Source organism: Clytia hemisphaerica, unplaced genomic scaffold (assembly GCF_902728285.1).
Source record: "Clytia hemisphaerica strain Z4C2 unplaced genomic scaffold, Clytia hemisphaerica genome assembly, whole genome shotgun sequence".
Classification (NCBI taxonomy): Eukaryota; Metazoa; Cnidaria; class Hydrozoa; order Leptothecata; family Clytiidae; genus Clytia; species Clytia hemisphaerica.
In genome coordinates, this window is record NW_027103510.1 from 836,670 (window position 1) to 980,848 (window position 144,179).

The 144,179-nt window shown below is 35.1% G+C and overlaps 7 protein-coding genes and 1 long non-coding RNA gene across 8 annotated transcripts in view; 3 read left to right on the plus strand and 5 right to left on the minus strand.

Annotated features, from left to right (window-relative positions):
• Nucleotides 1-4,640: 4,640 nt before the first annotated feature.
• LOC136799007 (uncharacterized) lies at nt 4,641-6,851 on the minus strand. Its single transcript, XR_010845467.1, has 4 exons — nt 6,669-6,851; nt 6,217-6,300; nt 5,491-5,601; nt 4,641-5,177 (listed from the first exon to the last, which is right to left on the minus strand). It is a non-coding gene; the product is annotated as an uncharacterized lncRNA (long non-coding RNA).
• Nucleotides 6,852-13,749: 6,898 nt separating this feature from the next.
• Nucleotides 13,750-22,114, minus strand: LOC136799088 (acid-sensing ion channel 5-like). Its single transcript, XM_067055772.1, has 3 exons — nt 21,777-22,114; nt 18,765-19,004; nt 13,750-14,958 (listed from the first exon to the last, which is right to left on the minus strand). Exons 1-3 carry the CDS (start codon nt 21,964-21,966, stop codon nt 13,844-13,846), a joined length of 1,545 nt encoding a protein of 514 aa, XP_066911873.1. The 5' UTR covers nt 21,967-22,114; the 3' UTR covers nt 13,750-13,843.
• Nucleotides 22,115-22,516: 402 nt separating this feature from the next.
• LOC136799151 (C2 domain-containing protein 5-like) lies at nt 22,517-85,038 on the minus strand. The gene is made up of 18 exons (XM_067055859.1): nt 85,013-85,038; nt 82,770-82,827; nt 82,340-82,393; nt 81,629-81,703; nt 80,647-80,712; nt 78,233-78,331; nt 77,482-77,580; nt 69,876-69,933; nt 68,354-68,415; nt 36,590-36,685; nt 35,950-36,039; nt 35,027-35,135; nt 34,259-34,306; nt 33,288-33,334; nt 31,832-31,897; nt 30,456-30,578; nt 29,732-29,878; nt 22,517-24,307 (listed from the first exon to the last, which is right to left on the minus strand). The coding sequence occupies exons 1-18, from the start codon at nt 85,036-85,038 to the stop codon at nt 24,119-24,121; spliced, it is 1,512 nt and encodes a 503-aa protein (XP_066911960.1). The 3' UTR covers nt 22,517-24,118.
• Nucleotides 38,254-39,828, plus strand: LOC136799017 (uncharacterized). Its single transcript, XM_067055696.1, has 3 exons — nt 38,254-38,330; nt 38,483-38,671; nt 39,368-39,828. Exons 1-3 carry the CDS (start codon nt 38,276-38,278, stop codon nt 39,826-39,828), a joined length of 705 nt encoding a protein of 234 aa, XP_066911797.1. The 5' UTR covers nt 38,254-38,275.
• Nucleotides 62,310-63,447, minus strand: LOC136799008 (uncharacterized). The gene is made up of 3 exons (XM_067055692.1): nt 63,372-63,447; nt 63,053-63,229; nt 62,310-62,908 (listed from the first exon to the last, which is right to left on the minus strand). The coding sequence occupies exons 1-3, from the start codon at nt 63,424-63,426 to the stop codon at nt 62,457-62,459; spliced, it is 684 nt and encodes a 227-aa protein (XP_066911793.1). The 5' UTR covers nt 63,427-63,447; the 3' UTR covers nt 62,310-62,456.
• LOC136799018 (C2 domain-containing protein 5-like) lies at nt 66,343-113,898 on the minus strand. The gene is made up of 28 exons (XM_067055697.1): nt 113,819-113,898; nt 100,869-100,951; nt 100,437-100,523; nt 99,616-99,656; nt 99,356-99,401; nt 99,026-99,110; nt 98,346-98,441; nt 97,862-97,947; nt 97,437-97,506; nt 97,219-97,279; nt 96,420-96,560; nt 95,675-95,784; nt 95,092-95,156; nt 94,520-94,628; nt 92,030-92,144; nt 91,287-91,387; nt 90,862-90,943; nt 89,837-89,998; nt 89,014-89,103; nt 82,770-82,827; nt 82,340-82,393; nt 81,629-81,703; nt 80,647-80,712; nt 78,233-78,331; nt 77,482-77,580; nt 69,876-69,933; nt 68,354-68,415; nt 66,343-66,399 (listed from the first exon to the last, which is right to left on the minus strand). The coding sequence occupies exons 1-28, from the start codon at nt 113,823-113,825 to the stop codon at nt 66,343-66,345; spliced, it is 2,265 nt and encodes a 754-aa protein (XP_066911798.1). The 5' UTR covers nt 113,826-113,898.
• Nucleotides 113,899-114,279: 381 nt separating this feature from the next.
• LOC136799090 (out at first protein homolog) lies at nt 114,280-120,373 on the plus strand. Its single transcript, XM_067055774.1, has 4 exons — nt 114,280-114,510; nt 117,954-118,091; nt 118,365-118,527; nt 119,538-120,373. Exons 1-4 carry the CDS (start codon nt 114,280-114,282, stop codon nt 119,810-119,812), a joined length of 807 nt encoding a protein of 268 aa, XP_066911875.1. The 3' UTR covers nt 119,813-120,373.
• Nucleotides 120,374-142,113: 21,740 nt separating this feature from the next.
• The window catches only part of LOC136799087 (uncharacterized), a 3,496-nt gene continuing 1,430 nt past the window's right edge, over nt 142,114-144,179 (plus strand). The window contains exons 1-3 of the mRNA XM_067055771.1: nt 142,114-142,617; nt 143,571-143,648; nt 144,052-144,179. The exon at nt 144,052-144,179 is cut by the window's right edge and continues 1,430 nt beyond it. Coding sequence (XP_066911872.1) covers nt 142,206-142,617; nt 143,571-143,648; nt 144,052-144,179 — 618 coding nt within the window. The 5' untranslated portion in view covers nt 142,114-142,205. The remainder of the gene's footprint in view (nt 142,618-143,570; nt 143,649-144,051) is intronic.

Sequence of the window (144,179 nt, forward strand, 5' to 3'; positions counted from 1 at the left end):
CGAACATTTCTTATTAGTTGGAACTAATTATTAGTTCCCGCTAATGTACAACATTCATAAAGTACTCTCTATAACCCGAATCCATTTGTAATTTAAACAAATTAGGCTACGTCATATTTTCTTTCGTTTCGAGCGTTAAACTTCTACTAGGAGGCCTAAAAACCTGGAGCTGTCTATTGTGTAGACTAGAACAAATTAGATACACGTCCCGTTAGAGTTAGAGGGATTGAGTTTAAAGCTCCGAAGGGGCTAGAAATGAATCTTCAACCTTTCTCAAGCAAGAAAATCTTTGGCAGCCGTAATTCAAACTAGCATTGACAAAGCTTGCATGGGTAAAAAATGACTTTGTTGACTTTAAGCATGGACCTTAAGGGAAGAAATTTTCACGGGAATTTAATTTCGCGGTTGGTCAAATTATTTTTTTTCGCAGGAATTTAATTTTGCAGTTCATCGATTTTCGAAAAATTCGCGGGAATTTAATTTCGCGGTTGCAGGATATTTTTGGCCAAAAGCGTTATTAAATAAGCAAAAAACCTGTTTTCAGGCTTGAAATAGTACGAATTTGGGGGAATGCGTGAAATAAATTAAATTTCGCGGGAATTTAATTTTGCGGATTGATGATTTTGTAAAATTTCGCGGGAACTTAATTTTGCGGTTTTAGGCAAAATCCGCGAAAACCGCGAAATTTTGTTCCGGCGAATATTTCTTCCCTTAAGGTATATAATACCTTTAAGCTTTGAATCTCTCCTTATATAAAAGTCAGTATGAAAAGTTGTCTCTATGTAAGATGCCTTATTAGTCATATACCTTGTACAATATGTCAAGAAGTCAAAAATCAACTTTGTAGTCTCTTGGCTTTATCACAGAATTATCACAGTTATTGTTCCACTTCAAAATTTGACACAAATCGTTTTGTTTATTTGGCTATCATATTGACACACCCTTGTCTAAAATATTTGACAACACCACAAGAAAACACGATTTTAAAAGTTGTTTCAATGACTCGTACTACTTTGAAAAATAAGACTCAAATGATACCACGAATACTGGGCGACAAGAGTTACCAGAAATCACTACAAAATGTAAGAGTTCGAGTTCCTATCAGTGGATTAAGGGCGCTAGAGCTATAGAGGCCCCCCCCCCAGCGGACCCTCAATTCACGCAAACACGCAATTTTTTTTCAAAATTCACGCATTCACGCAAATTTTCCTCGAATTTCACACAATAATCCGATTTTTAAGAAAATCGGGACAAATCGGAGAAATATTGAAAAATCGGGAAAACTACCCATAATTGGTGGAAAAAAGGGGAAATTCACTTATTCACGCACAAAATAGCCCAGATTCACGCATTCACGTAATCAAAAAGTGGGTTTTCACGTTCACGCAAGTTTTTTCAATTCACGCAATCACGCATTCACGCAAACCGCTGGGGGCCGCTATAGAATGGGCATAAAATTTGGATTTTTAAGCATTTTCTCTACATTCAAGTAAGAACATTTAATGCAAATTCATAACAGTTGCGGGTTACAGACATGTGTCTAGCGGGGTCACTATATAAAAAAGAGGCGATAAAAACAAGAGAACAAGCCTAAGATTCCCTCTTCGGACATAAAACATTGTTCGAGGCATTTTAAGTTTACTGTTCTTTGTAGTTTCTGTAAAATAATTTATTTCAGGGATGTACCACCCAAAATTATAAAAAAATGTTATGAACGAAAAGTGAGCGACCGCAGTCACAAGAAACCCCTCTTTAGATAGTTGGGGTACTAGGGTTGCGAGCTAACGGGGGGGGGGGGACTAAAAAGGAGAAAACAAAGGAAAGTTTTGTGAATTTTACGACCCTTATTGAGACAAATCTTTCCGGGGTAAAAAGTTGAAATTTTCCTATTTCTCCGACCCTTAGTGGGACTGAAATTTGATTTTCCGTTTTTTCCGACCCTTAGCGAGACTTTGGAAATCCAAAAAAGTACCCTTAAGGGCGGCACATACTGTACCCTCCATTTGCCTAAGTACCCCCCCCCCTGGGTTTCTCAAGTTAAAACCGGGTTAAATTGGGACAAGATGGAGTTTTTACAAGCTCTTATTTGATTTGGTTAATAATAAAAAAAACACTTTTGTTACTTTTTAACCGATTGAGTGTCAAGCAATCAAATTTTGGTCTTAAATAGCGGATTTTGAGGGAGGAAAACTTATGAATTTTTGATTTGGGGACGCTTTCAGACAGATAGTTGGTTTTTGTAAATCTTTGAGCGATTTCGTTCCTTACCGATGGGACCGTACCAATTTTGCCTAGATTAACCCTTCTGGGAAAGGGCAGTGGTTTATAAATGCACTTTACTCCAAAAGAAGGAGGGAATATTTTGGAAATGATAAACTTTTTAAGGTTATGCCATGAAAGGACATGAAACTCAGTATTGCTATTTCTCAGAAAACTATATTAGTATTTACTTCAGAGACGAGCGCTGCAAAAAGCAATTACAAAATTATGTAATTTTTAGTGAAAAAAACAGAGAAGGGTATTTTGAAATACAAGGTCTAGAAAAAAAAATCATTTTTCTGACTTCTTCTTAATTTCCTGTTTTTCAAAGTTTTCTGTTTGAGAAAAAGGGATAAGTTTCGAAAATATTTAACGAAATTTGGAAACTCATCGCAGACCATCACATCAGTGAAATAGCCTTGAGTTTCATGCCCTGCGTTTTTCTTTTATAAAAAGATGAAGAGCTGAATAGGTTGGCATGGGTGGAGGGTTTGAATGCCCAGCTGGGAGAGGCTCTATCTTACAATTCCTGCATTACTAAAAATAGACAAAAAGAACGACAAATTTCATTAAAAACGACAAAAAAGAACGACAAAGAACGACAAATTTCATATTTTGCCATCCGCAACCCCGACCGAAACTGACTGTACCACCCCGCCGATTCATTTCTCTTTCCTTATCACGGGAAATAACTAGTTGTGGTCTAGACTAGTAAACTAGTCGTTGAAAACAGACCCATATACAAAAAATCAAGCTCCAAATAAAAAGAATCGAAGGGGTGAAGTTGCGTCTCTTTTCTGAATTTCAACGACTAGAAGCTACTTCCCTCAAAAAACGTTGTTTAATTTTACAACTTTTTTTAGGTTTTTGAGAATCCATCCAACTTTTTTGACTAAATGATATTTCATAGTAACATTGAACATGGGAACATATAAATAAATGAGCATTTCTAAAAACACAATAAACGGAAAGAAAACTAAATGCGCACGCACGGGTCAGACATACAGAAATCTGTATGTCTCTCCTTACGATTTTAGGTGAAGAAAAAGAGGCGTTGGAAGTAGCTTCTAGTCGGTTATTTTCCTTTCTCTCACGCGCGCTGAATATTTAATTAGTGTTTACATTATTTGATTGACAGTTTTATTATAAGGTTATAAGTAATAACCGACTAGTTTACTAGTCTAGTTGTGGTCTAAAAGAACGACAAACTACGCATGCGTGTTATTAATGCAGGAATTGTCAGTCGAACCCACTGCTGGCACACAACGTTGTTTCAACGTTTATCTAACGTTCATAACGTTATATGAACGTTAAAACAACGTTGTGTGCCAGCTGGTTATCTGATATTCCGATGGTGTATTGGCGGCCGCCCACGCTAAAGCTCTGAAGGAGCGGGCCAATATCACCATCGGAGACCTATAGTAGTCATCGTTTGATGTACCGCATCACAGTCGTGTCTAGCTGTCCTTACACTTTTTGCTTGACTATCGGTTGCACCCGACTGAATTTAGCATGAAAATCTCTGCTGCCTGAGAAACCTTACAGAAAAATGAAAAATATGGTAACCAAAGGTTCCAGATGTTAAAATTTTCCCGACCTTCAGAGCTTTAGCGTGTCGGAAGAAAATTTCTACATCGAGTACCAGATAAGCCAGCTGGGTGCCCTCCTTAAATAAAGCATGATGGAAATCAAATTTCCTAATACACCCCTTCTCACAGACCCACTGGGAACCCTTCCCACTGGAAAAGTTGGTCAAAATATCGTCCCCGTTGGAAAATTATCCTCCGATTTTTATCCCCACTGAAAATAATCAAGTACGCCAATCCTCACTGCAAAATCACAGCGTGAAAAGGTCGAATATCCGTGTACTTTAAAGCTTCGGATACGCAAGGATATTGGGAAATATCCTTGCGTATCCTTGAGTCATGCATATTAATATCCTATGCCGAGGATACTGGATTTTGGGAAAAATACAGGCTAGGATACTACAGAATACAAATGCATACGTATACAGACAGATGCATACCCGTATGCACGTTTTGTATTCGTATGCATACGATATCAATATCCGTGTAGTAAATCCCGAGGATTCATATATGAAGGGTCGGATTCTTACGAATATTGAGAAAAATATCCGTCAATATTCACAACTACACACCTATATAACGAGTATTTGACAGTACATATTGGAGGATATTTAGGGGAAATTCTGAAAGGAAAAATAGAAAATATCCGAATTTGTATACTCGAGAATCCAAAATATCTTTTAATTTGACACTAGTTGTTTTTTTCTCATAATTGTGGAAAGACTGGTCAAAAGAAATGCTTCTAAAATTTCTTAGGCTTTTTGTCGTTTGAAAGTAAAAAGAGAACAAAATGCATATTCATAGTTATGTTATTTTTAAGAATAAATGTGTACTACAAAATTTCAACTTATGCTTAGGAAAAAATAAAAACAAAAATTTAGAAAAATAACATTGGAGAAAAATTGAAACAATAAATATGATAAAAAATCAGATGTTTACTCTTTATAATTCTTTATATTACAGACTTTCAAGATAAAAATTAGAAAAGTCATTTAAGAGAGTCTAGAGATTTAAAATTCTGCTCAAACATTTAAAACAATATAAATCGCTTGATTCTCGGTTGGAATCTGGTAATACTTGTACGGCAAATAAAATCCAAACTCATCTCTATCTTGATCAAAATCGGTAGTCCTTGTGACTTCTTTACAGACTTTAAGATATTCCATGAAAAAAGTTCCTTTCCTCTAACTGGTATACTTTTTGTCTGATGCCGTTGACATAACTAGTTTTGTTGATCATATAAATCTGATTGTATGTTCGGCCAAACGTTTCATTTCATTGACCAGATTCTCTTGGCACTTATGTTCCATCCTTCTGTTGGTCATTACAATGCTAAAAAAATACAGAAAATCAATTTGACTTGCAATCTTGGAACTAGTTCCTTTTAAATCTTTAAGAGTGACATAATGGAAAAACTTGGAACTGCTGGAGAAGTAGGCCAAGCATAAATTATTCATATGAAAAGGCCATTGGAGAAGTAGGGAAGTATCTTCTGGAAGGAAAAGAAGGACACAACAGATTCTTGACAACCTCTCTGCCCGAAAACAGAATGTTTGAAAGATAACATAGTCTGACAGGTTCACCAGGATCAATGCAACAATGTTTAAATGAAAACATAAGAATAAAACAAATATAACATACATACCTATGTCATGTTGCATGTATGGAATTTCATTTGATGCGTGAAGTTTTTCTAGACGATTCGGTTAACTTTGTTTGTGATGAGATGTCTACTCGGTCCTCGGTCCTGCTGCACCTGAAAATGTGCGAAGTTTGTTATAATTTTCTGATTATGTACCATCAGAACTGGTAACTTACAGTGGAGGGAAACTCTCAAATGCCTGACTAAAGCAGCAAAATTTCAAAACCAAATGTAAGAATATGTTTGACGTGCCAGGACGTGCGATCATTTTTGGCAAGTTACTTGTCAACCGGTGAATTGCTGGTAAGTGTCATTTAAAAACTCTTGCAAAATCATAATTTCAAGAAAACCAAATGTAAGAATATGTTTCACATGCGATCATTTTTTGCAAGTTACTTGTCAAACGGTGAATCGCCGGTAAATAAATAGTGTCATTGGGTAGTAAAAACTCTTGCAAAATCATAATTTCAAGAAAACCAAATGTAAGAATACTTTTCACATGCGATCATTTTTGGCAAGTTACTTGTCAAACGGTGAATTGCCAGTAAATAAATAGTGTCATTGGGTAGTAAATATCATGCAAAATCATGATATTTCAAGAAAACCAAATGTAAGAATACTTTTCACATGCGATCATTTTTGGCAAGTTACTTGTCAAACGGTGAATCACCGGTAAATACATGGTGTCATTGGATAGTAAAAATTCATTTATTGGAAAATTCAACGTACCATGTGTGTCCAGCAGGTGGGTGTCTTGGTGTCTTTGACTTTATTGCTTCTTCTCCAATCTTGAAATCAATTACTTGAGATCTTCTAAAAAGAAGGTAGATTTAAGATTGAAAAGGCACCCAATCTCTTAAATAAAAAATACATCCAATGGCAATATTATAATTTTACAGTCACACTGAAACCAAGTCGGAAGATAAAAATGAGAATTGTATCTATCGCCGATCACAGCCTGCTTCACAAAATAAAAATGTACAATCCACCTCATATTATTATGTCAGGAGACACTATGTCAATTTTGCAGACAGAGTATTATAAATCTGAAAGTACAAAGATTTTTACAAAATAAGCCTAAAAAATATCTCAACTTTAAGATTGCCATCAACTGTTCAAGTGGATTTCGTCTAAAAATATATAAAAGCTAACGAGTATACGTCTGTAGCCCTTCAACTCACCTATTTAGTTTGAGTGAAAGTGTAACACAAATTCCACACCAACATCCGAAGATATCTTTGTGATCAACACAGTAAATTTCTTGAAATTACTTCTAATGATAATTGAAGTCATTAGGACTCATCTCAAATAATTATTCATCACTAATTGTGCGAAAATTATATGAATTTCTTCGAAAGTCGAGCACTGATGTTGTAAAGTTTCAGCCGACAGTGTTTTTAAGTCTGACATATTGATTTCAACTTTTTATCTCGATAACCCCAATCATACAAAGAAATTGCCTCCAAACGCCAAGCAACTTCGTTTGAATTATCAAGACGCCAACCGGTTGTGGTCCTTGACGCTCAGCGGCCTTTGACGCCAGAAAGACTAGGGCCCCCACCGCCGCGAAGAATTATAAAAAAGCAAAGTAAGGGGCTGTGTGCGAGTTTGAACTTTCTTCCTCTGAAGCAATCTTTTTCGTACAATTACAAAATGGAAAATGCTATATTTTTTGAAAACTAGGCCTCTGATACTCAGGATATACTCTTTTGAAAAATGAAAGATACCATATTGCATCGAGAGGCGATAAAGTAATGTCACTTCAGTTGGATAGTATTCTGAGTCGATTTAGATGGGGAGTTTATGTCGCCGAAAGTCACTGGGATCTTGGATGATATACGGGGCTAGTCAGGGTATGTCTCAAAAGCCGAAGGGGTTTAATACATTACAAACCTAAACGGCTGTACTGGAAGCTTATTTAATGGGTTTACTTGCAATTGCATTAGTCATATACCTCGTAGATCACTCCAAGGTCCTCCAATGCAAAAGGCTCGACTGGTTTAAGTCGGTTGAAGAGGGGCAGGAAGCGAGAAATTTTCAAGGTTTTTAGCTGACAATGTTTTTTCATATGATATACATCACTCAAATCTCTTCTGATATTATATTACAGACGCATCAACCGATCGGGTTGCCAAGTGACGTATTAAATAATTTTACGCTACGCAACCACTATACAGTTGTTGTGTGTTGGGTCTTTGGAAAATTATATGCAGTGATCATGCATACAATGAAAATTTAAGCCGAATTAGGCGTTTTTAGAATAGCTAAAGCATGAATCTACGTTGCTGGCCAAGACTAGCGTTTAAATTTTCGCCGTGAATTTTGAATTTCCCCCGTACCATTTACTAATTTGATCTTGAAAAGTACGGGTGTATTTTGAAAATCACTGGCAACATTATATTGCAGCGTTTCACGGTGTAGAATAGCAAGGAAGTTGAGAATAGGTGATCTCACCCAGTAACGTCACTGCAACATTTTTCAAATTTAATTTCACCTGGTAAGAACTATCCGCATTATTTCAAATATTGAACCGTAAAAGCTACCAGTGCATTATTTCGATTTCTCCGTGAAGTACTTCATAAAATTTTCCATGAAAACTATCAGTGCAGTTTCCCCTTTTATGAAATAATCCGTGAAAACATTCCGTGAATTTTCACGTTCTACAAAAAAGGGTGTAAAAATGCCATTTCCACCGCGAATTCACCCAAAAAGTCTTTTCCTTTCCATCGGAGGATGTGCGCGAACATGGTTTTGCACCGACGAGAGAAAATTTCGATTTTGACTTTTTAACAAATGGCTAAAAACGCTCGTTTTGTGTTCTACATAGATTCTGTATGTGCGCTATTTTTAGCAAGGAAATTTCGATCCACGAAATTCTTTTTAAAAAGTAAGGACTTGCCTTATAATATTAGACACTGTTGATACTGTCGATCATGCTGTCAATCAGTGATTATAAACAACTTCGATATAAAGACTAACAAAAGAGATTAACAAAAATCAGGCAGAAGTTATGATTTGGGGCTAAAATATCGGGTTTTGGGTGAGTATTAAAAATCGGGCAAAATATTTTAAGACACGGGATTAAAAAGTCGGATGAAATTTCTACAGGGGCGTTGAGAGTCGGCTGACAATTTTTCGGAAAGTTTTAGTCACTAGACCAAAAAATTTGCTACTTACACCCTTTTTCCTATGATGCATTTTCAACAAAATAAGATGTGCTACAATACGGGAAAGTTTGTCGAATCTTCAAACATTACAACAGCGGTTTTAAAAGTTCCGTTTGATATTAATTATCGGAATTAATATATGCGATAAATTATAGAAGTTTTACTCTAGTAACATCCTTTAGAAGCAACTTTATCCAGAAACAACATTCTCGATTTTAGAAACAAAATACTCCCGAGTCAACGTCCTCGCGATGCAAAATTCTCCCAAGGCAAAATTCTTTATCCAGAAGCAGTATTCTCAATAAACAACAACATTCTTTCAAGCCAACCTTCATTCGAGGCAACATTCTATCCAAAAGCAAGGGCTCTTCCAAAAAAACTTTATACAGGGGTATTGACGAACCTTTTTCACTAACCCCCTGGAAATTATGAATAACAAATTATCCCTGGAAATCAGGGGTAGACCCCTCTGGAAAGTGAAAGTTCTTGAAAAGGGGGCTAGTAAATAATTATTGATGTCAGCTAATGAAGCTAATCTGAAAAAGAAATAAAATTCCCTTGGAAAATCAAGGTTTAAAAATGGAATAGCGCAATTTTCTCAAGACGAAATATCCTCCAGAAACAAAGACCTCCCAATGCAACTTTGTCCATTAACAATAACATTCTCCACCGATGCACTTTTCTAAAAGCAACATTCTCCAGAAAAAAAGTTCTGCCGAGGCAACTTTTTCCAGAAGCAACATTCTCCCGAAGCAAGGTTCTCCCGAGGCAAATTTCTCCAGAAGCAACATTCTCCCGAAGCAAGGTTCTCCCGAGGCAACTTTCTCCAGAAGCAACATTCTCCCGAAGCAAGGTTTTATCGCGAATATGCATGTAAATGTGAATCGGATATTCTTCTTAAACTGTATCCAAGGTATTCTGACGGATATTCATAAAGTATACATAAGTATCCTCGATGTAAAACAATATACATTCTAAAGATTCTAATACATACTAGTATCCGTGCGTATACTCAGGTAAATATATTAATTGGTTAAGTATCCGTACATATCTACTGTAGCGGATACTTGTTAATGGATATTTTTACGGATATTCATGCATACGCAAAAATATCCATATTTAAATACTACAGGATATTCGACCTTTTCACGCTGTGAATATCATGCTATTTTTCCAATCCGCACGGTCTTTTCTGACTTGAAAACAGAGTTTTGGTCCGTTATTTTTATCCCACTGGCTGAAAAAGGGGAGAGAAGGGGAGCCACGAGTTTCCAATTATTTCCTTTTTTTGAATACTTTGAATTTATTTTTTTCCAATTCTATTAAAATTTGATAACTTAACTTTCTTTGTAATTGTTTTATTGTAATTTGGTGAGGTTTTAATTAAATTTGGTTGAGTGGGTCAAAGAATATGATTGGTTTGGCCATGATTGGAGGTTGGATAGATGTACGATTGCCGTGGTTATTTTTGTATTCGCTGAATTCTGTCATCACAGTGTAGTATAAGAGTGCTTACTCCTCAAATTTAATTCACAAGCTTTTTACATTGGATTGCATAATTGCCACCGGAGGAAGCCTAAAGCTTCTGAGGATGGTATTCATAGCTTCACGCATAAGGAAGTTGGGCAAACATCTCACAATTTTGTGCGCGTTTTCAGTATTTTAGCTCCGCTTAACGGTAGCATTCTTATCTTACGGTCTCTCTATTGTTTTATCATCATCAAAAAGACTTTTCCGGAGTTATTTTGATCTGATTACTCATTTTGAAATGTCAGTTTGTCTTTTTCTTATTCCTGGAGAGTTAAATGAATCTAAGGAAATTCCCTTTTCTGGGAAATTCCCTTTTTAAACCACAAGTAGTTATTAAGCGCTCTTCATAGGTTAAAAATATTACTCTACTCAAAGTAACCGAACAGTTCTGTTGCTAAACGTGTACATTACTAAAATAACATATGCAGAGCAGTATCTTCACTTCTCTGTAATTTCTGAAATATGAGGTTCAGATTCTTGTTAATTTGTTCTTGGGTTTTGGCCAAATTTCAGCCTCGTATTCTTATGAAATTGTTCTTATAAAAAACGTGTAAGACAAGGCACGGATGTCAATCTAAGTAGACCACAGCGATCTACTTTTGGATAGAACTTTTGTAGAAAAATTTATCAATCAACAAAAAATTTTTGTTTTATCCATATTGTATTTATGATCTGGTCCTTCAGTCAAAATTTTAGGTCTGTAGCACCACTAGAGTCGGAATTATGTGAACTCCGATTTGCAGGATCTGAGAGGGAATTTCTAGGGATTTTGAGGGATCTGACAAAACGAAAGTGCTCTGTTTCAAGAAACCTTATTATAGTTTTCGAAAATGTTGGATTGTAGTCTATTTCGTACATCAATTTATACTAAATACACAAATTTCCAACTTCATTCCACTATTAAAACTCGAGTTATTAAAATAAACGAGTCAAAGTTTCCCCGATTTTTCATACTTCCAGCACCAGATCACCGTGGACTGTAAATCACTCCCTTGACACATTTGTTAGCATTTGAAAGAATTTTGTTTCAGATGAGAGGTCACTCTTAACAACAAAAATTACTGTAGGGCTAAGATCATTCCTTTTGAACGCAAATTCAACTCTATGTGTTCGTTTTGCTGCAGTGGCACCTTAATGAAAGTTATGGCTAGTATAACAAAAGCAAGACACTGTCCCGATATGAAATATGTGTCTGATATGGTTAGTTGGAAAAAATCTCAAAACTTAATAAGCAGGGGTGGGGTTGGAATAAAAATGGCGGGGGTGGGGTTGGAATAAAAATGTCCTGGGTTGAAAATTTATTTTAAAGAAGATAATACAGCAGAATTAGGACAAAAGAGGGAATAGGTACCTGATATTTTCGAAAAATTAATAAGCGGGGGGCGGCTATTAGGTACCCGAGAGTAAGAACATTTAAAAGCTTTCCGGACTCTAAAACACCCAATTTTTTAGGAAAATGGCAGAAAACACCCATAAAATAGTGAAAATAAGAACATTATAAAAACTTTTTTTGGCTTAAAATTTAAAAAGGCTCCCGGAGGCTTCAAACATTTTGTGTTCTCATAAAAAAAACCGTGTAATGCACTGGAAATTATATTGGAGATGTTTAGCTTTTTAAGGTTATGTCACGAAACTCAGCAATCCTTTTTTTAGAAGACCTTGTTTCAGAGGAGAGAGGCTGAAAATAGCATTAAAAAATTATGAAATTCTTCACGGAATAAACAAAGAAAGGAGCATTTTGAAATGCAAGGTCTAGAAAAAAAATCAGTTTCATTCTAGATTTCCTGTTTTTCAAAGTTTGGAATAATATATATCTATATATTAATAGCCGTAGTCTGTATGTCTGTTTTCTGTTTTCTGTTTTCTGTCTGTGTGTCACTTTCGATTTCGCAAGCAATGTTTTTATTCTCGATAAGTTTGTTTTGATTGACAGATCGGATAGAGCCTGTTTTAGACTTTATTCAGTCTTTGTTTTGAAAAGGCCCATCTACATTTAGTAATTGTAATTTCTGCCAAGACTTGCCCGCACTGTTTTTCTCTTTTCTTTTGTTCTAAATGTTTTCGAATGTATTTGACGATCGTATTTATTAATAACATTCGAATTCTTTTCAAAACAAAACAACCTTTTATAGAAAATCAAATGCAAATCAAAACCCCCAGGGGTTACGCAAACGGAGGGTACGGTATGTGCCGCCTTTAAGGGTACCTTTTTTGGATTTCCAAAGTCCCGCTAAAGATTGGAAAAATCAAATTTCAGTCCCACTAAGGGTCGGATAAATAGGAAAATTTTAACTTTTTCCTGAAAGATCGAACTTTGGTCAAAATTTGGTCAAATTTGTCCCGCTAGGGGTCGTAAAATTCCCAAAATTTTCCTTTGTTTTCTCCTTTTCAGTCCCGGTAAGGGTCCAAAGGTCGAAAGTCGGGCGGCACCCCATTATTTCTTGTGGTTGTCCCGCTTTTCCCTGAAGAATTGTAATTTCTACATTTCACTCCTCCATGACATACAGTTTAAAAAATGGACCCTGTCGTTTCGGACGATTCTGGTACGGTATAAATCTAAAAGTAGACGGAAAATTGAAAAACTTGATAATTTCCACCCTGAAAATTGTCAAAAATTACCAAAAGTCGACCCTGTCAGATAAGATTAGTAAATTTAAGACCCTGTCACCCTTCACAGCCTGAAAAAGGGACCCTTACCAGCGGCACGTCCCCGTACCCAATTTTGCTTAAGTAAGTGCCCCCCCCCCTCCGGGCGGGACACTACACAATCAAAATATGGTTAAGAGATGAGACACCCGGGGGAGGGCTAGAGTCATACTTTGAAGAGATTCCTTTTTTTAATATTTGATCGTGCTTTTAAGCCAGCTTCAACATCAAAAGGACTTTAAGTGCGTTCAGCTACAGCTTAACCAGCGTGCGACGCCGGGTACCGGCTAGTTCTATATAAAAACTTGTCAGCATTTTTGGGATACACTGTATTTCTACCCTCGTGAAATTTATAAAGTAGCAATATTTGGTGCACCGTTCCCACTGGAAAAATTGGCCAAAATATCATCCCCGGTGGATCTTCCAATTTCTGTCCCCACTGAAAATAATCAAATAAACCATCCTCTCTGCAAAATATTATGCTATTTTTCCCATCCCAACTGAATTCTCGGACTTGAAAACAAAAGAATTGAAATCCCCAGCCTAAAAACTATGGAAATATCAATCCCCATCGAGTTTGAGTCCGTTATTTTTATCCTATCACTGGTTGAAAAAATCCTAGCGGGTTTGTGATGAGAAGGGGCTATTCTGAATGTATTATAATTATGTTCCAAGTAAATCAATGCAAAGAACCCCCTATTAAATTGATACTCGAATCGGATCAATTTAGCGTTACACCACTGAAATATTTCCTCCATTTCGTTTATATCTTTTTGGATAATCTCAAATGATGGAAAACCACACAATTCCTTGGAAAAAATAATAATGACATTGTTTCTTAAAAAGGCATTTTCCACAACAGTGTGGGCTTTTTCGAACATCTATCATTCGAATTATTTCCCAGTGTTCGTCAAGAGTACAATACTCTCTATAATTCGACTTTCCGTTCGAGCTCGAATAAGTGAGAGTTAAATTTACTTTCATAACCCGAACTAAAAGTGCCATGTCTCTGCTCAAATAATCTTGTAAACAAGCTTCAAAATCAAATATGCCACGATCTCAATCAATGAGATAAATGAAGATCCGATGACCAGCCCAATAAAACCACCAATCTCACATGCCATTTGATCCCAAGCATAGACAGCTTTCTCTTCCATGATTTTATACGAATCAACAAATTGATATTGAAGTCCAATAGAATAGACTAGTGTTCTGTTATTTTGACGTCTCTTATAAAGACGTCCAGCTTTACTTTCTGAGAACGTGGTTATGGTTGTAAGATCCATACTAACGCAACCAAGAGTACACGAATAGACCTCTTTCACTTCCCGGTTTTGGTTACTCATGATACATTGAGCTATCTGGATGCTGGTCTTATTCTCTGACTTGTACTTGTATTTTTGTTTGATATCTTTGGGAATAAATTTATCAACATAATCATAAACAGCACCACAGATTTTATAAATCTCTATAAATTGGTTCGATTCAATGCAAGAGCGTCTTGAATAGGCACCAGGAAATATATCCGCACCTTTTTCATCTGAACAATTCGAAGGATACGGACTTTTAAGTCGTTTAACAATCGTTTTGTCAAGTTTTATTTGATAACCTTTGAAAGAATCGATCTCTAAGCTCTTGGTGAAATCAACTTCAGTAATTGTTGGATTATGAGGCATTGCCTTCATCTCAACATCGTATAAATCACGGTCACGAGGCACCTGGAACTGGAACTCAATATCGACGTGGCCGTACATATCCGATAAGGTCCCTTCCGGATTTAAGACCAAGCAGGTCCCATTTACCGACGTTAGCGATTTCAAATATTTCGGTGATAAACAGTTTTTACCTCCCCATGTTTTACATCTAGTGACATTGAATATCCCGTTATTCCAAAATCGGTTTCTAACATGATGAATCGGGTTTATGGGGAGAGATCGGTTTCGACAATTTAGCGGTATTTCATTTCTTCTGGTGATAATTTCTTTGATCGGTATGGAACAGTATGCGAAATAGTTTCGATCGAAAGAATGCTTCTCACAAATGGTCAAGCTTGGGAAATGGTTAACGTCACTGATCATCGAACTGATTTCGGTATAGACATCATAATTCAAATATTTGCGAATGAGACCTGAATGAATCGAAGAAATTGATATAGTTAGAGTGGAACCTCCCAATTTACTTGATCTACACTTTATATCATTAAAAGAACAATAGTAATAAATTCATCGTGAATTTCCTTGTTCAAAATTGATAAAAATCTATCCAATACCAGTCGCTATTACACTGGAATCAATTAATATTACACTCAAAGAAAGATCTAAAATCTCTGTCTCCCTGTATTTATTTTATTCCCATTTCTATGTTTTGGTATCCTTTCCTTAATGCAGGCGAATAAACTGCTTCAATTCAATTCAATTGATTAAATGTTTTGTTTTTAAATTTAAGAATGATATCGTTTGCTTACTCATCAATTTTAATTTACACGGATGTGGAGCAAGATTGATCAGAAAAAGAAAAACATTTTTTTTGCTTATTCAGCACGAAATCGAACACAATATGAAACGGGAACACTTATGTAAAACAAAAAACTATTAAATTTTTCCTTCTGTCGTCAAAAGTTTCTCAAAACTCAATTTGCTTGTAAGCTTCTAATGGCATAATAATTAATGCAAATTTAAAAACGAATTTCCAACCTTTCCGATTTCATTTGGAAAATATAAGGAGCATTCCACCCCAAGAAACCCTCCCAAAGTTCCATCCTCCTCCACCTGTTTATTCGTGTAATACCCGAAGGTGTACTAGGTTCGCGGGATCACGTGTATGTACCACGTGACACATCACGTGTATGTACCACGTGCCATCCCTTTCCTTTATATACTTAAAGTAGACCGTTTCATTCGATGTTTATCCAGAGTCTCTATAATAAATCCATGGTTTAAAAGTCTAGAACGTCAGAATGTCAGTGCTTTAAGAACTTGAAGAAAATTGAGTGCCTCGAAATGACTTCCTGATTATTCTGAAAAATCATTACTGGTATTAGTAAATAAATATTCAAACTGCATTCTGTGAACATTCCATTCGAAAAACAACAGTATTGAGGTAACAGTAAACATTCAAAGTTTAACATCTGAAAATTAGTTCTTTTAAAAAAATGTGTGTTATTTGGTCCTAAATTTATAAAATTTTATTTGGAATTTATAAAACTATACTTCAAATAAGGTAATGAGAGAGGATAGTTAGAAAAAGTTGAGACTTGAAAATTAACTGTTCTTCAATTGAATATTATAAACACTTTTAAGGTTAAGGATTTTCTTACCTTCGACTTAGTTCTTATGAACCACGGAGACACAGATAGATATACATTTTTGGAAAGTTTTAAAAAGGTAGGGGAAATCAAAATTACATGGGTGCCAATTCTTTTTCGGGCACTTTTGTGTGTTTTTGGGACAAATATGATGGTCTCAGGCAAAAACTATAGGTTCAAAATTTAATGAAAATTTTAGCTTGAGAAAAGAGAAATCTGTTGTATATTTTTGGAATGGCTGAAAAACACTATTTTTAAGGGTCAATATCTTGAGTTGAGTTTTTTTAGAGCTTTCCAAAAATATACAACAGGTCTCTCTTTTCTCAAGCTAAACTTTTCATAAAATTGGTGGGGCTATTCGCGAAATTTTGTGCATTTTGCGAGAATTTAATTTCGCGAATCAGTATTATCAACTTATTTCACTGAAATTAATTTTCGCGAAATCGGAATTTGTTTGAGCAGAAAAGCCATAAATACGAGTGAGAAACTCTTTTTGTTTCTATGGTAAAATGGGTGAAAAACTTTAAAGAAAATGAAAAACAAAATTGTTTCTATGGAATTAGCCCAAAAGATCATTTAATTTCGCAAATTTTTGGAAATTCGCGAAAATCGCGAAAATTTCGCTTTTGCTGGGCCTTCACGCCCAACGGGCTTCTTGTTTTTTGTTAAAAGTGTCAAGAAACCCAAAACAAAAGTTTTATTTTCAAAATCCCTTAACAAATTTTCTGACTATGGTCAGAGCCCTTAATAAATCCAAGGGATAAATATTTGATTTCTCTTGTAAGGACAAGAAGACGGGAGATTCAGCCAAAATACAGCGAAACTAAATTATCCACGTCTTGTAAAATAGACGTCACTATAATCCAAAATAGTATCAGAGAAAAATATGATTAGATTTATTTTCGGAAATGTCAATTGAAAACGTCTTTTAGATGCTAATCCTGTAAACGGAATATTTTCCCTTTCCTTGTTTTCAGAGAAAAAGATCACACTCCCTTTTGAGGGTCCTATGGGAAGGGTTCATCATAAATATTCTAAATTTTCGCGAGAAGAAATTTTCGCGGAATTTAATTTCGCGAATTTAGGCTTAATTCGTTTTTGGTCTTTTTAGGGCAAAATAGGGCTTTTCGTAGGCAAATAATTCCCTAAACCGCGAAATTAAATTCCGTGAAACTTTTGAAATCGGCTCATTCGCGAAATTAAATTCCGCGAAAAGTTCTTCTCGCGAAAATTAAGAATATTCATGATGATTGGAAAAACACCATTCTTATAAGAAAAGCGTGTAACTTTTGCATTACAATTTTTGAAATCTACTTGATACTCTGTTTCGATTGATGTACAATTCAAAGGGATTTAAAGCAAAACCGAGGCCACAGGAGCGAATTTCAAAAAGTTCAAATTTTCTATATCTGAAAAAAGGGTTCGTTAGTTAACAGGGTTCCGTGAAAATTTTAATTATTACAGTAATCGCACGATGGGTTATTTTTTCGCATTTGGCGCCCCTTCAAAGAAAGGAATTAATCGACCGCCGGAGGCGGTTTCTTTCATAGTAGTACGCTAATCTCGTTTTGCCTTGGCTCATTACTTTGTCTACCATTTACTTTCGGTTTTTTACTAGATTACCCAGGCGTTTCTCTTTTTTTCCCTGAATGTTCTTTTATTCGGAATTGAATAATCGAGACATGAAAAATGACTATATTGTAATCTGTTTTCAATGAATAATCTAAAATGTAATGGAGATGACATGTAAGCGTTAATAATGCGCGCGCTCTTTCACAAGCGTGATGCGTGATGGAAGGCGGTCGTTTCAGTGTGGTTTACATCCACACTGTGACCTAATCGTTAATTGCATTCTGTAGAGAGCAATTAATCGTTGATCACACTCTTCAATGAAGCGCCAATGTTTACAAAATAGAGTTTAATATTATTTAATAATTAAAGGTCTGTTTTTAAATAGGAGTGATATCGTTTGCTTACTCATCCATGTTAATTCGTAAGCTTTTTCACATTGGATTGACACGGATGTGGAGCAAGATTGGTCAGAAAGAGGAAAAGAAAAACATTTTTTGCTTTATATCAGCATAATATAACAATACTCTTGTCTCCCGAATAGACGGGGGGGGGGGAGGGTCCGAATAAGCAGGGGGTAGGAAGATTTTCTAAATTGTAATAAGCGGGGGGGGGGGGGATGGAATAAGAGGGGGGGGGGTAATTTAAAGACATAATTTTTTTTAACTGATATCAATTTCAACAACAAAAAAGAAACTTTAGCAAATAAACACGTAAAATAAGAACCAATACTAACAAAAAGGAAAATTTTAACAAGTTTAAGGTCTATCTACACTGTAATGAAATATTGAATTATTCGAATTTAATTAGCGGGGGGGGGGCGGCGGTCCTAATAAGAGCGGGGTGGATGGATTTTTTTTCTCTTAACAATTAGCGGGGGGCGTCTATTCGGGAGACAAGAGTAGGCAGACACTGTCCTGACATGAAATATGTGTCTGATATGAAACGGGAACACTCATGTAAAGATAAAACCTTTAATTAATAACAAAAAAATTCACTCGTGCAATTATTCTCGTTATCGTGTGATTACATATACTAATTATAGAAATAAATCAGATTACCTTGTATTATGACGATCGAAAGACAAACGCCACCTGTTAACATTAACATCCAAAAGAATGATTCAATCCGTGATCCGTTGAAGACGCGCGTCAAACCGTGAACGCTGAAGTTGTTGACATATTCTTCGATTTTCTTACGTATAAGATGTTTGAATGTGATGTTTCCTTCATGAAATTCCTCAGGTTTACCATTATTTTGTGACGTTGTAGTGGAAGGACTGCCAGTTTTGCTTTGGTTCTCTGTAGAAAAGAGCATTTCAGAATGGTGTACTTTATAAGAAACTTTAAGGCTCGGCGGTTGTTGATTAAAAAAGCAAGCCTTTAATAGTTCCTCCATTCATTCATTTAGTTCTTTTTCTAGGGTTTTTCTTCTTTGTAGGAAGAAAAACCAGAGGGCATTTTAATTTATAAGCGAAAGTAAATATTTCTGATGCTCACATTTTGTTACTTTTCCAAACTTTTAGACTGGAATGGTTGTTCTGACTTTTTCAGAATTGTAATCTTCGAATAATATCAATGAGCACAAAATTGCAACTTTGCCGTGATTGCAGACATCAACCTACCTATTTTTTTACTTGGTTAAGCACAGCTTCCCTTAAAATCTCATGATTGACTAGGACTTTGAAATTTTGGCCATAGATAGATAATTTGCAAGATTTTGGTTCGACCACCTTTCACTTTTGTATTTTACAGACCAGAATGTAGGGACTTGACTAAAACCATTTACTGACTGATTGGCTTGTTCAATTTGACTTAAATTTGTTCCTGAAGGTTGATTTATCAAACGAAAGAGACTTGCAACAGAAAAATTCGGTCACGAGTATTTTTGTGGTGTATTATCTAAGATATGCTACGTTTTCTTTACTGCACTTCTAGTACAAAGAAACCTAAAAAGGGGAATGAATGGAATAGAATAGGTATTAAGTTTCGTAATTTCGAAATCTGATGTTGCATTACTTGAAAACAAAAAAAGTCTGAAAAAAGAAGATGATATTTTTATCCACTTTCCTCAATTTTTGTAGAATAGAAAAGATGAAAAACAGCTTTATCGCTGTTTGTTAGTGCCCGCATTTTGACTTTTTATCTTTTAGGCTATTTCATTACCTTGTTTTTTCCTGTTAAGGTATGGTGATATTTCGAAATATGAGGGAAGGTGAAGAAAAAAATATATCTTGAATATAGATTTTGCATTTGGAGGCTTTCTCAGGAGTTTTGACCCAAAAATTCTACTATAGAGTCTAGTTCTAGCTGAAATTTGGTTTTTGATGATTTTTATGTCTAGTGAAGTACTAAGTCTGCGATCGCAGTCGGTAGCGACCCAAAGGCTCCTCTTTCAATAGCTATTTACTCGACTCCTTTCACCCTGGATTGCGTCATTTACCCTTGATCCTTCTCTTAAATTGGCGTCAAGCAGAGAGATTTTTGTACTATGTGGGTCTTTAAGTGTGACCCAACCAGGGATCGAACCCACAGCCTTGCGCACCGTACCCGAACGCTCTACCTTTGAACTAGCAATAGACTGGGAATACTTGACGAGGTCGCCATCTTGGAAGAAAAACACAAAAATTCAAGACAATTAAAAACTGCTTCAATTCCCAAAAACAATAAGAATTTGGCCGAACCTTCAACAGTCACTAAGCAATGGCCCCGTAGAAAATCACCGCCGCTTTGGCGCCCTGTAAATAGTTAAAGCCAAACAATCGCCACAAAATGAACGCCAATCATAAACATTCTCATTGGAACCCAATGCACCATGTCTTCCACGGACCCAACAATTGATTGACGTATTTACTGATTTTACGTCACCAAAAACCAATCAGCTATTGGGTCCCTGATGTAATGTCAGAAGACATTGCAATGGTGCATATTATGAATAATAATGCGGTCTTAATTTTTTTGGCTGAACAACCAGGTAAGTGCATTAGCGTGGTTTGAGCGGAATGGATGATATGTATCAGATTAGAAACAGCTGGGTAAAGGTTTGGAGACACGAGAATTTTTTTTCGCGTTGGTGCAATCATGAACATATAAACGACTGGACATATATCTTTAATTGTCTCTTTGAAGCGAGCTTCGTTGCCGCCTGTATTTCAAAATTGCTATAAAAAATCCGACAATATTCCGTCGTAATTTTATTTCTTTGAATTGTTTAGGTAAAATGATTGATAGAGCTTGAATATTACTCCTATCCTAATGCACAAAAAAATTATTTTCAAATTTTTTCACGAGTTTGCAATATATTCTATCAACATTTTCAACTCTGAAATGCAGAATTTCAACTGCGTGTATACTTTTGAATCCCTTTTGTCACTCCAATAATTTTTTTTATGACTTGAAAAAAATAGCTTGCCAAAGTTGAGAACCTGTGTAATAAGAATATCGAAATTAGAATGTGACACTCTCTAAATTAATTAGACACTTTTAAGTCAAAATTTGGAAATATTAGTCGGAGTTTTGACAAGCTGACGATGATTTTGCCTCTGTTATCTTTGTTATGATATAGATAAAAGACTTGAGAAAAGTAGAACAACAAAGACTTTTGTCGAAATTTTGACGTTGTTAGCAAGGTATTCCCAAGAGGTATACCATCAGAATTTATTGTTTCATTTGATGATTTTAACGAGGCGGCAACGAAGCTAGCAGTATTATCTTCAAAAATACAAAGGAGATGGATGTCCAGTCGTTGATATGTTCATGGTGCAATACAACATGCTATATCCCAACAACACAAGAAAAAAAAGTGGTTTTTTTTGTTCCATGGGACAGAACGTGAGGGGAATACCCAAAAGACACGCTGATTTTGTCCCTGGGACAATGGGACAAAAGTGAGATTTCACATTTATTGGTAGAAAGAAAAATAGGGTGGAGACACGAGAAAGCGTTTCAGGTTGGTGGGATAGAGCATGTTCCATTGTTGCAAAAAGCATTTCGTGTCCCCAAGCCTTAAGTATTTTTCTGTTTTAGAGGGCATTTAAGAAAGGAAGGATCAGAAAATCTACAGGCTTTTCATACCTTTCACAATATGCGAGTGACCTTTATTATTGACGATGCACTCCTTCGGTGATTTGTTGCCATTAGTTACTTGTCTTTTATTTGCCATCATTTCAGTGAAGTAGCAATGTATCCAACTCTCGCTCGCTCTCCGATGGTTGATATAAAATAACAAGTTGATCATTTTCACACCAAAAATGTTATAAATCATTTCGTCCAATATCTCTTCAATCCAAATATATAAAAAAACTGTATTCAAAGAAATTATATTGGAAAGAGGATTTGTCTACTATATGTTCTTAAAATTCTGTATGTATAATAAAATCTTTTAATAAGTTGTTTTCTTCGCTTTCAAAACTATTATAGTAAGTTGGTCAGTTTTTCTTCAATCGAAAGAAGTTAATTTTCTTCATTTTCGAGATTGTTATTTTTAAACAGGTTTTGTCCGTCAAGATAAATAGGAGATTCTTAATCAAGATAAACTCCATTTTTGTGAAGACTAAATGACCCAACTAACAAGAAGCTCGTCTAAGAAAGTATATCTGACAAAGCAGAAAGCATTTCAAAAAAAAGAAAGAAAACCCCCTCTCAGACGAAAATATCATTCACAATTAAAATCAGATTGATTTAAGGTCAAATTATTTCGATATTTATTTCCCGTCAAAATATCAGAATATAATTGAGAGAAATATGAATTTTTGAGTTTTTTTTTGCGAATAGTTATCGCGTTTAGGATATCTCAAATGAACATTTTCAATAGATTCGTTAGTCTATAAGTATTTTGACTCTCTCCAGAGTTCTCTTAAGGAAATATTCACACAAAAAGTCCTATATATGAAATGGAAATTAAAAAAACATTAACTACAGAATGTCAAAAAAACTATAGAATAACACATTAGAGTCGTAAAAAATGATAAATAAAAAATATTAGTCCCAAATAAAATAACATATAACTGAACATTAAAATTCGTCTCAGTCTTATTATTAAATAGTAGACCTAACTTAGAGTAGGAAAAGTACTTAGACAGACATGAATCGATGGTAAAATTAAAGATCCATGTGCAAATCAAGCGTTGCATCGAAATTAGAATATGCTATAGGCTTAAGAATTTGTCATCTAAAATCCAAGTCGAAGAGGAATTTGCTAACAGGTTATAACACCCCCTTCTCACAAACCCGGTGGGACTTTATCAGCTAGTGGGGATAAAAATAACCCCCACAAACGGACCATGTTTTTCATGGCTGGGGATTTGAATTCCATTGTTTTCTAGCCAGAAAATTCGGCGGAGATGGAAAAAATAGCACAATATCTAACAGTGAGGATTTGATTATCTGATTATTTTCAGCGGGGACAAAAATTAGAGTATAATTTTCCACTGGGGCCGATATTTTGGCCAATTTTTCCAGTGGGAAGGGTTCCCAGTGGGTCTGTGAGAAGGGGGTGTGTTATACTGTTCATTCTTTCTAAGAAAGAGCCTACCGATTTTTTTACCAAACTACTGTCATTACCGGCTGTAAACTCTGCGCAGTTCTACTTTCCCGCGTCCACTATCCATGCAATTGACATCAACATCGTTCGCAGGGAAGTAAGGAAGTTAATACTGTAAGAGCAACTAATATTCAAAACAGACGAGACAATACGCCAGGTTATTTCCCAGCAAGTCTTAAAGACAAACAGTGAAGACGAGAGCAGATAACGTTAACCTTGATTGCACTACCGACCCTTAGCCGACCTCCCACCTTTTCAAGATCTTAAAATGAGTTTCAGGTAAAAAATCAGAGCCATTAAGGAAGCTAAACTAAACTAAACTAAAAGGAAATCTTGCCTGGAAATGAAGTGATCCTGTCTATGGCAAAGGAGTTCCCAGTGCTTACTTGAGTTAACCTTACCCCTTATTCATTTGGTTCAAGAAAAGAATACAGTTGAGTCTCCATAACTCGAACAAGAAAGGGGAACGCAAATTTGTTCGAGTTAAGGAAATTTCGAGATAGGGAGTTAGCCTTTATAAGGTATTAGCGAGTTTATGTATTCGAGATAAATCGATATGGACGGTATAAAGCAAAGCTGACATAGGACCGAAATCACCGTCCACTTTGCTCGACGACGGTAAAAACACCAAGATACCGTCGTCTGTTTAGGCGATATTGAGCCGTACATCAACTATCGACTTTGTTTTGTATCGATTTCACTTACCGTCGCCCTCGATATCCTCCGATACATAAACTCGGTATTGTTAACCGAAGGGACGAGCAAACTTGTTCCAGTTAAGGAGACATTCGAGTTATGGTGACTCCGATGAAATAACAAAAAAAAAATAAAAATAATTGATAAAAATCTTACTACACATGGACGGTTTGATCTCTCAAACGTTTGTGCCATAGACTGCTCGATCCAGTTTGAATATCAATTCAGCTTTATCGGGCGTGATGGGCGGCGAATCTACAGAACTTGATGCTTTAGAAGATCTTGTATCGCAATATAATGCACAACCTGTGTCGTTTTCTGAACGGATTTCCGCTACGTCACCGCTCACGTTGATGAGGCATTGGGCCTAAAAAAAACGTGGAATTACAATACACCTTTTCTACCGTAGTCGCGCGGTCAGGCACGTGCCACTTTATCATTTAATTATCCCCCTTAAAGTCGATCCAATCCTTTTTTACACCTTTTCCTTCTGTCTATAGGTGCGAAAAAAAGAATGGGACGGTTTTAGGGTAGTAAAACGGACAAAAAAATACCCGAACGGCAATTGGCGGCGGCTATGGTCGAAAAGGTGTATAGTTTCAGATTTGAGATATTTTCTAAAATAATTATCCTTTAAATATTCATCAATTGAATCAAAGTTCACGAAAATTGCATTCAAAACTGACATTTCTTTGGAGTCTCAAAGATTTATTCACACGAGTAAAACGGTAAATCTTATACATCCTATGTTACAAAAGTGGCCAGTACATTTTTCTTTTCTATTTCTATAAATAATAATTGGTTAGTTTTAAAGGACTAAAAATTCAACTAATCGACAAGCTATAGCCCACTTCTATAGGAAGTACTTACATAGTTCTTATGAAATAGGACAAAGGTCATGTGGAAAGTACAAAAGGCAAGGGAAGATAAGCGGTTTAGGGAAAGAAAAATCTTTTTTGAAAAACAAGCTAGTTAAGTTTCACCAAAAAAGCAACTTTTAACTCAAAAAGTATTTTTTAAGCGAAAATTGCAAAACACAAATTTAAGGCATACTACAGGAAAAGCGGGAGCCGTGAGGCGGGAAGCTGAACCGGGAGCCGGGAGTCTGGAGGTTGAAATCGAAAGTGGGAGGCGGGAGGCTAAACCGGGAGGCGGGAGGCTGAATTGGGAACCGGGAGTCAGGAGTCGGGAGGTTGAAATCGAAAGTGAGAGGCGGGAGGCTGAACCGGGAGGTGGGAGGCAAAATCTTGTGAAGATAAACAAAGACAAATGTTTAAAAAGCACTCTCACGAGTTCCGTATCGTTTGTTAGTATACGCTTTTTCAATATAATAAGGAACCTTAACTTGGCTCCGAGCTTGCTCCGAGCCTGGAGTTCCTTATTTTCCCAGAGAATTTCACTCTCAAAGTTCCTTATCGAGTAGTTTTTTCAGTTAGCTGCTGAAGGGGGGGGGGTCACACTGAAAATTAAAGCATGTTGCCTTAGTCATTCTAGACTAGTAAACCACGTCGTTGTATTTTGCTACAGATTAAACTTGCAATAGGATCTATTTTTCTACATGTTCACTGAATACAATGTATGAAAATCTTTTGGTGGCACAGTGGATTTTTTGAGGTTGAAGTTTATAAATTTCTGGTGTCAATATTCAATTTCTTATACATAGCATGTTTTTGCATCTTTCTCGCAATTTAAAACGTCATAACGACCTATAATTAGCAATTAACTAGAAGAGTTTGAATCTCAGAGGATAACTTAAAGTCTCATTATTTGGGAATTGGATAAGTGTAATTTGATGATAAATGCAATTAAAATGCTACGAAGAATCACTTTAATGGTGAAAGGAGGTTGAACAATACTGTCATTACTGCGGACAAGGCTTGTACATGAGAAATTGGCAAAAATCAGCCAGTTGTTTTTCCAGTGTCTATAATAATTCCTTGGAGAAACCTATGACAAAAATAGGGTTAAAGGAAAGAGAAAACACTTAGTTTCAAAACATACTATTTGTAATATTTTTTTAATGATGTATTGTGTTTATAAAAAATAAATGATCTGATTTTTCTTAGCTCTTATTGTTCCCTATCCCTTGACCAAAAACGTTTGTGCCTTGCCTTATAAATGAGCCTCTCACTTTTGTTTTCCGCCTTCCGCCTCCCACTTTCGTTTTCAGCCTCCCGACTCCCGGATCAGCCTCCCGCATCCCACTTTCGATTTCAGCCTCCAGCCTCCCACTTTCATTTTCAGCCTCCCGTCTCCCAGTTTAGCCTCCCGCCTCCCACTTTCGATTTCAGCCTCCCGGCTCCCGGTTCAGCCTCCCGACTCCCACTTTTGGACTGTGAATCCTCAAAATCGTTCTCATTTCAATCTTAATTTGAATTTATGTACAATTTTGTGATCTAATGTTATATGAAGCTTTATACTTATCAGAAAAGTTTAAAAATAAACAACAACCTTAATATACAAAATGACAAATTGGAAGGTTGAAAAAATTTCCAAGGATCTACCTGATAATCTTTTAATGAATTTAATGAAAAGAAATCTAATTCTCTCTGATACACCCCCTTCTCACAGACCCCTTCCCACTGGAAAGCTTGGAAAAAATATCGCCCCCGGTGGAAAATTATCCCCCAATTTTCGTCCCCACTGAAAATAATTAAAATAATTTTATGCTATTTTTTCCATCCCCCACTGGCTGAAAAATTCTTACCACAATCCTTCAAGAAATATTTGAGACAAAGGGGAGTTCCCGGTGTAATTTTGAACACCACAATTGATTTTTAGGCGCCTTAAACTACAGTTGGAAAGTAGAGTTTTAACTCTGAGTTTTAACATGAGACTTAGGAGCTTAGGATCTCAGGATTTAAAAGCTCAAATTTGCTCGAATGAGGCTTGGAATATAGCCTAGAAGCCACCAAACCCCTCTAAAATAGAAACATTCAATGGAAGAAAGTGGAAGTGCTAAAAAAGCAGTTCTCGCCCGAACTTTAAATTCTGAAAAACGTTAAAATACACTAAAATCTCAATATATTTCGAGGGAGATTGTCTGAGAAACTAAAAAATGCCAAATTCTGCTCAGCGGGGTTCTTATTCCAAGTTTAAAGCAATTTTTCTGGCTCAAAAATCCCCTTTCTTCAATTTTAGGGGCTAAAACTCGAAAAAAAGTCAAAATTTCCTGAAATTTTCACGTTTTTGACTTTTCGTAAATTGGACCTTTGCAAAATATTAAATATTTCATAAAAAAGTGATTTTGGCCAGGAGCAAACCCTTCAAAATGGTCCGAAACATGCTTTAAGACGAATTTTAGAGGTTTTCAGGTAATTTTGGATCCCCCGCAGAGCAGAAATCAGCATTTTTCAGTTTTTCAGACAATCCTTCAAGAAATATTTGAGACAAAGGGGAGTTCCCGGTGTAATTTTGAACACCACAATTGATTTTTAGGCGCCTTAAACTACAGTTGGAAAGTAGAGTTTTAACTCTGAGTTTTAACATGAGACTTAGGAGCTTAGGATCTCAGGATTTAAAAGCTCAAATTTGCTCGAATGAGGCTTGGAATATAGCCTAGAAGCCACCAAACCCCTCTAAAATCGAAACATTCAATGGAAGAAAGTGGAAGTGCTAAAAAAGCAGTTCTCGCCCGAACTTTAAATTCTGAAAAACGTTAAAATACACTAAAATCTCAATATATTTCGAGGGAGATTGCAGGTCTGTGAGAAGGGGGTGTTCTGATGATCAATCCTTAGTATTTCTTTTCTTAAATCTGAACTGAAAAATGGCCAACTTGTTAGCAGCAGCGACTACCGTAAGTTGGTCTAATGTCGACACCCCACTTCTAATTTCGACATCCCTCTAAAGAAACCTTTAAATATATGAATGATCAGAAGGTCATGATCAATGATAGACAAATGACATTTTTCCTATCTGCTATCAGATAGCAAGGGAGCAATAGTTTCCATCAGCAATTTCGACCTTCCTATTATTCCTATCAGTAAATAAATTCATTTGTGTAATCTCTAGGTCTAATGGAAAAATTTGGAAATTTTACGACCCTTAGCGGGACTAATTTGACCAACTTTGACCAAATTTCGATCTTTCAGGGGGTAGAAAGTTGAAATTTTCCTATTTATCCGACCCTTACTGGGACTGAAATTTGATTTTCTGATTTTTCCAACCCTTAGCGGGACTTTGAAAGTCCAAAAAAGGTACCCTTAAGGGCGGCACATACCGTACCCTCCATTTGCCTAAGTACCCCACCCCCGGGGGCCTGGGTGCATTCTATAATGCCAGAGAGCATTTATTTCCAGATAAATTTTATTGATTATACAGTGTGATTAAAGGATGTGGGTATCCTTTACCAATTCTCGAATTTTTCAGTTCTTACGGTTTCTTTCAATTTTCAGAGACAGCCTAGGCACCCAATTTTGACCACCGGGGTTTGAAAGTTTTTGCTTCGAGTTTTTATGTAAAGACCGGGCCAAACCGGTCCAACATTTCATCCAACATCAGAAAAAAGGCATGTTGAAATGTTGGATCGGTTTACTCCGGCCTTTAGATAGAATAAATGATGCAAAATATATTCCGTCATGATAAAATAATTTTTATTTTCCATGGTGTTTTTAGCAGTAATAAGACCAAGACGGACGTAGTTTTTGATTACCGTAAATCCTCGAATAAGTGCCCCCCTTAGAGCCTGAAGGCCGGTCTCCACTTGCGAGCGCTGCGATCGCATCTTTGGCTTCAATCATTTTTGTTTGGAGAAAAGATTACGTCATAAAAACGCAGCGCGCGCTTGGAAAAAAAGTTGAATGTAGATCGTTACGTCAGATCGCGCCAATGGAATTGCTTCAATTTTCTTTTGACCAATAGCGTGGAATCTTTGCTTGAAGAAGAGCGATCGCATCGCTCGCAAGTGGAGACCAGCCTTGAGGAATTACGATTTTTATTTAGTTTAGGGAAAAATGTTTAATTTGTGTACCTAGAGTAAATAATTGTATTACTTTGGAGAGCCAGCGTTTCCGTTCAACCCTTGGCTAACAGAATAAAATGTGGAACCTGTCTCGCGCTCTTTATTCCCTTTCTGATTTTCTATGGCCTTATTTTCTTTTTTAAAGTTATTTTCGTGTCCAAGATAAGAAAATAATTACCTTTTTTTTATCCGAGAACTGATTCAAATTCAAATTCCCCTTGAAATAAAGTTAGACAGCATCAACAATACCATCTTTATCATCCTAAGGGCTTTTGATGCGCATACTAAACCGGCGTTTGCGACGACGGAAACCGTCTAGTTTTTATCTATGAGCAATTTCATACACGAAACTGAAAATCAGCCAAGACTTAAGAACAAATTAACGAAAACACGAGCCTCCGATTTCATTAATTACTATGACAGTACTGATTTTAACAGATTTAAACCCATTTTCAGTTTTTAAGTAATGAAACTAAGCGTATTAAAGGTTTATTTTCCATGAGTGTTCCCGTTTCATATCAGACACATGTTTCATATCAGGACAGTATCTGCCTATTGTTATATTGTGCTGATATAAGCAAAAAGTGTTTTCTCTTTCTGACCAATCTTGCTCCACACCCGTGTCAATTCAATATCAAAAAGCTTGTAAATCAAAATTGATGAGTAAGCAAACGATATCACTCTTATTCAAAAACAAAACCTTTAATGGCATAATAAGAAAATTTCATAAAATCAAGAACAGCCCAGTCTGGGCTAAAATTCACCGGATCTTATAAAAAAGCGTGTACTATCTGAAAATTTCTTTGAACATTGCAAAAATATATTTACCTCGTTTTTCTGTGTGTTGCTTGTCAACAGGATTTCGTTGATATGAAAAGACAAAATAGCATTCCCGCCTAACGCCAACACATGGGCGGTAATGATAGCTCTCACTTCAGCAATGAACTGTTGAATGAACAGTGGGACGCCACCAACCTAAAAAATATACAATCAATAAGGAAATCTTTTTACCAGAGTTGCCCTTCTTTTACACAAAATTCATATGTTGAGATTACAGCCCTACTCGCAAACACTCTGTTCTTTGGGCTTTTGAAAGAAAATAACCCTGTCATTTTTCCGTTCATAGGGTTGAATTAAAAATCGCAGTAGAACTTTCCGGGGATGTGTTAAGTTCAAAGTAAAGTTATTATGCCAATGAAGTGGAAATTCAAATCGAGTAAGTTCATAAATAACTTGATATCCTGGTCACTGAGTTACGTACGCAGGAACCTTATTTAGACCCGGGGAACGGCGAAGCCGGTCAAGCGACGAAATGAATACAATTCATCGGTCTAAAAGTTTAGTACATATTCACGCTAATCTAAACACTGGGCTTGCTAAGAATTTGCTAGCTTGCTAGACGAAAAACGCTTATTTACCGCGTTTTATAAGAAAAATAGAGTCAAAAATTGCGGGAAAAAACCGCGCGATTTTGCCTAGCTAGTACTCATTTAAGGTCCCCTTGACGGGCGCAATACTTGAACGAATGTATCAAATAATTTTCAAAATTCACCTCTTTTAAATCTGTGTTTTCTCTAACCAAGAAGAGATTGACATTACCCAAATACTTTTTGATTTCCATGTTTGGGGTGCAACGTAATGGTGTTATCAGCACTGGTACTGTGAATGGTAAAGGCTACCAATAAAAAAAGGTTAAAAGACATCACTTAACGTAGTTCACTCATTCAGACATAACAGAAATTAAGCAAAACTAATGGGACTAAATTAATACAGACTGATATTATCCTTTAAAGATTATTGTATTATTATATAACTCCAGCAGGCACATGGCGTTGTTTCAACGTTTACTGTATCTAACGTTCACAAGGTCCATTTAACGTTAGATGAACGTTGAAACAACGTTGTGTGCCAGCAGCGACACCAATATTACCATTGAGTTTCAAGTCTGAAGGGCTAGAGGAACTCTAACCCAGGCAAGAGAAATTGAAGCCACTTATTTCTAATCCAAAACGCGCATAGCAAAACGCGCATAGCATTTAATTTAGGAGCTTAGGATCTAAGGATCCAAAAGTTCAAAAATAATCCAAGAGAGCTCAGAATACAACCTGGAAGTCTATAAACCCCTCCCTAATTGAAATACTCGAATAAATTTATCAATTAGCCCAAAAGTGACTTTCTCACCCGAACTCCCAATTTCGAAAAACGAGGAAATATTCTCAATGTATTTTCACCATGATTGTAAGACTACATTGATTTTTTTATGTGGCCTCAAAGTAAATTGTCGCCTGGTTATTTTTGACTTCCAGAACGTTTGCAGAAAAAGATTTGACGTGCTACGGCATTGGACAATTTTTTACGTGCTCTTATTATGGTTAGAGCTGCCTTTTAAGGTCTTGTTAGTGTTGCTTTAGCTTTAATTGCAAATTGTATCAGTATTTATTTTTTAATATTTTTAAAATAAAACGAGCTTTAGATGAAGGTTAATTTCAAGTAGAATAAGCTTATGTTATATATACCACAATCAAATTCCTAAATCCAAATATTTTAGACATTATTTTCAATTGTTTTAAAGGGACCAGTCCAAGTTTTTTAAAGCAATCAAATTCGTTTTTTATTTTCACGTAAGAACAGGCGTAAGCAACGAAAAATTCGGAAAATGCATTCTAGAATAATCAGATTAGATTTGAATAATATCTCACAGAGATAGAAGGCAAACATTTAAAATTTAATTTCATTAAAAATAAAATAAGGACACGTTAAGTCTCTGCATTTTTAATGAATTTAATTTAGTTTTAAGTGTGGTTAGTTCGAAACGCAGGTCACATGTCACAGGTCAAAAGCTGTGATCTGTAACCTGTGTCTAAGACCTGTAACCTGTCGACCTTTGACCTGCGTTTCAAACTAACCGGTTTAATTGTTAATTCTTACATCATCGTTGCAGACACGTTCGATTAACAGACGTAGCCTATGGGTTGGCCAACTTGATGCTAGCTTCTAAGAGATAGAGAAAAAGTTTAATGATAGTTAACGGCTGGATAACTTAGTGAGACAGTTAGGTGCTCGTTATCACTTAAAGTACCTCACGTCAGTTTGATTTAATAATTTTAATCCTTGGGAGCGTCGATAAAAGCGTCAAAATAAAACGAAACGTTAGAAGACTGTTGAACAAGTACTTGAATCTGAGCTATTTCTTTATAAAAGCGTCCAAAAATTTTGAAGCCTTAGGTTGTTCTTAACTTTTTGATTTTTAAGCTAAAAAATGTTCTTAAAATAATCTCATTTGGTGAGTATTCTCGTGCAATTTCCTAAGAAATTGGTTATTCTGGTATTGGGTAGTCCACAAAGTATTAAAATGTTCTTAACTTGTTCTTAATAGTTTGTCACCGAAGTCTTATTTTCTTTTATAGTTTTTTCTTAAAAAATGGGCTTTTCCAGAAAGAAATTTTACCCCCACTGTTAAGGATATTGATTTTTTGAAATATCCAGCCCCCTGGATATCCTACTTTATTAGTAAAGACCCCTGGATATCCACTCTTAAAAATATGCTCAACCCCCTGGATATCCTCTTTTATAAAGATGCTTACCCCTGGATATCGTATTTTTTACTTGAAAAGACACTTTACCTCCTGGATATCGTATTTTTTACTTGAAAAGACACTTTACCTCCTGGATATCCGTTCCCTTGTAGATACTTAACCCCCTGGATATCCACTTTTGAACAAAAATTGTTAACCCCCTGGATATCTGATATCCTCACGGACTATTTCTGGAAGAGCCCAATGTGTACCGAAATGAGAAGATATTCTAAGGACAACTCCAATGGACCTATAGGGAAAGTGACCGTAGCGAGTTATGTTGCAAAACAATACTACATCTTCAAGTTGAAAATAAGCAATCATTTGGAGTATTATTACACCTACGACCATGGCGAAATACATGGTGAAAATAACATCGGAAACATGAAAACAGGATAATTGTGGCGAAATGAATGAAAAAAAATAACAGCTCAAAACATATGAAAAACAAGATAAATACAGAACATCAAAAACATTCAAAAGTCTTCAGATGTTCTTAACTTTTTGAGTTTTAACCCTGAAAAATGTTCCTAACATGCATGTTCTTATTTTGACCATTTTGTGAATATTTTTGACCATTTTTCTTACAAATCTGGAGTTTTAAGAGTCTGCAATGCCTTAAAATATTCTTAACTTGTTCTTTATTTTTTTGGCCATCGAAGCCTTAACTTCTTGTATAGGTTTGTTCTTACATAAAAAACGTTATTGAGCTTAGAAAAATGCAGCTAATGAAGAGGACACTGTAAGAATGCAAAAAAGAGGCCTAATGAAACCACAAAAACCAACATTCAAAAATAACATCATCTTACCGAGTTGTTGGCATTGCCTCCTCGTTTCCCTGATCGGATACTGAATCCTAGAAAACAAAAGTAAATAGATAGAGATGTAAAAACACACAAATCACACCAATATTATTGCTGCAACGTTAAATAGACACTATACCGTTGCCCGGGGAGGGGGGGGGCACTCGGTTCAAAAACGACCAAAACGTGCGGCCCAAAATTAGGTCTTGTAAATCGGATCCTTATAGTGCGGAGAAAATTTAGCAAAATTTGAGTAAATGTTGGTGAAGAATCGACCCTTACTGTGCACTTTCTTGAATATTTTTACCAATTTTAGGCAAAATATAGTCAGATTTTCAAAAATCTACACCCTTAGAGTGCATTTTTCTCATCTTTGCTCATTTCGACCCTTACAGTGCAATTTGGGAAGCTTGAAAAAGGGACCCTTAAGAACTGCACGTACGGTAGGTCGTTTACCTTGAGTGCCCCCCCCCCCAGGTACTGTTGTTATTTAATCTTTTTTCAGCTAAGTACTAGTACGTGCTGGTGGGTTGTTCGCGCAAAAATTATATAGCAAGGCATGATGGATTAAGCTTAATTTTGATATGTATTATTGAAGTACAATCGAATTTTTTCTTTCCAGTTTTGCAGTACATACCCAATAAAACCATCAAGTGCCTACACGTATGTATTTGCGCATTGACCTCACTTTGATAGAGAACTACTAAACTGAGGACTGGATAGCTCAGTCGGTAGAGCAGTTGCACTAGTAATGCAAAAGTCGTGAGTTCGAATCTCACTTCAGTCCTCAATTTAGTAGTTCTCTATCAAACTGAGGTCAATGCGCACATACATACGTGTTGGCATTTAATGGTAAGTCCTTGATAATGATATCGTAGAATATCAAAACCATCAAGGTATATATTTGTCAATTAAATTGCTAAGCCAAAGAAAATACAACATTACGGATATCAACCAATCATATTGATGCTACTAACCTTGTTCGGCATCTTCATCTTTTCCCAATTCGTCGCATGAACGCGAAGCTGAAGAAAAAAGAAATTAAGGGCTAAGTTAGTCAAGGAAGCTACCAAATAAATTTGTTCTCTGAAAGCCATGATAAGGTCTTAAAAAGCCTGTGACACTTTGCTTTTTGATAATTCAAATTTTTTTTTAAATAACTTAGCACACACATGCTAGATTAAAAAGTTGGAAAGATATCATTGAGTTCGAAAATCATCAAACATAGAAATAACTTTTGGAAACTAAAGAAAAAAGAAATAAAAAAGAAGATGAATAAATGATAATTTTACTTGTAGCAAAATTTATAACTGTTTTTCTACAAAAAATTGGGATGAAACATTGGTCAAAAACCGCTTTTTTCAAGTTTTTTTTTGAGAAAAAGAAACTTCTACAAAACTTTTCCGAAAATGTTTTTTAAGTTTGGTTAAAGATACACCTTCATAATTTTTTCAAAATATTTTTTCTTTGCCGAAAATAAGTTCTTCAAAGTTGAAATACTGTTCTTCGCAAAAGTCTTCATTTTTTTCTATATCAAATTTTTCCATTGCGATTTGTAAATTTTCAGATTCAGAAATAGTTGGCCTAACAGAAAATGTATAAAATTCACTATGATCAGAGCCCTTAATTCAAACTCTATAACTCGAGAGGTCCGTTAGTTATCAATGCGTTGTCGAAATTTTCCTTCATTCGAAGAGATTTGTTTCCCCCATGCGTGTTATGGTGACAATACTAATATACTCAACTGCTTGAACGCGAGTTTGACGATAGTGATCGATTAAGTAAGGTGTGTTTGCGTGTTGGATGTTTGTTGAAGGAGTCGTTGTAGGTGATGGCATAACATGTCAATGTCAGCTGTGGCCAATGGTCAATGAAAAATAATAACAAAGAGGATGAGAATCGAAAGTTCCAGTTGACTCGAAACACTCAAATAATGCAAACGAGATGTTAGCGGAAATTTCAACAAGACAGTTTTGGAGAGCCAGAAATTCTTCAACGGGTTGACTCTCTCTCTCTAATTCGATCTTCAAAGGAGCATAAATTTTTTTCCAATTGGAGAAAGATTCGAATCACAGAGAGTAATTTAAACCACTTTCCATTGTGAGGGAACCAATGTCTTATTTCGAAGTAGTGAAAGATTCAAATAATAGAAATTCGAATTAGAGAGATTTGACTAAAAAATAAGTTTTAAATACTAATTTTTAAATGACACAAGCTTTATTCAACTCCGGGATTAAGATTAAGTGTAGAGTTGTGTGTCTTCTGGTGAAGACATGTAAGTTGCAAAAGAAGTTGCCAGTTTCAAAATTTTTGGCTAAAGTTTTTACAGACTAGGCCAATTGCTCTTGGCCATATAAGGAAGAGTAAAAATCAGTCAAGCAGAACCTCTGATGGACAAATAATGAGCTTTTATGAAATACATTTCAGTCTCTATGACTCCGATGTCTCCTTAACTCGGGCAAGTATTCTAGTCCCTCCAGTCAGCAAAGTTACTCAAAAACTCGAATTTTTTTTCAAATTTGTGTTTCCCACGCCTGTTCGAGTTATAGAGACTCTAATGAGTAAAAATAAGCATATAACGTTGTTTCAACGTGCATCTAACGTTATATGGACGTTATGAACATTAGATAAACGTCGAAAAAACGTTGTGTGCCAACTGGGTTGTTACCTGCAGGTATTCTTCATCTGTGATTTCAATATCAAACGAAACATGCGACAACGCACAAGGGTGTAACGTTCTTGTCTTCAAGCGTAAACTCTAAATCATAGAAGAAAATTACAAAATAGTCTAATTCCTATCCTCGCTATTTCTTGTTGTATAAAAAGTAGTAAGTAAGTATATTCATACTCGCCACGGGGGATGGAGCCGGGAGTTAGGGAATCAATCCACTTTTCTATTAGCGCTAAACCTGGAAGGTCGAATGCTGACAGAGCGTCACACCTACTCTCAGCTCCCTAGCTTACCTCCTAGGTCAGATTACCCAATCTAAGCTGATCATTCGGTGATTTAGCGATGACCAGGGTTCGAACTCACAACACATGGATTGCAAAGCGAATGCTCTTCCGAATAAGTTTTTTTATAAGAACAAACTATATAAGAACATAAGGTTTCGATGGCCGAAATGTTAAGAACAAGTTCAGAACATTTAAAGGCTTTGGGGACTCTAAAAACACCTGATTTCTTATAAAAATGAACAAAAATGCTCACAAAATGGGGAAAATAAGAAAGTCATTTTTAGGCTTTTCTCAAAAAGTTAAGAACATCTGAAGGTTTCAAAGATTGTGGATGTTCTTATAAAAAGACTTACCAGAAGACTATTATCACAGACTGATGAAATCCACCTTGACAGTCTTGCATCATCGTCCGTTGCTGGAATCTTCAAGTGACGAAAAATACAGAGGAGCTAAAAAAAGCGAAAATTAATCTTTCTCTTAAAATCTCAAACACCATTAGGAAATTGAACGAAAATAATCAAAAAAGGCATCATCTTGCGAAAATAAGTTCCGCGAAAATTAAATTATTTCGCGAAAAAATTGTCTCAAGAAAATAACTTCCCGCGAAAATTAATCCCCAAAATCTAGTCTTGATAATGAATCCGTTTTGTAAACAAATGACAGGGGTTTTATTTTGCAAATTCTTTGTTTTTAGGCCGGCGAATTCAAAAACAAACCCTGTGCATTGATAAGCATTAATTATAATTTCTCGTGCTTTAGACCGGCTAAATTCGCCGTTTGACGGGCCAAAATAATATGCCTGCATGTTATACTTGTAACGCTTTTTGAATTTTGAAGAGACTCAAAACGCATTTATTTAGAGTAATTTTCTTGAATTTTATGTTAAATAAAGGGTATTAAATTTTGTCTTCTATCAAAATTTTCAGCTCTTGGCTTGGTTGAAGTTTTGAAATAGTTAGTCCCGTTTGTAAAGGCCGGTCTCCACTTTCGCACGAAATGAGCGAAAACTTTGAGCATGATGACATTTCTGACAGTAGAGTGTCACAAAAATTAATACAAATTTATTTTTATGTCAAATATATTTAAACTGTTTAACTGTTTAAACTGTAACTTATTGAATACTTAGGACAAAATAAGCTTTAGACTCAGAGAACTTTTTTCTTAAGCCTTCGTTCAGTTCTTGCTCACTTTGGGCATGTTGAGTGACGTTATCAAATTGTCAAAAGTCACCTTAAATACGACAAGGATCTTATGTGTAAATTTTCATCCCAAAGACCCACTAGATCAAAAGTTAAGGGGTGCCACAGGAAAAGGCCCCCTAATTTTGAACCACCTCTAAGAACCTAGTATGAATAGGGTTAAGGCTTCACTTTTTCTTGCTTGCAAATGGTTGAAAGTTCCTTTAGGGCTTTAAACCAACGAGGTAACATAATTCAATGCATTAGTCATTACACGATTTTTTATGAGAGCAAACTATATAAGAACACAAGGCCTCGCTGACCAAAATGTTAAGAACAAATTAAGAACATTTTAAGGCTTTGCCGACTCTAGAACATCGAACTTCATAGGAAAATGGACAAAAATACTCAAAAAAAGGCGAAAACTAGAACATGTTAAGAACATTATTAGGCTTAAAGCTCAAAGAGTTAAAAATATCCCAAGACTTCAAAAATTCTGGATGTTCCTATAAAAAAACCATGTACACGAGGAAGACAACCATGGGTAATTGAAGCAAACCAAAAAATTAATTGATCTTTAATTATCAATGACATCTTGAAAAAATTTCATTTGAATAATATGCCTTGTGACCTTGTTGGAACCGAACTTTAACAATAAGAAAAAATGGAGTCAAAGAACAAGGAAGGAATATTGGGTTTTCTAAGGTTGCAAAATATGAAACCAAATAAAAATTGCTCATAAACCCTAACTTAATTTGAATCACACGGACTTCCCCCTGCTAAACTGTTATAAAAAGGCCAGCCGAAGCAAGACTAATCATCTTCACAGTTCTACTTGTCAAGATAACAACTCAATTCAAAATGAAGATTTGGAAAGCTTTGTTACTTCTCTCCTTCTTGGTCGCAACAGTTTATTGTAAGTAAATACTCCTAACATTTTTATTTCATTCAACCTTTACTTCGCAAAAATAAAATCTTTATAGTTATGAGTTACAAGGTGAACTTTACCTTCGTTTGTTACCTAAAAATAGTCTTAATTTATATCAATACTTTTTGTTCGATAAACAGGCGCTGAAGAATCGTCAAAAGATGAAACACCAGCAGCAGAAGCAGTTGAAGATGAATTAGACGATGAATTACCATTGGATCAAGAAGATGAAGAAAACGAAAGTGAAAGTGACGAGATTGAACAAGATGAAGATGAAGATGAAGATGAAGATGAAGACGAAGAATCAGAAGATCTCCAAGACCAAGCTGGTAAATCTTCTCATTCTTAAATGACTTCTGTATTTTTACTACAATTAAACAGCTAGGAAAGGGATTGACAGGATAAAATTAGACAGTGGGGAACACTAAATGGAAAAGGCAACTATTGCCTTAACGGGAAATATTTCCCGAACGGGAAGGTTGAAAACTTCCCAAAATGACTAAATTTAACAAATCGGTAAGTTTACCAGCTTCCCGATCGGGAAAGTGGCCTCTGAGCACTCCGGAAATGCCTGTCGAAAGTTAAAGACTTGTCCCTCTTGTAAAGGAGGGAAAATAAATAATATTCACCAGGTAGTTAAGAAATCCACCGGGTAATCGCTTTTTAATTCTACTTTCCCCATTCCCAATTAAAAACTTCCCTATTTGGAAACTTTTTTTTCGATCGGGAAACAAAAATCTGCTTTGTTTACAAAATTCTATTTCCCGTTCGGGAACGATGAACAGTTCTTGACCAAAACGGGAAACAGAAAAGTGATGAAATTTTCAATCTTGAAACTATTTCCTTTTCGGGTTATTTTCACCTTCTGCCCGTTCGGAAAATACTTCCCGTTAAGGCAATAGTTGCATTTTTCATGTAGTGGTACCGACTATTAGATACTATATTCATAATTTATACACAAACAACCTAGCATACAAAGTTGTAATTCCAATAAATTATCAATAAGAATCATCCTCTTCTTTTAGATGCCGGACATGTCAGATATTTTCCCAAGAAAAGAATTTCCCGAAAGAGAGTCGATGTTTTCGTCAACAAGAACGTTGGTGAATGCAAAAACACACGCGCTGACAAACCAAACAAATGCTGGTACCGTCGCAAATGCGTCAAACGTGGAGGTCTCTACAATCGACGATGTGTCCGAGTTGTTGTCCGAAAATATTGCCAATACAAATACACAACCACCTGCAAATTCTGCACCAAATATTACATCAGAGCCTGTTATCGAATCAGATACAGCAAGTACAAATCCTACGTCAGATGTTACAGAAGCAAAGATAAGGAATCATGCAAACGAGATGTTAGCGGAACTTTCAACAAGACTGTTTTGGAAAGCCAGAGATTCTTCAACGTCAAAGGATACCCACACTACGCTCCACACCCACGCGGCCGATTCCACCACAAACGGGTTCACCCAAAACCATGGTAAACATCTCCCAATCAAATCGACCACAACAAAATGCTGAACTGACCGGACTTGAACATTATTAATATTTTTTTACTACTATATTTTACTTCTAACGTTACTGTAAAATTGATTTTTACACCATCTTGATGAATATGAAAACTTTCAACAAAAATTCAATTGTTGCATTTTTTACCATATAACTTTTGGTCTTCAAGAAATTCGAGCGAAAGAAAGAACTAAAGAACGTATATTTCGGTAAAAGAGCAAAACAGCCTTTATGTTCCAATCCTTTACTATGACGAAAATTTGACTAACTTTTGTTATATGTCAAATTGACTTGGAATTTTGACATTGTGCACGAAATATGCAATGGGGCAATATTTGCCACTGGGCTGTTGGTATTTTACAAACTCTAAGGTCCCAAACAGTAACATCAATATAACGTTATTATATACTAAAACTCATACATGAAAATATTTTCAAAAATAATTAAACGGGGGGGGGGGGGGCGGCGTCCTCATAAGCACGGGGTGGTCCGTAAAATATTCAAAAATTAACAACAACCGTGTGGGTATGTTTATTTGGGGCCTTGGAGTACTGACCCATGATCTATTTTTCTAATCTATTTCAACTCCAACTATTTGTATTAGGATAAGAAAAAGTGGTTCATCTAGAACTTGGATCAGAGTAAGGTAATATTAGTAGGCTGTCAGAAATGTTAAATTTGGACAGAAGGTTATAGTATGGTGAGCATTTTGGGTAGAATACTGAGCATTTTTTATTATAAAACCACGCACTCGGCTTAGATGAAATTTTGCAGACCACCTCAGACCACAGGCTTGTCTGCAAAGTAAACACTCGTACCTGAAATTTAAGTTATTAAGAAGTAGTTGCTAACCCCTTTCAGAGCCAATTTTGTTATTGTACGTTAATTTGGAGATTAATGAATTTCTCTCACTTGCATCCTTCAAGTAGAAGAAGTTCCTTGAAAATTAATTTTCTCAATCAATCATAAGCTTTAGTTTAGACGGCTGACTTGTTGCCCAGCCAATTCTAATTGTTAGAGTAGGCAGACAGTGGACAGAAAGCTGGTAGTTAAAATCTTTGTTTTGAAAAGGTTGAAAAAAGACCTTGTATTGACCTTAAAAGTGGATAATGCATTGACTTTAGACAGCTAACTTCATGCCAATATCAATTCAAATTAAAAAGCCAGTAGTTACTAATCCTTGTAGAGCTAAATTTTGTTTTTGTACGTTATTTTGGAGAGCGTTGATATAAAACAAACATTGTTACAAATGATTCCTTCATCAACTCGATGTCTTAATCGATCATTATTTGAACTGCTTGGTTTTAAGGTATTTCAATAAAAAACTTCTTTCATTATCTCCGCTGTTTCCGTTTCTTCAAAAAGGTCCCGTGCAAAAATTTGCACAGGAAAAGGATTGATCCATTCAAAGTCTCGGATATTGGAACTAAACTATCACTCCCCCCTGATATTCAAATATCCGAAAGTCTTCTATTATCATGAATCTACATTGAGTTAAACGAAAACCTGTTCTTTCTTTAGGTTATTTACAAATTTCTTTTTAACTCGAACCTTTATAACTCAAATAATCTCCCTAACGCGAACAAGTTAGCTTCGCTTTCAGTTATCAATGCCATGTGAACCTTACTGGGACCCGAAGAGTCGCTTTTTTATCTGTCTACCAGAAGGTACGGGAAGACGGCACTCCTTTTCCTGGCTTGCTCCACTCATCCTTGAAGCTCTGTATGATTGCCGAGTATCAAATAAGGAGGCGACAAAATACATTTTTCAAATCCGTGGTATGACCTGGCTAATGGATAAAGTCACGACCTTCAACACAGTAGCCAAATGCCATGGATGGATGAATTAGAAATTGCTTTACAGACTCAAAAGTGTTCAAATTTTTCCAAGGTTTGGAGAATTTTATGTTCAACTTTTTGTTTTATCCATGAATTCGACCTTTTTGTGTCTTTTTAATTTATATTTTGCATTTTTGTCAAGTTTTTGCTGCCTTTTTAGGAGATTTTCTACTTTTATTTTCATTTTTTCTAATAATAGAAGTGTTTTACAAGGAATTAATATCGCGCTGGTTGATTTGACCTATATTTGACCTATTTGTTTTTTGGTTAATATGACAAACAAGGAAAACAATTAAGTTAAATAGAAGAAAACCACCAGGTCTTTTTTAAATTAAAATTACTCATTCTGCCCATTGAAGAAAAATGTTATTATTCATGGCGTTAAGGAAGTTCGTCAAGTCTTGGGTTTTTATGATCTAAGATGAGATAAAACCAAATAATAATGGGTAGAAACCCAGTCTCAATTAAACGCCTGCGGACTTCCTCGTGAAGAAATGATATAAAAAGGCCAGCTGAAGCAAGACCAATCATCTTCACAGTTCCACTTGTCAAGATAACAACTCAATTCAAAATGAAGATTTGGAAAGCTTTGTTACTTCTCTCCTTCTTGGTCGCAACAATTTATTGTAAGTAAAACAATAGAAGAATACATTTTTTTCTCTACTGAGAATCTAGTCTGAATCGCAGACCTCTTCAAAATAGTAGGTAGTATAGGAACTCTATAAAGAGCACAAATCCGTTAGTGGATACCAGCAAACTACTGGCGATCCTGTATTCTCCTTTCCAAATGGTTAGTAGTGCTAACATTTTAAACTTTTTCAATTATTTCTAACAATAGCTTTTGCAAAATTAATCTTAAAAATATCTTCATTTATCAAACAGGCGCCGAAGAATCATCAAAAAATGAAACTCCTGCAGCAGAAGCAGTTGAAGATGAATTAGACGATGAATTACCATTGGATCAAGAAGATGAAGAAAACGAAAGTGAAAGTGATGAGATTGAACAAGACGAAGACGAAGACGAAGACGAAGAAGAAGACGAAGAATCGGAAGATCTCCAAGACCAAGCTGGTAAATTCTCTCGTTCTTAATCAACTTCTGTATTTGTACAAACTAAAGGAAAACGGATTCTTTAAATACACAAACAACCTAGCAAACAAAGATGTAATTAAAACAAATTATCAATAAGAATCATCGTCTTCTTTTAGATGCCGGTCATGTCAGATATCATCCCAAGAAAAGAATTTCCCGAAAGAGAGTCGATGTTTTCGTCAACAAGAACGTTGGTGAATGCAAAAACACACGCGCTGACAAACCAAACAAATGCTGGTACCGTCGCAAATGCGTCAAACGTGGTGGTCTCTACAATCGACGATGTGTCCGAGTTGTTGTTCGAAAATATTGTCAATACAAATACACCACCACCTGCAAATTCTGCACCAAATATTACATCAGAGCTTGTTATCGAATCAGATACAGCAAATACAAATCCTACGTCAGATGTTACAGAAGCAAAGACAAGGAATCATGCAAACGAGATGTTAGCGGAACTTTCAACAAGACAGTTTTGGAGAGCCAAAAATTCTTCAACGTCAAAGGATACTACTCACACGGCAAATTCCACCCCAAACGTAGATACCACAAGCCTACCCCATGGTAAACATACTTACTTCGAATATGGCATCAATAATGCAGAATGGACCGGACTTAGGACTATGAATATATTATTAAACTTTTTATTTTCCCTGTAAAATTGATTTTTACACCATCTTGATGAATTAAAAACTCATATCAAAATTTCATCGTTTCTCTATATTATTGCCTCATATACATATTGGTCTAGTAAACGACATACAAAAACATACTTAGGCAACTGACCATTGATAGCAAATAGCCTTATTGCTGATTATACTGCGAAAAGTCCTTTGTTTCTCTTCTTTGAAATATTTCATAATTAATAATCCTAAGTAACACTAACTTTTGGGTTTTAGCCCCTAACTCTTGGTTAAAGAGCTCTCCATAAACTAAAATTTTCGATTTTGAAGTCCGTGGTATCAACTTCAAATTTAGCTGCGTGCACCAAATATGTAACGATTTCGTTGATTAATATCCAGGGTCTCTTAATGTGTGTGGTGATTGTACAGACAGGAAATATGCCTAAATCAGATACAACGGTTTTTTATCTGCTTTATTGTTTTTCATTAAAATGTCATTTTAATAAATATAAGCTTTCCTATCATAGTTTCTTGGAGCTGTAGGGACCGTCTGTATTTTTTGACCGGTCTGCAAAGTACCAAATGCTCGATCGGAGCAACACTTTTTGTTACCAGTCTCATTGATTAAACAAATATGAATCAATTTTAGCTAAATTAACCAAGCCAATCGGCTATTACAACAAATTTTCTTAAAATATATGCTTAAGGTACGAACCTTTTTACAGAAAGTTTTGAGGTTTGCAATTGCACCCCAAATTTTTAAGAGTATTAGAAGGATTCGACGATATTGTAAAATTACGTGTGATATTTGTCTATGTGAAATTATGGAGCGCCGTCAGATTTCGATTATTTTTCTTTGCCTTATTTTTCAAATGTTGAAATCGCTTATCAAAGAAGCTAGAGGAACGAAAAACAACATCCCTGTCCCGAGATACAGTTCCCCTACTAAAAGAATGAAAATGCGTTAAAATTCATTTTTGTTTTACTAGCTCTTTGTTGGAATACATATTGTCAAGTTATTGAAAAATCTGTTTATTTTTTCATTCAACAAGTCTCTTTCTTATATTAAACAATTGATAGGGTAGGGCGTCAACAGTCATTTTTGGGGCAAACTCAGATAATTCAAGATGTAGTGTTTTTTTATGAAAATTTAACCTATTGTGAGGCATTCTGCGCAATTTTTAAGGTCAGAAGTTCAAAATTGGCCGAACCCCCCTGGGGGTACTGATTCGCACTACAGGCAAAAATTGGAAAAAATGGCATTTTCTGGCCTTTTCAGGCCTGTAAATATGTCAAAACTATTGCAAATCTTATTTTTTTCACTTGCTGTACTAAATTTTATGAAGAAACAACAAAATAATCATATTGGATTGAAAATTGTGCCCATTAGAGCCCTAAAAGAGCCGTTTTAAGCCAATTTTGGGTAGCAAAATGCTTTTTAAGGCCAATTTTGCAAGCTCATAAACTTTAAACTGATCGATTCGCATGCCTGAAATTTTCAGAGATGGAAGTCTTCAATAAAGTCTTTAAGCAAAATGAATTTCAAGTTTTTCACTTTTTTCAAAAAATCATAATGGCGTCTTCAAAAATTGCTTTTTAGCAAAAAAAATCATATTTCTCAAAAAATAGCATTTTTTAAGGCAAGCTTCTACAAACTGAGTTTAAATGCTGACTGAAATTTTTTTTGCAGTGATAGTATACTGGAGATACTCCAGGGAAATCAAAATCATTTGCATCTGGGATGGGTCTATGTCCGCCATTATGGAAATAAAATCCCTGCTAAGAGCCATTTTTCAGGCCAAAAACCCAAATTTGGACTGAAAAAATCTCTAAAAATGTCAATAGACATGAGTCCAAATTTTCTTGCAGTGATAGTATTTTGGAAATACTACAGGAAAATCAAAGTCATCTGGGCTTGGGATTTGGGTATATCCACCATTTTGGAATTGAAATTCCTGCTAAAACGCAATATTTCAATCAAAAATCCAATTTTTCACTCAAAAAATCTTAACAATGGCAATAGACATGAACCTAAAATCTTTTTGCAGTGATAGTCTTCTGGAAATACTCTAGGGAAATCAAAATTGTTTGGGTTTAGGATTTGGGTATATCCGCCATTATGGAATTGAAATATGTGTTAAAACTGGCTAAAATACAACGTTTCAAGCAAAAACCCCGTTTTTGAATAAAAATTACTCTAAAATGACAATAGACATGGACCCAAATTTTTTTGCAGTGATAGTCTTCTGGAAATACTCCAGGGAAATCAAAATTGTTTGGTTTAGGATTTGAGTATATCTGCCATTATGGAATTGAAATATGTGTTAAAACTGGTTAAATTGCAACATTTCAAGCAAAAATATTATATTGACTTAAAAACTGCTCTAATATGGCAATAGACATGAACCTAAAATCTTTTTGCAGTGATAATATTCTGTAAATACTCTAGGGGTAAAAACTATTCAGGTATAACATGCTTCTGGGACCGCATTTTTTAAACTGAAGCCAGTTTTAAAATGTATATAATATTTCAAGCTAAAATTTAATCTTTTTTTGACGAAACAAGTCTTGAAAATGGAAATGTAAGTGGGCTATAAAGAATTGTTGAGTGAAATGGGATTTTTTAAATAATATATTTCAACTAGTATTTCTAAATTAAAGGATTGTAAATTCACATTCTTTGCTTAATATGATATACAAAATATTTAGTCAATTATGATGTATCGGATGGAAATGTGTAGCATTTTAACAGAGATTTCATTTCCATAAGGGTGGATGTAAACAAATCTCAGACTGAAATGATTTTGTTTTTCCAGGAATATTCACAGAATACTATCACTTCAAAAAAATTTGGGTCCATGTCTATTGTCATTTTAGAGTAATTTTTATTCAAAAACGGGGTTTTTGCTTGAAACGTTGTATTTTAGCCAGTTTTAGCACATATTTCAATTCCATAATGGCGGATATACCCAAATCCTAAACCCAAACAATTTTGATTTACCTGGAGTATTTCCAGATGACTATCACTGCAAAAAGATTTTAGGTTCATGTCTATTGCCATTTTTAAGATTTTTTGAGTCAAAAATTGGATTTTTGATTGAAATATTGCGTTTAAGCAGGAATTTCAATTCCAAAATGGTGGATATACCCAAATCCCACGCCCAGATGACTTTGATTTTCCTGTAGTATTTCCAGAATACTATCACTGCAAGAAAATTTGGACTCATGTCTATTGACATTTTAGAGATTTTTTCAGTCCAAATTTGGGTTTTTGGCCTGAAAAATGGCTATTAGCAGGGATTTTTTTTCCATAATGGCGGACATAGACCCATCCCAGATGCAAATGATTTTGATTTCCCTGGAGTATCTCCAGTATACTATCACTGCAAAAAAAATTTCAGTCAGCATTTAAACTCAGTTTGTAGAAGCTTGCCTTAAAAAATGCTATTTTTTGAGAAATATGATTTTTTTTTGCTTTTTTTTGAAGACGCCATTATGATTTTTTGAAAAAAGTGAAAAACTTGAAATTCATTTTGCTTACAGACTTTATTGAAGACTTCCATCTCTGAAAATTTCAGGCATGTGAATCGATCAGTTTAAAGTTTATGAGCTTGCAAAATTGGCCTTAAAAAGCATTTTGCTACCCGAAATTGGCTTAAAACGGCTCTTTTAGGGCTCTAATGGGCACAATTTTCAATCCAATATGATTATTTTGTTGTTTCTTCATAAAATTTAGTACATCAAGTGAAAAAAATAAGATTTGCAATAGTTTTGACATATTTACGGGCCTGAAAAGGCCAGAAAATGCCATTTTTTCCAATTTTTGACTGTAGTGCGAATCAGTACCCCCAGGGGGGTTCGGCCAATTTTGAACTTCTGACCTTAAAAATTGCGCAGAATGCCTCACAATAGGTTAAATTGTCATAAAAAAACACTACATCTTGAATTTTCTGACTTTGACATTTGACGCCCCACCCTACAATTGACTCTCGCTAATACGACCTTTCACTATTCGAATATTTTCATAAATGACACGTCAAAATTTTAATTTACCTTACTTCTTTCCAATGCAAAAATGGTTCTTTCAAAATTTTTAAAACTCAATAAAATCCACTTGAAAAGAGAGAAACATTTTTATGGCCCACCCGCTAGGATATCTTTCTTCCCTGAATTAAAATTTACTCGAAAATCCTCAAACAACAAGTGGGGCGACTAAATTTACAATACACTTCCGACCACCTTGATGCTGGTTATGCATTTAACACATATATAATTGCTATCTACGTGAGCATGAACGTTAAACAATCATTCAGAACAAAAATAGTGACGATTTATTAAAATTAGTCGTTTGTTTCTTATAAAAAAAAACGTTTAGAAACCAAAATTTCATGCTTTTGAAATATTCTTTCATATTCAAGACTTCGTGAGCATAAAAAGACATCTATCTCATCAAAAAATTGAGTAATTTGGCTAAGAACATTGATGTATGCTTATTAATAGTGATTCTTATAGATAAAGATGCGTTTTTTGAGCTGAAAAGTTTTTTTACAAAAATCTGCTTGACCCATCTTTTACCTACTTTCATGCAAGAAAAATCAGAAAAAAACAACGATCCAATATTTCACAAAGTCCAAAAAACCCATTTTTTAGCCGTTTTTTGGCCCAAATTTTCCCAAAAACATTTTTTTTCGAAAATCGGGCTCAGTCACATTCGAGGGTTTATAGTTATGCATCTTTGTGCAAAAAATCATAAAGAATGGAACAGGCAATCTCGAGAAAAGCTAATACCTAAGTAATTGATAATGTGCTTATAAAAAAATATCGAATTTAGCCAGTTTTTCTATAAAAACACGCCAAGCAACCAAAATTTCATGTCTAAACACACATATGCTTCAAAAGTAAGCCTTCGTGAGCAAAAAAAAACATCTATCTCATAAAAAAATTGAGTAATTTGACTAAGAACATTGATGTATGCTTATTAATAGTGATTCTTATAGATAAACATGCGTTTTTTAAGCCAAATAAATTTTTTTGCAAAAATCTGCTTGAGCCATCTTTTACCTATGATGGTACCCTACTTTCATGCAAAAAATCAAAAAAATTTAATGATCCAATTTTTCACAAAGTCCAAAAAACCCGTTTTTCAGCCGTTTTTTGGCCCAAATTTGCCCAAAAAACTTTTTTTTCGAAAATCGGGCTCGGTCACATTTTGGCCTACACTGTTTTGCACCTTTGTACCAAAAATCAAATGATTCCTATGATTCAATCTGGAGAAAAGCTGGTAACGAACGGACAGACGGACGGACGAACGGACAAAGGTGAATTTATAGGACCTTCACCCCACCGGGGTAGGTCCAAAAAGCGAAGAAACAAAAATATATGCCCTACTGAGCATTTTTGAAATAGGGGTGTTGTTCTTTGTATTTTTTTTGGTAACAGATATTAAATTGAACCGTTAAATTGAACCCTAAATACACGCTTTTTTATAAGAATGGTGTTTTTTCATTTCAGGATGGATTCTTAACTTTTTAGGAAAAATCTAAAATATTCTTACCGTATATTCTAAAGTTAGGATACAACCCCACCTAAATCTAGCATGTAATACATACCTCGAGCAAAGATTGGGCATTTTTGTGAAAGTTTTAAGGATTGCTTGAAGATAATTAGTAACAATGTACAGGTAAAACGTCTGTGATCAAAAAGATAATGTGAACCGAGTCAACAAAGTGCTCACTATCAGAAAGAACGGATCCAATCTCAAGATTCTGAAATTGATGGACATAAATTAAGAATATGGTCTGCAATAATTGGATTCAATCGTGTTATTTTTGTCGTAAATAAGTGATACTTTTATGGACCTACCTGGTTATGCATTTAACACATATATAATTGATATCTACATAAGCGTGACCATGAAACAATCATTCAGAACACAAATAGTGACGATCTATTAAAATTAGTCGTTTGTTTCTTATAAAAAAAAGTTTAGAAACCAAAATTTCATGCTCTTAAAATATTATTTCATATTCAAGACTTCGAGAACGTATCTCATAAAAAAATTCAGTAATTTCAAGAACATTGATGTATGCTTATTAGTAGTGATTCTTATAGATAAAGATGCGTTTTTTGAGCTGAAAAATTCTTTTTTTACAAAAATCTGCTTGAGCCATCTTTTACCTACTTTCATGCAAAAAGTCAGAAAAAACAATGATCCAATTTCACAAAGTCCAAAAAACCCTTTTTTTAGCCGTTTTTTAGCTGAAATTTGCCCCCAAATTTGTTTTTTCGAAAATCGGGCTCCGTCACATTCGAGGGTTCATAGTTATGCATCTTTGCTCAAAAAATCATAAAGAATGAAAGAGCCAATCTCGAGAAAAGCTAATACCTAAGTAATTGATAATGTGCTTATAAAAGAATATCGAATTTGGCCTATTTTCCTATAAAAACACGCCAAGCAACTAAAATTTCATGTCTAAACACACATATTTATTAAAAGTAAGCCCTCCTGAGCAAAAAAAACATCTATCTCATTAAAAAATTGAGTAATTTGACTAAGAACATTGATGTATGCTTATTAATAGTGATTCTTATAGATAAACATGCGTTTTTTGAGCCAACAAAATTGTTTTGCAAAAATCTGCTTAAGCCATCTTTTACCTACGATGGTACCCTACTTTCATGCAAAAAATCAGAAAAAATTAACGACCTAATTTTTCACAAAGTCCAAAAAAACCCGTTTTTTAGCCGTTTTTTGGCCCAAATTTGCAGTTGAAAATCGGGCTCCGTCACATTTGAGGGTTTATAGTTGTGCATCTTTGTGTAACCACGAATATCTCATTAAGTGCATGCACCAGGTCTTTCAGTCACTGCGAGACTTATCATCTTCACAGTTCCACTTGTCAAGATAACAACTCAACTCAAAATGAAGATTTGGAAAGCTTTGTTACTTCTCTCCTTCTTGGTCGCAACAGTTTATTGTTAGTAAATACTCCTAACAATTTTATTTTATTTTTCTCGACAATTACTTTTCAAAAAGAACATCTTTATAGTTATACGTTTTAAAGCGAACTTTACCTTCGTTTATTACCTCAAAATTGTCTTAATTTCTATCAACACTTTTTGTTCGATAAACAGGTGCTGAGGAATCATCAAAAGATGAAACTCCAGCAGCAGAAGCAGTTGAAGATGAATTAGACGATGAATTACTATTGGATCAAGAAGGTGAAGAAAACGAAAGTGAAAGTGATGAGATTGAACAAGATGAAGATGAAGATGAAGACGAAGAATCAGAAGATCTCCAAGATCAAGCTGGTAAATCTTCTCGTTCTAAATTGTTTAATTATATATTTGTACTACAATTAAACAGCTAGAAAAGGGATTGATAGAATAGAAGTAGATACTCTATTTATACTTTATACACAGACAACTTAAAGCTATAATTTTAACAAATTGTCAATACGAATCATCCTCTTCTTTTAGATGCCGGACATGCTAGATATTATCCCAAGAAAAGAATTTCCCGAAAAAGAATCGATGTTTTCGTCAACAAAAACGTTGGTGAATACAAAAACACACGCACTGACAAACCAAACAAATGTTGGTACAGTCGCAAATGCGTCAAACGTGGTGGTCTCTACAACCGACGATGTGTCCGAGTTGTTGTCCGAAAATATTGCCAATACAAATACACCACAACTTGCAAATTCTGCACCAAATATTACATCAGAGCCTGTTATCGAATCAGATACAGCAAATACAAATCCCACGTCAAATGTTACAGAAGCGAAGATAAGGAATCGTGCAAACGAGATGTTAGTGGAAGTTTCAACAAGACAGTTTTGGAGAGCCAGAAATTCTTCAACGTCAAAGGATACCCACACTACGCTCCACACCCACACGGCCGATTCCACCACAAACGTGTTCACCCAAAACCATGGTAAACATCTCCCAATCAAATCGATTTAACGTAAACGCATAGCGGACTGGACTAACGGACTACAATTTCGATTATTAAATTTTACTTTCACTTTTACTTATAAATTGTAAAATTGACTTTTACGTTATTGTAAAATTGACTCTTACATTTTTATGATGAAATGCATCAATGACTGAAAACTTGTTACTGAAAACCATGAATGTTTTTTTTTTCAAAATAGTTTATCCTTTGTTAGTTTTTCTGTATTTTTAGTAGATAAACTCATGTGAAAGCTTTGAAATTAAGTAGCAGAGTATTCAGATCTAAATAACAAGGGCTGCTTACCAAGGCTATAAGCAATATAAGTTTATGCCATTTAATCTGACTAATAGAAAAGGCAACATAAGAGTCCTCATGGGAAACCTTCGACACTTCGTGAGAAAAAGCAAGAGATTCGATCAACGGATTACCAACTCATAGAAAACACTCCTCGTTGGGTCAACATTTTCTACAAGTTTGCTACCAACTATTTCCAAGCGGACGTTTTGTTGAACGACAATTTCCGACATAAGTCTCTCCATCGGTTTTTTCTCCATGTTGACGTCAACCTGAACAGACATTTCCCTGGTATACCTAGTTTCCCAGAACGGATGATTTGCCCACAAACATCGGCCGGCGGAGGTTTCCCCGAAAAGTTTTGATTGACCAACCAAATAGCCTAAATATACATAAATTTCTTGGAATTTCTAGAAGCGAAATCTTATTCAGACTAACATACGCAGATTCTCAAGAAAAGGGGAATTTTTTTTACAAAATCAAAGCTGAAGACAGCTTTGTCCCCTTACACTTCAATGACGAGCCCTTAAATGATTTTTTACCAACAGACTCATACTAAATGATTCTGCAATTCACTCTACAAGTCAAATCAACATGTCTGCTTTCGATTTTGGAATCTAAATTACTTGAGCTTCCCTAAACGACCATTCCAAAGGTTGGGATAACGTTATGTCATGTTACTTATTGACTGGATACCACCAGTAGAAACTTAGGAGGGCCATGACCTAAACATAATTTGATAGCACCAATAAAGGCAGTTCAATTGGGCATAGATTATATCTAATCGTGGGTGACATAATGTTCAACTATCACATCAGGTGAAATTATAAGCATTTAAATATGGAAAGCACGTCTAAGCTATGATTTCACTCACACACTTGCATTTTTCTTAGTCTACCCTCAAATACATCATAACACGTTAAACGTATTGGGGATAGCCCTCACTAACATTTGATATCAAGGGGTAAACAGGTCTCATTTTTGTCAAGTGAACGGCGAAAACATAAAACGAGTCGTTGGTCTGAATATCGCATTTATCATTACATAAGCATACTTAAAGTAGTGAATACAGTGAATTTTAAACAATTTAGCCAGCCTAGCGAGAACAAAGTCAACCCCTGGGGATATTTTATTAAGTTTTGAAAGAAAATACGAAAAACAGGGAAACTAAATTAAAGGAAGAAATTTTATGGCATTATCGATAAAAGCCCGATCAGGAAAATGTTCTATTGGCATTCCGTCTGGTCGAAGAAAAGAACAGGGAATTGGTCATTGAATAAATGTCCATCGGGAAAATTGCCATCGAGGGGTCCTATGGGAATTGTCGATCGCAAATGAAAAAAGCTGTAAAGAAAACAATCATTCTTAATGATTCATGTTAAGAATTTTTCTTTCGTCAAGAAAATGTAAAAATCAATTTCACATAAGTTTAAAAGTAAAGATAATAGTAAAAAATAATGATAATGTCCAGTCAGTTCAGCATTTTGTTGTGGTCGATTTGATTGGGAGATGTTTACCATGGTTTTGGGTGAACACGTTTGTGGTGGAATCGGCCGTGTGGGTGTGGAGCGTAGTGTGGGTATCCTTTGACGTTGAAGAATTTCTGGCTTTCCAAAACAGTCTTGTTGAAAGTTCCGCTAACATCTCGTTTGCATGATTCCTTGCCTTTGCTTCTGTAACATCTGACGTAGGATTTGTATTTGCTGTATCTGATTCGATAACAGGCTCTTATGTAATATTTGGTGCAGAATTTGCAGGTGGTTGTGTATTTGTATTGGCAATATTTTCGAACAACAACTCGGACACATCGTCGGTTGTAGAGACCACCACGTTTGACGCATTTGCGACGGTACCAGCATTTGTTTGGTTTGTCAGCGCGTGTGTTTTTGCATTCACCAACGTTCTTGTTGACAAAAACATCGACTCTATTTCGGGAAACTCTTTTCTTGGGATAATATCTGACATGTCCGGCATCTAAAAGAAGAGGATGATTCTTATTCATTATATGCACCACTGCAATATGACTTCAGGAAATTATGCAACTTTTCTCTTTTTGTTCCACCCAATACGTCACTTTTTCTTTTGTTTAAGTGACGTATTGGGTGGAAAATTTTCAAAGTTCTCAGAAGACTCTCCAGTGGTGCATATAATGAATTGATAATTTGTCAAAAATACACCTTTGTTAGCTAGGTAATGTGTATAATGATGTATAAATTGCGTATCTGCTTCAAATACTTTGTATTAATGACAGAACGAGGGAATTTACCAGCTTGATTTTGGAGATCTTCAGATTCTTCGTCTTCTTCTTCGTCTTCGTCTTGTTCCATCTCATCACTTTCACTTTCGTTTTCTTCATCTTCTTGAGCCAATGGTAATTCATCGTCTAAGTCATCTTCAACTGCTTCTGCTGCTGGTGTTTCATCTTTTGATGATTCCTCAGCGCCTGTTTATCGAATAAAATGTGTTGATATAAATTAATACAATTTTGAGGTAACAAACGAAGGTAAAGCTCGCTTTAAAACATAACTATGAAAATTTTCTTTTTGCGACATAAAGGTTGAATGAAATAAAATTGTTAGGAGTATTTACTTACAATAAACTGTTGCGACCAAGAAGGAGAGAAGTAACAAAGCTTTCCAAATCTTCATTTTGAATTGAGTTGTTATCTTGACAAGTGGAACTGTGAAGATGATAAGTCTCGCAGTGACTGGCCTTTTTATATCATTTCCTCACGAGGAAGTCTGCAGGCGTTTAATTGAGACTGGGTTTCGGTCCATCAATGTTTGGTTTTATTATTTCTTAATTTTGAAAACCCAAGACTTAACGAGCTTCCTTAACGCTACAAACAATAACATTGCTCCCCAATCGGCAAAATGAGTAATTTTGATTTAAGAAAGACCTGGTGCATGCATTTGCTAAGATATTCGTGGTTTTCTTCTATTTGACTTAATCGATTTCCTTGTTTGTCAAATTAACCAATAAACATAGGCTAATATAGGTCAAATCAACCAGCGCTGCGATATTATTTCCTTGTAAACAGTTGCATTGTTAGAGTGAAACGACTGAATGTACTTTTGAAAAGTGCAGTATTTGTTTATATTGCAGTAAGGCAATAGTGAATTTTTAATATTTGCCACTTACAAAATATAAAGTTCTACTTGATGTAGCCCACAAAACTGTGGCATGTTATACATATTCTGTTAGGCCAATTATCCGCGAGTCTGAAAATTTAAGAATCGCAATGAAAAAATTTGATGAAGAAGAAAATGAAGAGGACTTTTGCGAAGAAGAGTATTTCAACTTTGAAGAACTTAGTTTCGGCGAAGAAAAAACATTTTGAAATTTTTTTGTGGTATAGCTTTTATCGAACTAAAATTACTTTTTTGGAAAATTTTTCTAAAAGCTTATTTGCTTCATAATCTTGAAAATAGTGCTTTTTGACCAATTTTCCATCCTAATTTTTCATAGAAAAACAGCCATAACTTTTGATGCATTAATTAAGAAAATTTTTCCGAAAAATGTAAAACAGTTCAATTCTTTGCGGATAGTTTGAAAAAACTTCGAAACAAAAACAAGGTTAATCACCCATTAAAACTTAGCACTTTTTATAAAAGAAGGTGATGCAACGTCTTTTTAAAGTTCATAACGTCATTTTTGTAAAGATGATTAGTCTTGCTTCGGATGGCCTTTTTATATCATTTATTAATGAGGAAGTCCGCAGGCGTTTAATTGACACTGGGTTTCTATCCATTAGTATTCGGTTTTATATTTTGATATTAATGAAACCCAATTCTAATGATCTTCCTTAACGCTAAAACTTTAAACTGAGGTCTATAATATTAGAAAGAATTTTGCAGTGGCTTTTATGGATTGTGGGTAGCATATATTAATCATCTTCTTTGTTGTGAATATAAACTAGTTGATAGGTGCGCGCCTTCGAATAAATAACATTATTAAGAAAGATGCTAACTTTGTTTATCATTCCAATACTTCAGGCGTAAAAACGCGAGCAGAATCTTCTGCGAGTATGAAAAATCGCAAAATTTACGACAAGTTCAGTTCTTGAGAACAGCGAATATGGTCTAGGATAAGCGAAAACAAGGATGAGTCATCAGCAAATAGTTTGAACATGGAAATAATGTAAATAAAAAAAAAGAGGAGTCCGAGAATAGATCTCTGAGGTACGACGGCCAAGATTTTCGTCCAATCAAAAGCTTGACCATCAAGAAACACCGGTCCGTCTCCCGTGAAGAAAATTCTGGAATAATAAAAGAAGAGAGCCAGAAACACCATATGACTTAAGTTTGAAAATTAAACCATTATGCCAAACTCTGTCAAAAATTTTGGAAATATCAAGGAATACTCCACGAGTATCTAGGGGTCGATCAATATCAAAACCATTCAGGATGTCGTGTGTTATGGATAACAGCTGAGACAAACAAGAGTCACCCTCGCGGAAACCAGACTGGGAATTTGTGAAAAGATTGTTGTTTTCAAATAGGTGTAGACGGAGTCAAAGGTTTTTCAACGATTTTTCCAAAAATAGGCAGAAGAGACACTGTCCGTCAGAATCTTGAGATAGTATAGAAAAAATGCTCACTACGGCATCATTTCTTTTTGTTTCTTTGATTTTCTCCATAAAAACAACATCAAAGTGGTCGGAAGTGTATCAAGTTTGGTCGTTCCACTGGTTGATTGCGGGATTTTCGAGTAAACTTGAACAAATTTGAAGTCGATACCATAGATTTCAAATTCGAAAATTTTAGTTTATGGAGAGTTCTTTAACGAAGAGTTAGAGGCTAAAACTCCAAAGGTTAGTATTAATTATGAAATATTTCAAACTTGATAAATGAAGGACTTTTCTCAGTATAATCAGCAATAAGGCTATTTACTATCAATGGTCAGCTGCCAAAGTATGTTTTTGTATGTCGTTTTTTACTCAAGGACCAAAATGTATATAAGAAATAATATAGAGAAACGATGAAATTATGATATGAAGTTTTTAATTCATCAAGATGGTGTAAAAATCAATCTTACAGGGAAAATAAAAAGTTTAATAAAATATTCATAGTCCTAAGTCCGGTCCATTCTGCATTGTTGATGCCATATTCGATATAAGCATGTTTACCATGGGGTAGGCTTGTGGTATCTACGTTTGGGGTGGAATCTGCCATGTGGGTAGTATCCTTTGACATTGTAGAAATTTTGGCTCTCCAAAACTGTCTTGTTGAAAGTTCCGCTAACATCTCGTTTGCATGATTCCTTGTCTTTGCTTCTGTAACATCTGACGTAGGATTTGTATTTGCTGTATCTGATTCGATAACAGGCTCTGATGTAATATTTGGTGCAGAATTTGCAGGTGGTTGTGTATTTGTATTGGCAATATTTTCGAACAACAACTCGGACACATCGTCGGTTGTAGAGACCACCACGTTTGACGCATTTGCGACGGTACCAGCATTTGTTTGGTTTGTCTGCGCGTGTGTTTTTGCATTCACCAACGTTCTTGTCGACGAAAACATCAACTCTCTTTCGGGAAACTCTTTTCTTGGGATAATATCTGACATGTCTGGCATCTAAAAGAAGAGGATGATTCTTACTGATAATTTATTGGAATTACAGCTTTGTTTGCTAGGTTGTCTGTGTATAGAAAGAATCCGTTCTCCTTTAGTTAAATATTTGTACAAATACAGAAGTTATTTAAGAACGAGAGAATTTACCAGCTTGATCTTGGAGATCTTCTGATTCTTCGTCTTCGTCTTCATCTTCGTCTTGTTCAATGTCGTCACTTTCACTTTCGTTTTCTTGATCTTCTTGATCCAATGGTAGTTCATCGTCTAATTCATCTTCAACTGCTTCTGCTGCTGGAGTTTCATTTTTTGATGATTCTTCGGCGCCTGTTTATGGAACAAAATGTGTTGATAAAAATTAAGACAATTTGGAGGTAACAAACGAAGGTAAAGTTCGCTTTAAAACTTATAATTAGAAAGATGTTCTTTTTGCGAAGTAAAGGTTGAATGAAATAAAGTTATTAGGAGTATTAACTTACAATAAACTGTTGCAACCAAGAAGGAGAAAAGTAACAAAGCTTTCCAAATCTTCATTTTGAATTGAGTTGTTATCTTGACAAGTGGAACTGTAAAGATGATTGGTTTTGCTTCGGCTGGCCTTTTTATATAATTTCTTCACGAGGAAGTCCGCATGCGTTTAATTGATACTGGGTTTCTGTCCATTAATATTTGGTTTTATTTTTTCATAGATTTTGAAAACCCAAGACTTGACGAACTTCCTTAACACCGCAAACAATAACATTGCTCCACAATCAGCAAAATGAGTAATTTTGATTTAAGAAAGACCTGGTGCATGCACTTGCTAAGATATTCGTGGTTTTCTTCTATTTGACTTAATCGATTTCTTTGTTTGTCAAATTAACCAAAAAACAAAGGCCAATATAGGTAAAATCGACCAGCGCTGCGATATTATTTCCTTGTATAAAAACTTGTCTTATTAGAAAAAAGATAAAAGTAGAATTTCACCTATAAAATCTCCTAAAAAGGCAGCAAAAACTATAACATCTTGACAAAAATAGAAAATAGAAAATAAGAAGACACAAAAAGGTCGAATTCATGGATAAAATTCCCAAAACCTTGGAAAAACTACAAAAGATTTGAAGGGAGTCTGTAAAGCAATGAAAATAAACATGTTCTACCATAATAAATTTTATTTTTGTTTCGATTTTGGGAATTTTAGAGTCTTGCGGGTCCATAAAACAAATAATCAAATTGGTCTCGCCTAATAAAAAATATATAAAATTGATACTAGACCATTTTTTTTTTTTTTTGTTCTTCAAGAAAGAGATATTATCAGGCTAGTATTTTAATCAAGTTATTCTAGTTTCAGCAATAGCAGTTATTGAGCAATTTCTTAATTTAATTATCCATGGCATTTGGCTACGGTGTTCAAGGTCGCGGCTTTAACAATTAGCCAGGTCATACCAGGGATTTGCGAAATGGATTTTGTTTGATGCTCAGCAATCATACAGAGCTCTAAGGATGAGTGAAGAAAGCCACGAAAAGGAGTGCCATGTTCCCGTACCTTCTGGTAGACAGATAAAGAAAAACGAGTCCTCTGGTCCCATTCAGCTTTGATTGAAAACTTCATTCAACTTTATGTTACTATCACATGCAAAAATAGACAGCTGTCGATTTTGCAGTTTTCGAGTACATTTCTGATTCGGGTGAGATAGAATTTCTTAAGTCAGCTTTAATTAAAAGCACACCAGACCATCTAAAAGAAATGTTGGAAGAAAGAGGCAATGAGTCATTTCATAAATAGGAAAAAGTATTACAGTATAGTCTCCATAACTCAAATACGCACGGGGAACACAAATTCTTTCAAGTTATGGAAATTTTGAGATATGTTGGAGTAAGGTTTATAAGGAAGGCATTGCTAACTGAAGAAGAAACTAAATTGTTTGCGTTAGGGATATATTCGAATGAAACGTTAAGAAGTTTTCGGTTAATTCAATGTAGAAACATGACAACAGTCACTACGTTCAGGCTATTTTGAAATGTTTTCAATGAACCTCGGGATTATTAATCCCAAATCACCCTCTAAACCATGTTATTACTAGTATTAATAACTTAAATTTCAGGTACGAATTTTTACTTTGCAGACAAGCCTGTAAAATACAGTCGGCCACCCTTCAGAACCCAGGGGGTATAACAAGCTTCTGAAAAGCCTTTCGACGATAAAATAATCATCTGAGGTGGTCTGCAAAATTTCATCTATGCCGAGTGCGTGATTTTTTAATACAAAAATGCTCAGTATTCTGCCCAAAATGCTCATCATAGCAAACTGCTTGTCCAATTTTGACATTTCTGACAGCCTACTAATGTTACCAATACCTAACTTTGATCCAAGTTTCAAATAAAAAACTATTTCTTATCCTAAGACAAATAGTTAGAGTTGAAATAGATAAAAAAGAGAAATCATGGGCCAGTACTCCGAGGTCCAAAAATAAACCTACCCGGTTAATAGTAAAGGATTGGAACATAAAGTTATACGATTTTGAGGGAAAAAGGCTGTTTTACACTTTTGCCGAAACATACGTTCTTTAGTTCTTTCTTTCGCTCGAATTTCTTGAAGACCAAAATGTATATGGTAAAAATAAAACAGTCCAGTTTATTTTGAAAATTTTAATATTCTTCAAGATGATGCAAAAACCAATTTTACAGGGAAAATAGAAAGTTTAATAAAATTCATAGTCCTCAGTCCGGTCCATTCTGCATTGTCGATGCCATATTCGAAGTAAGCATGTTTACCATGGGGTAGGCTTGTGGTATCTACGTTTGGGGTAGAATTTGCCGTGTGGGTAGTATCCTTTGACGTTGAAGAATTTTTGGCTCTCCAAAACTGTCTTGTTGAAAGTTCCGCTAACATCTCGTTTGCATGATTCCTTGTCTTTGCTTTTGTAACATCTGACGTAGGATTTGTATTTGCTGTATCTGATTCGATAACAGGCTCTGATGTAATATTTGGTGCATAATTTGCAGGTGGTTGTGTATTTGTATTGACAATATTTTCGGACGACAACTCGGACACATCGTCGGTTGTAGAGACCACCACGTTTAACGCATTTGCGACGGTACCAGCATTTGTTTGGTTTGTCAGCGCGTGTGTTTTTGCATTCACCAACGTTCTTGTTGACAAAAACATCGACTCTCTTTCGGGAAACTCTTTTCTTGGGATAATATCTGACATGTCCGGCATCTAAAAGAAGAGGATGATTCTTATTGATAGTTTCTTCGAATTACAGCTTCGTTTGCTATGTAATGTATAAAGTATTAATAGAGTAACTGTTTCAGATACTTTGTATTAATAACAGAAGTCAATTAAGAACGAGAGCATTTGCCAGCTTGGTCTTGGAGATCTTCAGATTCTTCGTCTTCGTCTTCATCTTCGTCCTGTTCAATCTCATCACTTTCACTTTCGTTTTCTTCACCTTCTTGATCCAATGGTAATTCATCGTCTAATTCATCTTCAACTGCTTCTGCTGCTGGAGTTTCATCTTTTGATGATTCTTCGGCGCCTGTTTATCGAACAAAAAGTGTTGATAGAAATTAAGACAATTTGGAAGTGACAAACGAAGGTAAAGTTCGCTTTAAAACTTATAATTAGAAAGATGTTCTTTTTGCGAAGTAAAGGTTGAATGAGATAAAATTGTTCTGAGTATTTACTTACAATAAACTGTTGCAACCAAGAAGGAAAGAAGTAACAAAGCTTTCCAAATCTTCATTTTGAATTGAGTTGTTATCTTGACAAGTGGAATTGTGAAGATGATTAGTCTTGCTTCGGATGGCCTTTTTATATCATTTATTAATGAGGAAGTCCGCAGGCGTTTAATTGACACTGGGTTTCTACCCATTAGTATTCGGTTTTATATTTTGATATTAATGAAACCCAATTCTAATGATCTTCCATAACGCTAGATTTTAAACTGGTGTCTATAATATTAGAAAGAATTTTGCAGTGGCTTTTATGGATTGTGGGTAGCATATATTAATCATCTTCTTTGTTGTGAATATAAACTAGTTGATAGGTGCGCGCCTTCGAATAAATAACATTATTAAGAAAGATGCTAACTTTGTTTATCATTCCAATACTTCAGGCGTACAAACGCGAGCAGAATCTTCTGCGAGTATGAAAAATCGCAAAATTTACGACAAGTTCAGTTCTTGAGAACAGCGAATATGGTCTAGGATAAGCGAAAACAAGGAAGAGTCATCAGCAAATAGTTTGAACATGGAAATAATGTAAATAAAAAAAAAGAGGAGTCCGAGAATAGATCTCTGAGGTACACCAGCCAAGATTTTCGTCAAATCAAAAGCTTGACCATCAAGAAACACCGGTTCCGTCTCCCGTGAAGAAAATTCTGGAATAATAAAAGAAGAGAGCCAGAAACACCATATGACTTAAGTTTGAAAATTAAACCATTATGCCAAACTCTGTCAAAAATTTTGGAAATATCAAGGAATACTCCACGAGTATCTAGGGGTCGATCAATATCAAAACCATTCAGGATGTCGTGTGTTATGGATAACAGCTGAGACAAACAAGAGTCACCATTGCAGAAACCAGAATGGGAATTTGTGAAAATATTGTTGTTTTCGAAATAGGTGTAGACGGAGTCAAAGATTTTTCAAAGATTTTTCCAAAAATAGGCAGAAGAGACACTGTCCGTCAGAATCTTGAGATAGTATAGAAAAAATGCTCACTACGGCATCATTTCTTTTTGTTTCTTTGATTTTCTCCATAAAAACAACATCAAAGTGGTCGGAAGTGTATCAAGTTTGGTCGTTCCACTGGTTGATTGCGGGATTTTCGAGTAAACTTGAACAAATTTGAAGTCGATACCATAGATTTCAAATTCGAAAATTTTAGTTTATGGAGAGTTCTTTAACGAAGAGTTAGAGGCTAAAACTCCAAAGGTTAGTATTAATTATGAAATATTTCAAACTTGATAAATGAAGGACTTTTCTCAGTATAATCAGCAATAAGGCTATTTACTATCAATGGTCAGCTGCCAAAGTATGTTTTTGTATGTCGTTTACTCAAGGACCAAAATGTATATAAAGAAATAATATAGAGAAACGATGAAATTTTGATATGAAGTTTTTAATTCATCAAGATGGTGTAAAAATCAATCTTACAGGGAAAATAAAAAGTTTAATAAAATATTCATAGTCCTAAGTCCGGTCCATTCTGCATTGTTGATGCCATATTCGATATAAGCATGTTTACCATGGGGTAGGCTTGTGGTATCTACGTTTGGGGTGGAATCTGCCATGTGGGTAGTATCCTTTGACATTGTAGAAATTTTGGCTCTCCAAAACTGTCTTGTTGAAAGTTCCGCTAACATCTCGTTTGCATGATTCCTTGTCTTTGCTTCTGTAACATCTGACGTAGGATTTGTATTTGCTGTATCTGATTCGATAACAGGCTCTGATGTAATATTTGGTGCAGAATTTGCAGGTGGTGGTGTATTTGTATTGGCAATATTTTCGCACAACAACTCGGACACATCGTCGGTTGTAGAGACCACCACGTTTGACGCATTTGCGACGGTACCAGCATTTGTTTGGTTTGTCTGCGCGTGTGTTTTTGCATTCACCAACGTTCTTGTTGACGAAAACATCAACTCTCTTTCGGGAAATTCTTTTCTTGGGAAAATATCTGACATGTCCGGCATCTAAAAGTATAGGATGGTTCTTATTGATAATTTGTTGGAATTACATCTTTGTTTGCTAGGTTGTCTGTGTATAGAAAGAATCTGTTTTCCCTTAGTTTAATTTTTGTACATATACAGAAGTTGATTAAGAACGAGAGAATTTACCAGCTTGGTCTTGAAGATCTTCAGATTCTTCGTCTTCATCTTCATCTTCGTCCTGTTCAATCTCATCACTTTCACTTTCGTTTTCTTCATCTTCTTGGTCCAATGGTAATTCATCGTCAAATTCATCTTCAACTGCTTCTGCTGCTGGAGTTTCATCTTTTGATGATTCTTCGGCGCCTGTTTATCGAACAAAAAGTGTTGATAGAAATTAAGACAATTTTGAGGTAACAAACGAAGGTAAAGTTCGCTTTAAAACTTATAATTATAAAGAGAGAAGTAAAGGTTGAATGAAATGAAAATGTTAGGAGTATTTACTTACAATAAACTGTTGCGACCAAGAAGGAGAGGAGTAACAAAGCTTTCCAAATCTTCATTTTGAATTGAGTTGTTATCTTGACAAGTGGAACTGTTAAGATGATAAGTCTTGCTTTGGCTGGCCTTTTTATATCTTTTCTTCACGAGGAAGTCCACAGGCGTTTAATTGACACTGGTTTTCTACCCATTATTATTTGGTTTTATATTAATGATGCTTAAAGTTAATGATCTTCCTTAACGCTGAAATTTTAAACTGATGTCTATAATAATAGAAACAATTTTGCAGTCATCTTCCTCGTTGCTAATATAAATGCTAACTAAAGTCTCTCCCGATATAATTGGCAGTGGAAACAAGAATGCCTGTAACTTTTGATAGTCCGATATAATTGCAAAAAATGTTTTTGCTTCTTTTAGAAAATCAAAAGCGCTATATATAAATGTATTTTTTGTTGAAAAATTCGCGAGTTTTAGCGGTTTAATTTGCGATTGCAAAAATTGAGCTTTTTTTCTTTTTATGCTACAACGTCATTTTTAAACTAGTGGTAGTTCAACCTTAGGTCAAGAAGATTGTTAAATTTCAAGGCAGACGGATAAGTCGTTCGGAAGATATGGGACCCGAAATACACCTTGGTAGCATTTTTCTGTGAAACATCAAAGCTCCAAATTTTTAATAAAAACGGGGGTAGTGACGATAAAACAGTTTTTCAATCATATATTATAACACATTTTACGATCTTTTTACGATAATGACCTCATTGTCAAACTGTGCAAAGTGTTTTGGGAAGTAGCAAAGTTCTATAATTACTTAAAAATAACAAAGGCAATGTAAGTTCAAAGTGCTTATCGTTTCAATAAAAACAATCAAATTGTGTATTCACTTTGTTTCAAAATGATCAATGATACCAATAACGCCAATGCAGCAACACTTTCCAACTTTTAATTGAATGTTCAAAAAAAGATAACATAACCCCCGTTTTTAGTAAAAATTGGGAGATTTGATATTTCACAGAAAAGTGCTACCAAGGGGTATTTCGGGTCCCATATCTTCCGAAGGACTTTTCCGTTTGCCTTGAAATTCAACAACCTTCTTTACCTAAGGTTAAACTACCACTAGTTTAAAAATGAACGTTATAGCAGAGAAAAAGAAAAAAAGCTCAATTTTTGCAATCGCAAATTTAACTGCTAAGCCTAAAACTCGCGAATTTTTCAACAAAAAATACATTCAAATATAGCACTTTTGACTCTCTAAAACAAGCAAAAAAAAAGTTTTTGAATTATATTTCACTATTAAAAGTTACAGGCATTCTTGTTTCCACCGCCAATTATATCTGGACAGACTTTAATTGATAGGTGCGCACCTTCGAAGAAATAATGTTATTAAGAACGATGCTAACATGTTTATCATCAGAATACTTTAGGCGCAAAAACGCAAGAAGAATCTTCTGCGAATATGAAAAATCGCGAGATTTACGACATAGGCTATTGCAAAAAAGTTGCTCATCGACTTAAAGGTGATTTTCAATGCTAAAAATTCAATGCCTTGTGTATGGTTTTCAAAGCTCCATAGATTTTGAATTTTTTGTTGAACAATTATTACAGCCGAATAGGGAATCACCTTAGTTCGAATTACGGAGAGATTCGAATAACAGTAAGTATTTCTCAGAAAGAATCTCCTGGGGAGGAGGACCAAAAATGAGTTCAGATTGTGAAGATATTCGAATAGTAAAATCTCGTATTGGGGAGAGTCAATTGTCTATCTATTTAACTAACTGAATAAAATTCAAACCTGGTTACTGAGAGACGGGTGTCAAAAACTTATAAAAATAATTTCTTAGAATTCCAAATTTCAAATAGATTTAGTTCCACTTTAACAGGCATCTTTTTTGATATACTATTGAAAACTTCTGAGAACCCAGCTGGCACAAAACGTTTTTTGAACGTTCATCTATCGTTATATGGACGTTGTGAACATTAAATGGACGTCGAAACAACGTTGTGTGCCAGCCAGCTGGAAAGTATTAGTTTTTGATAAAGCTGAGACCTGTCACGAATCAAACATCTTCCGTGTGATGATCTCTGAACCACTAATTTCAAGATAATAAAAAGACAATGGGTATCTATTTAAATGCGTTTTGTATGGAATTACGAAATAGACAATTTTAAGTGGCAAGAACAATTTGACCTTGCTCGTGTTTATGATATGGCCGCTGATTAATATATTGATACTGGGGACAAACTTTCCTGCACTGATCACGAGTCACAATACTGTAGCCTATCCCAACTCCACACCACGCGTATTTTGTCGAGAAAAAAGCCGTGAATGTCAAGTAAAGGTCAGAGTCACAAAACTTAAACAAAAATTAAACGAAATCAAAATTTTCATGTGGCAAAATGATTTAAGTTTAGAAATACAAAAATCCCTTGCAATAAATAATAAACTAATAATGGTTGCAGGTATGTTACCCAAACATTTTATCTGGCATCCAGATGCAAAAATTTTCATCCGACACGCTAAAGCTCTGGAAGGTCGAAAAAATTTTTTTCAACATCTGGAAGGTTTAGTTTACGGAAGTTTGCGTATGAAGTATCCGTGTCAAGGATTTTGCAACGGGAGGTCTGGTAGCCCAGCCCTCGTTTTTGGGGCTTGGCAGGTCCTACTGAAATATTTTAAGCTCTACGCGCAAGGGTAGTTGAGCCCAACTAGGGATGCGGCACATCAGAGGACTATCATTCCTCTCCGATGGAATATTGGCTCGCTCCCTTAAAGCTTTAGCGAGGGCAGCCTCCAATCCGCCATCGGAATATCAGATAACTGAACATTATTCGAGAAAAAAAACAAGCTTAAACAGTTCTAACAAACCATTTTTTAGCTTCGAGTGCAATCATTGATATAAAAGAATAAAAAATATTCCCGTGCACTTCATTATCGCCAGGAACATCCTGGTTCTAGAATTATCAGGGGGGACAAGAGTGATTCATACCATGGAGGTATAAAGAAACAGGAGATGTATGCTTTCGTAACCAAGCTCGCCCTACGATTTAAAAAAGTTACGATGTATGCATGCTCATAATCTCATATATCATGCATTTTTAATGAGCTCTTTTATCCATAGGTGAAATCTTATTGGCTCATTTAAGGGCTCTGGTCATAGTGAAAAATCTATTTCAGAATTTGAAAATAAAACCTTATGTTTCCGCTTCTTTGACATGTTTAAAAACAAACTGTTTTTGAAAAAATGAATTTAAGTAATTAAATCATGAGTAATTAAGGATTAATTGTGGCATGGGACCTTAATAAAGCGTCATAACGACGCTATTCATATACTTTTTACAAAAAAGCCTAATCTCCTTGGGGAAATCATTTTATTCTTTCAAACTTTTTTTAAGTTAATGGCAAATAATTTCTTTATTTAGATTTTTTCGGAACAATTTTCTATTTGGCTTCATCCCAAGTTATAGCTGTTTTTGTATGGTAATTTAGTGGCGAAAATTGCCAAAAATGAGGTTTTTTGGAGATTTTAAATGAAAGATACTTCCACAAAAATGTTCCGAAATTGTATTTTTAGATACTAAATACTAAATACTAAATATACCTGAACCAAAAAAAAATCCAAAATGTTTGATTTTTACCGAGATTAGGGCTTTGAAAGGTGAAATACTCTTCTTCGAAAAACTCTTCGTTTTATTCTTCATTTAATGTTTTCATTTCAATTTTTCGATTTTTAAATTCTAAAAAGGTAGGTTTAACAGGACATATAAAAAAAAGTTATACATTAATCTTTTTAACATGCAGAAATTGCCATTTAGTTGTCCAGAGCCCTTAACCTTTAGAAATTAGATGAGACGAGATCCATTGTTTCTGACATCAGTGTAAGAGCATATTTGGACTATAAAAAGGCCTGTAAACTTGGCAATCCTTCATCAAATGATAAGATTTTTCGATCAATGTTTTCTTTAAGGTGAACTCTATTAGCTTGATACTTTCCTCCAGAATTCTCCAGCAACTTTATGTCTACAAATTGAATCTGAAATCGTGTGTGCTTATAAAGAGCTTTTCATTTTCTGGCTTGAGAACATACCTTTTCAAAAAAAGATAAACTTGTTTTGTGGACGAAGTTTTATTTAATTTTCGTATAATAAAAGGCTAGAGATTTTAAATATTGATAGTAAGAATGTTCAGAGAAATATTGAGTTGTACTAAAAAGTCGTATTTTGTTGGGCGAGCTTAGTATTTTCTTTTGATATATTTCATAAAAGAAATCAAAAGACTTTAACAACCAATTACCGACACATTCAACTCCTGTTTTTCTTTCTACCTTCATGTTCCTACCAAACACCAAGCTAGAATTCTTTTGGAATAAAAAATATTAAGTTACATAATAAAAAAATGACACAGATAAAGCACTTCAGTTGCATAACTAGAAACGCCTGAGAAGTTCCCATATGGATAAAAACAACGTTCAAAAATTATCGAAAACAAAAAGAGACTAAAAATGAAAGTGAGTGGATACACGATGAAAATAAGTTTACCACAAACAAGCAGTGCAAAGATTCAAAAGTGCGAGCATTATCTAGAAACTCATTTTCACCACATTTACCAACACTTTTTGTACCACAATATCCTTTCTTTTGTTTTTCAAAAGTTAGGGATATTTTTCAAACTGGAAGCTTTCGAGTATACAAAATACCAAAAATCCGGGTATTTTTTCATGAAATTACCGACGAGTACCAAAATACCTGAAATTCGGCCATTCAAAGATACCTGTAATTTTCTCAATAAAATACCAGAATACCGAATACTCAAAAGCATCTCCAACCCTCTGATCATATTGAATTTCATTCTTATTAATTTTCTATATTTTGTTTAAAGGGACATAATATACTGACGAAATTTTGTAAACAAACCGTATACAGCGGGTGAAAATGCCAAAAAATAACATTATACGTCTCCAAATTGATAGTAATATAGGGAAAAATGGGACATACCTTTTGGTTGCTTTTGAATAACGGAACACCCGGTGTCGCTTCCGTATTAAAGACATGAAAACCTGATGAAAAAGAAGTCACAAATATTTTTCAATCTTTAAACAGTTGTAAATGGGACAAGCTGGAGTTTTTACAAGCTCTTATTTGATTTAGTTGGTCGTTAACCAGTAATAAAACAATTTTGTTACTTATTCTAAAGAACGCATTATCTTTATCACTTCAAATGACCAATTAGTGAAGTATCTTGTAAAAACTCCATAGCTCATCCCTTGTAAATGAGGATTTCTGTAGTAATATTATCATAAAAGATTATTAGTGATCAAAGGAGAGAGCATCATTTGAAAGTTGCTTTGAAATTCCTATTTTAGATTTGACTAATCGAACATCTAAATCAGTGGCGTGGTGGGAAAATTTCTCTGGGGTGGCCAAGGCAAATATGGCGCCATTTTAAAGATTTTTTGTTTTTGGCGCCCCTCTCTATACGCTCATTATGAAAACAAAAAAGGGAGTGTGCGAGCGAAGCGAGCAAGAAGATTTTGAGTTTTTGAGGTGATGAGGGGCGCCATTTTTGTTTTTTTATTTGTCAATTTCGATATGGGCGCCTGAAAAATCCTTCTTGGCGTCCCTTATTTTTGGGCGCCCCTTCAAAAGGGCTCCGCTGGGGGGGGGCCTGGCCCCCTGCCCCCCCCTGCCACCACGCCACTGATCTAAATAACATCTGTAAATTACGATTACGATCGATATACTCCCATACAACTACAGTTGCCTCCTCTAATTCGATCTTCAAGTGATCAAAAGACTTTGAAGATAGCTTCAAATTATAAGCATATTTTTTAAACTACATTCAAAACTAATGGACAAATATTTTAATCGGAATTAAAAAAAGGTTGGAATTATTAAAGCTCAGGTCTTGTAAGGTCAGGTATTGTAACTTTGGTGTAACTTTTCACTAATGTGAAAATAGCTATCAGCTAGAATCTAAGACATCGACATGATTATCAGAAAAAAAGTTTCAGCCACTACAATTTAGGGGGTTTCCCTTGAGGCACTCTTATGGAAAGAAGAAAACAGCAGAATTCAACAGGTAAAAATAAAGGACTTAAGTGTGGGACTGAGAACATTTGGTAGAAAGTACACAAGTTGAAAAACTAACAAAGACTTATGTAAGAGTATGGACAATAATTATGTAACAATAACGTCGCAAACAGCACTACATAGCAATCCTACATTCACGCAAAGGCCTGTCTCTACTTGCACGCGCTTCGATCGCACTTTTTCGACCAAAGTTTTCACGCTATTGGTCAAAAGAAAAATGAAGCAACTCCATTGGCGCGATCTGACGTAACGGTTGAAAAAAGTTGAAATGTGGTCAACTTTTTTTTCGAGCGCGCACTATATTTTTATGACGCAATCTTTTTTCCAAGCAAAAAAATTAAGGCCAAAAAGTGCGATTGCAGCGCGCGCAAGTGGAGACCGGCCTTAAGAGAAAGGAAAACATAGAATTATAAAAGTTTATCATTACCTTCGAAATTCGTTTCGTTCATAAGAGGGAATATACTTCCATCACTCTTATCGTCCAGCTAAGAAAAAAACAACAAGTGAGTTTTAACAAAAAATTAAAGGCTAATGCAAGCAAAATATCAAAGCTGAATAAAACTGTTAACTGTTTTGTTTTTAAATAACAGTTGATATCGTTTGCTTACTCATCAATTTTATTTCACAAGCTTTTTCACATTGGATTGGCACGGCTTTGGAGCAAGATTGCTCAGAAAGAGGAAAAGAAAAACATTTTCTTGCTTATAATACCGGGTGTGTCAAAAAAAACGCCCCTATTTTACAATCTTTGACGTACATTTTTCTATTCAGTTGAACTGCTTGAATTTTTTTGTGAGTATTGTACATTTTATTTCCAAACATTTCTAAAAGTTTGGCAGAGTTACCTCAAATGAATTTAAAGTTATGAATATTCTCGCAAGATCACTACTTTTTGAGTTGTTTACAGTAGCAATTAATTGACGTCAAAGAAGACGTCAAACCTTTAAATTCTAGCTTTCCTATCAGCTGTAAAAACCGTTTTAAAGTGAAATTGAAGTTTAAGCTAGATGTAGAAGGGAATATTCCTACTAAACCAAAATTTTTTAATGTCAAACTTATCTTGTTTTCAAATTAAAGGGGTTTTGGGAATCTTTTCGCAGTGTTATGGTAACATCTCAAGGTGTTCAAGGCAATGTAAAGCATTTCTTAGCAAAACAAAATTTCACCAATTCGTTTAATTTCCATTATTTAATCAATCATATTATATTCTACAAGCTCTGTTCTGCTTCTTTAACATTTTGCAAAACACTTTAACTGAAAACCTAAGAATTTTGCTGTACAAAAGATAATAACAACGGTTCATTTCTGCACCATTAACGATTTGAAAGTCTTTTTTTTTGTCGTCGCATTTGACGTTAAAAATGGCTTGGTTGGAACTAGCTAGAATCTATCAAATATTGACCTTGGAACAAAACTTAACCTATGAAATGAAAAAATGATGCCATTTTAATGTTTTAAAAGTAGCGAGACAAAATAAGAGCGTAAAAACGAAGCGTAGTTTTGTTCCTTGTTCCATATTGGAAAATTCAACTATGAAAATCCGTGAACAATGAAAAATTGACCTAAGTCAGCGGAATTATCATAAAGTCACTTTAAATGAACATACAAATGTATAATTTTCACCAAGGGTAAAAAATTAAATTTTAAATCTTCTCTAAAAAATTCATTTATCTTTGTTCAATAGAAATTTGTACGCCAAAAATCGAAAAATAGGCGCGTTTTTTTTTGACACCATTTTTTTTGTACCATTAGAGAGGCCCCCCAGCGGACCCAAAATTCACGCCATCACGCCAATTTTTTTTCGATTTCACGCCATCACGCCTGAAAAATTTGATTTTCACGATCACGCCAATTTTTTTCGATTTCACGCCATTACGCCTAGAAAATTTAGTTTTCACGCTCATATTTTGTTATATAAACTTAATTTGTGCCCACAAATATGTGTGTTTGGTCGTCAATCAGTTTTTCGGCATTCTCATATGCGTAAGTCAAGATTATATCATTTTTCCTATCGAAAACACCCGAAAAATCTGGAAGAAATTTGATCTCTGTTTTTCTATTTTTAGTAATACACAGGGGTTTTACACAGAGTTTTTTTGGGTATTTTCGATAGGAAAAATGACTTATGACTTAATCTTGACTTATGCATATCAAAAATTGTTGGACAACTGGTCACATCAAAGGGCACCGGTTTGAAGGCTGAGGTATATTTGAGTAAATTGACAAAGCCCACCATGGTTGGATAAAGGAGAAAATTTTTGAATTTTGAAGGGTTTAAAGTGCTATTTTAGGACCCATTTCAATTCAATTTGAAAAATAATTCATGTAAAAATAATGGAAATCTTTTAAAAGTACAAGTAACATGAGGGGCCATACCCCCTGGTCCCCCGTTGGCGGGACCCATGGGCATTAATTGTGAATTAGCGTGAATAGTTTTCAAAAGGGAAACGAGGAGGCGCAACCATGGTTTGCGCCGACGGGAGAAATTTTCAATTTAGTATGGATAAAATTGCCCTCATTTACTCATAGGATTCCTTTGATCAATCTGCTTAAAATTACACCTCATAATAAAACTGTGGCTTCTTTCTGTTTAAGCCTTTGCTACAAATGTATGTTCTCTTGAAATAAAGGACCTGATGTGAGAGGAAAATGTTAGTTACGGAGGAAGCGCAACCATGGTTTTCAATTTTTGACCCTCTCATAGCATTCGACTTTATTATTTTGAAGCTATTCTATTCTGCTAAAAACAATCGTAAGTACAAGGATAAATGGCAGATGAATAGAACTGTTTGCACCGTTTCTTTTATGTTTTAAAATGAGATCTATAGGAGGCCCTATAGGAGGCCCCACCATAGTTGGGGCCGACCAAGAAAATTTTGAAATTTAAACCCTCCTAAATTGGCTAAAATGGACATAGAAATACGATTAAACTAATAAATATAATTTTCACTATCACGCTGAACTGCAAATTTCACGCCATCACGCCAAAAAAAACTAGATTTCACGATCACGCCGGCACTTCATTTTCACGCCATCACGCCACGAAAAACCCTCCATCACGCCATCACGCCAACCGCTGGGGGGGCCTCATTAGAAGACTATTTTTATACTCTTTCTTAAAGCATTTGGTTTATGCCCTTTTATATTACATGGGCAAAAGTCTGGGATTCGGTATATTGGCAAATTTCGAACGTGTATACAGTCGACCGGGTTTGAAGGGTTTTAAAGCCAATCTATACATATATGAAGCTACTTGCTGGTCTTGCATCAACATTGCATACCATTTATTTAGACCGTTAAACATGCAGACCATCCACTGTAAAGGTTTTCTTTTTACAGAAGTGTTCCCGTTTCATATCAGACACATGGGCCATATCAGGTCAGTGTCTACCTATTGTTATATTGTGCTAATATAAACAAAAAGGGTTTCTCTTTTCTTCTTTCTGACCAATCTTGCTCCACATCCGTGTCAATTCAATATCGAAAAGCTTGTAAATTAAAATTGATGAGTAAGCAAACGATATCACTCTTGTTTAAAAACAAAACCTCTCATTCATTCAACTCTCATTCAACATTTTCAACGTCAAGGCGTTCTAGTCTGCATTAAGGAATTTTAGAAAGAAGACATTTTCAAAGCCAAATGAAATAATCAACTGAAGTAGCGTGCGCTGTTTTGTTTTGATGGTTCGTTCTAACAATTGCAATATTTTCGCAAGCTCAGCTTTTTTTAGAGCAATTCAAATATCATAAACCTGGCTTTAAAAAACAATGATACGATAGAGGATCCTCTATATCACTTGAATGTCTCCTTAATTTGAATAAAATTTCTCGTCCCTTACGTTAACAATGGCTTATAAACCTTACTCCATACTTGAACTCTCATCAACTCGAACAAATTTGTGTTCTCAGAGCAGGCTTGATTTTTGGAGATTAAACTATGCCACTTGTGAAAAACTGTTCGATTCGACCAAAGATAAAAGCTGTTTCTGTAAGGGGTCGGAAAATACTTTCTCGCTTAACAAAGCATAGTTTATAGGCTGGCTACGACAAAAGACTCGCCCGACCAAACCCAACACAAGTTAAGGGCTACTTAGACTACACAATATATTGACGAACAATATTCGACAATATGGTTTGCGGACCGTAATGTACGAAGTAAACAACTGGTACTCTATTATAAAAAGGAATTTTCTTTCTGTAAACAATCCCCCCTTTATTGTTGGAATATAGCAAATCGAGTTGACAATATATTGCAGACACCTTTTCAATGGCATACCGGATAAGTGGGATAGGGGAACCCGGGAACCTAAAGTGGGAACCTAAATGAACACCTGAAAAGTGGGATGGGGGAACCTAAGTGGGAACCTAAATGAACACCTGAAAAGTGGGATGGGGGAACCTAAGTGGGAACCTAAATGAACACCTGAAAAGTGGGATGGGGGAACCTAAGTGGGAACCTAAATGAACACCGGAAAAGTGGGATGGGGGAACCTAAGTGGGAACCTAAAGTGGGAACCTAATTTTTTATTTATTTATTTTTTTTATTTTTTTTCTTTATAGCAATATATTTCGCAGGTCTATTGACCTCTATGAAACAGAACTTTTGATTTTACATTTAATAAAGTTTTTTCTTCCTTTCTTTTATCAAACGCTCTTTGAAGACTTGTAAGGATGGTGCTTCAACAATATCTTCTTCTAGATCATTCCAAGGTTTCACACTTCTGTAAAAAAGAGAGTTGCTTTGGTAGCCTCTCATACCGTCATTAGCAAAGTTCCTTTGAAGCTCGTAATCATGCTGACGTCGTGGTCGTGTTCGAGGAGTTAAATTTCTCTGATCTTATAGACTCGTCATAAATGTGGAGGTTCTTGAAAACTTCCACCATATCACCAACTTGCCGCCTGTTCTTTAGGCTAGGTAGATTGATGAGTCGTAGCCGATCTTCGTATGAGTAGTTTCTATAGCAACTAACTAGCCTTGTAGCTCTTCGTTGGACGCCCTCGATTGCATTGATATGTTTGATTAGCCTTGGAGACCATACTATATGTGCATATTCCAAATGGGGTCTGACAAATGCAATGAAAAGCGTTCGAAACATATCTGGTGAGAGAAATTCGAAGCTCCTGCTAATCAAGCCAACGATAGAGTTAGCTTTCTTGATTTTACTGAATATATGGGCTTCAAAGGTCAGGTCACTATCGATTATCACTCCTAGATCTTTTTCTTGGTCAACATGTTCTAGAACAGATCCTGCTATGGTATAGGGATGGACATATTAGATGTTCCTAAATTTACCCAGTGTTAAAACATGACACTTGTTCGGATGAAATTCTGAAAGCCAGTCCTTTGACCAAATTTTAAACCCTTAGAGTGCACTTATTCTCATTTTTGCTCATTTCCACCCTTACAGTGTACTTTGGGAAGCTTGGTAAAAAGGGCCGCACGTACGGTAGGTCGTTTACCTTGAGTCCCCCCCCTGGATCTATGCTTATGTGTATTGAAACGTAGCAAGCCGTGCAATATGTTCAATTTTACTATCAAACATTTTTAATTAATGAAGTGTATTCACACGCTGTACTGTTTGGTTGGTACAGAAAGAAAAACGAGCTAGAATCCGTTAAATGCTAAGCGACCCCAGCCCTGACCCGAAGATTGGAGCTGCTAATAAAAAACAATGTGTATTGCATCAAGAGATGACAAAAACTAGATCGTAAATAATGTTTTACTAGATTCTGTATTCAAGCAAATTAGATCCGTGCAAAAGAAAGAAGAGGCTCTAAGTTATCCATCGAGCTATGAACGAACTTCTAATTCCTTCTAGATTTGAAGATATGACGGTTTAAAGTTTAAAGTCAATTAAGTCAATTTACTAAAAAGAACCTTTCAAAAAGATGCACTATAAAACTGCTGATAAATAAATATGCTTTTTTGAGCTAATTGAATAAATAAATTCCCTTTGTTTTATTTTCAACATTATTGTTTGCGAACCGTAATGTAAAAACTAAATAACTGGTGTTGTCATTATGATAAAGGCGTAGTGGTATAGTGGTTATCATCCTTGACTCCCGCCTGGGAGGCCCGAGTTCGATACCCACCGTGTCACTACGATTCACTTGGCAAGTGAATGTACCTTCGCCCGGGTCAACCCATGCCATGTGAGGGGAATTGGGTACCACTACTCTGATACAAGAGTGTGGGGAGATATATCAGGCAATGTGGTGTGGTGACGAAATTCATAGGGTCAGACTTGCGAGAACGCATAGTTCTCCCGTCCTGATCGAGTATCGTTGCTATACACCATCGGTTCTGTGTGTCGCGAACATAGGATCGGCAGAGTCTGATAAGCGCGATGATTTCCCTATCCTAAGATAGTGAATGCTGTCCTGGGGTTGGGCCAATTCCCCATGTGGGATGGTACATCTCTCTCTCTCTCTCTCATTATGATAAAAGGTTATTCTTTCATTGCATATAATATCTTTCTTATCTTTATGTATTTGTTTTTAAAGAAAAATATTTCAATTCTATTAATAATTAAACAACTTAGGTTCCCACTTAGGTTCCCACTTAGGTTCCCCCATCCCACTTTTCCGGTGTTCATTTAGGTTCCCACTTAGGTTCCCCCATCCCACTTTTCCGGTGTTCATTTAGGTTCCCACTTAGGTTCCCCCATCCCACTTTTCCGGTGTTCATTTAGGTTCCCACTTAGGTTCCCCCATCCCACTTTTCAGGTGTTCATTTAGGTTCCCACTTTAGGTTCCCAGGTTCCCCCATCCCACTTATCCGGTATGCCCTTTTCAATATATTGCCGACATTCAGCAATATATCATCAATATATTGCTTGACAATATATTGTGTAGTGTATGTAGCCCTTAATACTATCGGAAAAATAGTGCGATAGATAAAAAAGATATAATTTTTTTATGAGATAGACAGGAGGCGTGGCTTTTATGTTGACAGAGGAGAATAAACAAAAAGACTTTTTCAAAATTTCTGCTCGCGCGAGGGGAGTTTCTAAACATCGACCAGAAATGGCGACCACGACCGGCGACCGCGACCACGACCGGCGACCAGATAAATTTGGGTTATTGAGGTTTTTCTCTTTCTCCAACGTAGAGTGTCTCTTCTTAGCATTTGAATATATCATATTGAAGAGTAAGCTCACCATGTCTCATCTCTTTAGTAGCCACATGCCCTATGCATAAAACAACCATTTCGACGCTTTTGGAGCTTGGTTATGGTGTCAATTTCTATCCTTTTGTATTATCAGCATCAAAATAATTAGCGGAGTAAAATTTTTTGAAATTGGTTTGAGAAGCTTTGTATTTCATCGTCAGGTTGCTATTTCTGTCGAAATTAGTCATTTTGTCAACATATAGACAAAAGAATAATTGATTAGATTCATATCTCTAAAACTGGACTTCCCAATTTTTTCCTACTGACAAGTTCTATCTATTCATACTAAAGACATCTCATTCAGCGAAATTAAAATATTCGGTGTAACAAAGTTTACAGACATCATACTTAATGGCCCTGTCAATATTTTTGTCAAATTGTGTCACTTTGTCAAGAAAATGACTGGTTACTTCAAAGGTTACTTTATAGTATTCTGAGGACTTGATTTAGACATTCTCTACGGTGGAGAGAGCAAATAAACTCGATAACCCAAATTTATCTGGTCGCCGGTCGTGGTTGCTGGTCGTGGTCGCGATTTCTGGTCGATGTTTAGAAACTCCTTCGCGCGAGGGAGAGGGAGAGGGTTAAAGTTGTCATGTCTCAAAATATCAAAAAAGTTGTAGGACAAAATGAGTTGAGAATAAGTAACACGTTTTTTTAAAAGAAAATCCAAATTTACAATAAAAACGTTCTTAGCATGTTCTCATTTTCACCGTTTTGTGATTATTTGTGTCCATCTTCCTAAGAAGTCGGGTGTAGTAAGGTCTGAAAATTTGTTCTTAACTTGTTCTTAATATTTCTGGCCATCGATGTCTTTATGTTCTTATATAATTTGTTCTTGTAAAAAATAACAAGTACTAACCTCGAATACGTAAGATTCTTTTCCGTCAATTAGAAGATCCAGTTTCCGACCTTTTTCTTTCGGTTCGTTATTCTCGTCTGTAGATTTATGATGATGGTCCTGTGAGGATAAATGAATTGAACATTTTTCACTAATTATGAGAAGTTAGATCCAACATTAGTCTATTCTGTAGATAAAAAGTTTTATTCAAGCCCAAGAATCTCTAAAATAGTGCTTAAGATCATCCGATGTCTTATTTCAAGCTCTTGTCCAGATCGGTGCAAGGAACCAGTGTCGCAGGAAAAAAGTATACATTATAATTAAAGCCATTTTCTCAAAATGAATCCCAACAAATCGTATCTTGAAGAATCAAAGAATGAGATCCGTTCATTAATTTTAGAAAATTTATGATAGGTTCAGATAAAACGGTTAATCGTTTAACGATCCTGAAGAAACATCCTTGTCATCGTAACAGTGTTCCATGGTGAGGAGTCTCTATCTTATCAAGGCCCAAATATAAGGGAATTAGTTCCCCAAGAACTTCGACATCTTATTGAATTTAAAGACAAAATTAAGCATTTGAAACCAACGTTATGTCTGTGTAGAATATGTAAAGTGTACATTGATGGTGTCGGCTTCATTTAAGAACTATATAAGTTGTAAATAGGTTGACTTGTATAGTTAGCTATTTTTTTTTATGTCAACGATTAACAATTACAAACAAACAAACAAACAAACAAATCGTAAATACCTTATAATTTGAATTACTTACCTGAATATCTGAGAGATTAAAGAATTCTTTATTATGTTTCGTGATTGCCATCAACTTTGTTTGCATGTCTGAAAACTCGTCCTTTTCTTTGTGTGCATCCTAAAGCAATTATTTTGAAACTTTTGGTTTACATCTGTTTACATCGATAAACTTCCAATGTAACATTGGGCTTTTTCAGAAATAGTCTGTGCCCCCTGTTGAGGATATTGGATATCCAGGGGGTTAACGATTTTTGTTCAAAAGTGGATATCCAGGGGGTTAAATATCTACAAGGGAGCGGCTATCCAGGGGATAAAGTGTCTTTTCAAATAAAAAATACGATATCCAGGGGTAGCCTAGAAATCTAAGCTAGTTTGATTCAGTCACTTGGATAAATCTGATGGTTAAGTTGTGACTGAATAACTAGCTTAGGGACAGTAAACTCGGTAGCTTATCAACTGACAACAGCGACAATTCAAATTTCGCGGCGAGGGATAACGTAAACTCACATAATTTGCATAATTATTCGTCGTTGACTTAATTCGTTTCATATCAAAAATATGAAATCACACCACACACAGAACATAATATCAAAACATTATTTAGAATTTTTTTATTTTGTTTTTTTCTATCTTCTGATTGGCTCTTATTGTAAGATTAGATAAATAAACTCTCCGTCTTACAGTTTATGCGCTCCTTTTGTAAAATATAAAATGAAATTCTATTGTAAAGTGTGCCGATGGAGAGTGAAGGAAAAATTTGTTCATTTTTTTCAAAAAGTTATGTTCGTGTTTTATGGAACAGTCAACAAGAGACAAATTCGTTTCTTGAGTGATAATTTTGTGATTTGACATAAAAGTATTTTGTATGATTTTTACAAAGCTCATCTTAAAAATAACCTTCAACAAAATAAATAAAAATTACTTTAGACTAGCAGGCTAAAATACCGTATACAAAACAATGTAATCAACCCCCCCCCCTCAAAAAAACCTTTTCTTGAGTCTTGAATTCGTATAGCTGTCACTGAAAATAAGCACCGACAGTTTTATGTTCTTCGAAAACGAAAGATGTCATTGTCTGTAAAATCGAGCATAAAGTCTCAAATTCATAAAACAACAAGAAACCACAACCAGTCAAAAACCAAGAACTGTCTATCATCTATCCATTACGGTATAATACAATATCATCTCATGCAATCCAATCAGAATACAGAACTACAGCATAGGATCTGTACAAGTACTCTCTCTTATATATTGCCACATACGATAGTCAACGTTCAATCACAAATCTTTACTTTATTATTTGCCATTCTGGAAACAAGCAACTTTTGCTGTCTTTACGACGAACAGCATTCTTTTTTCTTCATTAGTTCAATTCTTCCCAAAAACAAGAGAAGCACTATCAGGTCGGGATCAGGTCTTGAAAACTTTTTCTGATACAGTAGTCCAAATATATCTCTCGGCTCTCTCATGGTAATAGTCTCACATCATAATATAATCGAAGAAAGATCTTGCATTCAATGAGTCTCATCCTCTTATACTCGTTTTCTGATAAAATAATTATAAACTTCTATCGCTCACGAAAACTCCCGATTTTTTACCACGTGACCCACTCTGACCAATCAGAAGCTCACCGAATCCTGCGTTCATATTATGAACGCGCCCTTTCCCTAAGCCAGTATTCCAAGGCAAACTTAAAATCCGTAAATATAAAAAATGTAATAAATATAATAAAAACGCTATATTGCCATAAGCCGTGTGTCCTAGCCTTGTGAATACGGGCTTAGTTAACTAGGCTAATCCAGGGGTAAGCATCTTTATAAGAGAGGATATCCAGGGGGTTGAGCATATTTTTAAGAGTGGATATCCCGGGGGTCTCTACTAATAAAGTAGGATAGGATAGTTCGATACTTCGAAAAATCAATATCCTCAACAGTGGGGTAAAAAAAAATTCTGAAAAAGCCTAATATTCTAGCATGCCAGACGACTAACTCAGAACTACAATCCCACAAAAAATATTTGAGACAAAGGGAAGGATTTCCCTGTGAAATTTTAAACACCACAAATGATTTTTAAACGCGTTAAACTGGAGTTGGAAGGACATTGTTAATACATTGTTATCACCTGTCAAAATTTGAATATGATTGGATCAATACTTCAGAAGCTGACCTAGAGGACATATGGCCCTGGAAATTAGTACTAGTACTCTTAATAAGATTTTATTAAAAGTCAGAAAGTTTCAAGTTGTTTTAAAATTTATTCTCCGAGACATACACAAAAGAACACCAACATAGTAGATTCTACCCACAACTGGGGCTAATAGAGTTAAAGTTTTCGAAATCTGAGAATAACAATATTCTTTTGTTTAGATATTTCAAAAAATTTCAGCTTCATATTCTTACAAATATTCACATGTTTTAATAGAATACAACTTACTGCCCTTGATGTTAAAACGATAACAGGTGGTGGCGGAAGGGCGGATAGATATACTGCTGTTCCAGTCTAAGGTAAACAATGAAAAATTACAGTTCTGAAGCTTAAATAAACACTAGAATAGAAATAGACAAGAAAATTATACACGTTCCGATGTTCTTCTTAACTTTTTGAGTTTTAAACCTAAAAATGTTTTTAAAATGTTCTTATTTTCGCCACTTTTTTTGAATATTTTGGAACATTTTTTTAAGAAATCGGTTGTTTTAAAGTCCACAAAGCCTTCAAATGTTCCTATATGGTTTGTTATTATATATTGTTAACCGGTTACTTTTTCGAAGCGGGCTACATGACTTTTTGCGCAATGCAATTGGTTCTTTTCGCATGACGACGGGCCTACTATGTCCAGAGTTGCCCGTCGTTAGGAAAATTCATTGTGACGTCACTTTTTCAAAGGAAAATGAACAATGCGTTGACATCATTTCTCTCATTTTTTATTTCTGACGTCAGAAATTATAGCAATTTTTTATCTCTTTTCGCTTGTTTTTTCTGCTTTATTTCGCTTTTTTTCCTGGATAAAGCGCTCAAAATCAATCGAAGCTGAAGGAAACGGTTAACAAATACAATAATGACCGGTTTTTTTCGGGCTGTACTGAGAAATATTGCCCGAGGTCAAGTAACGACCGAGCTTGCGACCGGTCATTATTGTATTAAAAAAATTGTGTGTATTAATATTCGTTTTAGCAAAGTTATGGCTGCCCTTTTATTTTCTAAAACTGATACTTCAACGATTCATGATATTCGTGACGTGATGTTTTCGACAGAAAGACCCCGGTTTTTGCCAGCAGTGGCAAATTTTATACAACTTTTATCCAGTTTAAATTTGCCACTCTTGGGGTCTTTCCGTGGAAAACATTGCATCATTAATATCATGAAAAAAATTATCAGCTCAATGTAGTAAGAGGTCGGTATGCAAATTATCACTCACTGTAACTGCAATGATGATTTCTTCGCCGATTGACAGCCTCGTCTTCAAACCGAACACTGCGTTCATTCCTTTGACCTTATCAATGAAGAATGGAGAAAATTTTAGAAATCAACTTATTATCAAATCAAATAGTTGAATGGGCTTGTTCAAGATACCAATTCTGGGGTCAATTGGAATAAATTATTTCCTTGATTTACAATGATACTCTTAGGTGCCAAATAAACCCCCCCCCCCCACCTCGCTTGTTAATTTTTCGAAAATTTTCCAACGCCCCCCCCCCCTCGGACCTTATTAGGACCCCCCCCCCATTTATTGATTTCTAAGAATATTTTCAGTTGGCAAAAAGAAGTCCCCTTATTTTGTTCCAAAAAGCCTATATTTACTTTATTTTTGGGTTTTCAGAACAATTTCCAGCCCCCCGGCAATTAGGTCCCCCTCCGTTTATTATAATTCTCGAAAATTTTCAACCCCCCTCCCCCCGTTTATTTGGCACGTAAGAGTAAGGGAACCTCCAACTTTTACCGTCTGAGCACATGATTGCGCCTAGACATGCATCAAACCAAACAATGAACATTGAAATTGATAATTGGACCTTGCAATTTTTGACAACTTTCCAGTGTCCCTAACTGTTTTCTGGAAGAAGCCAATCTAACATAAACATTATCACAGTTTTACAGATTAGAAACAAAAACAAAGGACATCTAAAAGTACCTTTAACTTGTTAATCAATTGTTGATGCAAATCGAACTCCAAAAACGGTAAAATCTAAAATAGATGTATACGATTAGGGTTATGTAAAAAAATCGATAACGTTCATTTTTATTATCAGCAATTTGCGGGCTTGAGAAGAGAGAGAAACGGCAGAATTACTCCGACTTTTGCTTGTGACTTCAGTCTTTTGCCAATAAAAATTTCCTTGGCCTTATTGATTACCCCCTCTCAAAAAGTATTTGAACACATTCTTCTTTCGAAAGAGCCAAAAAATTCCACTCAGGAAATTTTTGTCATGGGTCCTAAGTATGGCCCACCTATTGTGTTCAATTGTTTTGGTATTTTAAAGAATGCATAAGTAAGCTATCTGTCTTTTTTTTATTGTTGAAAAAATCAAACACCAATTCTTATTATCCATTATTTTTCTTACCTGGCTAACATTTTCAGCGTCACTCTCACCTTTTTCTTTCTTCTTCAGTCGAACAACCCTGTTGAAAGAGAAAACAAATCTACCGTTATGGGTAACGTCTTTTCCTGAATGCAAGGAAACTAAAAGAGCCTGGGTACCTTCACAGCTTTTTATGTAAGGAGTTGTTTTTTAGTGTTGAGGAACCAGGGCCGGCGAATCGGTTTTAAAAGTGAGGGGGCTAAATGATATAGTGACTAAGGAGGCCCCACCATGGTTGGGGCGGACGGGCCGGAAAATTTTTGAAATCATGGTACTCTACATAGGCTTTGAAGTGGTCTAAATTTAATTTTTATGAAGTTATTGAAATTAAAAAATCAAAGAAGTTAGGTGTCTTTTTTATACTGATAATCCTGTAAGTAAATAAAGCGGACTTTTACATGTTCAAAATTCATAAGTAAAAGTAAATTCAGAGTATGCTTTTAACTGACAGTAAGCGTAATCAAAATTAAAATTGCCCAAAGTAATTAAAGCGATGCTCTCGAGTCGACACAAACTCTCTACCAACTTTTTTTTTCTCGCCTTCTCTTTCTCTCTTTTTTTTGCAAAAAAGTGGGGGGGGGCTATAGCCCCCCAAGCCCCCAGTTTCGCCGGCCCTCGGAACAAATAATCATGCGTGTGGAAGGGAATATGGAGAACTACAGTGTGGGTTCTAATAGGATGATTTCAAACAACTTTAAAATAATTTTCAATCCAGAAGAAATACAAGACAAATCTTTTCACAACAATAATTACTAAAAAGGGGTTAAAAAAAAAAAAAATTAATAAAATTCAAATATTTATTTCTGAATCATCAAATCAATCAATAGGCTCAGTCTTGCTTCCGCACCGCCCTCTCAATTTCGTTCAGGTTGTTGTATATTGTATTTTGCGTAACTCTAATTTGTTTGTCTGTCAGCGTTGGGATTCGCTTTTTACACCATAGAGGAGTTCGTCCTTAACATTATCATCGGCATCATATCAATCGTATCATATAGTGTATTGGGTATCTTCAATTCATATCCATACAGGGGCTGGACAAATATTTCCAGGGGAGGATTTTAAAAAATTTCTAATTTTCAATGGGGTATTTTGAAGAACTTTTTTTCCCCAAATTCAAATAAATTAGAATAGTTTGAAAAAAATGCAAATGTTGATAGTAAAAACCAGAGTTTATTTGAATCCGACATAATATCAGTCACCTAACGGTAATAATGTTGGTGTAGAATGCTTTTTAGAATGTAGAGGATTTCAGATTCAGATGTCTCACAATCTTCGACTTTACTACAGATCCCTTTCAACCTGTACAGAACTCGACCACCAACACCTTGATACTTCAATATATTGATCACTGTATGGATAAGCAACCCCCAGTGAAGATATGAGTCGGTTTCATCTGATAACGACAAATTTCTGGTATGATTCTGTAATAAGGTGCGTTACGATGCTGGTCAGAAGCGTATGCCAAAGTGACATGAATATTTCGAAAGTTGGAACAAAACATCTGCAACTCGTTTAAGCAAGAATTTTTTCGAAAAGTACACGGCGATTTGCTTAAGAACAGATTCACATGTCCTCTGGGATTTTTTAAGGAGCGAAGTTTCACCCTTAATCGCCTTATCACGTATTTTTCAGCATGTAATGGTTTTTGATATACCCATTTTTCATTATAAGGGACATTGGAGACATCTTCATGTAAGCAACTTGAATTACGACTTCTTTCGCAAAAGTAAGACTGAACCTGATGGTGATTATCCGAGACAAACCTAAACTGAACACATGCCCAAGTAACAGGCTGACCAATGGGATAAACAAAAACGTCCATCGCTCGTACTTTGCTTTGCTTTTCTTTATAAGAATACACTTTATAAGAATGTCCATGATGAAAATGACCAAAAAATTAGGAATATGCTAAGAATGTCACCATCATGGAATTTTGCTACTCAAGCTAAGAATGTCATTTTTAGCAGAGCATTTTCAATTATAAATTGTCAATTACCCCCAAGTAAGGCTCACTCCTTTCAAAAAAATGCCATTTTATGCTTGAGATGTATGTACTAAATGTTAAATCTAGTCTGAATTACATAACCTAAGAATGCTGTAAGAATATTTTAGGATGATTTTCTCAAAAAAGTTAAGAATATCCATGATGAAATGGATTTACACCATTCTTATAAAAAAGCGTGTAATGCTGACATTTTGCGAAATGATTTCACTTCACGTCTAACCCTTCTCTTTTCACAAATAAAGACATTTTTAAGTAGCCAGAAAACAACACAAACAGATTTTTTACTTGGATCAAAAACCTACGATCATATTACATGAACAATTAAACAGAGGGAAATTTGGGAAATTGATGAAGTCAGCACGAAATTTCCGATTCTAATCCTATCCACGGGGGCAAATAGGGTTAAATAAATTCACACACAATTTTACGGTCATTTCTTCACCGGGCACATTATTAGTACAAATTACGGGCTAAAGTTTTTCCCACTTTTTTTCATTGTTTTTTTTTTCTACATTACGGTACACGCTTTTTTTTATAAGAATATCTTCTATAATAAGAATATCAGGGTGGAAATTGGCCAAATCGTAAGACTACCCTAAGAATACCCTCTTGGGTGAATTTCACAGAATTTAATAAGAATACAGTCATTTTGTATTTGGTTAACAGAAAAATGTACTTCCTTTGTTAGAGAAAAACTGAAGCTTTTAGGAAGAAATGTCCAAAACTCTCAAATTGATCATTTCTCATGTTTGTAAAAAAGTCAAGTCTAAAAAAGTAAGAATACGTTAAGAATATTTCACCCTCAATTTTGGCACTTTCTTAAGAATACTTGACCCTCATCCAAAGTACACTATTCTCATAAAAAAAGCGTGTATTCCAATAGAAATAGAAAGAGCACATAAACAAATCCTAAAAGTAACGAATTCCTTCAGAAGTACTTAAGTAAGGTGAAAATACAAGTAAGACATGGCTATTGATACTGAAACCCACCGAAACATTAGATTACATACATACATTACATACAAGGCAAAACTTTAAGTTTTGCGTTATGAAAGTAAGAGACGTACATTTTTTTATCAACTTTTAAAAATTCTAAGCAAATTTTGAAATTTTGAGAGTGACGAGGGAGAGTCCTCAGATAAACGGAACATGCCCGAACAAACCAGGACAGCTTGTAATAACTTGTTTGTAGGTTGTTGTTATTAAACCCCTCAAAATGATAAGTTCCAACAAGAGTACAATTACCCAATTATTTTGTAAGTTGTGCTTTTAAAAGATATCTCTCAGTTTCGTCAAAGCTTTCTCAGTTACATCTACAATCTTGGTCGAAATAATATATTAACATTTTAGTGTATTCTAACGTTTTTCAGAATTTAAAGTTCGGGCGAGAATTGCTACTATAGCACTTCCAATTTCTTTCATTGAATAGTTTGATTTTTGAGGTGTTCGGTGGCTTCTAGGCTATATTTCAAGCCTGATCGAAACAATTTTGAGCTTTTAAATCCTGAGATCCTAAAGGTTCTAAGTCTTAAGAGTTAAAACTCTACTTTCCAACTGTAGTTTAAGGCCCTTAAAATCACTTGAGGTGTTTAAAATTTCGCCGGGAAATCCCTTTCTTCTCAATTATATATGTCCATGATTGTAAATCTTCATTTTCGTGGAGAGTACTTTTAATCAACGTTTCTTATTTACAAAATTTGACAGAAACAAGAATGTCATAGTTGAATTATAATACGAAGTCAAGGAATTATATCAAGACAACATTTAATTTAAAGATTAAACTCGGTAACATAGTAATACATGATTTTTTTAAATCAATTCTAATTAATGGGACGTTAAGAATATACAAAAATTATTGATTCGAATCCTTGGGGGGAGAGGGGTGGTGCACTGACATTGACGGCCGACGGGGACATACCGCTGGAGTTTGAAAAGTGGCCCCTGTCAGATATAAATATCTTGTATATTTGGGACCCTGTCAGTAAGGAAAATCGATAATTTTACATATTTCAAATAGATACTCATCTTGAAAATTAGTAAATTTGGGACTGTGTCAGATATCATCAGAGCCTGACCAGCGGCACTTCCCCGTACCCAATTTTGCCAAGTGCCCCCCCCCCCCGGGTTCGAATACCATAATAAAAATCTTTAATGCGACACTGTGCTATTATATTGTGGAAAAGTTACAAAACATAGTATAAATATCGACTAATTCTCTGAAAAATCTCTATCCCTGAAGTGCAGGGTGCATTTTGTGAAATATAGTAAAAAAGGGTGGGGTAAAAGTCCCTTTTGTTGACAAGTTAATTAAAACGTCTTGAAAAAGTTTAAAAAAACAATATGATTTGATTTGTCGAATCGAACTTTTCTCTCTTCCTTTCCTTTAATAAAAATGATCCTTTAAAATGCTTTTCAAAACATTTAGGATTTCATTTTCAGAAGTGTTCTTCTTTCTTGCGATGCCTTTAAGTCTTCGTGTAACCTTATTATCAACACCATCCTCTTGTTGGAGTAGGTAAATCATTTCATTAATGAGTTGTTTCCAGTGCAGCGAAAGAGCTCCATCAGATATATTCAGATTATTATTTGTATAATATGGACCATTACTATGCTCATCAGAAGCGTAAACAACATCAACTTCAATATCATCGAAATCTGAACAAAAATCTTCCAGTTCGGAGACACACGAGCTTAAACCTCTACTGTTATCTACACAGGGTGATTTACTCAAGAACATTGTAACATTGCCACGAATAGGCCTCTCCAGATCGGATAATTTAATCCTCAACCTTTCCAAGACATATTTTTCTGCATGTAAAGGACGGTGGTAAACGCTCATCTCATTGGGCGGGACATCATCAAAAACATTCTCGTACAAACAACGCGAATTTCGGCTTCGTTCACAAAAAGAGCCATCATCTTGCTGTGGATATAATTCTGATTCAAATGAATATTTCACGTATGCCCACGTTATAGGGTCACCGTGAGGATACACAAACGCATCTAATATACTCAACGCTGACATTTTAATACGTGGTACTATCAATGTTCTTAAGTTGGTTGTCAAAAATGCTTTAACAGTGAAAATGTATATACAGTAAGTTCTTTTCCTTTGGAAAGATTATGTAAAATGTACACAATTAGTCTGTTTTTTCGATTATTCAGATTGTCATGTAGATTTCTTGGAACTACGGCAATATGCTCATTATAGTTACTGTTGGAAAACAACAAACTTTCTTGTTAGTTCATTTATAAGCACAATGCAAAACAAGAAGAGCACAATGCTTTATACAGTGTACACATTTTTTTTCAGAACAAACTTATATGAAAACATTAGGTTTCGATGAACAAAATGTTAAGAAAAATATTTTAAGGCTTCCTGGACTCTAAAACAAATGATGAAAATGAGAACATGTTAAGAACTTTTTTAGGCTTAAAGCTCAAAAAGTTAAGAACATCTGAAGGAAACAAAAACTTTGGATGTTCTTTTTAAAAAACATATATCATGTTTCTGTCCTCTTTCTGTAAAAAGATTTTTTTTTTTTGGAAAAGCCCTAAAAACCAAGTCAGACCACAAGCTTTAGTCTCTAAATAGCTACATTATTGTCTCCATAGAATGCTCCATCAAAATTCAAACTCAGAACACATCTAACAGTGTTATCAATCAATGTTATGGTAACATAACACGTTTTTTATGAGAACATAAGGCTTCGGTACGGCCAAATTATTAGAAGCATTTTAGAAACTTTTTTAGGCTTGAAACTCAATGGTTAAGAACATCCTTAGGCTTCCTAAATATACAGATGTTATTATATAAAAAACGTGTACTGCGTGTTATTTGATGTCGTCAAAAAGAAGTTTCATAAGTACCAGGCGTTTAGCAACAAGCAAGTTTAGCTTTACCAAACAAGATAGTTTACTCAGAATCCAACCGAAATCCAACTGTTAAGAAATCTCTTTTTTAGATAGCGTAGTTTTTTAGCGTATTTTTTGGGAATACATCTTAATTTCACCCTCTGAAACATTTTCAACTATATATACGGCCCCGCTCAAACATGTGCCGCCCTGGTGTGACTCGATTCTTTCAAACTCAAAATCAAATGTCTGAAATCTGAAGACCTGACATTAATTGATGATTAGTGATTAATTTAAAGTTTATTTATCTATTATCAAAAAAATAATTAAAATATATTTATGATGAACGAATTGAAAACAACAAACCTTGCTTGGATGAGAGAGCCAGTCCCAATGAATGGGATTTCGTCAGGAATATCAGTTGTGGATAGTAAAATGTCTGGCACATGATCTTGCCTAAAAAACGCGGATGAAAAATAGTTCAATTAGTTCACTTAATCTTGAGTCACGAGCAACGCTTACCTCGTTTTTAAAATATTGCTATGGTGATCGATTTCCAGAGGAGTTCATGAGAAGAAATGTACTCTATTTAACCTAGGAACACTTGAACTCTCAAGGGATTAAATCACCTTGGTAATGGTTTCAAAACGAGATAGTCGTTACTGTTAAAATAACTTATGAAAAGGCCTATACAGGATTAAACTTAAGAACATTTTAAGGTTCGGACAAAAGGCCGAAATAGATGTAATCAGGACTCTCTGCTCTGATAACTACTTTCTGCTCGCCTAAAAGTTTGGAAATTTTTCCGTGTAACCAGTTGGATACCGTTTTGGGAACACAACCAGTCCTGGTTACCCATGATGCATTACGCCCGTGAAATAGCCTAATTGAAAATTTAACGACAATTTGAAATAGGGGGGGGGTAGTGGAAATAATAAAAGTGTATGTAATAAGATTTTACCTACACACTTTCATATCAAAAAAATATTTATACTTTATAACAAATATTAATGATGAAATTTGGCAAAAAAATTAAGAATCTGCTAAGAATCATGGATGATTTTCTCCAAAAATTTAAGAATATCCATGATGGAATGAAAAAACACCGTTCTTATAAAAAAGCGTGAATTTCTCAAGCAAAAAAATTATTTCAAAACAATAAGCCTACGAATGAATTGATAATGCTCACCTACAAAACACACATTTTTGTAATGTGACAGGGAGGGGTAATTCGACATCTGAGTATGGTACATGACAAATGTGACAACCAGGTAAGGTGTGAAAGACATGGCCTGTGTGTTGTTGAGATGGTATGGTTTCTTCATCCACTTCATCTTGTTTTAGCAATGGTCTTTAAATCATGAAGAAGTTTAGAAAAAAATTTATTTTCCATCTTCCAAATAAAAACATTTAAACAAAGATGTTGTTGAGCCTTAGTTTAGTGATAATCTTTTGCATTGTATCCGTTTATTTTCAGCAGGAAGCCAAGGCAACAGCATCTTTTGACGTTCATGTATTGACTTTTCAGTATTATTCGACCAAAAAAATTGAAATTGCCGACTCTCGGTCGAACTTATATCTTCCTTTTGTTCTAGTCTGTTATAGACTAGTAAACTAGTCGTTGAAAACAGACCCATATACAAAAAATCAAGCTCCAAATAAAAAGAATCGAAGAGGTGAAGTTGCGTCTCTTTTGTGAATTTCAACGACTAGAAGCTTCTTCTCTCAAAAAACGTTGTTTAATTTTACAACTTTTTTTAGGTTTTTGAGAATTCATCCAACTTTTTTGACTAAATGATATTTCATAGTAACATTGAACATGGGAACATATTAATAAATGAGCATTTCTAAAAACGCAGTAAACAGAAAAAAAAATAAATGCAATCCTGCACGGGTCAGACATACAGAAATCTGTATGTTTCTCCTTACGATTTTAGGTAAAGAAAAAAAGGCGTTGGAAGTAGCTTCTAGTCGGTTATTTTCCTTTTCTCTCACGGGCGCTGAATATTTAATTAGTGTTTACATTATTTGATTGACAGTTTTATTATAAGGTTAAAAGTAATAACCGACTAGTTTACTAGTCTAGTCTGTTACATCAAACAAAAGCTGGCACACAACGATCTCTCAACGTTCATCTAACTTTATTTGGACGTTGTAAACATTGGATAAACAATGAAAAAATGTTGTGCCCGTTAGGAAGAAAGAACGTCATACTTTTTATCATCTGAATCACTGTATTTCCGTCCGTTATCACCACCATCTTCTCTGAGTCCTGTCAAAACATTGTACGTGCCATCTGAAGAAAGAAGAGAAAAGTTTTGTACATAGTCTCATGCTGAATATGAATATAAGAAACCCTAATTCCAAAACACAAGCTGGCAATCGATTCGTCGTCACTTTAAAAACTCCAAAAGAGGAATACAGTTTACTCTCCTAGTCTGAAACTCGAGTAAAATATGATGTGTTCATATTACAGACACATTTGAATTATAGAAACTCTTTCATTTGTGTTTCTACTAGATGCAGTGATGAGGAAAGAGAGCAAATTCCAATAATTGAAAGATTCCAAAAACTCTAATTCAAATAAACGAGCGGCAGTTGATCTTTATTTTTATAAGGATCATCAACCTTATACCTACCTTCGTTATCCTCGTGGTGTGTTTGGTTATTTGTGTTGATTTGTTGCGTAACCACCACGACTGCCGCCGTACCAGACGCTGACAGCACTATCAAATCGTCGCTGGTAAAAAAGGACCAAAAACATTAGTTATGTAAATTCATAACTATTAAATATTTAAATTTAGCTTTAAAAATTGGAGATATTGGAGAACGGACCGAGATGTCGAGAAAAAAATATATAATAGCCGCATTTTTTTTACCGTTTTACCGTTCAACAAATTTAGCTTCAAATACAATGACAAAACGTCTTTAATAATATCAAAAAGCTTTCCATCGCTGATTCAGCTCATCTGAAAAACTTAATATTACCATTGTGTGTTTCGTTGTGTGATAGACAGGGGTAGGCTGTATGAATCCTCTCTGATATGTTTTGATATAGGGGATGCTAATCGTGTATGGAATTCCTGCCCGAGAGTTACCCTAAATTTGGGGTAACCTGTGTATTTTCTTTAAAATGTTTAAAAATCCAACGATTGAATAATCTTTAGTTGAAATTTAATGAAATTAGCTTTTTTCGTTTTTTTTCTGGAAAAAGCAAAAAAATCAATCGAAGCTGAAGGAAACGATTAACAATATAACCGGATTTTTCGGGCTGTACTGTGAAATACTGCTCGCAAACTTGGTCATTACTTGACCTCTCAGAATAGCCCTCACCCACCGGTCATTATTGTATTCCGGTAGCATTCGTAAGAACAGAACATACCATATAGAGGTGGTTTCAGTGTAACCGATAACAGCTGTGCATCCCATAGCTTTCATATGGGAGCGTATTTCAATACGAAGCTCGTTCCACCAACCATCTCTTGTCTCTGGATCATCTAAAAGGGAAGGTAATGAAGTCACTGAGACTATCTAACTGACAGCTTTTCCATAATAGCTTGAAATACCATCTTTCACCTCATCGATGTTGAAGTTTTCTTCCGACACGCTAAAGCTCATCTGAAGGTCGGGGAAATTTTGGGTTCAGATTAAAGAATTTTGCCAGACAGCTTCATAGATTTTGCAGTTGGAGGCCTGAACACCAGCCCTCGTTTTTGGGATTGTCGGGCCCAACTAAATTTTTTTCGTGCTCACACGCAAGGGCCGTTGAGTCCGACTGGGTATGCGGCACATCAAAGGCCGACTATCACTCATCTCCGATTAGAAATTGGCCCGCTACATTGAAGCTTTACCATTGGCGGCCGCCAATTAACCATAGGAATATCAGATAACTTGAAATACGAGTCCAAGGAGAAATATTAAAACAGTACCATTGTTCAAATGAAAACAAACAAGGTAAATTTGACATACAAGTTAGAAAATACAAAAATTAGGCAAGCAGAAGACCAAAGTGTGAGATCAGTTGCGGTATCTTGAGGAAAGCTAAGTTGATAGCAATCTTGGAGATATTTTAAGGGGACAGTAACCCCCCCCCCCAAAAAAAAAAAAAAAGAATACTACGATTCATGCCAAAGAGCTTATGTTTAAAAAAAATGGAGCTCTCTTATCAAGAAAGTAGTCGGAGTTAATCAAAAGCATCCATTTCGCCATCAGCCGCCCCAAACCATAAATTTTTTATCCACCCCACCCAAATGCTTTGATTCCTCTTTGTTTATGACAAAGATTAGCCACATGTGGTTAAGAGAACGACAAATTATGTACCGTAACTTAGTCTAATTTCGACATCCCTCTTCTAATTTCGACATCCTTCTATAGAGATAGGAATAATGGGAAGGTCAGAATCACTGATTGAAACTATTTTTCTTTGCTTAGCGATTAGAGAGGAATAAATATTCTGTCTATCAGCGATTCTCACCTTCTTATTATTCCTATCTCAGAAGGGTATCGAAAGTAGAAGAGGGGTGTCGACATTAGACCAAATTACCTATGCATGTTATAATGCAGGATTATTTACAGGGAAAGACTGGGAAACTTTAGTACTGATGGACTTATCAAAGGCTTTTGACTGCATTGACCACAAACTTCTTATCGCAAAGCTTAAAGCCTACGGAATTGAAACAAAAAGTCTCGATCTTCTAAAATGTTATCTGAGTAATCGCTATCAGAGAACAAAGATCGGCTCTGAATATAGCGATTGGTTAGAAATCACTCTAGGTGTTCCGCAGGGGCCAATTTTTGGTCCCCTTTTATTTAATATATTCATAAACGACTTATTTCTTTTTATTGTTAAAGCCAGCATCTGCAATTTTGCGGACGATAACACCTCACACTCTTGTGCGGAAACTCTTGAAGAGGTCATCTCAAATCTTGAGTTTGACCTAGAAATAATCTTAGCCTGGTTTTCAAATAACTACCTCGAAGCTAACCCCGGAAAATTCCAAATGTTGGTTCTAGGAAATAGGAATCTTCCTGTAGAAATCAGCGTTGGAAATATTAGGATAAAATCAACGGATTCTGTTGAGCTACTAGGCATAACTATTGATAACAACCTTTCTTTTGCGACCCATATCAATTCACTTTGCTCTAAAGCAAGATCCAGAATCTGGAGTTTGAACAGAATTCGTTTTTATCTTAATTTTGACCAGCGAAAGTTAATATTTAATGCTTATATTATGTCAATATTTAACTATGCACCGATAATCTGGATGTTCTGTAATAAAACCACATATGAAGAAATCACTCAAGTTCATAAGCGGGCCCTAAGAGCTCTACTCTGTGATTTCAGAAACGATTATGAAGTTTTATTGCAAAACGCCAAATGTAAGACGGTTCATGAAACTCAGCTTTGCTTCTTACTTTGTGAGGTCTACAAATCTGAGAACAAATTAAATCCGAAGTTCATGCAAGAAATCTACGTAACGAAGAAAATAAAATTCAACTTCCGAAACGAAGTTTTAATGTCTATACCTAAGGCTAATTCACAACGTTATGGAACTCAATCTTTCTTATTTCGAGGAAGCCTGCTTTGGAATCAGATTCCTGAAAAAATCAAGCTTGAATACTCTATCGAAACTTTTAAATCCTCACTGAAAGAAATAAGCCTCACAAATATTTGTCTTTGTAAAATATGTATATAAAAAAAAAATTTATATTCTTCATTATATAATTAGTTTATTCTCTACGGTTGGTATTAATTAGTATTTTAATATTACTATGGCAGACCAACAATAAATAAATTGGAAAATAAAAAAAATAAAAAAATATTTGATCGTCTGAAGATTTCACTTGTTAACAACTTTAAAAAATAAGTTACCTGGATTATTGATTTTGTCGAGTAATTTGACAGATCTTGAGGACACCACACCTCCTAAATGTAACACAAAATCTTGTGGTGGACAGTTGATCGTAAAGAAGGGAAATTCCTGTAAATAAAATGTGAAAAATTGTAATAAAAATAACAATATAGTGGAGTCTCTATAAGTCGAATGTCTCTTTAAATTGAACAAGTTTTATGGTCCCTTCAGTTAACAATACCTTATAAACTTATAAACAAAATTTGGGTTTCAATGCGTGTTCGAGTTATGAAGACTCTACTGTATTTTAATTTTTAAAGGTTGCCCAAATGTACAAAATCTCTCACTCACAATATTTAAACTTTTACCTACGAACTACAGTAACCGAGAAATTTAACGACTTAAATATATGATGCGAAAACTATCGATTTTAAAACTTCTGTCAAGGCTTTCGGTAAACCGCACCTCTATTGCATCAGTTTAACTTTCACATAAACCTGTAAGCTTTATTTCATATGGCAGAAGAGGTTTTTGTTTTAAAAACGATCTTAACTAATATAATTCTAGGAAAAAAGACATTTTTAGTTCTCACCATTTCACCAGTGTAATGATTTCTTGTTCGAAGATTCAGTCTGATGTCAGCTGGATCTAATTTATCTAAAAATGGAAACCAAATCGAATAACCACATCCAATGAGATTAACAGAAACAATTTTGATGAACTGCTTAAAATAATAATATGAACGCTAATTCGAAATTCGAAATTCTATTATTTGGATTTCAACTTTTAAATCTAAGATATCTTCCCTGAAAAAGCTAAAAGTTATAAATCAATAAAATATTAAGTTACTTTTTAACTCACTGACCCTGCCAAAAAACTACACTACATACAGTGGAGTGTCCATAATTCGAAAAAGCACGTGGAACACAAATTCGTTCGAGTTAAGGAAATTTCAAGTTAACGAGTAAAGCTGATAAGGCATTGTTATCTAAAGGGACTATAAAACTTGTTCGAGTTAAGAAGACATTCGAGTTAGAAAGGTTCGAGTTAAAGTGACTCATGGTACAAATGGCAACAACCTACAATAAGTTAAATGCAAAACAAAAAATTTTCAAAGGTCAGCCCTAAAGATTCAACACAACTTGACTTTGGTTGATGAAGATTACAATACTCACCAGTGTTATAATCAGGTTCAGATGAAAAGGAAACACCATGTGGAGAAGGGTGCGATAAACGGTGTTGCCATGCATGGTGAATTAATTCTCCTCCTCCTCCTCCTGGTGGGCTGAAAAGCAAATCACAAAGCAAGTAGCAAAATGTATCATCACAAGCGACTTCAAATACAAATAAAATGGAACGTTCTAGTGAAAAAACGATCCCAAAAGTTTCTGAAGATTCCTAATTGTTCTCTTTTATTTACTAGTTTAAGTCTTAGAACGTTCATGAACGTTCCATGGGGTTCCTGGAACGTTCCGAAATGTTTCCAACCGTTCTTATCAAGATAAACATTAACCTTTGAATGCAAAGGATCATTCACAAACAGAAACATTCTGGAAAATTTGGGAAGGGTCGAGAGCGTTCTAGAACGTTCCAGGAACGCTATGGAACGTTCAGGAATGTTCAGAAACGTCTCAAGAACGTTCCATTTAATTTATGCTTCAAAGTCTTTATGTTTCACTCAATAAATGAAGAATTCTAGATTGGAATAGACGGTTATAGGATAAACTAAATTGAAATTTAAAAAATTCTTGAATCGTGTCTGAATCATTGAAAAAAGCTTCAACGTAGAAACTTAATTTGATATCATGTAAAACTATGCTGAAAGAGTTAGAAAGTCATTTAAGAGCGCCTTTTATAATACTAAGTTCGTCAGATTTGAGGAATTTTTAGTCCTTGACGCATTAGAAAGATTTCAATTACAGATGTTGTTCCGGTGATTGTGCAGTGATGGGTGTTGAGAAGAAAGTATTATTGTCGTTTTCAGAGAGAAGTGTCACAGATGTACCGATACTTCGAACCACCAGACCTGTTTCTCCTTCCAAATCAAACTGTTGTTGGTAACTAAGGAAGAAAAAAGAAATTGATTCTGTCTAGGTAATGAAAGCAATTATATTTTCATCGAGCTGTGAGAATTTGAGAAACTTCTTTACAAATACTACCAGGCTATTCCAGAAAGTTGATTTTACCCACGAACGGAAAACCTAACCTCGTAAACATTTGAGTAAATTTATATCATTCTAAGGTTGGACTTGAAAATGTTGGTTTGCCGTCAGCAGACCCTAGATTTTGGAAGTGGGTCGGAAAAAACATTTATTTTGACGATTGATGAAATTTCTTAATTTGTAATTGAAAACAAAAGAGCTAGAAGAGAATTCGTGATTTTTAAGCTTAGGATAGAACGAGACGGTTTTGAGAGAACGGTTTGAGAGAGAACGGTTTTGATTTGACGAATGAAACTTTTTCTTAAAAATGGCAATAAACCTTTTGAGGTCGGTTGGTTTCTAGGTAGGGTCGGTTGGGCTGACGGCAAGCCAACCCAAGGGAAAGAAAACAAACCAGTTTTTTCTTTTCAAAGCCGTCTGTAAAGAAGGTACAGCGGAGCCTTCATAACTCGAACCTCTAAATCTCGAATGTCTCCTTAACTGGAACAAGTTTCTAGTCCCATCAGTTAACAATGGCTTATAAACCAAAATTGGATTCAAATGTAATTGAATCTTACCCTATGACTGCATTTCCACCCATTTCAAGGACTTTTAGTCCGATTTTTCGTTTGACTTCACCTAAATTGAATTAAAAGTATTTGAAAGAAATTGTACAGAGAAAGAGAATAAAAATAAAGAAGTGAAGAGAATACACTATAAATACAAAGAGAAAAATAAACAAAATTTACTGAATTTAGTTTAGGTATAGTAGTGTTTACAAAAAGGAATTTCCAACCTGAGAGTTTTGAAATATGACGTTGCCTAGCTTCGTTTGATGCTCGTGACGTTCGAATCTTTTCGATCCACTAAAATTTGAAATAAGAATAAATGCTTTACGTCTCAAACAGTTAGAATTACAGAGGTATCTTATAGGTTTAATGCTACTCCAATAGGACTTAAAACTATACTATTCGTTTCCCGAAATATCTTTGGCAAAGGTTTGATATCCATTGTTTGGGGACGCATAAATGAATCTTCTTCATGAAGACACAGTGTTGATTTTCCATGCCCAAAAATTTTTAAGCACGATAAGTTTAATCGACTACAGGCAACTCTGTCCTGTGAGGACTCCAGTACCATACAAAATATTGCTTCGTGTAAAGTGGTACATATCTCGTCAATAATCAAAGCAGTTAAAAAGATACAAAACTTCACCCTAACCTGATATTCTGGATCATCATCAACAAGTAGCTCCTCAACAAATCCTTGAAATTGTATTGCTGTGAAGCCATGAGGTACACCGTTTGCTACATGAAAGAGAGAACATCAAATGAATATAATCATAAACAACCAACATCTTAGTCTTTGTTTTTACTCTCTTTAAACATTAATATAATGAAAAAATAATGTCATCTTTAAATATAGACACTTTCAATGAGCGCCCAGTCAGCACCTTTGACTGACTACCCAGTTTCCCTCACAGGGTATGGGTGGCTTCGTTCAATTGCAAAGTAAATGGCTTCCAGTGGCAATCTAACATTTGCCTGACAACTATAAGCGTCACTACTCCAATTCTGTCGTCTATTTCGGATATTTATGTAAGTTTATCAAAGTATTCTTAACAATACAGATTTAAAATCAAAACGAGAATTACCCGTTAATAAAGAATAACAGAATATTTTAATATATTTTTACATTCACTTACTAGAGAAGAATTTTATTCCACATGATGTTTGTCGATATTTGTTTGCATCAATGAAAAATTGAGTTCTGATTTTCAATTTTACATAGCCCCGAATCCCTTAATAATGAAAAAAAGATATAATATCAGAAGTCAGGGAAGTCATTGAAAGTTAATTGCCAATTATTAATTATAAATTCATTAATTAACAGAGTAAAAAGCATTTAAAAGAAAACCCCATCCATCAATTTTATTGGAGATGTATCTTAAAAGATCCCATATTTGATAAGGAAAGAAGTTTCTAGAAGCTTCGTTTATAGCTACCATGGGACCGTCACTTAACAATCAACTAGAAACAAAACAATTACAACTGTTCAGAAATGGCATTACTTGGATATACCCTAAAGAATAATTTTTATATGCTTTCACATTTTTATCGAATCCTTTGTATAGCGCTTTTATGAATGAATTTTTTTATTTGTAGATAATTAGGCAGTTTTTTCAAATATTTTGATAGAAAATTTGTGATTTTTTACCATTCTATGTACGTTGACGATGGCGTAGCCGAAAAGCTTTTTACTATGAAATAAATTTTGATTTTTTAATTAAGATATCTCTATTCTTTTATGAAGAAAAAAATGATGTTCAGCGAAAAAATTAACTATCACTGATAAAAAACCTTAGCGCATAATTAATTTTTTTACCGTGTAGAGTATCATAAATGGGGTAGTAACCACTCATCTCCTTTGTTCCATTTTGAACAATATTTGTATCAAGATTGATTGTGACCTAGAATAAGAAGCACAATGTGTTAATAAATTAATTGATTAATTAACACACGCACGTTTTTATAAGAACAATTTTAAAAGAGTTTGATATCGATATATACAATTTAAAGCTTCCAGTAAAATCTAAGATCTAAGAGAAAAACAAATCAAAAATAATGGATATCAAAAATAATTCTAAGGAATGCTTTAAAATGATCAACATGCACTTAAACCGTCCCTTGATTACATAATTTTAAGGGTGTATACCTTTCCAATAGCATCATGCGATGAATAAACATCATAATCAAGTACTCTGAAAGAAAATAGTAGTTTAAAATAGAACGGCTGAGTTAGCTTTCTTAATTCTGTGTTCTTTACAACTGTTTTCTATTCTTAGTACTGTGTTCAATCCCATTCTATAGTTGTGATAAAAACTTTTATTATGATTCTCATTTTGTTATTTTAAAAATCCATTTTGGGCATACCAGATGTAAGGAGAAAACATGAAGTGAAAGATTAATTTATACTTGATCTGCAAATATTCTTCCTGGATTTCTTCATCATCCACCTAGTGTAAAAAAAGAAATATTATGTAGGTTATTGGTGAGTATGTTTCACAATGAGAAATCAAAAATGTGATAAAATCATTGAACATTTTAAATCAAAACAAGAAGCCCAGAGGGCATGAAGGCCCAGCGAATAAAAATATGAACTGAACAAGACTTGAGTAGCAGAGGGGAGTTGAACCTGGAGTTGCTCATATAAGCCATATAGACACCTTAGACCATTCGGCTATCTCTTATTTACAACAATGAGAAATACTTCATAATATTATATACAGAGATGTTAGTTTTTTTCCTAACACGTGAACAACTGAACTGTTCACATGATAGAGAAATGTAAAAACAACTTTTTTTAAAAGAACATCTTCCTAAAGAGAAGAAGGTTTGTTACGATTATTTCTGTGTAAATCACATTGTTTTTCTTAAAACGTACTACATCTGTTATATTCTTATAGTTTTAATAGTTAATTGTATTTTCTCCTTTTATGTTTTTAACCAATAAAGACGATTTCAATTGTTTTTTATTCTGTCAATCATGTTCTAACAGCCAATCAAATCCTTCACAATATGTACTAGCCTGTGCTGTGCTTGAAAACACGTATCGCCTAGTAAATTGTTACACACTGACACCGGGCAGAATGCTAATGAAAGGCCAGTACGCTAAAGCTAGCTGGGCCAATAAAAGGTTGAATGAACCTGAACTTAACTTGACAAAGTTTACATTTTTTTGATGATTCCCAGTAAAGATCTATGTTTTATGAAGAATAAAATTAAACCATATATACCTCAAATTTGAACCAATCTGAATTCCACCTTGGATTAAGTGATTTACGACAAACCTCTGTTTTGTAAGTGGTATTTCCAAGTCTTAGCTGTATGAAAATATAATTCAGTGCAATTAGTTGATTGTAAAATGATGTTGCTAATTTTGTCTAAAAACTGATAAGGTTGTTTTTCACCAGAACGGCTTGTGACACCTTGATTTCCTGAGGACCTAAATTGATTCAGAAGTCTTTGTAATTTTGCATTGGGTGATTCTTATTGAAAGAATGAATTTTTCTAAACAAGGACAAGCTGGGAAAAGAAATGTAATCAGATATTGTTGTAAAAAGTCAAAGCAAAAAAGGTTTTTGAGCTTTTGAATGATTGAGCGCTCTCCAAGGATAAGATTTTTGAACAACGCAACATAATATCAATATGAATGGAAAATAACATACCTCAACAAATGCATCTGTCAAGTCACTTGCCCTATCCATTATTGGCAAATTTTTGCCTTCAATTACTTTGACTTTGACAATAGCTGAAAAAAAAACAAGTTTGCAATGTCAAAGAGTTATACATTTTAGTCTGCTCTCAGTTATTCCATTTTTTTGGTAAGTAGCATTAATTAATTGGTAGGTACTAGTATATCATGCAGTTGGAAGATGCAGCCAAAAATACTCTAACAGAGACAACGACAAATGGAATTTCACTGTTAGCGCGCTCTTTTTTGTTTTTCTTCAAAATGGCTGAGGCTAATTGGAAAATTAGATAGCCACCAAACAGAATGCTGCCCTAATATAATGAAAAAATTATATACCACATGCAATTTGATTATCGAACTAATCAAATTTAATCAAGGTTAATTGAAATATTAGGATTCAATTAATCAAATTAATCAAACGCTAATCGAACAAATAGAAATCAGAAAAATCTTGGAAAATTCCACTAGTTTGATGAATTTGATAAGTCTTCGATTAGTTCGATTATTGTTCGATAAGCGTTCGATTAAGGTTCGATTAATATTCAATTACTGTTCGATTATAGTTTGATGACTTTGAATAAAGTTTGATTAATTCGTTTTCTTAAATGCGCCGCCAGCGGCAACCACAAACCTGATTTCCATTTACTTTAAAATCTCCAAGAGTTGAAACACTTCGATGGGAAATAAATCTACTTAATTTCCCATTCGGAACGCCTGTGCGTGGTTTTTGCACAAATGCCGGAATCAAATTGGACTGTCCCGATCTACAGTAGAACGACTTGGTAAAGAAGTCGAAATTGATGAAAAAAAAATTGATCGATGGTTTGATTTATACTGTATACTTTTACTTGAGTCCCGATTTTGCCTACAAAATGTTTGGATTCGGGACTAAATTAAAATTCCCGATTTGGCCTACGAAATGGTTGAATTCGGGACTCAAGTAAAAGTATATATAGTAACGAGAAACTTTTAGTCCCGATTTACCTTACGAATATATTGGAGTCGGGACTCAAGTAAAAGTATATATAATACATATTTAATATGTGAGTCACTGAAAAGATGGATATGGCGGCTTGAATTTGAAAATCAGGGAAGTGTGGGGCAGATCTTTATTTATACGGGCTAATTATAGCTTGTCTTGAAAATGTACGTTTCGGGACGATCCCGAATCCGTCTATATAAAGGTTTGATTCGGGATGGTCCCGAATTGGTTTACGAAAAGGTTGAATTCGGGACTCAAGTAAAAGTATATATGGCAACGAGAAACTTTTAGTCCCGATTTACCTTACAAACATATTGGATTCGGGACTCAAGTAAAAGTATATATAATACATATTTAATATCTGAGTCACTGAAAAGATGGATATGGCGGCTTGAATTTGAAAATCAGGGAAGTGTGGTGCAGATCTTTATAGATACGGGCTAATTATAACACTTTTTTAAATTATACTTTTCGGGACAGTCCCGAATCGGCCTACGAAAATGTTGCATTCGGGACAGTCCCGAATTGGCCTACAAAAAGGTTGGATTCGGGACTCAAGTAAAAGTATATATAGTAACGAGAAACTTTTAGTCCCGATTTACCTTACGAACATATTGGATTCGGGACTCAAGTAAAAGTATATATAATACATATTTACTATCTGAGTCACTGAAAAGATGGATACGGCGGCTTGAATTTGAAAATCAGGGAAGTGTGGGGCAGATCTTTATTTATAGGGGCTAATTATAGCTTGTCTTCAAAATGTAACTTTCGGGACAGTCCCGAATCTGTCTATATAAAGGTTCGATTCGGGACGGTCCCGAATCGGTCTACGAAAAGGTTGAATTCGGGACTCAAGTAAAAGTATATATAGCAACGAGAAACTTTTAGTCCCGATTAACTTTACGAACATATTGGATTCGGGACTCAATTAAAACTATATATAGCAACGAGAAATTTTTAGTCCCGATTTACTTTACGAACATATTGGATTCGGGACTCAATTAAAACTATATATGGCAACGAGAAATTTTTAGTCCCGATTTTCCTTATTTCAAAATTTCGAAAGAAGGCAAAATACTATATTAGAACAAAAAATCCAAACAGCGTGTTCCGCCTTCTTTAAAAAAATACACTTTCTAATGTTTCTAAAGATGGCGGAATACATTACTTTGGATTTTCTGCCCTAACATAGTATTCTGCCTTCTTTAAAAAAATACCCCTTTGAATGTTTCTAAAGAAGGCGGAATACACTACTATGGACTTACTGCCCTAACATAGTATACCGCCTTCTTTAAAAAAATACCCCTTCGAATGTTTCTAAAGAAGGCGGAATACACTACTATACTGTAAACTTACTGCCCTAACATAGTATTCCACCTTTTTAAAAAAAATAGGCTTTCAAATGTTTCTAAAGAAGGCAGAATACACTATATGGACTTACTGCCCTAACATAGTATTCCGCCTTCTTAAAAAAAAACCCTTTCGAATGTTTCACAAGATGGCGGAATACATTACTTTGGATTTTCTGCCCTAACATAGTATTCCGCCTTCTTTAAAAAAAATACCCCTTTGAATGTTTCTAAAGAAGGCGGAATACTACTATGGACTTACTGCCCTAACATTAGTATTCCGCCTTCTTTAAAAAAATACCCCTTCGAATGTTTCTAAAGAAGGCGGAATACACTACTATACTGTAAACTTACTGCCCTAACATAGTATTCCACCTTTTTAAAAAAAATAGGCTTTCAAATGTTTCTAAAGAAGGCAGAATACACTATATGGACTTACTGCCCTAACATAGTATTCCGCCTTCTTAAAAAAAACCCTTTCGAATGTTTCACAAGATGGCGGAATACATTACTTTGGATTTTCTGCCCTAACATAGTATTCCGCCTTCTTTAAAAAAAATACCCCTTTGAATGTTTCTAAAGAAGGCGGAATACTACTATGGACTTACTGCCCTAACATTAGTATTCCGCCTTCTTTAAAAAAATACCCCTTCGAATGTTTCTAGAGAAGGCGGAATACACTACTTTGGACTTACTGCCCTAACGTAACATAGTATTCCGCCTTCTTTAAAAAAATAGGCTTTCAAATGTTTCTAAAGAAGGCAGAATACACTACTTTGGACTTACTGCCCTAACATAGTATTCCGCCTTCTTTAAAAAAATACGTTTTCGAATATTTCTGAAGTAGGCGGAATACACTATGTATTTACTCTCCCATATAGTACTCTGCCTTCTTTGAAAAATACGTTAATCAGCGGGGGGACGGCTATTAGAGAGTATTACAAACACGGACAATCATTTCCAAAAATTCAAATCGGTAAAGTACTTTTCCGGGCGTGTTACAATGACGTTGAAATCGGGTTCCGGCAAATTAGAATGGACTTATTTTAAACGCATAATAACGGAGAGAAGAGGATGAAGAGAATCGATTCCAAAGAAAACCCAAAAAGGTATAGACATGAATGATTTATGGTTAAGTAAAAATTCGACGAAAATCCCTTGTCTGAAAAGTCGAATCCCACTCGGGACTCAAGTCCAATTAGGCCATCAAATTTAGTCACTTGGCCAAAAGATTTTTGTCACCACCCTGCTCATATCGGTCACTTACCGCCGACTTTTTTACAGCCGACTTTTTTACTGCCGACTTTTTTACTGCCGACTTTTCACCCCGATCAAGTTCGTCGAAGTAATCAAAGGCTAATCGAATAGTCTTACTGCAATTGCGGTAAAAACGTCACTTTTACATTTTTCATACACCGCAATTGCAGTATATTCAAGAAACAGAACTCAAGATTTAAGGACAGGCAATTTTTGTACATAATTGATCATATTTCTTTAGGGGACCCATCCCCATACCATATTCATTTGACAACGCATAACGTCAAATTTACGTTATCCTCTGAACACCCCCCACCCCCAAAGATAACGTCAAGCGATGTATACCCAAAGTTGTCGCCATTTTTTCATCAAAGTTTTCCCGTCACAAAGTCCGTACTTGGTTGTACCAGTGCATGTATGTGTTCTTTTGACTAATGACCTTTATTTAAAAAGAAATTAAAAGCTCCACTTGGTGCTAGGTCCGTGCCGTGCTTTAGACGTACCACCTATTCTTTGCCCACTCGTGCGATGTGGTTCGCTCGATCGCGCAAACAATGAAATAGGATGTAATGATATCGTAGCGCGAACCAATGGGATTATGCGAGCAAATTGTCATGCAATTCATACACGAATATATTTTTGACAGCTCAATTAGTATAGTGTGGTTGGTTTGGTAGTAAAACAAATATTGCAATTCACAAAAAAGAATACCTTTGATTTCTTTATAACCTCAAACCTGATTTTTTTTTACTAAAAATTTTACCGGTCTGTAAATCTGATCCTAGGGTCAAATAATATTTTTCTTTCTTGCGGCAAACACAAAAGAGTTTAATAGGCAGGCTAGCTCTAAAACTCTAAAACAGCATCTGGTAACAAGAAACCCAGAATGAGGGAGAATGGGAGAGTCAGTCTGGTTAAAAGTTATCTATAATCAGTCCGCCACAAAGAGTGATATTCCGATTGCACGGAAATGCTTCAAAACACCAGCTTTTTTTCAAGTTTTGTCTAGTTTACCCAAACGCTTCAATAGGCTTAGGGGTCAAGACTAAAACCCCCAATACGAGACATTTGCCTGACCGAAAAAAATCATCATGATCAATTTTGTTAATTGTCAGAATTGTTTACTCACTGGGAAAACGCAACTTTTTGAAGCTTCGTTTTTTTTGGCTGTGCTTCATTTAAAAAATAACGAAGATGAAAAGTTACCATCAATCCCACGAGTAAAGGTATTCCGACTAATGTACGAAAAGTGTGCTGGCGTGGCGAATAGAATATCTCGCAAATTAATATATGCATAAAACTGATGAAATTCTTTTTTCTTATGCTTAGGTGATGTCACCATTGATCTTGACTTGACAATGGAGAACCAAATTTGACAATGCATAATTATTACGACTGGCTGAGAAAGTTGGTGTGATGCAAAAATTGCGCGATCAACGAAGCGCTAGAAAAATGCCCGCTGAAAATTCTTTAAAAAAAGGTCTATTAAAGTGAATTTAAGATGATTGGCAGTATAGACCTAACTCTTCATACAAAAATTATGGGAATCGCATGTTTGGACTTTGTACACTATGCTGCACTCAAGCACTTAAGCCAAAGTCCGGCAAAGGCGGGACAAAAATCAGTTTTTTGAAGTTTGCAAAAAAACGCCACATAGAAGATCTTTCAAATTGAGTATATATGTGAATAGAGCAGTAAAAAATACAACTTTTCTATTTTTCCTTCTTTTTGCAAAAGTTCTAGGAATGAAAATAAAGGGATAATGGACATGTTCATTAAAAACGTCAAGTTTTGTGACACCTTAAAAAATGATAAAAATCACTTTTTTGTTAATAAGTCATGATTTTGTGGGATCTAAGTAATGAAATTTTGTGGATAATTCCGTAACAATGTCTCTTAAAAGCTTGCAAAATAATGATGTTTTCATTATATAACAAGATCTGGATAATAATGTAACTTTTTTATCCACAGCAAGCAGGCAATAAAAATTTTGACTTTTTCAAAACCCAACCTATTCTATACTGAAGAATAAGATGTTGCCTAGCAACTGTTGTTATTCGCAAAAGATTACACAAAGGGTTAACTATATATTGGATAATAAGTAACACATGTGTTAAATAGGTGAATGTTGATAAAATAAGTTAGGAACATTACTAAGAGCTAAAAATTGAATATAGTACAACCAAAATCATCAATTTAATGTTAAATTCTCTTTTTTGATCATAAATTCATTATTTCACGCTCTATGGATAATATTGTAAAAAAGTACAATATGTGACCCACAAGGATATAGGCATCTATATTTTACTTTATTGCATTGGTTTTAAAGCAATGGAGTAAAGAAATATTAGTCAGCTTATGTAAGTATACTTCATCCTTAGTTAATAGACAGTACTTGGATAAATCGTAACATGTAGCAGTGCTCTGATAGCACAGCCTTAAAATCGCTGAAAATAACTCTTTATTGAACTTATTAAAGGTATATTATATGAAACTATATATGGCAAATAGTAGAAACTCCATAATATTTTATCCACTCTAAGGTCTATATTTGTTATAGTTATTTTCTCATTTTGGATAATCATCGAATCATAAAGGCCGAGAAATAATTTTTTTCTGAATATGGTATAATAAATTAGGAAATATTTACTGGCAAGGTTTGCAAACGAGTTTAAACTAAAATAAAATCTATTCAACGACCTGTCATTGATAATCCAATTTCTGACAAAAGCTGGTACGTTGTCATTTCCATTTTCATATCATCTATTGAAACTTCTGGGTACTGCAAGACATGGTTTAATGTTATATAAACGATTTTCTTTTCAAGTACCTTGTATTGGACGAATCCTTTTCGAAAAATTTCAACTGTTTTTTCCAAATAGTTACAAATCATATAATCAGAATCAGCTGGTATGAGATGTTGATACAAGAGTCAAATATATTTTCGTTTGTATGTTTCTTTTCCAAGACGCGACATAAAAAGAATGGATAGCAATGTGTAGATAGTAGTAGATAGCGATGATTTGGCTAATCTTAATAGTGTCACCAAAATCAGTGTTTCTAAAATTTTGTTACAAATTATCCATTTATTGTCAATTATATCAATTCCAAGGTTGTGTCTATAGTTTGTATTAAAACGTATAACTCATCACCTGTACTGAGACAAGGTATCAGGTTTAAATATGAAGTAATAAACATGTTAATAGATTTTGATGTTCACCATCAATTAATAGGCCCTTTGGAAGGATCTTGAAAATGACCTTGTTTGATGTTACGATGTTATCCAAGACGATGAAGTATACTTGAAATAAACATTAGAAACCATACACTTGTTTTAATAATGAAATATTGGTATCCTTATTTTAACAACATGTATGACATTTATTGCCAAAAAATGGATAACTTAACCCTCTGTCTTCAAGCTTTGACCCATGTTACAGCGTTATCCGGTAGCTCTTGTAACAATATTTCTTGAAAATTATATGGGCGAAAACCCCTTAATTGATTGCAAAAGGTTCCAGTACCCCATGTCAAAGGAATATTAAGTTCTGGGTACCATTATCCAAAAATTTGAAAAATTTAGATGTTACATCATTATCCAAAGCTTGGCAAGCTTCTTTCAATCGTTACCTGACTTAGGTAAAGAGTATAGAAAAACTGTCACAAGATTATCCACCCCCTGTCTATCTACTTAACCATCATTTAGGTTGATTTTCCATATCATATAGTATTAAAAAGTTATGGATAATTTTGTAGCATGACTTAAAAATGTCACAAAAACCTTGAAAATTTGACGTTTTTAATTGAACATGTCCTAATGATAATTGAATACTATCCATTGATGCTCCGCAGCACTATGGTAATGCTAAAATCGTTTCGCGTACTCTTCACTTGAGAAAATGATTGACAGATTTAAGTTTTTCACCCGCGCATGAGCTTGCGGAGCGCTCTCGGCTCAATCCTCGGACCGCACTAAAAATGGTAGACTGAGCTGTGATAGATCATTTCGATGGAAGTTGTTGGAATGTTTACAAGGCTCTTGACAGAAAATTGTTTGTTTTATTGTAAATGATGACAGTGGCGTTATTAATTTTGTTGGATCTGACAAATTGATGTTTGTAAGTGCACTTTATAGTTTTGATTCTCACTGAGGAATCATATTCTGGTTTTCATGTTATTAGATGCTGTTTTAGAGCTTTAGAGCTACACTGATTGGGAGGATATGGGACGGACGGATGAATTTTTGATTTTTGAATTAAGGAAATATAATGTAATATATTATATTTGATTGTTAATGCCAAAAGATATTTCTTTGCTTTAATCTGCTATGTTGCTTCGCTACTTACCCTCGGATTGTTTAGTAGGCACTTCGTCCACGTGAATAAAAACATGCCTACCGTAAGTTGGTCTAATCTCGACATCCGTCTTCTAATTTCGACACCCTTCTTTAGAGATAGGAATAATATGAAAGTCGGAATCAGTGATTGAAAAAAGATTTATTCTCCCTTAACACTAAGAAAATACAGTGTAGCTGGAATCTCAATATTCCAGGATTAGAAAAAGCTATACCTGTTATCTTTTTTCTTTAAAGAGTCAACAAGCCATCAACATCGATAAATTACACATATTTCCTCAGAAACTTTTAAAATTATCTGCTATTATGACTTTATTGAAGCCGTTCCGAAATTAACCAATCAAGTTATGTATCGGAATTCCTATGGGAGTTCTTTTCCGAGATTTGTAAAATAGCTTAATTCAGCAAAAAAAACTTTTCCCGGGAGTTTGAGAAATAAACAAAACTGCCATCATTTGTTTTTTATTTAACCATAATATTTAAATTTGCGCTCAAAAATACTTAAATAAAATGAGTTAATAATATTCAATATACTATTTGTATCTCTCAGAAAAAAAACACTTACAGAACGACATAGTTTATCATTTGAAATACCCCGTGTTTGGGCAATTCTATCGTGAGCGCAAAATAGTGCGGAAACTATCTCATCTTTATTCGCCCGCGCAAGAACGCGAGCTAATCATTTTTTTCTCACCCGCTCAAGGGGAAAAGGAAAGTGATCAATATTCTTTGAAGGAAAAACGTCACAAACGAACCCAAAAACCAAAAGACGTATTTTGTTGTTGAGAATCGATCCTGTGAAGATGAAAAAATTCCTGCTATGCGTTTTTTTCGGAACGCTGAAAACTCTAATTTCGATCTTCCTTAAGGTAAAGAGGTTGCAAGATTTGGGTTAGGGGGGCAAAAATCACTAAAAAGCTGGTAAAATCGTAATCCTCAATAATCAAAGTTCCAGCCTCACTGAAATAAAAAAATATTGACCTTTTTTTAATTTTTTCGCTCTAGAAAAGGGTGTCGAATTTAGAGAGGAGGGAAGTCGACATTAGACCAAGTTACGGTATAATATGTTGTGGACTGACAGAAATTGCAATTACATAAATTATTGTGGAAGTGAACGCTTGAGACAAATGTTTGGGAAATCAAAACGACAACTTTTGTAAGGATGTTGAGTTTTGTTTATATTATGGCACTCTGTGACGGACTGACATCAATATGCCAAAAATATTTTGTTCAACCACCTTCACTTCAAGATAGGCCACCATAGAATGAACTTCCTTTTATATGATGAACCATATTCATGTGGCTTTCAGCCTTGCACTCCATCGCAGAGGCCAATCAATGACTTTTTTGGGTAATGACCAAGTTAAAATTTTTTAATTTTTTTATATTTGAGTATTAAAAAGGCATGTATTCAAATAAAGGTTTAAAATTTTTCTCTGGGCTGGTTACTAAAATATCTCAAATAGGCTCTGTGATGAAGTGCAAGGCTAAAAGCCACATGAATATGGTTCATCCTATAATATAAAAGGAAGTTCATTCTATGGTGGCCTATCTTGAAGTGAAGGTGGTTGAACAAACCAGACGTCCCGCGCTCGATAGGATCCGCCTAATTTAACTTGAGTCCCGCTCGGGACTGTCCCGATCTAGAACGACGTGGTAAAGAAGTCGAAATCGATGAAAAAAAAAAATCGATCGATAGTTTGATTTATACTATATACTTTTACTTGAGTCCCGATTTTGCGTACGAAATGTTTGGATTCGGGACTCAATTAAAATTACCGATTTGGCCTACGGAAAGGTTGAATTCGGGACTCAAGTAAAAGTATATATAGTAACGAGAAACTTTTAGTCCCGATTTACCTTACGAACATATTGGATTCGGGACTCAAGTAAAAGTATATATAATACATATTTAATATCTGAGTCACTGAAAAGATGGATACGGCGGCTTGAATTTGAAAATCAGGGAAGTGTGGGGCAGATCTTTATTTATACGGGCTAATTATAGCTTGTCTTGAAAATGTCCGATTCGGGACGGTCCCGAATCCATCTATATAAAGGTTTGATTCGGGATGGTCCCGAATTGGCCTACGGAAAGGTTGGATTCGGGACTCAAGTAAAAGTATATATAGTAACGAGAAACTTTTAGTCCCGATTTACCTTACGAACATATTGGATTCGGGACTCAAGTAAAAGTATATATAATACATATTTAATATCTGAGTCACTGAAAAGATGGATACGGCGGCTTGAATTTGAAAATCAGGGAAGTGTGGGGCAGATCTTTATTTATACGGCCTAATTATAGCTTGTCTTGAAAATGTCTGTTTCGGGACGGTCCCGAATCCGTCTATATAAAGGTTTGATTCGGGATGGTCCCGAATTGGCCTACAAAAAGGTTGGATTCGGGACTCAAGTAAAAGTATATATAGTAACGAGAAACTTTTAGTCCCGATTTACCTTACGAACATATTGGATTCGGGACTCAAGGAAAAGTATATATAATACATATTTAATATCTGAGTCACTGAAAAGATGGATACGGCGGCTTGAATTTGAAAATCAGGGAAGTGTGGGGCAGATCTTTAATTATAGCTAATTATAGCTTATCTTGAAAATGTAAATTTCGGGACGGTCCCGAATCTGTCTATATAAAGGTTTGATTCGGGACGGTCCCGAATTGGTCTACGAAAAGGTTGAATTCGGGACTCAAGTAAAAGTATATATAGCAACGAGAAACTTTTAGTCCCGATTTACTTTACGAACATATTGGATTCGGGACTCAAGTAAAAGTATATATAATACATATTTACTATCTGAGTCACTGAAAAGATGGATACGGCGGCTTGAATTTGAAAATCAGGGAAGTGTGGGGCAGATCTTTATTTATACGGGCTAATTATAGCTTGTCTTGAAAATGTAAATTTCGGGACGGTCCCGAATCTGTCTATATAAAGGTTTGATTCGGGACGGTCCCAACTTGGTCTAGGAAAAGGTTGAATTCGGGACTCAAGTAAAAGTATATATAGCAACGAGAAACTTTTAGTCCCGATTTACTTTACGAACATATTGGATTCGGGACTCAATTAAAACTATATATAGCAACGAGAAATTTTTAGTCCCGATTTTCTTTATTTTAAAATTTCTAAAGAAGGCGAAATACTATATTGGAAAAAAAAATCCAAACAGTGTATTCCGCCTACTTTAAAAAAATACTACTTTAAAAAAATACTCCTTCGAATGTTTCTAAAGAAGGCGGAATACACTACTTTGGACTTTCTGCCCTAACATAGTATTCCGCCTTCTTTAAAAAAAACCCTTTCGAATGTTTCTAAAGAAGGCGGAATACACTACTATGGACTTACTGCCCTAACATAGTATTCCGCCTTCTTTAAAAAAATACCCCTTCGAATGTTTCTAAAGAAGGCGGAATACACTACTATACCATGAACTTACTGCCCTAACATAGTATTCTGTCTTCTTTAAAAAAATAGGCTTTCGAATGTTTCTAAAGAAGGCAGAATACACTACTATGGACTTACTGCCCTAACATAGTATTCTGCCTTCTTTAAAAAATAGGCTCTCGAATGTTTCTAAAGAAGGCAGAATACACTACTATGGACTTACTGTCCTAACATAGTATTCCGCCTTCTTTAAAAAAAACCCTTTTCGAATGTTTCTAAAGAAGGCGGAATACACTACTACGAACTTACTGCCCTAACATAGTATTCCGCCTTCTTTAAAAAAATAGGCTTTCGAATGTTTCTAAAGAAGGCAGAATACACTACTATGGACTTACTGCCCTAACATAGTATTCCGCCTTCTTTAAAAAAATAGGCTTTCGAATGTTTCTAAAGAAGGCAGAATACACAACTATGGACTTACTGCCCTAACATAGTATTCCGCCTTCTTTAAAAAATACCCCTTCGAATGTTTCTAAAGAAGGCAGAATACACTACTTTGGACTTACTGCCCTAACATTGTATTCCGCCTTCTTTAAAAAAATACGTTTTCGAATATTTCTGAAGAAGGCGGAATACACTATGTATTTACTCTCCCATATAGTACTCTGCCTTCCTTGAAAAATACGTTAATCAGCAGGGGGGGCGGCTATTAGGTACCGGAGAGTATTACAAACACGGACAATCATTTCCAAAAATTCAAATCGGTATAGTACTTTTCCGGGCGTGTTACAATGACGTTGAAATCGGGTTCCAGCAAATCAGAATGGACTTATTTTAAACGCATAATAACGGAGAGAAGAGGAAGAGAATCGATTCCAAAGAAAACCCAAAAAGTTTATAGACATGAAAGATTTATGGTTAAGTACAAAATCGACGAAAATCCCTTGTCTGAAAAGTCGAATCCCACTCGGGACTCAAGTCCAATTAGGCCATAGGATCGATCATCGGAACGGCTCGATGACGGATGGATGTGATCGATGGAATAATTAACGATCCGGTTAGGAGATCGATAGAGGATCGATACTCAAGATTTTTTTTTCAAGCTTATGATTCTTACCGATTCGTCATATCGATCGTTAATCGATTCGTCATCAATCTTTTATTGATCTTATCGACCCTACCAACTCATACTCCATTTACGATTGATAACAAATCGATTAACGATTGATAACGAATCGGTATACTCGATTGAAATACTAGCTCGATAGGATCAACGATAGGATCGATACTCAAGAATTTTTAATGGCTGAATCTTCCATCGATCTCCTATCCGGATCGTTAAGTAATCCATCGATCACATATCGATCCGTCATCGAGCCTTTCCGATGATCGATCCTATCGAGAGCGGGCGTCTGGAACAAAATGTTTTTGTCATAATTGATGTAACTGACTGTGTGTGATGATATACGATTCATCGATTGACTTCGCCTGCCTGACTGAAGTTTTCCTGGAAATAAGAATTGCTTGTTTTATGACTCATAATGATTTGTAACTCTCTATTAATTGAAAAGTTACCTGGCATGTCTTTTGAAGTTTCTTGGGTCGTCTTTGTTTGTGCTGTGATGAAAAAGATTTGGAGATGTTTTTTTGGAAAAATGAAACTCCACTTTCGATTTTAAAAACGCGGGAAATATTAATTTCTTTTGTCATGGTGAGCGGACAATTTTGCAATCGATTTCCCTCAATACTCTGTCGCGAACAACGTCTCAATTAAGAAACTCAGTCTTAGGAAAGTAAACAATAATAAAAAAATCAAAATGGCGTCCTGATCCGGCTGTCAAAAAAGGTCATTTCTTTTTATATTTTATGTATTTTGTCACGTATTTTGTATTGAAAATTTTGACATTTGAATAGAGAAATGACAAGCTGTTAGATGCACGATGGCTCTGAATTTAAGTATTTCGCTTTGTCCTTGACCTCCATTTTTGGTTATACTGACAAAAGAAAAGAAACAATCATAACCAGATAATATCATCATGGCAGCAGAACTTCTATGGATTTTCAACATTTTCATCACCACGATTTCAATTACCATAGCCCATAAAGGGACAGTGAATTTCCTGGTACACTCATTTAAAAATGATTCAAAGACCAATCAAGTATATGATACAGCAATAATGAATATGGAACAATCAAATTCCAACATTGAGTTCCAGTTTCGTAGAGCTGATGACTCATTTTTCTCTTGGACAGTTTTTTTTGAAAAGGTATAATATCCTTATCTATAAAAATTAGATCATGTTTCAATGAAAAATGTGTAGGTAATATTTTTTAATTAGGCAAATGGCAGTCAGGGATCCTTGCAACCAGTCATTTGTTTGAATAACTAATTCTTCTATTTCTATTTGGTTGAGTTGCAGGAGGCTTTAGAGGCCTATTCTCGCAACTATAGACGCTTACTAATGAGCGTCCCGTCAGCACCTTGAACTGACTACCCAATTCCCCTCACATGGCATGGGTTGACCCGGGCGAAGGAACGTTCACTTGCCAAGGGAACTGCCGTAAGTGGGAATCGAACCCTGGCCGCCTGCACAGAAGCCAAGGTCGACTACCACTATACTACGGCACCTCCTTTAAATTACTCCAGCAGAATCTTTTTTAAATATAACATCATACAGTATAATTAATTTGTCTTTTACAGCAGATCTGTTATCTAAGTATATACAAGGTAGTTTATTCTGTTTTTAATGGCTGGAGTAATCTGCTAAATAGACTGTCGTGTTCTCCCAAACAACTATTCATTATATGGTAGCGACTCCAGAAGTCACGCAACTGTCGTTGACGTCAAACCAAATGTTTCATATTTCCGTGAACTTTGAACCCTTCTAATTGTTTTAGTATGTATGCTAAAGCGTTCCGGTTTTTACTAAAAGAAGGCCCGTGATCTTAGCTTTCCAGCGGTATATAACACTGTGGACTCGGGCTAGACGGCAAATTGGTAAATGTTTACCCTAAGGGGCCATTCAAAAAGTACTTTCGTCCAAATTTCCCTATTTTCAGACCCCCCTCCCCCCTTGTTTGTCAGCATTTGTTTGAAGTACCCCCCCCCCCCCCTTTGTACGTTCGTTTTTATCTCAAAATTTTTACCCCCCCCCCACTTTTTCCTTTTAAGATAATTGAAGAATTTAGACAAGGCAAGTTCAAAGAATATGATTTTAGCGTTATTCTTTAATCTTATCGCACCTTAACTTTTTGCTCTCTAATTGTCTAATAATTGCTAAACAATTATAACATACACAATTGTTTAGGGGATTAACAATTATCTTTGGTTATGGATTCAAAGAAAAAATGTAATTAGGAGATAGATAGCAAAAGATTTTTCATAGACTAAGTTAAAAGTCACGCTTGTGACAAGCACCCCTCTCCCGCAAAAGCAAACGTACACAGATCGACTTGACACCCCTCCCCCCCCCGTTCGTTTTCGTTTGCTTTTTTGCTGACCCCCTCTCCCCCCGTTCGTTTTCGTTCGCTTTTTTGCTGACCCCCTCCCCCCCCTCGGCGACGAACGTACTTTTAGAATGGCCCCTAACTCGAGATATGCCTTTTTGAAGTAGGAGCCAAAGTTGAGGTTAACATGGCCTGAGGTTGACACTGTTAAGGTTCTTTGACACCTTGTCATTTGACTTTTGAATTAGATTTTGAATATGTTATAGCCCTGAAATTATCTCAAAGGGTTGAAAATTGCTCTGAAGGGTGTTATTTGAGGTTGACATTTATTAAAGGGCTCCAAAAATGAGGTTGACATTAGTTTAGTGCATAATTTTGATAAAGGTAGATCAATATGATGACTTTGGCTTACAAAATATCATTATTGACCATCTAAGAATCTTTTTCCAAGGAAATATCTGTTATTTGAGCAAGTTTTGAGGTTGACAATGCAACGTTTATTTCAATGCAAGGTAAAGTGCCTTATGACGGAAACAGCCAGAAGCTCTTTTAAAATAATTTGTAAACCTCAATTATATTTGTTTTTAAGACAGAAAGACTATGGAATTGGATTCAAATGGTTATTGAAGCGTTTTTTTTAGGTTGACACCCCAAAAAGCCTTTTCTGCCCAATTTTGACTCAATACAGTCTTTTCCGGCTTGTCAACCTCAAAAACAGCTCATTTGATGGGTTTTGTTTGAAAATCTATCTTTGCTTAGCATTTTTGCCTTACTTAGAACATATTGTAATGTTCTAAGTCCAAATGTTGAGGTTTACATTGCATTTTAATAACACCGATTTTGTCAACCTCAAATTAGGTAATATAACAGGAAATCTTGGCTCTTTTAACACTTTTTGTCTTGTATAACTATCCAGGGGTCTATTCTCACCAATTTTTACATTTCCTTTTTAGTTCCCTTTTCTGAGGATGACATTTCCTTGAAATGGTCATTTTTGGCCTGTCAATCTCAAACTGGCTCGAATTTAAGGGAAATACCTATATCTATGACTTTGTCTTCATTAGCTCTATCACCTCCTGAAATCTTATTTCAGGATACCAAGTTTTGAGAAAGATATTGACAAAATTCTAAATTTGGTGTTTTTTTTCAAGAATTAAAAATGTCACACTATTTTTGACCAGCTTCCCAAACGTTTTTGCAACATTTTTGAATTGTCTTCCGACGGGAGAAAAAGAATTTGCAACTATCGATGAACAAATGTTTCTGGAAATGTAGGAAATTGTTGTTGAAGGCTGAAACTTTGTATGTTTATCAGAAAAAGGGTGAGGAATTCAAAAATCACATTCGCTAATTTTAGTTCTTTCATTTTCATGTAGTTTTTTTTCACTTTTTGCTTCTTTAGCATGGGAATGCGCCAAAAAAAGTTTATATTTTCTTTTCATTTAGGGTTTCTCCTTTCAGAAAAACTTATTCTTTACTTATAACTTTTTGTTCCTCCATTTCCAGAGGCCCCTTGAAAATGGATCATATATACCACCTTTTTTTACTCATTTCAACCTTTTCCAAGCTACTTTTCTTCAAAAACAAAATAAAACAATGCAATGTCTTCTTTTTGCAAAAAAAGATATATCTTTCGTTATTTTCATAAATATACTAAATATTTTACAAATATTTTTATATAATAATATTCTAACACCATCAAAGAATTTTCCCTCCAAATTTCAGGTCTCTAGCTACACTAGAAAAAGAGGTATGCAAAATTAAAGAAGCATGACTGGGAAATATTTTTTTTTTCTTTTTTGACACATTTTTCGAATTTTTCCAAGCCATTTTCCTAACCTTTTTTTGGACATTTTTAGTCAAATCTTTGACACTAAAATTTGAATATCTTTACAACCACTTAATCCTCTGGAGGCCTATTACCCCTCATTTTCTTTCTTTTTCAAAGAAGGTTGTTAGTGGCTGCACAGTTGCCAATATACAATGAGTAGAAAAAAAAGTTACCTTTTTACCCTGTGTTGTTCTATTGGGTAAATAGATAAGATTTTACTTGCAGAAAATTAGCTTGATAAAATTTTCCTTGAGTCATTTTTTTCATTACAGAGTTGAGTATCATTTCACAAAATAAATGCAGTTGTCGTTTCAATTCTTATTTTGCTATTTTTTAATTTTAGTCAAATTAGCATGTTTTGCCCGAGCCATCCTATCCTGTTCTTAATGCATTATTAAACCTAGTTTTAATCCTATTCTTACTTTATTGTAGGATATTCAAATTTTCAAAAGCATCAATCTTGGGGAAAGTGAATTAAACGAACAAAGCCACAGATTTATTTGCTTTTTAGCTTATTATGATGGAAATCAGATAAGCCAATTAAAATTGATTGAAAGACTTTCTGAATCGGTAAGTTGATTTCATTAACTGTCTCTGTGTCTTTTTACAAAGCCTTTTGAATGGAATATCTTTGTTTTGCTTGTTGTTTGTGCTTTTGGAATATGAGGGGCTGTGGCTCCACTTTGAAAGTGACAGGGCTATGATAAACTGACGAAGGAGGAATTTTTTAATTTTAGCCCTTCTAGATCGCACAGGTTTGTTTTAACGTTATTAAACAAAGTTTTTGCCCCCCCCCCTGGTGCTGCAGTGCCTGAATATGCATTTCATTTTATTCTTTAAAAGGTTCCATTCGAGTACGTTTTCAAGGAAATCAAAGCCCTAGAAACCAAAATATGGATAATGGACCAAGTAATACATCCACATGAAATAGATAAATCTATCGCTCAAAAATGTCAAGGCTCTGATCTCATACTATCAAACAAAGAACAAATCCGTCAAATTGCAGGTAATTTGTCAAATCTAATTTAAGATTTATAAGAAATTATCAATTTTCTTTTGAATTCTTCAGTTGTTATTTTGTATGATAAAAAGCAATGAATTTTTGGTAATTTTAAAGACCAAGAAACTTGAGCTGTTTTAAAGGAAATTAGTGTTTTCACTCAACCTAAGGGGTGTGCCAGAAATAAGTTGTTACCCTCTTTTAAAAAAAAATTCTCAAATTCTGTCTATATTCTCAAAGCATCGAAGAATTTCGTTCATTTTGTTAAAATTGCTAAAAAATCGGGGATACAAAGGCTACTTTAAGCGCACAAACTTTCGCGAACAGAAACTTTCGCGATTTTAAAAATTCTTTGAAGGGCCATTTGCGAAAGTTTATGATCGCGAAAAATTCTTGACAAAATAGAAAATCAGTAAAACTTAAAACTTTTGAATAAACTTTAACATTTACGGCACTTTTTAGCCTGTATAAGTCAAAATAATAGGCCTTTTAAGCCTGATAAGTCAAAAGACAAAAGAAGAAGCATTTGTCCAAGTTTATGCTCGCGAAAGTAAATGTTGTAAATTTAACGATTTTTCGACCTCGTGGAAGTTTCTGTTCGCGAAAGTTTGTACGCCTAAAGGGTCCGTCCACATAGTACGTACGCAATAAGGGGGGGTCTTCTCAAAAGCGTATGCTTGCGTACAGGGGGAGGGGAGGGGTCAAAGGAAAATGTACGTAGGCAGAAAAAAATTTTCATAGCCCTTTTTCGCTTGTTATACGCATCAAGGAAAAGAAAAAGTTTCTTGATAAACATTGAGTTTCATGAATGAAATAATGGTCCGAACGAAACGATTTGAATTCGAAATTTTCTTCAACTAAGGGGGGCGGGTGAGTACTTGCCAGAGGGGGTATAGCCATTTGCATACGCTTGCGTATAGGGGGAGGGGGTACTCGATTTTCGATATTTTAGTGCGTACGTACTATGTGGACGGCCCCAAAGTGCTTTAAAATAGATAATTTCTCTATTTTTATAGACTTCTCAAATTTGTTCAATGGAAAAGATCAGACGTTCCGTTTCCAATCATTGCCAATCAACCAATATCCGTTTTGTCTGTCATCGTCAGCCAGTGATTTGCAAATCAGATGTAAATGTCAGGCTATCCTAAACATAGGTTGGTATCCTTGTGGTGAGAGATCGTGTGATAATGGCGAAGATAAACTCACATGCAACATGTTTTATTGCCAACGGACACATAAGTTTATTTATCTGGTAGATAAGTGGCAAGATTGTTTGAATACTACCCTATGATAAAGCTATCTTGGTTGATAATCTCATTATTGTCCACAATACTTTTCTCTGATAATGTTTTCACTCCTTGCTAATAAAATGTGATTCGATTTGAATTTCTTGGTCATGAAATAGTGCTTTTGAAAGACACTATGAAGTGAATTAAGTTAAAAAGGCTCGATAGTTAAATCCGCAAAAAAATGCTGAAAGCTGGGATTTGTTAAAGTTTATTATTACGCAAAAGAAATTTCCTTTCAGTGACATACAACCTTCTGATACATTTTCTGCATGCTGGTGGATAAGTAGTTATGTTAAAGAAATCTTTTTTTACCTCCTTTTCACAAAAAAATTGTGAAAATCTAGGATGAAAACAAAATAAAAGTAGCAAAATTTCGACATTTTGTTCCAGCGGAGTTTTCGAAAGCTTGATTCGTGGCAGCTCCATACCCTTTGATGTCACGTTAAAGTGAAATACCTTGCAGCCAACTTGGCTAGGTCTTATCGTCCTTTTTCAGTTTACTTCACATGTGTGCCAGCGTTTAAGTGACCCAATAAAAGACTTTAAGATAATAATTAAGCGAATGTCAGAAATAGTTAAACAAAATTCTATTATTATAGTCAAGGGGGGATTAGGAGTGTCTGCCTCTAGCTAAATGTGCTTACAGACCAAGAGTAGACATGCTTTTATAAGAACATACCATCATAAGAATAGAGGGTTTCGATGACCAATATGTTAAGAACAAATTCAGAACATTTTAAGGCTTTACTGACTCTATAAGACTCGATTTTCAAGAAAATGGACCAAAGTACTCACAAAATAGTGAAAATAATAACATGCTAAAACTCAAAAAGTTAAGATCCAAATATTCCAAACAATTTTTGGATGTTCTTATTAAAAAAAACCTGTAAAGTCTTAAAAACCTGGAGCTGGCTACTGTGCAGACTATGAAATACCACAATCTTCTCAGACTTTGTACATAAACAATTTGATATTGACATATATACCATTTTTAGCATATTTATTTTTTGATGTTATAAGTTTAGTTTTAGTTTATTTATATACCATGTTATTTTATTATGTTAGAGTATTTATCCACCGATTATTTTGTATTCTTACATTTATATTGCTTTTTATATATGCAAGCAAAATATTTTATATTTTACTGTAGCAAAGAAATCATTGAAAATTTTTGATCTTCAAATTGTATCAGCCTCAGGCCTGTTATTTTCCTGTCGCGCGTTTTTATAAGAACAATCTATATAAACAAATATGGCTTCGATAGGCAAAATATTGATAACACGTTAAGAAGCACATTTTAAGGTTTTGTGGACTTTAAAACACCCGACAAAAATACTCGCAAAATGGTGAAAATAAGAACATAAGAACGTTTTTAGGGTTGAAACTGTGAAAATTAAGAACATCTGAAGGCGTCAAAAAATTTAGATGTTCTTTTTAAAAAACGTTTTGCTTGAGGATGGTCATCTTTATTGAAAAGTGTAATAATCTTGAACGATTTTTGGAAAACCAAAGAGTCATACTCCACATATTTTAACCTAACGAGCTATTCCGTAATACATTTGCAAAAAGAGGGACTTTAAACCCAGAAAAGGACTGAAAATTCAAATTCTTAAGCTTTTTCCCAAAAAATACGAAAAAGAGACACCAAACGAGGAAATTTGCGACCTTGGGCTCTTCCATAAAATAATTGATTATGATATAATATCTTTCGTAAATCTACCCCCTGAACATTGTGACTTTTGATTCCCCAGACGTTCATAGTAAGCAAGCGTTGTAGATTTTCACTACCCCCGGACAATGTATCCAATATATCCTCCATTTACGAAAATTTTCTGCAACTAAGGGAATAGTTGAAAGGTTTCTCAAATTTAGTTAGGTCAATGATAAATAAAATGGTACGTGCCAACCTCAAAGTTAGGTAATAAAAGTAACTGAAGTGTTATATTTCACGTGTTAGCTAACTTTAATTATACCACCCATGGTTTTTCCTTCTTCTGGTAATAAGATCCGATTTGATTTAAGTAAGAACTCATGATTTTTGTATTGAATAAAATTAACAGATGTGTAAATAGGAGCAGCAATAGAAAGGTTTAAATGTGGTGAACTAAAGTTTAACTATGATTTTCAAATTCAAAAATTTGCGTTCTACTAGGCTTATTTTGATTAGAATTTGATTAGATATGTTTGTATCGCTAGCGGAGTCCTCAAATAGGCTGTTTTTGGTATTGCGTTCGAAAAAAACCAGTTGAAAAATTTAAAAAAAATCATTTTAGCTATTTAGCTAAAAACATTATTAAGAGAAAAAATGGTGGTCGTATTAGGTTGTGAAAATCACGGAGCCAGTTTTTCACGCACTACAGAAGAGAAATATATTTTTTTTGTAATGTATTAGCATGATATTCAATGGGTTATATCATTCTCATATAATATAACCATATTATGATTTATACACAAAAACAAAAAGGGAGCTCTCAAAGAATATCACCTAGATTTACTGGTTTTGACCAATATAGGCCCCAATATAACATGTGACTTTTTTCAGCAGAATAGTGTAGGACACTTGATAAATCAGGTTTATTTCCACTGAAAGTAAAACCTGTTTGTATCTTATTTGTATTTAGCATGTTATTGAGACATTCAGATATTATTTGCAACTTACTGTTGATCAAAATTTATTTTGGCTTGCAATGGAAAATAGAAAAAATTGGAATATATGAATTTGTATTACTCGATGCTTTTATTAATACTCAGTATTTGATTTATTATTCGAATAAAGTGAATATACTTTCACTATGAAAAATCATATTAATTTGAAATTTGTAATTGGAAAATATTTAATTTTCTTTTCTTTTTTGAACCCTCTTTTATTTGGGGCCCCTTATTTGTTGTGGTTAGAAATTTACAGCACTGATGTTCTATATTTGGAAATTGAGGAGTTTTGGAAGTTTAATGCAAAAATGGAGGACATAGTTCATTTGGGACCTTTTTTCTCAAACAAAGTCTAAATTGAATCAATTCTTTTCAAAAACAGTGGATTATTTTTCCTTTTCTGCTTTATTGGTGTAAATTATAGGGGTAAATAAACAGAATCAACAAGATTTCTTAGATTATAAAGAACGTACGATGAAACTATCTGGGAATTTCACTAGCTCGGTTGGAATTCGTTATGTGGGCAAAAAAAGGTTTTATAAGGTTTTTCAATGTAGATTGAAGTTTATCTTTTGCACATGTTTTCAATAGAAAGTCTTCGTTAGGCTAAATTCTATTGGGGAATGGAGTACAACTAAAGAAAGCTGCGGCACGACGGGAATAGGCTTATTTGATACTTTGGAGATTTTGAATGGTATAGACCTTTTTATAAATTACTTCACGAACATCACTTGCCTCGTTTTGAATTTATTGTTATGGTGATTAACTCCCAGTGGATTTTATTAAAACTACTTTCTATTCATAAAAAAATAATTTGATATCTCAAGGGACATACCATGGTAATTGTTTGAATACGAGACAAGTGATGTTCGTGACGTAATTTATGAAAAGGCCTATTGTTTTGGTCCCAACACTAATTAATATAGTATTTTTGGAGAATTCGAATGACTTTTGTACCCCTCTCTTCCTAATCAACCCAAGCTACCAATGTCGAGATAAATAAGATTATGACTTTGGAAATAAACCTTTTCATAAATTACGTCACGAACATCACTTGTCCCGAATTCAAACAATTACCATGGTAATCTCTGGATACATTAAATGATTTTATTGATGAATAGGAAGTAGTTTTGATAAAATCCGCTTAGAGTTAATCACCATGGCAATAATTTCAAAATGAGGCAAGTGATGTTCGTAACGTAATTTATGAAAAGGCCCGAAAAGGTCTATTGGCAAAATTTTAAAAAAGAATCTTGTTTTCGTGGTATAAAGCTAAATACAAAATATATCCATGTCGTGTTTGGTATTTAGCGCAATTCAGAGGTTCGAGAAAAGGTTTATCAAATAAATTGAAAATTAAAAGTGCAAAGGTATAACCCCATCTCCGTAAGACCAGTGTTAAATTATAATTGGTAAAATGCCATCTGTTTAAATGGATGATAATTTCAACTGCTTAGTACATCCCTGCGTCATAGACCTGCTGGGAACCTAACCTCACCAAAATTTTAGCCCGGTGGGAAAAATATCCTTCAATTTCAGGCCCACTGCAAAATTGACTTGATTTCATCCACATTCGAGATTCAATGTTTAAAATTTGCGCTTCAAAACCACCTCTACTAGATTTTTCAAGCTTGAAACAATAGAATCTATATCCCCATTGAGATTTTAAAGGAAATTTTATCCCACTGTGGGGAAAAGTTTTACGGGGGCTGTGAAACAGGGGTGTCTTAGTGGAGAAGCTCATAATTTATAACATCTTCTACAGCAGGAATAGGAGGTCGAAAATAGGTGAAAAAATGATCTTCTATTTTTCAAAATGAGATTTCTTCCAGATTGATTGATCAAAAACCGGTGGAATCAATAACAAAATGGACAATACAAGCCACATTGCAAAGAATCAAACGTCACATCTTTTCATTGGATTGGTCATCCTCGACATCACACTTCTGATCATCTCATCATTCTTACACATCATTGGCGTCTTTCTCATGTCCAAACTGAAACGTCCAAAAAACATACATCATATTCTAATACAATTATCTATCAGTGAAATCTCTATCCAAGTTTTTCGATTTGCCTCAGCTATTTATGTCGTTCGATATGATAATTATGAGGAACAACTGGGTTATCAAGTCACCAGAACTTTAACCGTTCAAGGTTTATGCGTATCTTATGTTTTGATTATGATCATGGTAGCGTTAGATCCTCTCCTAATCGTTGTTCTGAAGCTGAATTACCAATCTTTTGTGACGAAACAAAGGACCCAGTTACTCTTAGGATTATGCTGGTTCATCGGACTTGTTTATGGCGGACTTAATTTCGTATTCACGTATAAAACACGTGAAAAAATATCAATTACTTTTACTTTCCCGATCGTCACCACGTTATTTATTGTGTTTTCTGTAGCATCTTATAGCATGATTTACAAAGCCGTTCGAAAACAGGCTAAAAGTATTGCACGTGTTTCTGTATCGAACATGAAAAGTAACGCACCGTCATTGAGATTTCGTGTACCCGTATTGATCACATTGACTTTTTTCTTATTTTGTTTATCACCGTCAATTATTCAAGTCATCGTCGGATATCAGATTTCTAAGGAGTTTTTATTAAGCCTAGGAATTTCTTTCAATGTTGGTTTTGTAGCAGATGCGTTGATTTACATGCTTCTTCATCCAATGGTGAAAGGACTTTTAATGAACTTTATTTACCGAAGGAAAAATATCACAAGCATTCGAAACATTTCCACCAGGTCTGCATCTTCACCGAGGAGTGATAGACTTGAAACAAAAAAACTGTAAGGTAGTTGGTAATTTTATTAAAGTCTATTCACGATAAGTGTGCACTCTTTTTTCTTTTACCTATAACTTTTGAAGGAATTCTTCAATCTTTATAAATTTGGTATCATTGGAAAGATATTAGTGAGTGGAACAATTTGAAATAAAAAAATCTTTAAAAAAATTCTAAAAATGAAGATGAAAATGAAGAAGAAAAAAATGAAGATCTTGTAGAAATATTCTTTAACTTTCATTTTCACTGCAGAGATTTTTTTATCTTAGGAGATTATCACTGTGAAAAAATTTCATTAAAATATTTATTCAATATGAAGTTATGATACAAAGTTAATAAGTGATTGACCCCAAAAAAAAGCAAAAAACAGCGTTTTTAGACGTCAATCAGCTTATAACTTTGTTTGATATCTTTTGACTGAATGATTATTTTTGAGAATTTTTTTCACAGTGATGACGTTCGATGATTAAGGATTTACTTCAGTGAAAATGATAGTTATAGCACTTTTCTAAACGATCTTCATTTTTTTCTTTTTCATTTTCATCTTCATTTTTATAATCTTTTTAAAGTTTTTTTTATTTCAAATTGTTCCACTCACTAATATCTTTCCAATGATACCAAATTTATAAAGATTGAAGAATTCCTTCAAAAGTTATAGGTAAATGAAAAAAGAGTGCACACTTATCGTGAATAGACTTTAATTAATATATTACATATGATTCATGTTTTAAGTACAAGATATATGTCTACGTTGAACAATAAAAGTAAATTACAGCAAAACTGTTACCCTCTCTTTGATTTAGTAGTAACCCAGTAGGAATAGTTCTAGCCAACTCAAAAATAGGAGGGAATTCAAAGATATTATTATGAACCGAATGTTTAAGCTTTCTTGGTAAGGTTATTGTAAAGGTTTGCTGGCCTCTTTTGTAAGATATGGAATAACTTTAATTAACTTAATCTTCGTTCAATCCTGAGGTCCTCAAGGGTGTTTTTCCACTAGCGGCTTGATTTAACAGGATTAACAGAACGTGTAATAAAACGCTGAATAGCCCAAAACTATTCATATAAGTTGTGGATGAAAAGAGATGGTTACACGTTTATGTTTTCTTTTGTAAAAAATAACTTCATTTTCCACAGCAAATCTTTTGTATTTCCTGATCCGCCTATCCTCGCTCTTTTGTTCTCTCATACATGCCCTCGACCATGTATTAGTGGATTAAAAAATGCGTGAAAAATACAAAAGATTCAACGATATTTTTCTCATGTGTTGCTTTGGGAAATACAATGTTTTTCTGAAAAGAAAAAATTAACGTACAACTAAAAATTATATGAATAATTTGGGCTATTCTTACTTGGAATACTTGGAAGTGCTTTCGATGGTCTTCCATCTAGGTGAGCAATCCAATGTCCGCCTGCCGATTATTGATTTGATGTTTGATTGAGTTGGATGCAGCATTTGTTGTTGCACCTGGAACAGAAGGTTCATCCGGAACAGAAACAAGGAACTTGTCTAGCTTCTTTTTGAATTCTAGCACAGGGCATCCACTTAAATTCCTCAATTCTTTAGGGAGGGAGTTAAACAAGATTGGCCCACGGGTTGATAAGAAATTATGTCAGATTGACTGTAGGGCAACTGATGTTCCTGTGATTCGGGCTTTCACAAAGCACAATCTTCCAAGTCTGGGTTGGAAAACAGGTCGTAACCCGTCTGACTGGTTGATATTAGGCACAAGGTTTTCAAGGATCTTCCACGTGTAGATGATCATGTATCTTTCACGTCTTCTTTCTAGCGAATAAAGCTTGAATGCCTTCAATCTTGACCAGTATGATTTTCCGGGGTGAATGATTTTTCGAATGAAGCTCCACTGGACCATTTCAAGACTTTGTATATCACATTTTAGCCATGGGTTTCAGAGTTGAGAACAATATTCGAGTTTTGGAAGAACAAGAGATTTCCAGAGAGTGAGCATTGGTGTAGCTGCTCTTGTTCTGAAAGTTCTCAGGATCCAGGATGAGGTTTTACGAGCATTGATAACAACATTGTTGATGTGGTGTTTGAATTTACAATTATTGGACATCAGTACTCCAAGGTATTTGACATATTCATATTCTTTGATTTCAATGTTGCTACTGCTTGTGTAGTGTGTTTCAGCTTTAACTTCAGTGTTTGGGCCATATCTCAGCAGCTCAAACTTGACAGCATTAAACTCCATGTTATTATCATCTGACCATACATAGATTGAATCTAGGTCTCCTTGAAGTTTTTGTGTATCCTCGACGATTTCTATGTCTTTGATGAGTCTTGTGTCATCTGCAAAGCTTCTTGTCGAAGAGTGTTGAAATTTTTCATCAATGTCCCCCATTAAGATGAAGAATATCAATGGTCCCAAAACACTCCCTTGTGGGACGCCTGATATGACAGGTGTTGGGTTAGATGGAGTCCCATCCACTAGTACGGTTTGAAAGCGATTGGTTAAAAACGATTGTAACCATTTCAAGATTTTTCCACCAATACCAAGATTTTGAGCTTTGGTAAGAGCGAGGTTTAAATCCACTTTGTCAAATGCTTTGGACAAATCAAGACAACATTCTGCATTCTTGCCTTGCTCGAGTAGAGATAGAATCTCATCGTAGTGTGACAAAAGTTGACTGAGGCATGATCTGCCAGAGCGAAATCCATGTTGATTTGCATTGAATAAATTGTTCTCTTCAATAAAGTGTGTCATATGCTTTCGAAGAATCTTTTCAAAAATCTTTATTAGGTGTGAGGTGAGAGCTACTGGGCGATATCTTTCGGGTTGAGTTCGATTTCCTCCTTTGTGGATAGGTACAATGAGAGATTTCTTTAGAGTTTCAGGGGTCTTTCCAGTATCGAGGCATTTTCTCCAAAGGATGAGAAGAGGTCTTGATAGTGATTTTTTGCAGTGTTTTAGAAAAATTGCAGGGAAGCCATCTGGTCCAGCAGCAGAAGTATTATCAAGTTCATTTATCATATCTTCAAAGTTCTTTCTTGTTAGTGGAATGTCTCCCATCTGCACTGGTTGGTCAGTTGTTGAAGGGGGAGGATGTTTGGGTGTGCTGAAGACTGAACTGTATTGTTTGGAGAGAAAGAATATCTGCCATCTTTTTTGGATCACTGATAAGGTTTTCTCCATCAATTAGCGGTCCAATTTTGTTTTTGACTTTTGCAAATTGTTTTGCATATGAGTAGAAGTATTTTGGGTTTTTCTTGATTGCTTTTATTGCTCTATCTTCTTCAAATTGAGATGAATGTTTATAAGCTTTTTGAAGTCTTACTTCAATTGAAATTAGCTCTTTTGTGAGTTTATTACGTCTTGAAGGCGAAGTGGTATGAATTAAGAGCTTGTTTATCCTGCGTCTTCTTCGCGTCAAGTTAATTCTAAGTCTTTGAGAAGGGTCAAATCTTTTTTGCTTTACTCTTGTTGGTGGAACATGATTTTGTGCAATTTGAAAGGTGATTTTGTAGAAGCTTTCTAACATGTCATTTGGAGTTTTCTTTCTGAACTCCATATCCCAGTCATAATTTTCTAAACTGGCAACGAGATCTGACCAGCGAACAGTGTCACTAAAGAAGTTCAAAGAGTGGAAGAGTGAAAGCTTTTGACTGTGGGATGGCCTGGTAGTAGCATTTGGTTGATATAAGGTAGCCATTTCAATTAACGAGTGATGAGAAATGCTATTTAGAGTCGTAAGAATATTGTGGGAGAGAATCAAATCGTCATTATTGCTATTGGTAAGTACAAGATCCAAGGTGTTCCCATCCTTATGGGTTGGTTTGGTAATGTATTGGTTCATGTAGATCTTGAAGGAATTGATCCAGAAACTCTATCATTTTAGGTTCTTCAGGATACGATGCTTGTTTTGGGATACACAAGGGCCATGCTATGTGGGGTAAATTGAAATCTCCACCAATAATTACATCTGGTGTGGGACTGCCAATGTCCAGAATCTTTGATTTCAACTTAGATATCCCGTCTTGAAATTCATTCAGTCTTGAAGGGTATCCATTCGCTGAATTATCTGGTTGGCGGTAAACAGTTGCGATGACAAGATTTTCAGATTTCGAATGCAGAGCAAGGATTTCAACAACTCCGTTGGAGAATTCCACAACTTTTCCAAAGTATTAGCTATATCGTCTCTCACATAGAAAGCAGTGCCTCCACTGTCGCGTCCTCTTTTGGATTTTTTCTGTCTGACCTGAAAATTGTATACCCATCAATGGCTAGTTCTGCATCAAGTTGATCTTTTAGCCAGGTTTCTGATAGGTCAATGAAGATTTGATTGGGAGGTGTCAGAATATCCTTCAAATATGGTGTTTTAGATTCAACTGTTTTTGGAGAGATACCTTGTATGTTGAGGAAGGAGAAGTAATTCATTGTTGCATTTGAGTCATTTAGAAGTCTTGGAGATTCTTCAGTGGATGGAAGCGGTATGAGGTGGTATGTACATTTGCATGAGGGGTGGAATTTCCATTTGTTTCATTGTTTTGTTGATGGGGGGGGTGGGGCTGGTAAAAATCCTGGTAGATTTGGTGATGGTTGTTGTTGCTGTGGAGTCATAGGTTGGTACGTTGTCACAGGGGATTGTTGATTTGTTGATATCTGGTTTATTATGTAAGAGAACTTTGTGTCCATTACCTTCATTATCTCTTCTTTCAGAAGGTGGACTGATTCTAAAAAAGTTGGGTCCTTGTTGGTCACCTCAGGTTTGGGCTTCTCTTTTTTTGTCCCTCTTACATGCCTGAGATTACAGTCTTTTTGGTAACAGCAGCCTTTAGTAATTGAAGTTGAGCACATTTTAGGATTGAAGTCTTGACATTGTTTTCCTTTATTGCATCCTCTGGGGGCTCGAGTTCCATGTGAAAGTAGCTTCTTGCACATCCTTGGGTGGTTAAAGGAACAGTTTTTCCCTCTCAAGCCATGCTTGCAATTCCCTTTAACGTAGAAACGACAGGTCTTCTCCTTTTGAAGCAATGTTTGGTTGTCATTGCCTTTGGGTGAATTTGGTGCAGTTTGTTCAATTTGATCGTCCTTGGTCTGGTCTGGTGCAGATGTCTTTTTGCGGGTTTCTTTGGGAAAGTCTGGTGCAGGTATTTCTGTTAAGTCCTCATCAAGGAGATTGTTTTGATCATAGTATAAGAAAGCCGCGGATGGAATGAGTACAGCTGAATTTCTGTTGTTCTATCTTTGTCGTAAGAACGAATTTTTTTATGGTGCAGTGACAATCTCCATTGTCAATTTAATTTGACTTTTAACAAACTCCCTCGTTAGATGTAATTTTGCTCATAAACGCAAATCTCTTGATAATTCACGCATTCATAACATCAAAGTAAATTAAAAGACTCTTGGTTTAAAAGTACTAGAACGTCAGAATGTCAGTGATTTAAGAACTTAAAGAAAATTGAGTGCCTCGATATGCCTTCCTGATTATTCTGAAAAATCATTACTGGTATTAGTAAATAAATATTCAAGCTGCATTCTGTGAAAATTCCATTCGGAAAACAACAGTATTGAGGTGACAGCAAATATTCAAAGTTTAACATTTGAAAATTAGTTCTTTTAATAAAATGTGTGTTATTTGGTCTTAAATTTATAAAAATTTATTTGGAATTTATGAAAATATACTTCAAATAAGGTAATAAGAGAGTATAGTTAGAAAAAGTTGAGACTTGAAAAGTAATTGTTCTTCAATTGAATATTATTAACACTTTTAAGGTTAAGGATTTTGTTAGCTTCGACTTAGTTCTTATAAACCACGAAGACATAGATAGAACATCCATTTACGACAAAAACAATAGCGTCATCATTCAAGCCGCGGCTTTCTTATACTATGATTTGATCAATATTCTCAAGATCTGGATAGATTCTTTCTATTTGTCGATTGGGAAGATCTGGTATTGGTTGGTAGGGTAAGTTGGTGAATTGGTTTTGTCTTTGGGTTTCTGGAGGGCTGTTTAATTCTGGCTGGGTAGGTGGTGTAGAATCTTTATTATTTATGAACCTTTTCTTTTTTCCACAGTCATCTTGTGGGATTTTGGTTAGTTCACAGGGTTGACAGACGTAGTAAAGTCCAGGGAGATTGAAAGGGTTGAAAGTCTTTTTGAAGGAAGCAGTGTCAAATTCCATTGTTGTTGCACCAAGGAGTTGAAGGTAGCATTTACGATGGACTTCTTGGCCACAAAAGACACATGCAATGGAGTGTCTTCGATTTTGAAGCAATATGTCTCATTACATAATGAGCATTCGTCAGGAAGGAGATTTTGTTGTCTGCAAATTAGTGCATTGACATTTGCTGATTTTACATATTGTTCTTGGTTTTCGACTTTCAGGTAGGCTAAAGTTGATTCCAGAACAGGTTTGTTGGATTTGCCAATGTCTTTAGTAAGTTGATCGAGGGATTTGCCATATTCATAACATCTAAGGCAAGACTTAACTTCATCATTTGGAGCAGAAATGCACAATTCAGCAATCAGATTCTCTGCAGCTTCAACCTTGTTTTGCCGTTCAACATTGTCAGACATAGTTACGAATAGAGTTGACGTATGGAGGTGAAAGTGTAAGGATTGTTACCTGCTCAGCTGCACATGGAATTCCAAACTCTGTCATGTGCAGCTGATCTTACAGTTTAAAGAGTTGACAATCCTTTTGAAGCTTGTGGGAATAACGTGTGCGGGGCAGGGATTCTTGTGCAATCAGAAGAAAGAAGATAAATAAAGTGACTTAGCTCAATGCTGCACTTTGGGAGGCGTGCAGCAGTAAAGTTGAAGCGTCATATAGATTGTCAGGAGCTTTGTGTATAATCCAGTGTTATCCACCAGGTTGATTATGTTGATTGGAATTGTCAGATTTCGTTTTATTATTTGTTTTCTTTTTCTTCTTGTTCTTTCTTTTTTATTTATTTTCCTGAAGGAACAATGGCCTCAGCTCTCCAAGGCCTTAGACTCAAATTTGGAGTAATTGGTGTTTCTTTTTAATTCATCCTTTTATGAAAAAGTTACATTAATCCAGTTAGCTTAAGCCGTCAGTGTCAAAACACCTCCAACAGATTATAATAATAAACAAGAAGCCCGTTAGGCGTGAAGGCCCAGCAAAAGCGAAATTTTCGCGATTTTCGCGAATCTCGGGATTTCCAAAAATTCCAAAAAAATGTTTAACAAGATTTCAAATTTCCCCCAGGAAAGGGATGGCCAAAGGATTTTACTACGTCGAGCAAAACAAAATGAAAAATAAGTCGACAAGGATAATTCTCCCTTTTTTTTCTTAGAACAGGGAAGTGAAAAAATAAACGAAACATAATGTAGTCAATCAAAAATGAATTGAATGTTGAAAGCTCGAAACTTTCTACCCGAAGGTAAACAATCAAATTCAAAATATCATTAAATTCAACTTCCATAAGAAACAACATCAAGAAATGTAAAAATTGTGCCACATCGATTTATTGAGCTTCTTCGTTGTATTGTCTTCGTTCATCTTCTCCCTCTTTCCTCCATTAAAAGTCAATTCGACTTGAAAACAATTATGTGAGTCGAGTTTGAATAATCCAAGCCATCGACCGTTAAATGTGACAGCTCCAGAAATGAACATTTCATTTAATGTGTAGTATCATGAAAAAAGTTCCAATCTTGTTCAAATTTACACATGAGCTGCATTTTAGTCTCCATTTACCATGTCCATATTCCATTTAAAATTAGTATTTGAAATAATTCTGCGTCGAGTTTGAAAAATCAAGCCATCAATTCGTTAAACGAGACAGATCTAGAAATAACCATTTTCACACGTAGCATCATGGAAAAAGTTCCAATCGTGTTCAAATTTACACATGAGCTGCATTTTAGTCTCCATTGCCATATTTCATTTAATCGGTATTTGAAATAATTCTGTGTCGAGTTTGAAAAATCAAGCTACCAATTCGTTAAACGAGACAGATCTAGAAATAACCATTTTCACACGTAGCATCATTGAAAAAGTTCCAATCTTGTTCTAATTTACACATGAACTCCATTTTAGTGTCCATCAGCAAATTCCAGAATCAGTTTACTTGAAATGATTCTGCGTCGAGCTTGAAAATCATGCTACGACTACGTCCTAGCCGTGTCTCATTGTTAACAGCGACCGATTCAGAAGTAACCTTGTGTAGCATCAAGAAATATGTTCCAATCTTATTCAAATTTACACATCAGCTGCATTTCTGTCATTTCTGTTTATTTATTTTTATATTAGAAGCCATCATTTCTCCTAAAAATAAAGTCTTTTTGAAAACAAGAAATTAAAAGTGAAAGTGATTTAAGGTAGAATTTTCACTCAGAAAGCTTTATGAAAACTATAACATATGACAGAATGTTGAAAAAGTTTACAATGAAAAATCACTACAAAGTTTCTTTGGTTTGAAAGTCTCTTGACCACTAAAGCAAAGAAAATGTTCAAGAAAGTATGGATCATCAAATGAAATCAATCTCCTCGCTTCAACCGCCATTTTGTTTTGTTTTGAAAACATTTGTTGTTTAAGGAGCGCGGAAGGCAAAAAGTGTGTTACTGGTATTAAGCGCCGTTCCTACCAAAACAGACAGACAGAAGGAAACACGGACAAAAAAATAGTGACACTTTAAACAAACTCTTTAAAGGCCCACTCGCTAGCGCTGAGCCAATTATATAACCGCTTTTCTCATTTTCTCACTGACGTTCTCAATTTAAAGAAAACTTTGCGGATGTATATTCCAGTTTAATTGAAGCCACTAAAAGAGTAGCTTTCGAGAAGCTCCCTTGGGAAGAAAGCAAATTAAGTCTGAAAGATTTCCCGTCTTTCATTGCAGCAAAAGAAAACCTTTGGGTGCTTTTTCACTACGCTAGATAGATAAGTGGTTCTCATCAACGGTCATTTTCGTAAATTTCTAAGGGTTGTAAAAAATATACAATGAAGATTCGTGCTTAACATCATATGTTGATCGCTTCATATTATCATTCCAGATTTAACGTCGAAAATTTGTCATTGAACCTTTTGTTCTCCAAGAGAGGGGTAGAGCTCTCTTGGCTTCATGACCAATTAAACCAAAGATACACCGAAAATAGATTGTTTTCAATAAAATAGCAGACAGAGGTGTTTTACTGAAGCTTGTGTGTACAGGATGGAAAATAACTGTATGAAAGTTACGTCTACGAATTTAACAAAAAATACCGAGGTAACAAGAAAGCATCAAGCTATGACGAATGGCTCCTTAATTATATTAACAACCAGCAGTTTACAAATCACTACATGAATTTTAAAAGTGCACCAATCGCAAATAAGGTTTTTTCACAATCCAAGACAGCAACTCAACCAACTAATCCACCATTACATTATAAGAATTTTGATTGCGTCTATTTGGGAAAGGAAACTTTATGAAATGGGGAGCGAATATATAGTCAACACAACTCAAAATTCGATCAATATATGATATACACTTGTTATGACAAGACCAAATACTTTGGCCACCACACAATATTGATTTCCTGTTGCAAACCGCCAAAGCGCAATAGCAACTCTTTTATGAATTGCAATACATTTTCTTAGTTATATTTGTGTTTTGGCGATCCAAAGGCATGTTGATGATGTTTACAATAAAATCAAATGTTGCCGGATACACTCTGTCGGCTGTTGTAATAGTTCACTGTTTTTTGCTTTCCGATAAAGCGAAGTATTGCGTAGAACTCGTGCATCATGCATACATCCTGGGAAGCCAGTGCAAACATCGATAAATTTGTTAATACACAGGCTGTTGCTAGTGAAAAGTACAGAGTAAACATGCTTTTGGTTGACATAGTCGGCACTGTCCTCCCAAAAGGCCTGGTAATTCTTACATGAGTGCAGTCAATGCACCAAACGATTTGTGGTAGTTTACAATCTGTTCAGCGTCTAAATTTCGTAACAATTTCAGCACACTCATCGGTGCTTGAAGGAAACTTTATGAAATGGGGAGCGAATATAGTCAACACAACTCAAAATTCGATCAATATATGATATACACTTGTTATGACAAGACCAAATACTTTGGCCACCACACGATATTGATTTCCTGTTGCAAACCGCCAAAGCGCAATAGCAACTCTTTTATGAATTGCAATACATTTTCTTAGTTATATTTGTGTTTTGGCGATCCAAAGGCGTGTTGATGATGTTTACAATAAAATCAAATGTTGCCGGATACATTCTAGCATATATTAGACGTCACTCGCGTTTTTTACGCAATTAACGTCTATTTTCCACTTTTGCGACTTTTTTGAATGTTTCGGGCTCTAAGCATTCGATTTTTTGACGTCACTTTTAACTATCGAACCTCCTGCAGTAGCAAAATAATCGAACTTTGTGTCAAATCACTTGAAAGGCTTCTATTTTTTGAAAATCGTCAAAGTAGAACTCACTTTTTCATCTCGTTTCTTAGCTCTAGTTTAGACGGCCCACTTCTTTGCCCTGCCTAAATTTTGTCAACCATGCTGCAATTAACTCCAAATTCAAAGAGTCGTAAACACTTTGTTCTGGGAGTCAGTAATGTTTTCCTATCAATTTTCTGTGTTTCAGCTAATCGATTTTCGCCCGAAAGTCTCAGTGAAAAAGCACCGTTTAACTTGGAACATCCCTTTAAAACAATGTCCCTACGCAAAGGTGAAAGGTGACGCAGTATAAGCCCAATTACACGCTTTTCTTTATAAAAATATACTTTATAAGAATATTTATGATAAATTTGGCCATAAACTTAAGAATATGGTAAGAATAACACCATCACTGAATTTGACAATGGAACCTAAGAATGCCGTATTAAATGCATTTTACCATCAAATCGTCAATTATTCCCCAGCAATGCTAAAAGGTTCGACAAAAATGCCATTAAATACTAGATTTTGGTTTGGATGGGATGAGGATACATAAATGCGTTGGTTAATAATTTTTTTTATAGAACTTATTGCTTCTCTTTCTTTCAATCTCCTTGGGTTTTTTCTTCTGTAAGGATGTACGCCTGAAGGTTCGAGACAACTGATCTTAAGTGCTACTTCAACTACACAATATATTGGTGAGCAATATTTGACAATATTCAGACCGTAATGTACGGAGTAAACAACAGGTGCTCTATTATGAAAAGGAATTTTCTATCTGTAAACAATCCCTATATTGTTGGGATATTGCAAATCCAGCTGACAATATATTGCGGACACCTTTTCAATATATTGCCAGCTTTCAGCAATATTCTATTAATATATTTCCTGACAATATATTGTGGAGTGTATGTAGCCCTTTAGAATGATCGTACTGCTTTAGACAGCATCATTGACAATATATTGTGTAGTGTATGTAGCCCTTTAGAATAATCCAATTTAATTCCAGAGGAAGGTAATTAAAAGATTGCTGATGACACCAAAATTAAGTTAGCATCCGTTTCAAAATCCGATTTAACATTGAATTACTATTTTAGTATCCAATTCACTTTATTCAAGTTCTTGCCTCATTTTCCCTGGGAGGAGTTTAGCGGAAGCCACTGGTGATCGTCAACATCGGATTCAAATTTCCAGCACCCGATTCACTTTACCGGACAGTATCTTTTTCGGACATAATTTTTAGGTGTTCAAAACGACAATGGATAGTCCTATGTCTATTATCTATCATTTATTGAAAAAATCAAGTTCATGCCTCATTCTCCCTAGGAGAAGTTCAGCGGAAACCACAGGTTATTGACAACAACAAAATCAAATTTCGACATTAGACTCGCTAATTATCGGAGAGAATTGATTGGACAAAAGTGTTCGTAACTTCTGATGATAAAGAGTTCAAACTAAATGAATAAAAAATGACAAGATGACAATGAATCTATGTGACAAAGTGAGAATAATGAAAAATAATGAAAATATTGACAAAGTCTTTTCGAGAAAATAAAGAGTAAATCTAAGTTACAAAATTAAATAAGTTCTTACCAACTTGCCAGAAATATATGTGGTGTGAATTATGTCCACCAAAGTAAAATTGAAATTGAGTTTGAAATTTGATTTGAAAATTTGATTTGAAGACTTGAACTGACTTGATGATTTCATTTGAGTTCAAATTTTCTCTCTCATGGTGCCTCAACAGACACTTAATTAATATGAAAACTGAACTCTGAATCAGTAAAATTTGAATGTAATTTGAAATACTACAAAAAGCCCTAAGGTATAAATGATACAAAGAAAATGAATAATTATTTATGCTGTTTTTGCGCGGTTAAATAAAATGAGGTATATGGTTAAAATGAGATGACTTTTTCAGTCATTAGGGACGCGTGCGCCTAACACTGCCGAAAGCAGCCAGCCAGGCGAGCTTTTTTTTCAATGTGTTGTGAATTTTTTTACGGCTCCGAAAGATATGTCGAAGGAAAGTCGTTCTGCAAATTATTAATTTGATATGAGAATTTTCGCGAGTCAATAAAAATGGTAGATATTTAGAACTCGTCACACGTCTTTCAAGCTCTCTAGTATAATGGGATAAAAGGCTCAAAATTATGGATCTATCAAGCTTATTTTGGACCAAGAAGAAATCTAATGGATCTTCAACAATCACAACCAGCTCTGAGACGCCTAGATTGAGACCAAGAAAAACCAGCAAGAAGAAAGCTACAAATGACATAGATATCAATGTAAGTGACCAAATGCCAATTATTTCAGTCCCTAGACCTAAATCCAAGTCAACCCATATGGCTATGCAACAGAAACGTGGGGAAGAACAACAGGTCACCCCTCAGAATCTGCCTCGAGAAGAGCCCAATCCATTGAATGTAAATGGCCAATCTTTAGGACAAGACTTGCAGGTGCAAACTACACTGATACTTTCCCAAATAGAACAAAAATTTGACTCTATGGAGGCTAAAAGAAAACAAGACAAGAGGAAGTTACAGGAAAAGTTAAATGCTTCAAACAAGCAAATAACCAAAAAACAGACAAACAAAAAACATTATGTATTTCAATATAAATCGAACAGGATACAAAATAAACTTTTAAATGAAATAGACACCCTCAATGAAGAGGCCAAGGAGTTGCTCGAGTGTGGCTCAAAGAAAAGGCTTGCATCGGTAATTGATGAAATAACTGAAACGATCAAAGAACGTCGAAAGGTTTTGATTCTGGCTGATCGATCTCCTGCTGGTTGGGATACAGTATCGGAATATTTAACAGATGAATGGGCCAGTGACTCGGACGATGACAAGAAGATTCATCAGGCCGAGACTCGTGCAATGTTCAAAAAGCTGAAAGAATATAAAAAGCACCAAAATCAAGGTTCGAACACACGTTTTGAGAATTTCAGTAGACGGTCCCAATCTCCACAACGCTTTGGTCATTCCCAGCAACCTCAAAATGTTGGTTACTATGGTATTTTATTCCAACCGCCGAGATTTCTAACGACAAACACGCCTCAGCTCATTCAAGGACAGACAGCTCAAGGTACGCACCAGATGCCCATTGCACCACCATTGGTTCGTCCATCTTTTATGGGTACACAGGTTCGGCAACCTGGTTGTTTTATCTGCGGCGGTCTCGATCATTGGAGGCATAGCTGTCCTGCAAAAACAAATTGAGGCGTCACGAAATCAAAGCATAAACAAAGGCTAAGACAAGTCCACGAACCAATTTCGTACAGCTCCGTCACAGACGATATAAAGAAAATAATTGAAGATGTTGGGTTGAATGAGAAAGAATATGGAGTTCACAGTTTGAGATCAGGCGGTGCTTCAGCCGCGGCAAATCTTGGAGTCCCGGATAGACTCTTAACGAAGCACGGTCGTTGGAGATCGGTAGGAGTCAAAAATTGATATATATATATATATATAAACATCCCACAGGAAAGCGATTTATCATAGCATCAAAACATTGTTCTACTAAACTTATTTCGAAATCTATAAGCTTAGTATTTAAACTCATTTATCGACAGATAGAAAATTTTCACACAAAGTCAAAATTCTTGAGTAATTACAATAAGTTTTGGGTGCTTCAAAATTGCAATCCTGTTTTGGAGTCCTTAAACCGTATCAATAAAAAGAAGAATGCAAAGTCTATTTCCACCTTTGACTTCAGTACTCTTTACACAAAGATCCCTCATGACAAACTTATTAAAGAATTGGCAGAGGTTATTGACTTTGTTTTTGATGCAGGTAGTTCGAAATATATTGCCATCTCCCAGAACGACAAAGCTTACTGGTCGAGAACGAAACCTAAATCGTCTATTTCCTTTTCAAAAAGTTCTTTGAAAACCGCTGTCAAACATCTGATTAAAAATTGTTTTTTCAAAGCTGGCAATGTTGTCATGTGTCAGGTCATAGGTATCCCAATGGGCATCGATCCAGCGCCATTTTGGGCTAACTTATTTTTATATCAATACGAACATAGATATATGACCCAGTTGATTGAACAAGATAAAGTGAAGGCTGGTCATTTTCATTCAACCAAACGATTCATTGATGATCTCTGTGCTGTAAACGATGGGAACATGTTCGAATCAGTATATAGAGAAATCTATCCAGATGAACTTGAGCTCAAAGTTGAACACTCAGGATCTCATGCTTCGTTCCTTAACCTTGACATTTCCATCAAAGACGGGGTTTTTGTTTACAAGTTGTTTGACAAACGCGATGCCTTCCCTTTTTCTATTGTTCGTATGCCTCACATTGACAGTAATATGCCAGAATCCATTTTTTATTCTTCGTTTGTTGGTGAGTTTTTGAGAATAGCTCGATCCAATCTTTTATTTGAAAACTTGAGAGACAAATCTCACATATTTATTCAAAGAATGCGTGCCCAAGGCGCTACAGTTGGTAAACTCAATCTTAGTCTGCGTAGAGTCATTACACGTCGCAGTTCTGAATTTTCAAGGTTTCAACTCAGTTTAAATGCAGTCGTTCACCAGCTTTTGCGGTGAGCGGCCACGGGGATACGAGGCATCGAACCGGGCTATCACCCAACTTTTCAAAAAATTCTCATACTTTTTTCCATCCTTTCAATCTTCTTCTCCCTTGTCATAGATGGTGGCAGTCTATTTCAAGTGTTTTTTCTTTATCTTCGAATGTATTATCTGCAACGTTAGTGGCAGAACGGGTCAAAGATGTGGCAACTTTGTCCAGTGGGTAGTACTTCTCTAGCTAGTTTTTGGTATCTTCGGCAGGTCCGTAGGTTTTATGTTTGAGTTTGTTTTTATACTTTTGCGCGCGTTTTAATAATTCAAAGAAACACATTTATTTTTACGACCTCATCTGTGGTGATGCCTGATCAACATTGCTAGGCCTGCCTACATTACCCTGTTTATATCATTTGGGAGGATATTTTCGAAAATGGCCGAAATCCTATGTAGGTTGAAAACTGAAGAACAGAGTTTGTGTTTTCTTTGAATATATTTAATTGATTCATATTGAGTCACTTTTATTTGTGTTTAATTTTACTTTTTCTCACATTGAGTTGCTTCTTTCCTTTTGGTCGATTAAGATCATGATGTGCATTTTTGCTTTTGAGATACTTCCGAAGAATACACCATTGTCCCATTTCTGTTTTTCTGCTCCATCAGAATTATGTACAAATAGTTTAGATCTTTTGTCATCATTTGATATCACATACCTGGTTTCCATTTTATGAATATTCATCCTGAGCATGTTGTGTTGTTGTGTCCTCTTGTTGGTATTGTTTTGTCTCTTTTTGTTTATTACATTTTTTGAATAGTTGAAGGTTCAATACTTCTTTGACTATATATATAAGCGAACAAGTAAAATCAACACAGTTTGTTTACGATATTTCGTTCTATTTTCAGAACTTCATCAGGTATGATACTGCACAAGCGTTAACACATTTTTAAATGCTACAAAATCAGTGATGCGTAAATCCCCGGGGGGGGGGGGGGCACTGACCTTGACGACCGACGGGGACGTGCCGCTGGAGTTTCAAAAGTCGATCCTGTCAGAAATGAAATTTGATGAAAAATAGACCCTGTCAGAAGAAAAATTCGATGAAAAACCTACCCTGTCAGATTCTACTGTGAAAAACCTATACCCTGTCAGATTCTACCCTGGAAAACCTACCCTGTCAGATTCTATGTTAAAAACCTACTCTTTATACACGTTTTTCGCGTTTTTCGTAAAATATAACGTGATATCAACATTTTCAGGCTAAAAAACTACATCTTTAATATTATTCAAAATCATCACTCTCTACTTCCACAAAATGTGTTTCAAAGCTAGAAAGGTCATACAATATTATAGATGTACAAGAACAAATAGAACGCTAAAGTTTCAAAAAACGTAATAATGAACGGAGATAAATTTCACATATCCGTTTCCAGGATTACCGTAGGATCACATAAGATTCCGATTCCCGCTCTAGCATTACTGGCGCTTTGTGTGGGAGATGCACGATCCCTGCAAGACTCAGAAGTCTTCGATTTCGAACTCGAAAAGAATACAATTTTCAAAAAAAATTTCCGGAAACAATGTTGTTAGTACCACTATTCAGCTGAACATTTATTCTAAATAGTTCAATAGAGGTATCTTTGAAATTAGCCTCGATCCCTTTAAGAGGGCGCAATGACGGGCGTGTGGTGCGAGACAACAGCAGCAAAGCGCCTGTGTTGGCCGTGCGATAAGTATTTGCAAAAAGCTGTTTGCCCCTCGCAGGAGTCTGCTCACCGCCGCGTCAAAACGATTTGCAAAAGAACTCTACATGCAAAAACGGCAAAAACAGACCCTGTCAGACCAAGAATACTTTAAAAGCTAAAGCTGGATCAAGCGCGAAGATTTTTTCTATTTTTCGATGTCTAGTGCCGTGATAATAGCTATTGTTTTGATCTCTATTGTAAACGAACCAATGAGAGTGCGTTATTTCCTCTATTTTTTTTTGACATTTGCGAGAGAAAAATGATAAAAAAAGACGAGCTTTGTTCGGACTCGAAAACAACACGAATGGAAAGAAGATGGCGGATGTAGAAGGAGAAACAGAATATTTGGAACTAGAAGAAATTGATTTTGATGAGGATATACCCATTATTGGCGACGTTATACCACAAGATGAAGTCGATATTGATATTGTTGTTGATGAAAATGAACTATTTGAGCTTGGAGATCGTGATGATGATGAAAACATCCATTTCGAAATACCAACTCTTGTATCAGTAGATGAAGAAGGTTTGGAGCATGTGAAAGTAGAAAGTTTTGTTGATGACACTACAAAGAAATATCCCCAAAGGAAAAGAAATAGTAAAACCAAGAAAGAGAATCCTGCAACACTCTCTGAATCCTCCACAATAGTAGAAAAGACTTTAATTTGTCGGATCTGTTCAAAGATGTACCAGCGAAAATATGCCTTCTTAAAACACCAGGCAATTTGTAAGTAAACTTCATGCAAGAAAGAAAGCTATTCTTGCTTAATGCCGTCAATCCAGCCATCTTTCACACAATGTATGCAACATTCACACCCTCTAAAATGGACATTTTTCTGGTCTAAAGAATGTTTGTTTTATTTGGAAACCTGAAAATGAGTCATTAAATGGGCCATTCCAGTTTTTATTCGTTACCCCGCCCCCAATGGACGACATGGAATTTCGTAGCAAATTGCTTTCAAGAAAGTTCGGAATTTCCGTAACAAATTTACAAAATACCTATCAAAACAGTGGAATTCCGTTACCTTAACCTAAAAAAATCATGGAATTCCAATACTTTAATGCAAAATTAAGTAAAATTCATGGAATTCCAATACTTTCTCTTTAAAGTTTGCCTGGAATTCCGTGCCAAAATTTATTTCAAAAATTGATGTCATCCATTAGGGGGTAATTTTTTTTTTCTGGAATGGCCCAATGTAAGATTCAAAGTCACAAACCCCAAAAAAAATGATTAAAAAAAGGGGTGTGAATGTTTCAGGCCTTGTGTGAAAGTTGGCTGACGGTGGTTACCATAACTTAAAGAGGTTTCCAGGAAGTCTGTTTTTCGTTAAAGGGCTATGATTTTGATTTTAAATTTCAATCCTATAGCTCTACAAACAGTTCATAAAAAATTTCCCAATTTGCATGCATAGTTCTTTCAAAATTGGAAAATAGCCTGTGGATCCAGGAATAACTGCCTATAACTTATTGAAGGGATTTCTTCTTTCAAACAGTTTCCTGGTCTGTTTCTTTCTATTCCAAGTTGAACCGGCAATGCTGCATAACGAGACTTCCGCACAGAGAGAGTTATATGCCGGTGGTATGCGCATAATAAACTATGTTTATGAATTTTAGGTAATAAGTATTCATTTTAAAAATTCAAAACACATTCTACGTCTTTGTAATTTTTTAATACTTCAGGTGTTATGAAAGAGTTGGAGGCTGGCGATGCTGTTGTTAATGAAAATGCTAAACACACTGTTATAAAAGATCAAAATGGTAAGTAGTACTTTCCTGCTCAATTCAGTACATGTTGCATAGCTTAAAAAAACACCAAAGTAGAAAAACTGGTTTCTCTTAAGATACCTTTATTGAAATTTCGGGAAAAAGTAGACACTTTTGAGAAATGTTGGAATTTTAGCGCCATTCAGTGTTACTTTTTTCTTGAATTCTGGCAAATACTTTTTTTAATTAGTCCTACTTATAGACCATTTTTGGGATCTTCAGCCAAAAAAACACTCCAGGTGGTCAGCAAGGGTAGTACCCTGGGAATTTTTATTATTATTTTGATAAAAACTAATTTCCTGGTCTAGATTTGTATCCCAAGCATGAAATTTTTGTTTACTTTAAGATCTATTATGATGATATTCTTTTTGATTCAGATGCCTTTCTATTTTTTTAGCTTTTGAAGCAGCAGGGATACGTCTTGTCAAGGAAGCGCTGGATGATGTCAAGAAAGATAAGGATCTCCAAAATGTGGAGCCTGGAAAAAAAGCTTCAGATCTAGCTGCAATGATTCTGTCTGTTGAT

Coding starts and splice junctions, on each gene's coding strand:
- LOC136799088 (XM_067055772.1), bottom strand. CDS start 21,966: ATGATTTATAACATTTTTGGTGTGAAAATGATCAACTTGTTATTTTAT. Junction 19,005..21,776: donor TCACTCGCATATTGTGAAAG/GTATGAAAAGCC, acceptor TCTTTTCTACAG/AGAACCAAAGCAAAACTGGC. Junction 14,959..18,764: donor TTCGATCGTCATAATACAAG/GTAATCTGATTT, acceptor CGATTCATTCAG/GTCTCATTCGCAAATATTTG.
- LOC136799017 (XM_067055696.1), top strand. CDS start 38,276: ATGAAGATTTGGAAAGCTTTGTTACTTCTCTCCTTCTTGGTCGCAACA. Junction 38,331..38,482: donor CTTGGTCGCAACAGTTTATT/GTAAGTAAATAC, acceptor TTCGATAAACAG/GCGCTGAAGAATCGTCAAAA. Junction 38,672..39,367: donor AGATCTCCAAGACCAAGCTG/GTAAATCTTCTC, acceptor CTCTTCTTTTAG/ATGCCGGACATGTCAGATAT.
- LOC136799008 (XM_067055692.1), bottom strand. CDS start 63,426: ATGAAGATTTGGAAAGCTTTGTTACTCCTCTCCTTCTTGGTCGCAACA. Junction 63,230..63,371: donor CTTGGTCGCAACAGTTTATT/GTAAGTAAATAC, acceptor TTCGATAAACAG/GCGCCGAAGAATCATCAAAA. Junction 62,909..63,052: donor AGATCTTCAAGACCAAGCTG/GTAAATTCTCTC, acceptor CTATACTTTTAG/ATGCCGGACATGTCAGATAT.
- LOC136799151 (XM_067055859.1), bottom strand. CDS start 85,038: ATGTCTTTATTTGTGAAAAGAGAAGG. Junction 77,581..78,232: donor TTAATCTCTCAGATATTCAG/GTAAGTAATTCA, acceptor TTATCCTCACAG/GACCATCATCATAAATCTAC. Junction 30,579..31,831: donor AACGTGTCTGCAACGATGAT/GTAAGAATTAAC, acceptor TTTTATTGGTAG/CCTTTACCATTCACAGTACC.
- LOC136799018 (XM_067055697.1), bottom strand. Junction 100,524..100,868: donor TGACAGATGCATTTGTTGAG/GTATGTTATTTT, acceptor ATTTTCATACAG/CTAAGACTTGGAAATACCAC. Junction 77,581..78,232: donor TTAATCTCTCAGATATTCAG/GTAAGTAATTCA, acceptor TTATCCTCACAG/GACCATCATCATAAATCTAC.
- LOC136799090 (XM_067055774.1), top strand. CDS start 114,280: ATGGCAGCAGAACTTCTATGGATTTTCAACATTTTCATCACCACGATT. Junction 114,511..117,953: donor GGACAGTTTTTTTTGAAAAG/GTATAATATCCT, acceptor ACTTTATTGTAG/GATATTCAAATTTTCAAAAG. Junction 118,528..119,537: donor ACAAATCCGTCAAATTGCAG/GTAATTTGTCAA, acceptor CTATTTTTATAG/ACTTCTCAAATTTGTTCAAT.